Source organism: Anopheles coustani, chromosome 2 (assembly GCF_943734705.1).
Source record: "Anopheles coustani chromosome 2, idAnoCousDA_361_x.2, whole genome shotgun sequence".
NCBI lineage: Eukaryota > Metazoa > Arthropoda > Insecta > Diptera > Culicidae > Anopheles > Anopheles coustani.
The window spans coordinates 72,510,219-72,631,330 of NC_071289.1; the positions used below are offsets into that span (position 1 = coordinate 72,510,219).

The 121,112-nt window shown below is 44.3% G+C and overlaps 2 protein-coding genes across 2 annotated transcripts; one reads left to right on the plus strand and one right to left on the minus strand.

The window, feature by feature from the left end:
* Window positions 1–17,605: 17,605 nt before the first annotated feature.
* Window positions 17,606–116,842, plus strand: LOC131266959 (rap guanine nucleotide exchange factor 4). The gene is made up of 21 exons (XM_058269661.1): window positions 17,606–17,721; window positions 33,785–33,927; window positions 34,001–34,095; window positions 72,044–72,190; window positions 82,978–83,029; window positions 84,082–84,200; window positions 89,384–89,470; window positions 89,801–89,942; window positions 90,347–90,533; window positions 92,925–93,070; window positions 95,623–95,767; window positions 96,251–96,424; window positions 97,660–97,981; window positions 98,759–98,848; window positions 99,034–99,148; window positions 99,486–99,739; window positions 99,948–100,118; window positions 112,369–112,502; window positions 112,602–112,772; window positions 115,693–115,871; window positions 115,955–116,842. Exons 1-21 carry the CDS (start codon window positions 17,687–17,689, stop codon window positions 116,077–116,079), a joined length of 3,033 nt encoding a protein of 1,010 aa, XP_058125644.1. The 5' UTR covers window positions 17,606–17,686; the 3' UTR covers window positions 116,080–116,842.
* Window positions 101,704–106,176, minus strand: LOC131266960 (uncharacterized). The gene is made up of 3 exons (XM_058269662.1): window positions 105,466–106,176; window positions 104,292–104,371; window positions 101,704–104,213 (listed from the first exon to the last, which is right to left on the minus strand). The coding sequence occupies exons 1-3, from the start codon at window positions 106,139–106,141 to the stop codon at window positions 103,185–103,187; spliced, it is 1,785 nt and encodes a 594-aa protein (XP_058125645.1). The 5' UTR covers window positions 106,142–106,176; the 3' UTR covers window positions 101,704–103,184.
* Window positions 116,843–121,112: the final 4,270 nt, after the last annotated feature.

Genomic DNA, 121,112 nt, shown 5'->3' on the forward strand with positions numbered 1-121,112 from the left:
GTTAATGCATGACATATTTTCAAACATATTTTAGAAAAAAAAGAAAAGTATATCAAGTTTTTGCTTCAATTGGAATCATTGATATTACGACAATAACTGTAGTTATTATTACGCGAATAGGCTGAGATAATGAACATAAAACAAGGTAACCTGTTCAAGAAACTCTTTCAAGCCTTGTTGATTAGTTCATTACTTATCTTATGTTTTTTAAAACTTAAAATTGGTAACCAAATCTTATGTTTTGGATTTAAAGACTTCACCAACGTTTCCAATGTAATAATGTTGGCTATGTTTTATAAAAATGTAGTCGCTTTCCTTCGAACATTTTACCAAACATTCAAACAGTTTTCCAAAGCTCTTAGGTTTTTTGTGCTTATTAAAATTGTTGTAAATCTGATTAAACTGTTACTACTATTTATAGAAAACTATCTAGGAAACTATATCCATGATGAATATAATCCGGTACAGATACCTGGTCCAATGAATTTTAAAAAGAAAAATCTAAATTAATGATGACAAAATAATCTCGCAAAAACTCCGTCCTTCCGTGCAACAGGGGCATTACGAGCGATAGTATTTATCGCAAAAATAAAGATTATTTGTAACACCATTTGCATCGGATAGCATAGACCACCATTCGAGGTGCAAAAAGTGCACTGAAATGGATATAATGGTTGCCTGTGTGTGTGTGTGTGTTTTTCCACCATCATTTCCGTGGAATCAGTTTTCCACTGAGCAATTAGCACACTTCGAAGGATATGAAGTGCTGAGCGTTGAATGGGATAAATGGGGCTTCGGGTTTTTCCTGTTTTTCCTCCACACAACATCAAGTCACTGCAGGAACGCACGGTTGCTCTTACCCGGTAATGCACTAATGGCATTACACATCGTTGCACTTTTGAAGCTCCCGACGCATCGCTTGAACGGGATAAAGTGCCCGGTGAAGGTGTTCGGTGCTCTTTATATCCTCATTTATGTATGAAAAAAAGGAAACAGATTTAAAAACTGTCATTCGGCGTTTGATGTCGTTTCCCTGTGTGATGTTTTCGCACGCGAGCATCGAACGATCGACGAAAGTTACTGGACATTATGCTTAATGCAGATGAATTCGATCAATGAATCCGGTTTAATGAAACCTTTTGTAGGATATCGATGATTGCTCGACGATTGCTTACTAATGAGTTTGAAGTAATTCCGGTGTCTTTTGTTCTATTTTCTGGCAAAGAGAATTGAACATCCTGTGTTTATAATGTTGTTTATTTTGTACTGTCAAAGGTCCCGTGTTTATATGTTTTTAAAACCCCACAAGCATTCCTATAAAAGTTTTGGCTCAAACAGTTAACAGCCATTTTTTTCTCAATAAATTCAGTTGTCTTAGTTGAGTGATAGAGTAGTTGGGGTTTCCCAACTGTCCGGTGCTTTGAAGTGAAGTGAAGGGATAGGCTGGGCAGGGAAATTAAATTAAGGTTACCCAAGATCGTCCCGAACGTCGCCTTCGGTTCATCAGCACCATTTGATCGGAACGCAGACAGCTCGAGAGGAAAGAAGGGCTAAGGGTGGACCATTAAGGGAGAAATTCTTTTGGCCATCACTTTATGGTTCGTCCGAAAATAGACCTTCGCAGAACTCCAGCCGGATGTTTCCCGGCCACCTTTCGGGGTGCCACACGAGCGCGCGAGAGTTTGCAGGACGGAGAAATTCCATCCGCATCCGTCGAAGTGCCTTGGTAGTGGTGGTGCTCGGAAGGAATTCTGCCGCCATCATGCTGACATTCGGGGTGGATTCGTTTATTTTTTTCTTCCTCTGCTTTTCGCACCCAGGACGCCGCGCTCGTCACATGTTTTCGGCAAGCTTTTGCCCCTTTTTCTGTACAAATATGCCACCGGTTGGGCTGGTTATGGTGTCTTGGAAATGAACCGACGGAAACGGCGAGCGCTCCCTAAATCGCAAAATAAAGTTATCAACTTGTACATTCTTGACATTTTTCCGTGTAGGTGGCGATTATGCGGTCTGATGGGAGAAGTGAGCAAAGCACGTGTAAGGATTAGAAAAAGAGCAATGATCACATTAGGCTGGTAGTGAAAATTGCTAACGAAAATATCTTTCGATTTATGTTTTCTGTTTTTACCTCTCGATTCGAATGCTTTATCTTAATCTTTTGAAAATTAAACATGACACTGTGTTGATCCATAGTTTATGTTTCTTATAGGAAAACCATGTGTTTATAGCAAACGTCCCACAATATAAATATTGAACAAACACGAATGTCCTTTACTGCTCGTTTTCGAAAGAATAGGTTTCCATAATTCTTTCCAACAGTCTAGTCTTTTCAACGCAACCATAAATCGAACCTGGGCAGCTTTTTTGTTGCATGATTCTTGGACGAAAAAGTTATTTCATTGCTCCGCAACCCTTCATCAGCGAGCCGAGATTCGACCCCGATAGGTCCCAAGTGATTGTTACTACACCGAAGCCTTTGTTCATTTTTAATAAAAGGATAATGAGACCGAAAGAACGGCATTCTTCCGGGAAAGCTTTCTGGTATGGCGAGGAAAGCAACCGATAGGTAGAAAAAAAGGAAAAAGAAACCCAAAGTAAACAGTCCAAAAACTCAAACGATTGGAAACTGGGAAGCCCGTTCTCGGAATGGGAGAAACGAAAAGAGAATCACCCCGTTAAGGTTGACTATTTGCCTCCTCTATACCGATGCGCCCGACGCCCGTTGGTAGTAATCGAATCGTTTGGATTCGGTATGCCATTTTCTATCCTTTTTGGCTTTGGAGGAAAATCAAAGGAAGGAACGGGGAAAACCGAAATTCAACAAAAAAAAAAAGAACGTACCCAAATTTATTCAGGATTACGTTGAAATTGAAAATGAACAAATGTAAATGGCTTTCCTTCGGTGCTCTATTCATTCGAACGGCACAGGTCCGATTCCCTCGACGAACCGAAGGGCTTTTGGTGCGGTAGTGCCGGGCGTTGGGCACACTCGGTGGGATCGGTTTTCCGGAGAGGTTCATTAGAGAGCACACATCGAAGGGTCCGTTCAAAAGCGCACCGGCGGATAGAACGGACGGGGGTCTGAGTGTAAGGTCCGCGTTCCACGCGTGGTGTGTAACGCGTGTCGGGTCGGATAGTCAATTTTTATTTCACCCGAAAATGAGCATCGTAAGGACCATTTTCACCGTTCGGCCAACGGTGCGGTACGGGCTTGGTGTACAAAATACCGAAAATCCTTTCACCGGCCGAGGGGTCGTAAGGGTGCGAGCGAGAATAGCGGAATTAGGTTCCCCGGAAAAGGGTGAGCTTACGCTTAAGTTTTCCTTTTGCTCGTCGTTTTCTGTTCGTCTGGTGTCCATTTTGTCCGTGCCAGGTAATAGATAGGGAGCCCTTCGCTGATTGTCCGCTGGGATGGAGATTATAGGATGCTATCGGTGACAATTAGGATTTGGAAATTGAAACGGCTGCAATCCGTTGAGGGCATAAAAGGAACCATGTGTTTATTAGGTAAGGAAAATTTTATACAGTACTTTATTTTATTAAAATAAGCCTTTAGGAAGATTATAGATACGTGCCTTATGTTGATTTTAAATTAACAAACCGTCTTTTGAAATGTTTTTATTAACGAATGTTAGCTTACCGGAAGTTGTCCTGCTACCAAAGCAGGCGAATAAGGTTTGACGTAAAACATGTCAAAGATTAAATTCAATTTAACAACCACGCAAAACAGATTCTCAAAAGAACATCCATAATGCAGCTCTTCCGGCTGAATCGTCTTAAGTGGCGCGCAGAGGTTGTTTTTACCGCCGCTTTTTCAACCTTACCTTTCCACTCTGTCACCAACAGCGAGGAAGATGAAAAAAGTTGTACTTTATTTCGGTTCCGAATTCGTTTCGGGCCCCCGCACCCTTGGCTAGAGGTTCCCACCGCCTGCCTGGTGTGTGGCCTGCTTGCAAAAAGGGCTGATCCAGCGAGCGGAGCTATAAATTTTAAATTTTTACCCGCAACGCCTGCTCGTAAGCGTACCTGGACGTGGAAAGCGTCGTCGTCAACCCATTCCCAAGTTTTTTTTTTTGTTATCCCTGTTTTCCCCGACGGTTATAAATTGTGAACCGTCAGCCGATGGAGGCACCTGGTGTTTTGTAGAAATGGAACTAACCGCAGGAGGTTGATTGAAGATGGAGTCGTTGCGAGGCGAAAGTACCGTATGGTTGTCGGTATCTTTTTCGTTCATAGAAAAGGCATGAAACAGGAAGAGGACATCGAAATGGCCGAGTGATATTGAGGTGAAATAAAAACCATCATTGATGCAGAAAAAAACACGAAAACGGTTGATTCCGACGTAAACAGCACTCGCATGGTTTTGCAAGGAATCGTCCGCGAGTACTTTAACGAAGGAGGGCACAGCTTTATAAAAGTGAGGAAATGGATACCAAGAAGGGAAAAATAATAATTTCGTGATATTTGGAAAATGGCGATCCCAATAGGATTCCCAGGAACGTATGAAGTAAAATATCCTCAGGAATGGTTGCTTTTTCCTATTTTCACACCTCAATACGGCAGTAACAAACGGTGACCAATGTTTCGGCTCATTGCATTCACAAGGAGCATGCCATCAGCAGCACCAGTGTGGGAATAGTGATAGACGTTATTTATGGCCGTTAACCTAATTTCAACTTTCCGATCGAAGGAGAGAAAACACGGCTCAGCGCGCTTCCGAAAACTCGACTCCAAACTGTACCGAAACGTATGGGAATCGCGCGCAGAAATGGCTCGCGAGGGAAGAAACTAACAGAGCAGCAATATGTCCGGTATGTGGCAGCGTCCGAAAAGGAAAGTTGTCGCTGTCGCCAAAATGGAAGCTCGTACGCTGGGATGTCGATGGTGGCCATGGAACCCGAAAATAGCCATTCCCGTCCGACACCGGATAGTGGTTCCGGGAAGCGATTCGTTACGTTACGCCGCCGGCTCCGGTAGGACGCGTGTTGTGGACAGGAAGGATTTTGCTGGAGAAAAACAAGTTGTTCGGTGATATGGATGCAGGTTTAATGTGTGGTGTGAAGGAAGAATTTCACCTGGGTGAATTGTATAGTTACTGCTTCGAGCGGTGACAGTCTTTGTCGGTTTGGTTTCGATCAGAATGTGTTCACTACAATTTTATGCTTGTTATATTATATCATCTTCACAATTTATGTTAAGGTTTTTCAATGAACACTTTCAATGACCCTGTTTGTGGAAACCGTATTTACTGTATAACGTTTATTTTGTAAAAGCAACAAACAGCAACAAAGAATTTAATTATCATTTTCAAAATTGAGTTCTATTTAAGGAAAAATAGTCACTATAACACAACTCGAGCACCTGCAAATAAGAATTAACCATTGTTATACACGGAAGTGGTTGTTTCAATCGCAAAATCCCACAATTGATTTGTTTTGGATCGTCGAAATCTATCTATTATTGGATAGAACATTTTCTAGCGAAATGTTTCTAACATAAAAACACATTTCTATTATAGGACGTATCGCGAAGATTCCCTTGTAACAATGCATTTATTTGAAACATGGCGAACGTTACGATCCCACTATGCCGTTAAGTCGAGGTTTATTACGCTTGTTCGAATATTGCTTTAAACGTACTCCCCGGCTTTACAAATTGTAGCCTCTGCATCGTACCGGGCAGGGAACTTATGCCTCATAGGCTTCATTAGTTACGTTCTACGCGAACGGAAGAGGCCATGAGACTGTTCCATCGAACGGCATACCGTCGGTAACGGCTCGCCGGACCACTACTAACGGCAAGCGCCCTGTCCCAACGTTAGTTCCGCGAGCACGTGCACCGAACTATTCCAAGCGCGCTTGCATCTGAAGTGTGCCGTCCCATCCATGGCACGCGATGCACGATGGTACATATTCTGGACCGCGGGACACTCTTGCGGAAGAAAAGCGGCAGGTGACACTAACGACACGCCGTATCCTGGGAATGTGTCCCGACATTTACGGACGACAGGGTGTAACGTACGGTGCAGTAAGGATGTCATATTTTTCCACCGCAGGTCCGCATTTTTTGTTTGGTGCTATAGCTTCATCGATAGAAAATAAGGTTATTCTGCTCCACGAAGTTTTTGACCGAGTTGCCGCATAGTCGCTTTTTTCACGCATGCACCATTCTTCAAACGATTTGCAGCACGGTGCATTTGAATTATTAAGCATGTTTAGCATAAATTTGAATGATAAAAATCTCAATATACAATGTATGTTGCCGTCTTCAAAGGTAAACAAAAGAACGACAGTGTCGATGGAATATGTTTGAATGGGACGTGGTTGATGTAAACATGGGTCATTTCCATCAACCTAATTAAAATTGTTACAATGTTTCGTTTCGAATTTCCAAGAACTCATAAAGCACAACAGAAAATACCCTTAAGGTTTCTACTTATCGTAAAGCGAATTCCTTATCATGTAGGGTAGATAACGAGACGGCGTCGGCTTTTATCATGCCTGTGGATTTGGTCTTAATTGCCGTTGCGTTCTAATTTGTAAGCGTGTTTTGCGCACTGTCATCACGTGCGTATGTGCCCGCCGGGAATCTTAACTTTGCTAATTCTCGAACGGATGTTTGACTGAACAAGCTGGCAGCGGCTTGCAACTGGCCTTTATTGGACTATGAACCATAATCACAGCTTCATTAATTAATCGCTTCAAGCGGCGGAATGACATTCGGGATCCACTGGATGAAATTATCATCCCTCCGCCCGGGTGAAGGATCATTTACTTCGCCGACAGCGTCAACAATACCGCGGTGCAGGAGACGGTTGTGGCGAACGCGGGGGGCGTCAGGGATGCGCGTGTCGGATTTCGGAGCTGCCTCGTCGTGCCGAAGACTCGGGAGCTTCACCGCCGTTCAATTGTTCCCACGCGAATGACCAAGCGAATCTTACTGACCGTATCGTAACGGGTCGGTGAAATCCCAAAACAACCGATCTTGGAGAATTTGCCTTCCTTGCGCTGGTTTATGGCAGTCGTGGCGGTGGGTGGCGTCCTTTCCTTTCATCACGCTCGTGCTACACACGGGGCGGAACTCTCGTGGGATTGTAGCTGATGTGGCCGGAAAGCGGTCCGTTTTATGCTTGATGCCGTTCCTCGCCACGGGTTCCTGATTTGACGAACTTAATTAGGAACACGATCGATGTGATGAACCGATGGGAGAATGATGCTGGGCATGCCATCAATCCGTCAAATCACGAACTTTTGACGTGCTGTGAGACAAGCGAAAAATTAGTTCTATCAGTTTTGCTGATGAATTTCGCTTGTTCTTGTACTCATGCTGAATGGCAATCTAAAAAAAAGTTTATTAATTATTTATTTTAAAAATTTTAGTACTAAAAATATGACAATTGGTTCGAAGTGTACGGTTTAACAGCATAAATCAAAGCATAGATCTTGTTTCATTTTTGTCCAGCTTGATCGAGTCTAATCAACCGGGAAGCCATAAGAAAAACCCCAGCCAATATGCGTCTGGTAATAGTCCAGACGGGATGATTTTTGTCTGAAATCGATCAAGGCTGTTTATTTTCGTCCCCAAATCATTTATTTAATAGGTTCCATGGTCAACCCACAAATACAATTTCATCGAAATGAGTTGCCGTTCTTTGAAGAAAATAAATAACTTAAATCACCCACACTTTTGAACGAAGCTTTACTTCGTTACGTCTTTGAAGATCATTTGTTCCTCAAATTGCATAAACGGCATACAAATGTACAATATTCAAAATCAAATTGTCTTGCTATGCAAAATTTTTGTTTTGAAAAATGTTTATCTAAAGCTATGTCACATAATTTGAACAATAAAATGCGAGTCACTCTGCCTTATCCCATTTTGATTTATGTGTGAAAATAGTTCAACACACCTTGCTGAACTTTTTTCAATGTCAGAAAAAAACCATTTTCTTTTGCCATAAACAAATAAAACTTTGCCTTAATGCATTCCAACGGAACAATATTATACTGTTGCATAGCGATGGTTCGATGCAGATTCGTTGAAAGATTTATGGTCAACTTCCACGAGGAGGATTGCCTCCTCGCATCAGACGTCGTCCTGTGAGCAAGTGTTTCAAGTGGATTGGGTTCGCCATTTCGAAGCTTTACAAATAACATGGCCGTTTCGTGCTCGCACCGTTGTGAAGTTGTTTCGTGTGCTGAGTTGTTTGCATTAAACTGCACTCAACACAGCATTTGGCAGCAGCATAAATCAATCTGCACTGTCAGTTTAACGGAAATAGATTTTCAATCCTTTCCCCTGTGCTCTGATGGGTGAGCTTTTGTTCATTTGTTGATATGTTTCTGTTTTGTCGTTAAGGCTGTATTTTTTTTTTCACTATGTTCCGAACACTGTTATGAGGATTATTTTAAAGCAGGGATTGAAAACAATGCAAATGAATTTAAATTTTGTTAAAATTAAAACTATAACATGACTTTTGATTTGTTCAACAATCAACACCGCATTTCTTTTCCACAAATCTTACCTTAGCGATATTGATTTCACATTCACAAATGTAAATGGAATGAAATAAAAGGATAACTAAACGGCACATTCCTTCTCTCAGTGACTATCAGAACACTTCGTTAACCCTTTCGGTAGAGGTTAAGATATTCCTCTCTGATGGAATGAACTGATTTTATTGGATCGATCGTCGGTTAGTTTACCAAACTATCTCAATTATTCGACAGGCATGTGGTGCATTTTCTCGAGTGATTTGAAAGCACAATCGATGTTACGTGTTGAAAGGCGGCTATTGACTCCGTTTTTCTCATGTTTTTCGTGGATGGCCGAAACTTGCCCATTTGCGTGCACCGTTTTCGTTTTCACTTGACGGAAACCCAATTGGTTAGGGTTACCCTTTTGTGCCCCCCCCCTTTCCTTATCGGGTCGCCCCGGGAAACCCCGTCCTGTTGGGCGGAAAATAAGCAAAGGAAATCGTAGTAAAGTTACCGACGTTGGCCGCTTTGCTGTTTCTTCCCCGCCGGTCGTTCCGGGCGACTTCCTTACGACTCTTCCTGTTACATTTCCTGCTGGTGTTACTTTCATGCCCGAAGCAAGTAAGACAAAAACAAGGAAGCCTTCGTCGAAAAGGCAAACACAGTTGTTTCATGTTGCGAGCAATTTCAGTTTCGCTAACCTTGACAGCATAGGAGGGGGAGGAGGAAAAACAAACCCCCTTAAGGGCAGGAATATGCAACCGGGGAAGGCGGAGAGGAGAGCAGGGAGAGGATGAAACCGCCAATGTGGGATTGTTTTTCGCTGGATGTTTCCTTTTAATTTGGCCACCCTCGGGGGCAATGGTTGATTAATCAACGTCAGGAGCAATGCAGGGCGCGTATCGCGAAAATGGACGGTCGAAGAAGGAGGGAAACGTTTTGTGGACTAGATGGAAATGGAATTGCAGCCCGGTACTCCGTTTTGGGAAAACGAGCGTCGTTTCGGTCAATGTTTGTTGACGGGTGCTCTCGAGTCAAACACCCGAGCGCACATTGGGCTACCATTTTTGTTTGGTTTTATATATCTAGTGCGAAAAGCCAACACATTCTTTCCCTGTGGGACGTAAAATTTAGTTCACACATAAGTCGAAAAGTTTTCAGCAACTCGTTGAACATATGTAAGTGTAGTTGTCAACAATTTTGTAGATAAAAAATACGAAACTATTTCTCAGAGTAGTCCCCTCCTAAAGAACTTCACATCAAAAGTTGTATTCAGCCAATTTGTAATCCCGGATAAAGTGGATAACTGAGACAAACCTTAAATCAGAAAAACCAAATATAGTGAAACAAATTCAAATGACATTTTTGGTCGCAGTGGAATGCTAGACCAGGGGTCGGCAAAGTCCGGCCCGCCAACTGGTTTTGTCCGGCCCGTAAGAAAATTTTAGTGCTTCATAAAAAATACACATCTTCATTTTTATTGAATTTGTTCGTTGTTAAGATGTCAGTTTTTTTCCTCGAAAATGAAAATTTAAATTTAAAATAGTCTCACGAGTATCGTCCAAAATCTGGCGGCAAAAACAAGTTTACTTAGAATCCAATATAGCTACATTCAAGGAATACAAATTATATACCCGTTTCGATATAACACTCGCAAAATTGAAACCTTGTCGTCGCTAAGTTTTTTTTCACTACTGAGAGTAAACAAGTAAAACAAAGATATGTTAAAATAATTTGAGTTGAGAATTAATTTCTAGCACAATCAAAGAAATTAGTTGACAGTACAACTTATCAAAATTAATTAGTTAAAACATCAAATTCAACGAAAAAAGTATGAAAATGTTTAAGAAAGTTTAATGATTAAATTTCTTATATATTTCTTACAGCACTTTTTAATGTATCTTTAACTATTTAGAAAGTTGATACTCTATTCAAATCATCATTTAAGGTATCCGGGATGCGCTTTCGGTATCTTATTAATCATGTGGCCCTTTTTAGGAAATGTATGCCGACTCCTGTCCTAGACTCTGCTTTCTACTTTAACCATTCGAATATAAAAATTTGACCTCACCGACCGCCGGCCTAGTGAACCCGTCAACTCTCATGGCGCACAAATGACCTTGATAGTAGGCCGTCATAATGAATAAGTACGCACATCTGACACACCGTAAAAGCAGCTCATATGGCTTTCGGCTTGCGTTAAAAGCTTTCCCCCTTTCCTACCACCTAGGGAAGTTTTCTCCGGAGACACGTGGAGGGTCGCTTCCGGACAGTCCCACAAGTGGCGCATGGCTTCCATTAAATCCTATTTAAAGTGTGGCACTTTGGTGAAAGCCGCACTGGTCGTGCTCGAAACTGAAAAGCCTACACTCTACATCGTATTTGTTTCTTTTTTTCTGGTTTGAAGCTTTCCCTTCAGGTATGTTGGTATCGATCGCAAAGATTCGGTGTTTTCGTATTTGTTTCTGAGATGTAGTAGAGGGTGGTATCCTATTTCCACAGCTAAGGCGCACGCTTTCTTGATGAGGTAGGTTGTTGTCAGGCACAGGAAGTTGTGCAAATCTTACCTCCACAAAGGTGAAAAGTGCTGGAAAATCCCGAGTTCCTGTGTGCGCGGGAAGGACAGGAGTGAGTTTTGCCGGTAAACTTTTAGATAATCATCGTCATCGCAAATGCCAACACACGGGGAAGTGAGCTGGAGCTTGAGAGAATACCGAAAAGTAAGCTGGAAGCAAACCTCGAAGAGGTTCTTGCGACCAAGCTTTCGAGGGTTTCGAGGGCAACCACGGCGGGAAGTGGTGATCGGTGCATATTCACGTAGTTTATTAAATTTTCTTTATTATTTATGACTTTCCGGTTTTCTCTCCTGTGTGCTGGATGTGAGAGTGCTATCGAACCACGCAGCGGGACCCTCCGGTGTTCCCGTATTGGTTTCAACTTCAACAGACTAACTCCTACACGCTGCTGCATCCAGCGGCACCCGGTGTTCTTCGGATCGTTACAACGTTACCGCAAAACTCATTTTCCTTCGGGTTTATTATGGGCCCATGGCTGGCGGCATGAAGTAAGAAGTTTTTCCCGCCTAGCGCGTTACCTTGCACGGGAGTTCTACGAACATTGGAACACTAGAAGTTGAGTTGGCGGACACACGCCGTCGAATGCGAAGCTCCGTCTACAGGGCGCTTTTCACACTTCCGCTACGAAAACACATTCCGTGGCGTTCAGTCACCCCGATCGGTTTGTCATGCTCTCGCGACGGGGAGGAAAACTTCGTCTAACCGCAACTTGATCATCATCAATCGGGCCCCCTACACCGGTCTGCTATCCTTCTTGCATACGCCATTGTGGCCTGGAAGCATTCTCTTTAGCGGATATCCTCCGGATGTCGTTTAGAGAGCGTGCCAGGGAGGTGAAACGTCTAAGGAGGAACACCTTGGACGAACTTGGTAAGCTCCACGCACATCCTTCAGGGTGGTGGTGTGAAATGGAAATCAGAACCATTCGAAATGCTTTTCCATTTTCCGCGAACGCCTGGGAGCTCGCGCTACTCGCGGGTTGGAAGGTGCGGTTTAACTTTCCATTACTTATTCAATTTCAATTAGGCAATGGATCACCATGGGCTAATGCCCCACGCGCCCGGACGCCGAAGGCTTACGAAATTTCGGACCCCGGAGTTTGGCGCCCACTTCCTCCTCCACGCTGCTTGGCGTTTGCATTTTCCATTTCACAGTTTCGCACCCGACTGTCGATGAGGGCGAATTTATGGAGCGAGAAACGAGTCATCGTTCAGCGTTCAGCAAGCATCAGCTACGACAAAGTTTCGCGCCCGTTAGTGTTCCGCGGCCTCGGGCGGGACATTGGCGGATTGACATGGGAAATGGAAAACGGGCAGTTGACTTCGAAGGTCCCGGGTCCATTTGAACTGATGCACGGCGACTCGGGAATGATGATTGCAAATCTCACACCGCATTTCCACACGGCTGCCTCAGCTTCAAGACGACAAAAAAAAAGAAAATCAATGTCCATCCGTTTGGGAAAATGGACGGTCGACTGCGGGCGCTTTTATTTCTCCCCATGAGGAGGGTGCCGAGCGCAGCTTGAAATGGAATACTAATTTTCTGTTTGCATAAATTTTTCCTTCACTCAATTTCGGAACCCCCGAGCTGACTGCTGAGCCTTAAGCTTCGGTAGCGTTCGAGACACTTTTCCTGCCCAGGTAGGTCCCGAGTTCGAGTCACTGTTGCGTGAGGACGACGGTTCCATTCACGGGGATTCCGTTCGTCCGTTTTGGCTGAACTGTAAGAGCATTAAGTATTTTTCCTCCACAGGCGTTATGGAACTGCGGGTGGGGTTCCGCCTGGGGTAGGTCCCAGTTTTTTTCAACAACTTACAGCTCTATCTCAGCGACCGGGCAGGAAGTTATTTTTTTCACATTTCAAGGCCCCGACAGATCGTGATCCGGGCAAGGTTAAGGGACACGTTCTGTGCGATGAAGCAGCTCGTGAGGATTGGACAAAAATCGTTACGGTTGACCGTTCGGTGGAAAATAAACTTCTTCATGTATGCCCCAAGGGGTGGGTGTGTAGGTGTGTGTGTATGTGGAGTTTAATGCTGTCTGGTGTCTGTAGCCCGGACGTTCCTTTACGCGCCCCGGTTCTAACGTAATCTTGTCACGCGTTTCGTTAAAGCGAAGGAATTTATGCCATGCGAGGTGAGAGAGACCATCTCCGATAAAATATGCAGCATGAGTGAAGAATGGAAAACAAATATAATAAATATTTATTCCTTCACCAATGCTTTAAGAAGGGTGTCATGACCAGCAAATAATTAAGTATTGATCCCAATAAATTCGCTATCTTTGTGGAGTTACTTAGTAAAACTAGCTAGATAAGGTTTAATTCCAGGGACATAAATCTAATGTCGTTGTCTTTCGTGATGGATTAATCTGTATCAAGATTCATAAGAATCTAGAATTCACTCCGTCGACTCTCCTGAAGCTTCAAAACTTGCTAGTAATTCTGACGGTTTATGGCTCAATGTTCCAATCGAAACGAGAACTCACCCAAGTCGTTTACATTATTGCGTTGGCTCTATCAGGACGATGAATCAGCTTTTTCCCGACCGGCGCGTCCATTTTCATCCAACCCGTTAATGTCGACCCGGAGCTGGTCTGTGCTTTTCTTCCGCTTTTCCCACCTTCACCTCACCGCGACGGCGGCGGTAACTTATCTGGAAACCATAAATCATTAAGCGTCATCACGCGACGCACTAATGCATGTGGGCAGGACCAAAGGTGAGCAAGGAGGGGGTAAAACTTGCCGGCCCGAGGTCCCGGTGGTTCTAAAAATTACTTGCGGAAACAGCTTGACAGTTTCCCATCCGTCGCCGGCGGTGAGGTTAATTTTCCACCGAGCTCCTTGCGCCCGGTGTGTCAAGCGGAGGGATAATTAATATTTCAACCGGCGTATCTTCGTCGTCAGAAACTGTCCAAGCCCTAGACCCTTAGGTGATGTTGATGGCCGGTGCAAAACGTCAGCCGCGTGTTGGTTTTCGGTCTTCGGGCGGTGAGTTTTGGGTAGTTTTTGAAACTGACCCCTCGGGGGGGTTAAAGAGAGTGTCAATATCGTCTTCCCGCTCAATACTTAATCGGGGACGACACCTGTCAGGGTTTTTGAATGGCAGCTTTCCTACGGTGTCGAAGAATTGGCGTAGACCGAAGCACCTTCGTTCAAGCGCAACAGGTTCCAATTTAATTTGCGACAAATCAGGTCTTCTGTTATCCTATTTCGCATTCGGTTAGAACGTCCATGAGTGAAGATAATAAAAAAGGATTAGTATTGAAGGTATAAACGATGGGATTTTAATTGGTATTGTAGTGGATTTAGAAGGAAACGATCCGTCATCCGGTGACACGCAATTAATGGACGTTTTGATTAATGCGCTTACCGAATTCAAACAACGCAAATCGGTTCGATCGGGACTTTTTTGCCGCTTCGTTCACATGTGGTTTGGGCGATATGGTAGTATAGAGTGTCTGGAAGCAATTACTCTCCCGCCGGCCCCACCCCAGCAGAACCCGGTGGACCACAAAATGTGGCAAATAACCGCAAACATGTATTATGAGCAAACAACACTCATTCGATGTAAATATGGGATGTCTAACATTGGTTTTATGTTGCTTTCGATCCTTGCACTATCGATCACAGAGGTAGTGGGAACGAATCAATCATAAGTGCCGGATAACGTACACGCATGTGTGTGCGTGGGTCGCATGGACCAACGTGGGCCATTTGGAAAAAGGTCCAGTTTTTCTGTCTGGGTCAGTGGCGTGAGTGTTCGAAGAGGAGATGAATGAATAAATCAAACCACAACTAGATTGCCATTCCATTACCCTCACTCTCCTGAGCGGTAGGGTGTAGTTTTTCTCGTGTTAGGAGCATTGACGTCTGTAGGAGTGCTTCCGGAAAAAAAACACCAAAACAACATGAACGTTATGTGACGATTAACCTTTGCTGTTTGGAAATTGCTCTTCAATAACTGATATCGGGAGAATACAGTACTAATGTCGATGCAATGTATGTTTCCGCAGAAAAACAGAGCTTTTTATTTCAACTGATTAAAATGCAAAACCATCAGTAAGAATGACCGGGGGGATCAGGAAAATAAATGCCTCGGTCCAACGGATAATTAATAATTTGCCCCAAGAACATGAGCTATCATGTATGCGAAAATCGAACGATATTTATGTTATCGTATACCTTCGGGCATGCGAAATAATTAATCGATGATGGTAATTAATCATTTTAAATGCTGCCATAAAATGAAATTATTTCACCGCCCCTTCCCTCGGTTACCCGGGCTGGCAGTGACAACCGTTCGAGCGCATGTTGGCTTTTCCAAGCGGCGTTGGCAATTGATTTAATTTTCCTCCGAAGCAATATTTCCGCCCTGAAGCAGTAGCTTGTTAATGAATTAAATTGTTATTTCCTTCGGCAGCTCCCTGGGACATGGTGGGGCAGTTTTTGGTTGTTATCTTATCGTCAATGTTCCCTCTACATAAAGCCCTAAAGCCTGGTTTACGTATTGGCAGGGTTCTTGTATTTCGCGGCATGCGAACGCCTAGTAAAGAATATTAATTATTGATGTGCAAACAGAAACCGCAATTACAGTGGAAAAGATTTCATGAGGCGGAAGTGCAAAAGTTTAAAATTAAATTTAAACCATACATCCAGCGTAAACGTTGACTTTATGCGTTTATATTCGTTGTGATTGTTATTCCAAACGGTCGGATGCGGGACGCAAAAAGACGCTTGGAAAAGTTTTTAATGAATTCAGCAACTTTTTAGCAGGCAGCCCGAAATAATATTCGAATTCGTAATGCAAATCGTAACGCAAAACTGGTCGCTCAAAGGCCGGCGGAAAACATCGTGTTGAAAGCGTAATGAGAAGGTTCCGTTTACGGGGTGGGGAGGTCCGGAAGAACTCGAAAAGCTCGGGCGATCCTTTTTTCTGAACACGTACTCAAATGATGAGAAAACAAGGGCAGAGACATGGGTAGTGACTGTCGTTGCCTGATGCAAAGTCGTCCGAGAGCATTTCGTGAATATTTTCATCGTAATTTAGCATCGTTGGGTTGGCTCGGGGCGTCCTAGGATCTCCCGCTTCGATTATTCTCTCGTTCGTGTTTTTAGATGAGCACTTTTATCGTCAACGTGTCGGAAAGCTCCGGAACTTGATATTCATTCATTTAACAAATAACTGGCAACCGCACACGTGTAACTGGATCCGTTTTATTTTTTTTACTAATCAAACATTTCGTACATGCTGTTTTTAGGTGAAGCCCTACATACTCCGTCGATGGATGATGGGTACGAAGCAAAGCGACCAGGAGGTTGAATTCGAGTTGCTGTTTAATACCATCCACTCTGAAAGTGAAGAAAATCTCGCAATTATCTAACGATGCCCCTAGAAGACACCAGAAGAAATATTTTTGCTCAAAAAGATTCCACAAAAGATCTGGTGTAGCGTGAGATTTTTTTTAAGAAATTGGTTTAATAACATTTCCGAACGAACAAGCATCCAAACTTGGAGGGCAAGTAAACAAACCAAAACCAGAAAAGCAAAACAATCAGTGAGCAGGCGGCGTATCCTGTCCTTTAAAATGTGGGAAATTCAAGCCGAGCGAATGCTGAAACACGTTAGGCTGTTTTCCTGCCTTTGAATTTCCTTTCTGGTGTCGTTCGGTGCGCTCTTGAAGTGTCATGGCGTGCTGTGTCGTGCTGTTTCCAGTGTAAGCAGCAAACGTTTTATGGCGGCTTTCCCACTGTACGGTGGTGGCAGTACGGTGTGTTTAGTATTTTCCTTTCTGTTTATTCCAACGTTCATTCCGATCCCGTGGGAAGGTAGCTGTGCTGTTTTGTTTTCGCCTTACCAGAGTGCCGAGAAAGTTGTCTGGAAAAACTGTCGTGAAAAGGACAGCGTAAGGAGTAGGGTAATATGTTGATTCGCAAACATACAGAGTAGGTTTCTCGGAAGCGAATCCAAGTCACCCGTCACTCGGGAGACACTCTGCGGTGTAAACTGTAAACCACAATCCGATGCGAGAAGTCGAACGCTGTATCCTTTCCCGCGTGTAGTTGAAGCTGATTGCGGATTGGACTCGTTAGAAGTTTACTAAGTATGCTTGGCGAAGGTCAGTATTTAACTAGAGAATTCTTATTTATCTTCCCCACAGCGTGTCTCGTACGGGGGCTATCAGTGAGAAGTGAAGTGTCAGACAACAACGACAACCATTAACAGCAAACACATTCCGGCCACACGCAAGCCATCCAGGTGCGACATGCTGGGAGTTTGGTTTGAAATTACGGTGTTTATTGTTCTGCGCGCGAGAAGTGTAACATAATCGAACACGTGAAAAAGCCAATTCCAACCTACTCTGCGCTAGAAGTGTTGATACAAATCAAAAAGCAATGAGAATTAGTGAAGATACATCTCGCCTTCTCAACTTGAGCCCGACCTCGTTCGATCCTCTAGCGCTGGCAGTGTGAGGAAGAGGAGGATTCAGGCAGCCAGATCATTTGCAAGGTGAACGACGTTTGTGTTTGTGTGTGAAGGTTTGTGTATGTGCACGGAATCGTAGTGTATGAAGGTGAATTTGATGAAATAAAAGGCAACAGTGAACCAGCAACAGCAGCAGCAACATCAGCATCATGGCGATGGAATGGATAACGGCAATAGATAAACGGTAAGTGCAGTTTGATTGATTTGCTTTCGCCCACTGACAGATGCCTGATACGGCAGATGACGGTAGCAACACTCGAAGTGAAAAATGTCTCGCACGAGAAATGATAAAAAATTTGAAAAAAGATCAGCAAATGTGATTTTATCTTTGAATTTTTAAGTCATATGACATCTTGACTTAAATCAGTTGAAAACAATTATCATCCATTCTTTGAAAACAAAATGTATTTCTCATATTTGTTGTTTTCTTTTAGCTTAAGTGAAAAGTCTCCTTTGGTTATGGATCCTTTTTATTTTCGTTCAAGGAAAACACAAGCAGCTTTGAGATACGAACCTTTTTTTTACACTCTGTTTGATAAAGGATAATGATGAATCGCATTGGATATGCTAACGAGCAAGCAGAAGCGTTTCAGATTTTTTCTCAACACCTTCAATATTCTTCTCGCAAGCTCACAAAACAAAAAAAAAGCCGACTCAAACGGGATCACATTGCTTTTCTGTTTCACAGCAAATAATTGCTGAAGCATTCCGGTTGACGGGAAATTCAATTCTCTTGATTTTTTACCTACTGTAAATCGGTTTATTCTGCTATGACCTTTTTTATGCGTCCCAAAGCCAAGTGTATGTGAATTGAAGGTAAGCGATTGCGCAATGAATAAATTATACGCTGCAAACGTGAAAATAACTGTCGGTGCAAATTAAACGGTGCGGTCCGTGCAGGACGATTCGTTGTTCTTCTCTTCTGCTCCAATGCCAGGTGTCCTTTTGACTAGATTGAGGTGCGAATGATAATCACCATTGGCTTTTTTCATTCTCCCTTTCTCCTATTTTTATCCATTTTTCCATGACACTTTTTTGTATCGTCACCCGATGTCAAGTTTTAATCCGTCATTTCCATACTTGTCTTTTATTATGGTTGACAGAAAAAATATGAGTACAGAGCGTTATAGGGTAGTTCTTTTTGTACCTGAATCTGGTCATTTAATTAATCCATCAAAAGAACTTGATAAAATTCCTTTCAATCGAATAGTTTTATACTTTGCTGAGCAGATTCTGCATAATTCTGTATCAATTAAATTGTAAGTTTCTTAATCGCATACTTGTATTTTGTGTGTCAATCAGAATGAATGTTACTGATAGATTTATTTTCAATCAATACTAATCCTACCTCGTCCAGGGATGTTTCCTCTGAAATGTAAATCCTTGCTGTTCATATCACTGCGATGACGCTTTTCTTCATCAGCATTGTAATCCTGGCTTTCGTTACATCTTCTTCACCTGTTCCACAGGAGAGATTCCCGTTCGACTTAATTTTCGAATGTAAGTTACGAGATGGATTCAGGAAAAACGAAGCGCAGATAAAGCGATGTCTCACAGCTGAATCAATATTGACGGCACGGAAAGTTAATCGAAATTTGTGGTCGCCCCTTGATACCTTTGTTGATTTGGGAAAATTTAAGTCCGCAATGGGTGTCGCGTTTGACTGTGCAACCGACGCTACGTTACGCGGAAATTGGAACCGATTTCCCTCGGTACGGTACCACGTGAATACGTTTCTTCCGGTCGTCTGCAGATTTTTTTCAATTCCTCCGCCAAGTAACGTAAAAACGCGATGAGCGTGTGAATAAATACAAGTGAAAATCGATTGCAAATCCCAACCCATCTATTCATTGCCACGAAGGACTTCATCGCGTTCGCCCTGCGCCGTCGCTGAAGACAACCAAACACCATCATCTTTGTTCAGTGTCTTCGGTCGTAAAGTATTTGTCAGGCAGATTTGCGCGAGTTGTTTACCGTAGCGATTGGCGTGTCCGGGGAAAAAGTTTGCGGCAATATTCCTTCATTTGCCGGCAGAAGATAATATTGACTGTTTGCTAATTCCTTCTCGCTAATCCGCTTATTATTGCGTCGCTTGTAAGGGTGCCCGAAAGAGCTTTTCCGTGTCGTCCTGTCGTGTTGTTAGAAGTATTTGAATGTCGCTCAATGTAGGTATGGAAAAGTTTAGCACATCGCACGACAAGGCTTTGTTTCTAATAATTTCCAGATAATAATAAGAATTCTCCAATCTAGCCTGTTTTCGGTGTGGTAGTACTATGAGATTATGAAAAGTATAATATCAATCTTAGAGAAAAGCCGTACCACGTCATTGCCATCCAATCCAGGTTCTGACAGTTTTCCTACGAAACCAAATAAATTAAAATAGCTCAAAAGGCATGACATCCTTCCTGGTATTGGCCGACAGTGCCATCGAATGCGGCGAAGACGGTGTACAGGTGGCGAGAGAAAATGCCGTGAAAAGTAATAAGATCCGAAAGTCGGGCTGATTACTTATTCATCTTGTTGAAAAATTTAAATAAAATCTGAGTCCTTGAGATGCTCGGAACCGGTTGATTTGATGTTTGGACCGGCAGTTGGTTGTGACTAAGCATCCACTCTGGTGCGTTGCTTCAAACCCAAGCAGGACACAACTTTCGTGCTGGCTACGAACAATGTTGTTTGAAGAACAATTCAACATCGGTTCGCTTGGTGAGAACTAGTGAGGCAGCTATTTCAAAGCTGGAAGAAACTGTGGTGTACGTCGAGCGAGATGTCTTTCTGAAGAATATTTCAAAAACTTTCGAAGAATGGAATCTTTGATCGCTGTAAAACCTCTCCCCGTTGCTGTTCTGTAGAATATCCTTGGAAAGTCTTTTCGATAATTTAACAGTTAATTAGCTGTGATGTCTGCAAAAACAAGCCTACCGATGTTTTCACAAACGTACTACATCTTAAAGTCAATTTGAAAACGTTCAAACCATGCAGCAACAGCTGATACTTGCTGTGTTAATGCCAAATAGTCGTTTTTCGAATAATTTTGCGTTCGAAGTGCGTCACCTGGCAGCTTCGCCCATTTCACTTTCAGGTTCAATTTACCGCCGGATGCTGGCGCGCCTGGCAAGCCTTCGTTCCGAGTTCGTTCACACGCTCGCACCGAAGGGAATTCAACCGGAATTCACACAACATCGTTTTCCAATTTGCACCGTACTGTGACATTTCGACTGTTGGACAGATAGCAACAACGTGCCGTGCCTCCGAAAACGAAAAAAAGGCACCCCGACGTGGCAGGGATGCGCGCAGTTGATAATACGTGTTGTTTCCTGCAGAAAAAAAATCAGACACCGGCAAACGACATCGAAGTGCCATATGCCTACAGGCAATCCCCGTTTTTTAGTTCGGTTTCCATTTCGGTTCTTCCCGAGGGGCAGGAAAAGCTTTAAAACATTTGCTTTTCCTCTTCCGAATGGGTGGAATTTCGATTAGGTGAAGCGCTACCAGCTGGCGCGTACAAGGGCCTGAGGAGGTAAATGCCAATGGGGTTTCGCGGTCGTGCGAAGGATCGATACCAAAACGATTCTTTACTCAACCGAAGGTGGAATTTATATGTGGACGGACAGTTTTCATGCGAATTCATTTTTGATTTCCCACGACAGATTTCTTATCTTGTAAGCTTGCATAACTTATGATGTACGATACTCGGTGTCATCATCTATTATCAGTTTACTTGTATTTGCTGCACAATTACACCTTAGTTTTGTAATTGTGAATCTATATCTTTTTGTATGCGCTTTTTTTCAAATGTTATTTAAAATTGATAAAAAATAGATGAAAAGATATGTTCAACGTAAATATGTTCTTTTCATAATTGAATAAGTTCACATTTTTTTGTTTAATTTAAATCAAGATTAACCTAAAAGTTGGTTTCCGTTTTATCATTACTAAATTATTTTCAATGTTTAATGTTATTCTTGAGTTTTCATTGACATTGGATTAAAATGAGTGAACACAATTAAAAAAGGGATCTTTTTGTATGACAGCTATTTCATTCCCTTTTGACAGAGAATGTGAATTTGCGACCGGTGTGTTATATATTCTTCAATTTCCCTCTGTGGGAAAATTCGGCACTTTACTGTTTTTGGACTGAATTGTCCGTCCTCCGCTCGATTTGTCACCCCGAGATCATACTTGCTGCAGCCGCAGACAAAAACCCAAATACACAAAATCTAAACACGAAAAACAAAACAGACACATCATACGCAAAATTAAGAAAAAGCGTACCGCCGGAAAAGCGAAAGGGCAGCCAGACACCGAGAAAATGGTGCCCTTGACAGTGCTTGCTTCCCTTCGTAGATGTTGTTCCCCTCGGCACCCGGGGCTTGTGCAAATGTAAAAGCCAAAACATCAGCCAAATGGGGAAATATAAGGCAAAATAAAAAAGAAAGGAGAAGAGAGTTTGAGGAGAAAACCGAGAACGTCGCAAAATAGCGCAACAGGGTCGGCATCAGCGTTACACCCAGAGTCAGCATATTATCGTTGCCATCATCGTCGCCATTTATGATGCCCGGGTGCGGGACGCTTGGGGAAAAGGCATGGCTTGCGCGGGAATGTGCGGAAAATACGGCTGGGAAAAGCGCGGGAAACCAGCGGGCATACGACAGCACAGTCGGGCTTGCTGTGGAAAGCGTTGTCTCAGCCGGAGAATGGAAAAAATACGGTGCACGTCGCAGGGGGCGGTTTGGGCGGGTGCGAATTGTGTGGGTGAAAAAACAAATGACCCGAACGAGAGTGCCTAGTTTGTGAAGCAACATGTAGCTCGCAAATAACCTTCCCATCCAGGCGGGGGCGAGGTGGCGTATGTGTTGGTGTGTGTGTGTGTGTATTTTAGTAAGTCCGTATGAGAGGGAGCGAAAAAGAACACTGCGGCAGAAAAACTGGAGCAGGAAACGGCACGCCATTCGTCATGACTAAATGTCTGTGGCCGGTAACGGTGACGATGATGAGCCCGATGGCGCTGACGATGATAGAACGAAACATAGTGACCATAGGAGCGAGAGGAGGAAGTGTGTTTGGCAGCATTTCCCGATCGACCGATGTTTTATGCTTTCTCCTGGACCTTCTGCAGCTTGTAGGGATGACGGCAGGGACGGCAGGGCATGTTTTGGTATGATCGATGGAGTCACGAGTTCATAAATAGTTATATGTTGCTCGCTATTTATTTTACAGAAGCGGAAATCATCAAAGGGAACATAGATTTGCTTCACGAGCCAAACTTTTTTCTCTTCACTGCGACTTATATTCTTCAATATAAAAAGTAAACTATTTTTCAATGCAATGTAGAAAAATATGAACGAAATATGTAATACGACGTTAGTTCTAGTCTGTGGATCATAAAAATAAATTCAATATTAATGTTGCTAATTGGCAGTAACAAGAAAGAAAACTCCCCCGAACAGTATTTAATAATTTGTTTAGTTGATGGTCCGAAAATGTGTGGTACAACATGGATTAAACATGTGTGAAATGATCCTCGTTTTAACGGATTGTATTTATAGTTTAACTTATACAATGTTGTTGTAAAAATCATAAAGAAACTTGACGAAACGTCGTAGGAAAAACCATGAGTTTATTTCAATGCACACTTCCTTCTAGATCGGGGGTTCGTTGCGACCGGTGGGAAAACACTTTGGCAAATTGCGGCTCCGAGTGTTGTGGAAAGGATTAAAATGCTACCGAGATTTTTCATCTCACCCAGCGCAGTCGTGACCGTTTTACCGAATGGAAATGGAAGCTTACATCAAATGAATATCCTGTCTGAAAGGAAACTTCAACTTCAAAAACAAAGGACTCGCAGGACCTCCCAGGCCTGGGGTGCTCGCCCCAGCCGTCAGGATGGATCACTCCACCGTTTCCATTAAGATGCACCCCGGAAGAGCTCACATACACACACGCTCACTGGTAAGCAAGCCAACCGAAGATTACCTCACTGTTTTGATGGAATGGAGCTTGCGTAGGACCGAAGGTAGTCAACTGGCTACTTGGTCCTGTTGCTTTCAACTTCTGTGTTTGAGTTAGTGTATGTTTCAGGTTCGGACAAAACTCACACACACACGCACACACTTCACGTCACAAGATGTTCTCCTGGTGGTACGGCTTTGAAGACACCAAGGGATGAATTTTCTTCACCGCTGCGGTATACCCTTTTGGGGTGTGGTGAAACCGAGTGTATGCCACGGATTGGCGAACGACTCGTGCGATGCTTGGTATCCAATTTCTACCCCCCGGACCATCGGCTTAGCAGCCCCAACATGGCGGACCGCACCACCGATGCTCAATATTGGGTACGGGTTTGGGTTTATTCCTCTACGGTGCGCAAGGGATTGTGGTAGGTCGGTGACCGGAAGCTTACAAATTCGTACGTTCAGCGAGCTTAGTAAACCCCGAGCCCAGCACGGAACCATGGGGATTGAAACCTTCGGAGAACGTTTCCACGTCGCCCGTGTAGAGAAGGGAGGCTTTTCGTAGGGTTTGGAAGCAGTGCGGTGGTGGGATGGGATGTGCCATGTCCTCGTATGGGTTCCTAGTCGTCCCACGGCCAAGTCAACCCAACAAACATAACAGCTGGGGCCGTGTACCTTTGCGAAGTTTTAACATTGAAACCGAGCGGCACAATACACTCCGACTTTACGGCAGCCGCTCTCGCTTTATCCGTTCGATTATTAATTTTTCTACCATACCGTAATATCTTGTCCCACATTCTTGGGAGCTGGATGGTTGGGAGGATACATTGATATTGTTTGATCATTGCCGGGTGCCATCGTGCGCCATTTTGAGAGCGACTCCGGTGCCGGTACCGGAAGGAAAATGTTTAATTTTGTCGACGATAATGGTCAGCAGTTCTCTTTTTCTCTCTCTCTGGTAGCCTTGTTCTTCCCTTAATCGGTATGAGAATGACCGCATAGTTTGGAAAATATGTTCGGCACGGCTTGTCTCGAAAGAGGCTATGAAAGGTTGTTAGATAGAAATACTAGCAGTTTTTGCTCCGACATCGTTGCTAGAACATCGTTGTTGGAACATGTGGCAGATGATAGATCCTAAGTAGTTTTCCCTGGGAAGAATAAAACAATTTGCTTGTTTAAACAACGTCAAAGAGCAACAGATGATGCCTGGCAGTTGGGAATGACACTCGAGAGATTCAATTAAATTGAAAGGCATCAGTAATCGTTTATTATTTGGTACTATTTTCCAGCGAATGCATTTTCAAACGATCATTAATATGAAAACAATAACATCCTCCGGTCATTTTATTTTCTAGAAATCTAGCAAGAAAAACATTTGTTTTGGTGTAGTTTTTGGGGTCGTTGTTTAAAAGAAAATGTTTGATTTGCCCACGATCACATTTGACAATGTTCGTTTCTGGCAAGAGAAGCGCAACGGAGAGGAACATAACTTTTGCCGCAGCATTTTTTTTCTCCATTCTCAATTTTTTTAAAATGATAAAACAAATCCATACAATAAAATCACTTCGTAGAAAATATCTAAAGAACCGAGCCAGAGCAGCGGTATCACGAAAGCTAAGAAAATTCGAGAGTTCCACGGAAACATGGATTTTTTATGTTCAATTTGGATGAAAAAAAAAAACTGTTAGGGAGTGTAATTCAAACCCACCCATTTTTTCCACATTTTCAATATTCGAAACACAATTTGTCATTCATCCCGTCTTTCTGTTGTGGAAAAATGAGATTATTTACACCATGATGCAGCGGACAATGGTAAAAAATGGCTTTTCTCCGCGCCAAAGTCATAAATCGATGTCAGCTAATGAGCATAATTTATCGTTGATGTAAACGATCGAATACAAAACCATTTTCGGGAGCTGAAATAATTGCTGCACGATTCCATTCGGAAGAAGAGTGGGACATTTCTTTGTAATTTCCCAGAGACCATTATTTGCGCGATGAAAAGAAATCCTTTGTAAGTCCAACGAGTTAATGGTCCCGGCAGGTGAAAAGCTAGGCCCCGTCGATGTCAAATTCGACACCGGAAACGACCTAGCACGGTCGCCGGTGCCGGCTCTGGCACGGTCAAACTGGGGCTCATTATGTTCTGGGTTTTGTTCGGGTGTTCCGGTTCGATTAGTTCCTCTCACCGTGGACATTATCAATCCTGTGACCGGCACGAAATCGATAATTTGTTGCATGGTTCGACCAACCGTTCACGAGGGTCGCCGGATCACCGTTCGCGTTGACAAGGGCCTGTCCAGTGGTTTAGTGCGGTGGCCGTTTGACTGACGGATTGCTAGCATCCTTAGGAAGTAGCGCTCGGCCTTGAAAGTGAAACATAATATTTGTCAACCGTGTTGACGCCGCCCGGGGTGAGTTTCATGTTTTCTGGTTTACGGACAACAAAGCGGAAAGAGTGATGGACTCAATGGAGTCGTCGGATTGGGATATTTACCGATACTTGCCAGCAAAGGTTTTGTCCTTCGTGAACCTTATTTTCAGATGACAGAAAAACTGAACAGAAGACTTTAAAGAGAGGAAATTTAAAATTCCATTTCTTAGGTTTTAAGGTAGAATTAAGCGATAGCATCAACCTTTTCTATCAGTGAACCTTTTGAAGAAAAACCCACGCTGAAGCCTCCGGCTCTTGGTCCACAAAAACCTAGTCAAGATAACAGTCACTTTGCTTAACAACTTCCGATAAACTATATTACTTCCCACCCGTAAACGGAAAGGGTGCGCTGCCAATAGAACGTGGCGCAAAATCAGAATGACATACGCACCCGGTTTGTCTCTCCCTTTTTTGCAAGATTTGCTTGCAGCCTTCGGGAAATGGGCAATTTTCCGCACGATTCGCATCAAAAGCATAATCATCATTTTTATCTTCTTCCATCTTACCTTTGCCGTGTGAACGGGGAGGTGGAGGGGGGGGGGGGGTGGGGGTCGATGTTGCGAGTCGGATGACATTATTCTCAATCACGCTGATCATCGTCGGTTGTGATCCTCCCGATGATCACCATCATAAGGCTCCGGTCGTTAGGTCTCGTGAAGTGGAAAAAGTTCTCCACTTTCTTCTGGTCCCCTCGCCTAGCACTTCGCAAGTTACGCAAGGAGAGAAAAACCCCGAATGGGATGCCCATTTTTCCGGCTTTGGCTTGAAGTGACTTTTTTGCGTTTCGTCGAAGCGTTGAAGGTGGATGTCGACGGTTTTGATCGCATTGGAAAGACATCTAGGGAGCGGATTTCGGTTGGAGCAGGGATTCTGCAGGAGTTACAGCAATTCCCTCCCCTACCTCCCTCCTTCCCTTACTCTCTCTTTCCACACTCAATTGGAAATAAAACGTATCATCCTTTCTTATGGTCGCCAATAATTTCCAATGCGCTAGCCAATAATCCACCTGAAACAACCCTTCGTGAACCAATATAATCACCCACTTGCACAACTTTTCGGAATGCCTTTTCCCCAAGAAGAGCGAAGACACTCCGAGAACGGGAGGGGATGGGTCGTATGAAGCTTGAGCGGGTGGGATGGAAAATCTATTTCTTCGGATTGGGACAAAACTTTTTCCGGCATTCGGGGCGGCCGAAATACCGGCACGTTGTTTCGCTGTTTTATCAGCAGCAACAGCAGCCAACACTTGACGCCACCCACCATCCAGGCAGCCGGTGGAAAATTGAGATTTATTGTTATGTTCACCCCGAACCACCCCTTTTTCCGGATATCCTCCCCGGTCGCAATCCGTTCCGGTTGTCCCTTACATGAATAGATGTTTTCCCTACACGGTGTAGGGGGGTTGGAGAAAGCTCCTAAGGGAAATGCTGCTCCTACGGAACCGTTGCCGGGAAAATCTGCTCCTTTGAGGGGGTAATGGTGGAGGTACAAGTTTTCCTGCCTTATTTCGAGGGTATTCGAACGAAGGTTAAAAAAGAAAGGACTCCAATGTTTTGAGGTTTGCTGCCAACGGGCATTGATTTCTTTTCTGTTCTGTTTTCCTCGGAAAATGATTGGTGTAGAACTTTTCAATGCAGTATGTTTTTTGTCTTCTTGAGGACTAGCTTCGGTACTATTTGTTTGTCGTGCTCTTTAGAGGATTTTTCTATTAAACGGTTTATTTCATGACTAAAATTGAGTTCATGCGGAAATTTTCTTTCACCTAAACTAAATAAAATATTTCAATTTAGGTAAAGCTGTTTATCGAAATTTTTACAAGATCGACCCTATTTCAGCTTCACTAATTGCCACCTTTACGTCAGAGAAACTCCAAATTTTCCTTCACGCAACTAAATCCGTTACACGTCGGAGTTTAAAAGTTTTTTTTTTTTGAAAAGAAGCTTTACTTGCCGACCGGAATGATTTCACCCCCAAAAACACTGCGTCACAGAATCCGACGGGGAAGAAAAGAAAATGCGCACCATTTGGAAAGGATTTTCCGTAAGCTCGTTACTTGGGTGGCCCATTTTCTAGCACACCCTCCGAGTTCTTTTCCGCTTTCGGGAAAGTCGGGCTATTGCAAGGTGATTGTTTGCGTAAATGGTTTCCTATTTTTAGTATTGGCCCACCAAGACATCATCCGGAATGGCCACAGCCGAGCAGTAGGCACGAAACCAAGTTGCCATGGGGAGTCATTTGAAATAGATACTAAAAATAACCGAAAGTAACCGGCATCTTTGGTGTAGGAGGCTTTTCGCAGCAAATAGGAATGACCTTTTATGTCTGGGAGCCCGGGACTAGGAAGTTAAGCTGCAACCGATGGGCGGCTGTTGCTAACGGTTTACTCAGTCCCTTCAGATCATTCGATGTGTAGACTCGGGCCATTTGATACATTCCGACACTAAATCGGTACGTGTTTCTTCCAAGGTATGGTGTGTTTTTTTTCTTCTTTTTTACGCCCTTCAACAATTGAAAAAAGGCTTTAGTTATTTTCATTTTCACAAATTTCAACAGGTAATGTCCAAACTTATGGTCACTCCAAAGCATCTCCGAAGGCCTTATCATTACAAATCCTTTTTGTTCATTACTTTTATGAAATGTTTCGTCTCGTCAATTTAAAATATTTGAAAATCATTCCGTGAAGTTCTTTTGGGCTATGTACTCGCATCACGAAAAACCAAACGCCAAAAAAGATATGCTTTTCACGTGGTTTCAATAGGCCCTGTCAATTTTTTTCACACCGAATAAACTTTATTGGATTACACTCTCTGGCCGGGTTGCGAGTTTACATGTGGATCGTTTCTTTTCTCAACCTTCCTACCGCGGAGCATCCCAAATAAGCGCATCCCGTTTCGTGATCGCATAGGGGTTTCTTTCTCTCATTTTGCTCAAAATCGGCTTGGTTGAAATGTGCCAAATCAATCGACCGAAAACTGATTATCCTTTCGCATCATTGGCTTTCTGGGACGTGTATGTACTCGAAGTATTGGATACTATGAGATTTGGAATACTGGTGGAACAAAAATGGCAGTTAAATATGCCCAACAGTGGAGATAACAAGCAGTTTCATCACAATTCCTAAGTCTTATAACGCAATTCTCACTCCATCCCTCCCGATGGAGGTACCCACGATCAAATGTTGTGTAGCGGGTCGGGTTTAGGTTTAGGAGCTTAGTAACCAGCCACCAAACTTACAATGAACATTTAGAAAAGTATATATCAAATATTTATTTCAACTTTCCATTCATCGGGTTGCTCTGGCTTCTGAGCGGAGTTGGTTGGTTTTATCATTCTACAAAAGAAACAATTGCTTTTGGCAGCGAATGCGAGCGCAATTAACTCAATCAGTCGAACATTGGAGTGAAGGGACGGAAGATAACAACATCAAATATGCTGCCAACATATTTTTCCTACAATGCGCAAGCTACCATTGAGTTGAGTACCGGCCGAATGTTTTGACTTTGTACCTTCTGTCGTTTGAAGAGTCATTCAAAAGCTTCAGCAGAAACCTTTTTCTGGAGGTTTTTTTTTCGTACTTAAAATTTCTTTCTTCATCTGCTAAAGATAAACAAGATCTGCCCTGAAAGAGTGAAAGTGTGCGTTTGTGATATCATTCCAAGTGGCCTGAAAGCATAGAATACCGTCTTTATTCTTAATCGAGAGGTAAAGGAAATGTTTTGAAGACGAAGCTTATTGTAAGACATTTTTCAATAAGCAATCTCAAACAAACGTTTTCGTTAAGTGCATACCTCTTAAAGCTTTTGCCATACCATAGCCATTTTTCTCTTCTCTATTCTAATAGAAAAGTTATTTTATAAATTGGCTTTATAATATATTTCTCTTTAAATAGTCACATAACTGAAATTACATCAACAAACCTCATTACGTGCTAATAAGATGACATGCCTTAAACACAGTAATAACTCTACTCCCAGCCTCTTCGTCTTCGTGTTCAACCGATTAAGAATTTAATAATGTGGTTAAGCTCATAAAAAGTCAACCGTTTCTTCGGTTAGGAGCTGATCAAACCGTCCACCACCATCATCACCACGGTCATTATTATCGTCGTCGTTCGTCGCCGATGCCATCACGGAGTGTGGTTTTTCCCCTCTTTTTACTTTGGGACATTTAGGGCGATTTGGTTAAACATAACGCGGGAAGAAACACTTTGCCTCTCGCTGAAGTCGATGCAAAGGTCAACCGCAACCAAAACGAAGGCCTGAGGCTTCGGTTGGGTGGGACATACCATTTCCACTGCCGACCACATCATGATGGCGCGAATGGACGTCATTAAAAATCTTTCTCGCAGAAGTGACATAATTTTATCGCTTTTTAAGTGTGCCAACATCGACGCATCAGCTGGTGATTTTTCCTTCCTTCTCGCAAAATGGTTAAAAATATTACTCTCTCTTTACGTCTGAACTTTACGCCATTCGAGGAAAAATACATTGGAAGCATTTATACGGCTATTTAATTGTTTCCCTTATAATTATTATGTGCGTCTGTATTTGAGTCTATTGCAACTATGAATGTTGATCAGCAAAAGCTTATAATGTGATGATGCCGCATCGAAAAGGCACAATTGGGAAGCTAAGGAAAAAATTCGCTTTAACAAGGTAGTTGAAGAAAAATAAATCAGGAAAATAGCAACCTATTTGAAAGAGAAGATTTTTCTCCCCAAATCCGCCATTATTGCCGCTGGCGTCAACTGGTGGTTTTGTTAGTTTAGAGTTTGGTTTTGTTTTCTTTTCTTTTTGTTGCTTTCGCCATTTCCATCCTCGTTGATCTGCACGCCTCAGAACGGCAGCCTTCCCGAATGGACTCATTTCCGCTTCCGGTGGCATATAAAAATATCCTACACCACAATAGCCCGTCACGATGGGGCGGGGGGTGGTGCGGAAAAATGGAAAGTTCCTTGCCTGGCTTTCGCGTCCGATTCATTTCTCCCTGGAATCTATGGTGAGGGTTTTGGGTGCGGTTTTATTTATTCCAGCAACTGCAGCATTTTTGCGGTAGCTTTTCTGTCCGGTAGCTCAGGTCAAGCATAATTTCTATTCTTTCGCCTCGTTGCCAGAGGGAGTAGTGGCATCCTTCACTAGAAGCTAAGCCTGCACACAAAGGTGCTGTCGGAAAGTGGGAAAGTGAAGAGCGTGAATTGTTCAATCCTGAAGTTGAGTTTGAAATAAGGCTGCGAGATAGTGTTGGACGGTGGAAGGTGCTATTTTTATCCAACGCCATTAACATCAGATTCAGTTGCACGCCTTGATGATTTTTCCTCTCTCGTTTTGTTTATTCTTTGCAATTTTCCATTTAAAACAAGGTTTATCTTGAAATGGTCCAACAAGGTCTGTCTTCGTCCTTGCTCCATTGGTATATTTTGCATGCAAAAGAAATTACTGGTAAAACACAAGGCACCTGGATTCTGTGCTTCAACTCACATGTTCCAAGCGGATTTAAAAACATTAATCATTTAACAGCCGTTCGGTGCCGGCTGTGCTTCGAACACGGCGCGTTACAATCGGAATCAATATGATCGACATAAATAAAACTGATTTTTATCGTCGCGCCTGTCACCGAAATTTGTTTCGATTTCCCCCCCCGCAAGCAAGTTGGTTGGCGACACATTACTTGCCTTTTTGGCAATATTTTTTCAACCCCCAGCTGATCACGGTTGTTCGCTCGAGCATTGGCTTTCGCTATCGGGAATGTTAGAGGCCACCTGCAGAAAACGAACAAGAAAACTAAGGCTCGATTAAGTCGCGCGATTTTCCGTGTTTCCTGGCGGGCGCGTGCCGTGAAATATTCATTTATGATAATGTGGAGATATATTTCTTCCATAAAATCCGACTTTCTCCCTTTGCATGAATGTGGGTAGCGGTTTTTTTTATTTTCCATTTCACGTTTCCTAGAAGCTTTATATTCTATTCTTCTACCGGAAGCCCGGAGAACCGTTGTAGGTTTTTGTGGATCAGTTGTGTTTTTACCGTCGTTTCAATAAGGGCTTAGTATTTCAAGTAGAAGCTGAAACAACAAGGTAAACGAGATGTAGAATCGATGAATGTGGATGATACCAATCGTGCTTGCGTATGTTTGTGCGATTAGCATATAGAATGGTCCACTGGGAAACGGCTTTAGCAAGCGACCCGGGATTGAGAATGTCGTGGCCTAAGCTTCATACATGAATCTGTCAGTTTCCGGATGATTTGTAAAGAGATAAACTTTTGGAAATTATATTGAACATCCAGCTGACGATCAAAACAACCCGTTGCCAATTCAACAGCAATTAGTTTCCGACGCAAATATTTCCCAAATGTGCGCAAGAGGATGATAAATTTCCCTTGCTCTCTTCGGTACGAGGACTAGGCCATATTTCACCATTTACCTTTCAAACAATATATTTTGTTAGCGGCTCCCGGTGGAGTATTCGTTTTTTTTTGTATGTAAAGAGAGACGCCACGTTTCGCGCAAAACATGCGTGTGGAGGAAGGGCGCATTTAATCGGTGGTGGTTATGTTTGGAAAATTTATGTTTTTCGATCTTCTTCCACTTCCATGGCGCAAATGGCGTTTGATTGATTTCGCGCCGCAACCCACGCTGGCGGAAGGGGGAGCGGAAGTAAAATATCGTCCGATCGACCGGACCTGAACCGGGTGGAAACATGTGTGAACCAGTAAATCTGAGTTATGAGCTCCATAAATCATGGATGATCAGCGGGAGCTTGTCCTGAAAAAGAAAAACAGCCCCCTGTTTTGGTGGAAGGCTATAACTCTGCGCAGAATGGGTTCAATGTTGGCGTAGTTGAATTTTGTTTGCAAATTTGACACAAAATATAACTGAATCAGTAAATCTGCTACGCCGAAAATAACTACATTAAATCCCAAACCTCGTTGTGTATCGCCCCGCTTTATGCACTGCTGCAGCAGGATCCTGAACTCTTCTGCTCAATTTTACGCTTGAAGGTTGAGTCAACCCTAATTTAATTCGTTTCGGCTGTGGGCACGGTTAAAAATAAACCCCCGAAGGGTTTTCTTCGTTACGCGGCGAGCCGAGGGAGTCGCACACATAAACACCCTAGCTTTTGCTTTTGGAGCGAAAGCCACCTCCTAAGTAGAGTCAAGTCTTATATCGTCCTTTCACCCGGTGTCCACCGCTTCACCCTTTGCGGAGGGTTTCTTCACGTTTGCTTTCGCTGTTGATAAGATTTTGAAATTCTTAAGAAACGCTGGGGGGCGAACGTTGGCGGAGAGCTAAAGGCTCACAGAATGAAAATATTAGCTTGCCCTCGTGAGATATCCCGCCCGTCACTTAGGCTGTTGACGTGTCGTGAAGTTCGGTGCCTTTGGGGAGCTGCCGTCGGAAGGCGCCAGGACAAAATTACTTCCATTCACGGGCGAGATTTAGTTGCAGCTCCCGAGGGCACATAACAGCGTTCAAGCGCGCTCATACTGAGCAGCGTGAGACGATGCTTTTATGCACTGTTATTGTGAACTCCAACGCCCCTGTTGAGTCTGGAGCGGAATTTCCTTTTTTTCTGGTGATGGTAGCAGAAAGTGTTTATATGCCACAGGTGTGGATGTTGTGACATTTACTATGCATAATTTACGTTAATCCGACGTTAGCGTATCGAAATCATGCGAGAAGAACCATTCAAGACTACTTTGGGATCAATTCATGTGATTCAACGAAACTTATGAAGTATGTAAATAAATATTTGATGAAGAAAATGATAATGTTATTTAATACACATACTTTCAACACTTATCATTTTAAACTATTCATTAATAAAACTTATACGAAAATATGTTCATTACCATCCTCAGGCCTTGCGATCGGAACCTGCGTGACTGTGAGCTGATATCGTGCCGATTGCGTCGGGTAGAACCACTGTGTAGGTTGCCCGGATCTGCCCTGCAGCAGCTCGCCATGTGCGGATTCTACGAGGATCTGGAGAAAGGCGTGACGTGTAAGTATCTGCCGATACCCTAGTAGAGTGATATGTTGTTGTTTGATTCTTAAACCCTTGACGCTCTTTTTAGTATTTCGAGCTGGCGAACAGGGAAGATATTGGTACGCCGTGCTTGGAGGCCAGCTCGAGGTTCGGTACCACGCCGCAGACACCAAAGATGGAAAGGTAAGTGGCCTCCATGTGGATGGGGAAAAGTGTCGTGTTTAGCCACCGTAAAGTGTAACCTTAGTTTTTAATCCTCCTTCCATGGTGTGTGCCACACATTGGCATTACCGTGCCACATCACAGTTCAAACAACCTGGTTCCCTTAAATATTTGAACCATCCTTTCCTCTCGATGTGGTCGATGAATTTCTCGGATCTGGTCGAAAATAACTCCCCGGAAAAGGGATTGAATTTGATCTCAGTTTAGGAAGCAACAAGAAAGGAAATGAGCACATTAAAATTCAACACAGCACTCAAAACCAGCACAACAAATTCCTGTGGTATTGGTTTCGAATTTTTACAAGCGAAATCACAAATCATGTGCTGGTCAGCAGGATTTCTAAAAGCAACAATGCTAAAAATCCTTGAAAACTTTCCGATGAGTAAGGGTAAGGAAGTGCCCGAAAAAGGTCGAGGGTTTCATGAATAAGGCAGGGAATCAACCACAGAATTTCTATATTCCGGTTTATCAAACGAGTTTGCCCACAAATGTAACCTTTTTCGGGAAAGTCAGCTTCAGAGCAAAATGGTTATTTCTCTAGCTGAGGGGAAATCTGTATAATCTGTTAATCCAACCTACATAAAATAACTACTCATGAATGGCTAGAATACATCTGGAGCATGGACTTCAGTAAATGCTTCCCATATAGCATTAGTAAATGATGCATTATAACGTATTACTTTCGCACAATATCGTTAGTGAGGATTTGAATGATTCGCGAAACATTACCTCTTCGAACTGCCACGTTCCAAATCAGCCTACTCCTCTGGGATAGGATTATTGGAATAAAGAAAAACGGATCACATATTCACAAACGTCAGCAGGACGCAACTCGTCGGGGGTTGTTTTCTCCACTCCAGTTGCTGCTTCATGTGAAATTCATGAGCTACCAGATTGGTCCCGGTCTGTAAGTAATCCAAGTCCTTTTCATAGTGCCTTTCTGAGGCGCTCGGAGACTCTTCAATCTTATTGAGGATGGTTCAGATTAGGCGTCGATGTGATTTTATTCCATTCGAGGTAGGCCTACGGTGTATTAAGGGATAAGTGAATAAGAATATCGGGTTGGGTATTGGTAATGGATATCGCAAGAAGAAAGACGGTGGGTGTCAGCAGCATCGCGAAGTTGTTGTGCGAATGTTCCTGGAAAAAAACAAAACCTCTTAACAACGTGGGTGGAAATTAGTTCCATTGGTTAGATAATGTTCGTTTGCCGAACGCCGGTATCCATTGCACGATGGCTTTGTGCATCTTTTGTACGATAAAAACCAATCCAACGCTGCCTGTACACGTATGTTTGCCTATGACCCCCGCTAGGCCTTCGCCGAAGCACATGAAAAGAAGTGATTGTTTGTCTCCGCTTCTTCGAATGGAAAACATCACAACAAAGGTATCATTTTACCACGCGAACCGGGCGCAACCGGGCTTCCACGTGGTCGAAGGGGTAAACAAAGCGGCATCATCCATCCCATCCGATCCGATGGAGCTGTTGCGGTTACTTAGTTTTCGGCATCGAATATCATCGTAGCCGGCAGCCGGATGATGTCATACCAACGGGCAGAACCGTGTGGCCAGAGACCGATGAGACATATATATTTGCTTCTCGTCTGGTATGTGTACGTTAAGTAACATGACTTGAGAAATGTCCCCGATATCCTCCGGAGGAGTTACACGGTCTGGATCTGGAGAGACGATTTGCAGAACCGTCCATGCGTTGGAATTTAAATATTATACGGTCTTCGCGTCCGATTTCGCTAGAATGCGTTGAAGCCACAACCAGGCTTCGGTCAAATTACTTAAAGTCTACCCACTTTAGCGCGGGGTCATTTCAATTAGGATCTTAGGTATAACTGTAATATGCGATGATACGGTGCACGATCCGAACGAATATGTGTGGTTTGGGATGGTAGGGTGAAACGATATGCGAGACAAAAATCCTTTCGTAAACGCGCCCTAATCAAGCCCAATCAACGATTCTCGAAACCACAAAACAATACCGCTCACGGCCAATCAAGTAATTGTGAATGCTCCCGGTTGGACTAATTGTGCGGCGGAAATTATCGGAACCTTGAGCCGCTGACGCTGGGTACGCATACTGATGCCAGCAGGTTCGGGAGGTTTCCATACGCAACAAACCTACGGTCAGAATCCTATAACTTACTCTTTAGCATTCGATACTGTTCGTGACTATCAAGCCAACACCCCCGTTGGCTCTTTCAGACACATCAACATTGTTCACCGGAAAAGCATTACGATCTTTTCTCGCATCCAACACCGCTTAGCGAATGCTCCAACATTTCTTCTTCACCTTGGTGAACGCGAGTTCAGCTGGTTACACGATCTGCCCCGGACTACCGGAAAGAGATTACATTCGGGCGGACGTGACCTCACGTAACCGGACCACTTCCGAACCGGGAAGATGAAACCGTTGCGTTACGCTGGACGCAGCATTCCGACGCGTCGGCTGAAGAGTATCATAGTTTCACCCGAGGCCCCGGACAATGCGTGGCGGCTCCAGAGAATGCGTGAAAGTGTTGTGCCTCTATCTGTGTGGTTGATATATTGATGGCTGGAAGTTATGTTTGATAGACCACGTACGGTCAACCGAATACGGAGCGGTACAGTGATGGGCGAACGTTTTGCAAGTAGTATTCAATCGTTTTTTTTTTCCTGAGACCTGTTAAATTCACGAAGATGATGCACAATACACACAATACTTGTCGACTGGTATGCTTAGACAAATATATTTATTATTTTCTTATGAACTCCAACATATTTGCAACTTTAAACATGAAAACGATTCTCCACCCAATTATGAAGCCTTTACTGTAAGGAACTCTGATACTTGAAGGCGTGCTCAAGAAGACATTAAACAGATCTATTTTCCGAGACAGTGGATTACTTGCCTCCATATGGTCGCTCGAGTATCTAATGATGTTTCAAGTGTTGGAATTCTAGAACATTTGAATCTGGCCCAACTGCGTTACACTGACGATTGCTCTGCCAATTTACTTTGGGTCTCGCCGGTTTTAAATAGCAGTTGCATCAAAGAAGCGTCTTTGAATACACCGGATTAAGTTATTTTACATGTTTAACTCGGGCGATCTTAACAATATCCCAAATACCAAAGATTCTCTAAATCTTCTTCCAACCGCGCCCGCAATCCCTCCCTGTGCAAACACACCACGAAAACTGTTTACGGAAGTTCATCAGCCGTTACGAGACGTCGTGAAAACCCCGTCGTGATTCCCTTGGTGCCCTCATCAAGCAACAATCTTCGTCATGGCTTACTCACCAACCCCGAGAATGCTTTGACTTGCTGGCGGACCTGGCCGTGCGGTTCTGGACCGGCCGTGTTCGGGCTGCTGCCGTTGTTTATTTATTTGTCAAACACCAGTTTTCCACCGGCCTGCTGGCTTTCCAGGCACGGCGTTGTTACGGCCCGGCGCCCATCTCCTATTTCACGAGGTGCAATTTCCTCGTTCACTTCCGCAATTTCCTGTCGTCCACCGTCCGTGCGCTCGGGACGGATACTTTGTGTTTTTCGTCGGTGTTTCCTTTGGTCGTTCGTTTCCTTTTCTGTGGCGTTTTCTGTACTCCGCGCTTGGAAAGCGCACGGAGGATTTAGGGAATTCGCGCCACGGAGGCTGTGCCGGGATTTAACCGTTTAATATTTTGTTGTTTACGCAAATGTATCACTTTAGCTCCCCGAACCAAACCACGGTGCAAGCAAAGCGATCGTCGGTGTACGAAACGGTTGCCATTGCCTTAGGTTGCGTAGTGGAGACGGTTGAAGAAACGAAGTTATTTGAGCCCTTCATTTTTATTTACCCAAATGCAAATGAATGAAATGCTACGGAAAAAGTCAACATTTGAAATGAATGTTAAATACTGAATGAATCGTTTATAGTTTAAATTGAAAGATTGTTGAACTGCGAAACTTGAAACATGGACTTTTTTTTATCAATTCTAGTTTTATACACACATTGTTCGCTTGGCACACTTTTGTTTCAGTCTCCCACAGCTCGTTTGAATCTGAAAAATCTATGTCCGGTCATAACTTCTCCGACCAGAGAACGGGGTGGCGCATAAATGTCTTACTTTGCTCAGGCACTTTACGACTGCCGGTTGTTTGCCCTGCCTTAGGTTTACACAACATCTACATCGAGTGCAACTGCGGCTTGATGCCAATTTAATGTAAACTTTCATGGAACAACATTGATCGCGGCCTACGCAGCCAAAGCAAAGTTCCATACGGACGATGAACAGTCCGCTGGCCATGCGGTCGGGATGATTTAGATTATGTTTAATATTGCACCAGCAAGGAACAATGCGTGTCCAGCCTAGTTCGACAAGTGGAACAAGCGGAAATTCTCCGTCCGGTCAGTTTGTTCCTGTCCGGCTGTGAAGCTCGTACCTTGACGAAGCAGAGAGTGGAAATTGCAACGAGCGCAACATCGATGTTGTGGTCAAGTTTTCAAACACCTTTCCACACCATCGTGCAGCGCAATATTACGGGAGCTATCGTGCAATTTCTTTCACTCCACCGGGTAAGCCAATAATCGACATGATGAAATTGCTGTACGTCTGGAGGCGACCTCTTTCCGACAAACACACTCGGTGCAAACTGAGCTGAAGCAACCTGTAGACTGACCTGTGCTGTGCTCGAAAGAGTCCATTGCCACCTCGGTGGTAATATCCTTGCACCGAGCATTAAGGCTCCCGGCTCCCGGCTACTACCAGCCCTCTCCATACCGAGCCTGTACAATACCCTGAGGAAATGGACACGAACTCCGTACAGCGAAGGCCTTCGTTGGGCAAACGGTGCGCGCGTTGATGTTTGTGCTGATATAAATTCAATTACGGAATTAATTCGTTCCTATTAAGTAATCAACTGTACATTATTTTCCCTGCCGCACGCAAACACACCTACTCCCCCACACAGACACGCGAGCTCTCACCGGATAGGCCACTAGCTCCATGACTTCTTGGGACTGCCTCACATTATCAGACAGTAGTGTGGAAAGCGTCGGCAAACGATTCGGTGGGTTGTTTGGTCAATTGTCTCTGAATTATGCTGATTTGATGCCGTTATGCTTTCGGTATTCGGGCAAACAGTGGGCGCTTCGACTGCCTGGAGCTTGTGCGCTTTAGGCTCTGCGGCCTTGCTCTATCCGACGTGGTTCGCTGACAGCATCTTCGACGGGGCTGGGAAATGAGAAATGGCCGGCTGCATGCATACCATCAACGCGAAACCAACCCCCTAGTCATCCTCTTCGCCAGTAGTGTGTGATGATTTTGACTTGCACGCGGTGGTGTTCCCCAACGAAAGCCCTAGGCACGTGCAATATGAATAATGGAAGGTTGCCTCGAACCCCACCCGACAAGCCGCCTATTTCTGGCAATTTCTCATCCATCGTCGTCGTTTTAAACAAATGAAACCGTTTCAGCGAGAGCGCATTATCATCATCATGAATAACTTACGCACGCGACCGAGCGCGTTTGTTTGTCTTTTGGCGGTGGCATAAAAGCGTATCTAATACAATTATGCTGCGTCTGACGGTGGTGGTGGCTGCCGATCCGATGGCACGATGTTGACTTTGAATAGAATGGTGTACATATTAATTTATTCGATTAGCGTTACGATTCGGGCCGCCGGACGCTGGGAGGATGGGGGATCTTTAGCGGATCAACGGTATGTTAATGAGCATGTGTGAATTTTATGCGGGCGTTCGGAAAGTAAGCTTTCGATCGCACTGTGTCACCAAGCCAATCCTTCAGGGGATAAAGGTGTGCCATATTTTACGTGTTACGGTGGGCAGGTCGAATTAAGTTGGTTGATTGTGGAACAATCCGTTTTAAATTGGAAATCAATTAAAGGGTTGGGCGTGTGCGTTTTATTATTAGGCATACTGCAAAAGTTGACGAGCGAATAATTCCAAGAATGTGTAATCAATTAGATGGTTAAGAGTTCACAAGTTAAGATAAACCCGCTCTTGGGACATTTTTTTCAATTTAACGTTATTCTAAATATTAGAAAACCTGAAAAGAAACGTTAATAAAATAACAAACTAGACTTTAAATTTCATAATTTCATTGTTTAATGTGCAATAGTTTCCTCCCTTTTTATGTTCGTGGTGCCAAACTATTAATAAATCGTTACTTACTTGGATTTATCTACCATTTCCTGGGTCTTGCTAGCCGATCGTTTCAATTTATGCAACCATTTCCTCGCTAAACACAGTGCCACATCGACTTTAAAAGGTCTTGCACGTGTTCCTGTCTCACACTACGGTACGGTGCAACATTTCTGCACCCCAAAGTTGGTCCGGTCCGGTGTCGTTGTATCGATTCGCACCCGTCCCTTACGGCACGGCCCATCGGATGGAATGTGAATGTCCCTACATTAGGTAAAAGGTACACATCGGTTTCCATTCGAGAGCGAGCGATCTGCGAGCGCTGTAGTTAAGCAGCAACAACTTTAGCCCTTTATGCATAAGGCGACACCTATGGTGGAATTAAGCCGTTCGGTAACCACATCGCAGCTGCGCTACGGTCGCGTCCATGCACATCGGTTTGTTTGCACTTGTTTGCTTGCAGGTGCATTTGTTTACTGTGTTTCCTTAATGGTGATTCAACACTAACTGTTTGCATATGTCAAGTGTAAGGTATTTTTATTTTTTAAGAAGGCTCGTAACGCCCGGAAAATGCAGATTTAACAAAATAGGGAATAAGCTGCTGTAGAAAGACAAGCAAATCAGTCTTGAAAGTTGTTACAGTCGATTTCACATCACATTAAATTTTTGATATATTTAACTTCTCATTATGCCTTAATAGTTATATTCAAGTTTTCCTAAAGTTATGATAAACAAACAGAAGAAACATACAAAAACTCTGATAGTTAATATGAAAGTATTAACTCCAATATCCTTGAATGCAATAATTGCACTGTTCGATTGACAAACTGCGGAAGAACTGCTAACCGAATACATATAACGTGCTGTTTGATATTGAACTGCTTGAATAAGGTTAGGGGTTGAGACATTCAGTAGCAGGCGATTCTCTGTTCCGGAACGATTTTTGCAATTCATTTGCTACCTTGGTTTCGTACTTAAGAACACCTAATCGGGAATGAAATAAAGAAGGGTTCATGAAATAATAAACTAACAAATAAATCAACAAATGACATGCATTTTGGGAAACGACAAGACAAGCTTTGTGGCTATTGATAAACAGAACAGTATTAAAAATTTGTGTCAAAATACTCACCCAGCACGAAAAGCGTTGCTAGCAGTCCTACTTGATTCGCATTTACGAACATTGAATATGTAGAAAATGCATGATATATAATTCGCACTAGTAAATATATTAAAAAAATCGTTAAGCAGAAGCGGAACTCCTGTTTTGTTGAAGATAAAATGAGTAAAAAGTATTCGTTAAATGTAAATATAACATAGTACCTTGATGGATATAATGTACAATACATACCCCAAAGAAACCAATCCAATAAAATGTTGAAAATACCAATCCCGCGATACCGATATATAGAAGAGCTGGTTGCGTAGAAATGAAGAATTTAGCTGAGGAAAGATTGCGACCGTGAGAAAGTAAGAATAACCAGTACACTTTATGTTCAGTTTGCGCCAATCAAGTCAATTGTTCTGTCGACACATTTAACGTTACACTTCTTGATTTAGATATGATCGACTTATGATCGAAGTACTTTGTAATTTCTATTAAAGGATTCTTCAAACATGAAAATATTTCACGTTTGGCACATATGTGTAAAAACAATGTTTTCTCAAACTATTTTCACATTTACAATAAGTTTAGCTAAAAAAAAAACAAAACGTTATGGCACATGATAATGATTAGAAATAACAAATTTTGACTCCATACAACTCTACACGATCACGAATTGCACGAAAAAACGGTTACGAAACACTTAAAACAAATCTGTACAAACAAACGTAAAGTTTCCTTTTATCGTCGTGTATAACGACAATCAACTTAACACATGCATTTCAACAGTCAAGAGTTTCTCCCTAATCGATAAGAACTTACTATTCTCATTTTCTGTAACCGAAAGGTTGCCTAGTACCACGGATGCAATGCTAAACAATATTTCATATACTCCAACAACGACAGCGTGAACTTTAAGATGCGTGGAAATATCCAATTCCCCATTTGTAGAAGCCATGGCGTAAGTGTTTTTAATCGATCACAACAACTTCCTTAGGTCTGGACACTGACTGACTGATCATCAACCGATCTGGAGTTTAAATAGGCTCGCTTTTACTGATTTCGGATGCGATGCTCATGAGAAAAGCAGATAAAATAACATGTCAAACCTGGTCTGTGCTTGTGCTACGTATTGTTCTGTGTGCCTAACTTTGATGATTGTTAAACAAATTTTCTATTGACAATCGAGAAACACGGGTCCTACTATTATCAGTTGAGCTTCAACTCAAGTCAATCTAGAAGACTCTTCATTCCCGAATCCACATAAGTAAAATAAATTAATAATGAAGAACCAATGATGCATCATGGACGTTTTGAGATAATCTAATCTTATCTTAACCCTACGTTGCGTGGCAAGTATGACAAAAGACGCCGAAGAATATAATAAATCTGGTTTTCATCAAATTAAGTAAATTTAAATAGTTTACAAATAGTTATTGCAAAAGAATATTCAACTTTTTATTTTACAAAGAGTAAAAAAACCTAATATTTGTAGAGCATTTGCTGAACAGAATGTCTATTCTGATAATTGATAGAAACAACATTACAACTCTTTGCTTATGTTGAATCTTAGTTAATCTTAAATTTATATTTCTAACATACTTGAAACTAATTCTGTCGGAACTACTTTGTTTCAAAAGTGTTGACTTCATGTCGGGATTTTCCAGTGCAAGATGCATTTCATTGATTACTCTGTTTAGCTCTTCATGCATCGGCTAAGTAGCACTGTTCATCGTTTTAGCACACATATATCAAATCTTACTTATTACACTCACGGCGAAGGCTTTAGTTTTGTTTGTTTTCACTGCAACCGCCGCCCTCTCTTGTCTGTCCACCCATTTTGACCCTCCGGCGTCATCAGCATACAATGCATCCGTCCGATGACAGCAGTACCGCGTCCTATCGTAGGTCGAATTTGTTTTCGTCTTTCGCTTTCTTCTCAAACGATTGCGAGAAATGCCGAACCGCTTGAACATTGCTGGACAGGGAATGATTCGAATTTAAGTGGCTCGAAACGGCGTTCCACTTGTGCAGCAATTTCATCATGATGGGCTTCTGTAATCGATTACGATCATCTTTCCTGTTGCGCTTTCCATCGCTCGCGTTGTTTACGGCTTCTTTCTACGGACGCCCAATCGGCTGCCCATTAATTTCATCTCCACCGATCGCGTCGCTGTGTTGCGTCTGTTGCGACTGCGATGTCGCTCATATTTAACGCTTCGTCGCGACCGTGGTCTCGCGAGCTTACGAGATTTTAATTTGACGAACGCGCGCGCGATTTCATCTCACGATCGCCGTCACATTCCCAACCGTGGAAGTGCATCATCTGCGCGCGTCGTCCGAACGGGCGCACGATAGGCCGCGGGTAGCGCCATCTTGCTTGCTCGGGTGGATCTGTTTATTCGTGCTTCCCACCCGAGGCACTTTCCCCACCCCATTTCGCTCGGTTTCCCCCCCAACGACCGATCGTTCCGTGGACGGCGTGCGCTTTTCGGGGGCTGCTCGCTCAGTTCCACCGTGGATGCTTGACGACGCGTACCGTCACAAACGAACTGCGGTCTCCACAGTGTAACATCGACGACGACGACGACGAAGTGGATTTCACAGCTGTTTGCTAGCGCGTTGTGATTGTTTTTGGTTGTGATTGTCGTGTGCCGGAATTGGCCTCTTCGCAAGCAGCATCGGTGTGCATTGTGCTTGCTAGCGACTACTTTTGGTCTTATGCATCATCATCACTGTAATCTGGTGCATTCCGTTCACGTGCGCTCCTGCTGCGACACTGTGCCGTTTTTGTGTACCGCGAAGTTTTGTGAAGCGTAATTTGAGTCAAATTGTTTGTGGTGCCGGCTCGATCAGCACGCTGTATCGATCACTTGCAAGTGCATAACGCGAAACCGATGCTACAGTTGTGGATGAAATAGTACGCGGAGGGAGGATCAAAGTCTGGGTTTTTGAGTCCGTTAGCTACAGTTGACAGTGAGTAGCAAATAAATTCCGTGTAGATAATCCTGCAGTGTTAGTACTTCCAACGAAGAGAGAGAAAAACCTAATGTGTTTTCCAGCTTTTGGCAACTGGCTTCGTTACGTGACGACATACCACATCGCCTTGCAGTGTCCCACATCGGTTCGCGCTTCTGTTTGCGCCATTTTGTCCGTGTAAATAGCATCTGCAGACCAAACCGAGTGTTGGCCATTGCGTTCGCGTTGTGCGTATGTTTGCTTAGACCTCCTCAGCACCATCGGCAGACCGGATTGTGGCAATAACCAACAGCCCACGCGCGATACGATAACGCCGTAGGTCGAGCGGCAACGTGCTTGTTTATGTGGCTGTTCCACCGGTACTTCTAATACCCGAGCGCGCAGATAAGATAAGCGGCTGGAGAGCATTTTCAGGGTCCAATAAAACTAAACATACGGTCGGTGACATCTGCCCGTGTGGATCTGGAATTTGCGTAAATAGTGCCGCGTGAAAGAACGAGGTGAATTGGCTGCTGTACTAGGAGCATTTTACCAAGTCCTAAATCTGGCGCATCGAAAGGTAAAACGAGGCCAACTTTTGCAATATATTTTACTTACATTTAGTTGTAAGTTAACGCTAGTGCATTGATTAGAAATTCATGTAACATCAATAAATTTTTCATTTTTGGGCAAAGTTCATTCGAACACTACCATGGGGCTGACTTTGATCACATTACTTTCACTCTCTGTTATTCATTTTTATTGCATGCATGCTTACTAAAATATTTCGAAAAATAAAAAGTTGCCACATCATGGACAAATATGTTTTCTAACATTTTTGAATGAAACACGCTGTTTCAGACAAACAAACCACACAAAAGCAAGAAGCCAATATGTTGGTTTTTTTTTCAATTTCACTTTAAACAATCATCTAATTGTTTACGATTTTCAACCGTCGTACCCTTGAATCGTGATCGATTCGTCTCACTCGTCTGGTCGATCACCGCAAATGGAACAGGGTTGTGGATTGGGCGGAGGTATCGAAATGAAGCTGTTGGAAGTTAAACCCACTCCCGGCCCAACCACATCCAATCGATCGGCCATCGATTCGGGGCGGAAAATGAATACTGAAGCAATCCAACCAACCCGACAACGCGCAACCATTTTATAGTCCTCCCCGTTCAATGCAATCGGTTTCATGATGACGGAAACGGTTGAATCGTGCATCGGTACGCAAAACCACGGGCTCGGACGCCGGATACGTTGAAGGTTTGCGCAAAAATGGAAAAAAGAAAAAGAAATAACAACACACATTCGCCACCGCCCCGAAAAGGGCAAGCGTCATTGTGACAGGGAGAGGGTGTCAAGCGGGGGAGGTGGGTGTTATGAAAAGTTAAACAGACCTTAGTGTGTAAATTAGTCGCAGACAAAGTGAGTGCGGATAGACAAGACGGCCTTTTGGCGATGGCAAAAAGTTAAAAGTACTTGAGAACACAGTAATTGCGGCAAGCGTTAAGCAAATGTGACATTCGATTAAAACGGGTCAAGATTCACTACTTTCCCCCCGCGGATGGCGGTCCAAAACGGTGTTCGCACGGGGAAACAATCAATCGATCGTCACCGCGAAGGTTTGGCGGTTCCATAGATTCGCGAGGTACTTGGTCCAACGTTTTCAAGTGGGTCCACCGTTTCGTTTGAGGTCAAAAATATAAACATTTGTTTGGGCAAGTGTCTACGGCGAGTGGAGGATTGATTTTTTACAAACCAAAAAGAAGAGACAATCAAAACGAAGCGAGAATCAAACACGTCCAACCCGTGTATGGAAACACATTATTGATTGTTTGCGAATGATTGAGGAGTTTTCGAGCGAGATGCTGGATGAACAAAGTGGACGGGTCCGATTGCCGCTACGCCTACGTCTGGATCTAGCTTAAGGTTAAGATCACATGGTCCTTTGTAAGATGCGTTGGCACGTTCCCATTATCCGCCTCGTGTTATAATTCCTTGAATGTTGTATTAATTGGCATATTTCTGTAAATTTATATACAGTCTTTGATTTGCTATGATCTATATCCGTTCCATGTTGCTGCTTGGGGCTTAAATGAGGTCCACACTTCTTTGCCACGCCATCATTCAAGATCAGCCCAAAAGCAAGAGACATGCGATATCTGCATTAGCGACACATAACACTTGCCCCATTCGGTGGGTGTTGAAAACAAATCTTCCCTCAATCCCTTGTAACCCGCTCTTACGGTGTGGGCAGTGTGTGTCTCCGTGCCTTTTGGATACATTGTTCCAGTCAAGTCGATCGAGACACTCGGCAAGTGGTACGGCGGTTTCGTTTTCTTCGCCAAAAAACTGCGGAATACTAAACGGCCGCCATCGCGAGGCGAAATCCACCGAAGTCCTACGCACCAGGGCAATGATGAAACCAGTGACCAGCAGCACCCAATTTGGCAGGAACGGGGTAGCAACCACCCACGGCAGATACCACACCGTTCAACACCCACACACGCGTCGGCGTCTGTTTTGGATAATCCCACTCCACTCCACTCCACGCCGGCCACTTTTAATCGCGCGCGCGCACGTCCGACAGACCTCTAAGCTACAAACAAACGGTGACATTTATCGGGCAAGTGCCGGACTTCAAGGTGCTGTGGAGGGCTGCGGTGTGGGCCTATCCGGTGGGCGCGTTGAAAACGAAAATATTGTTGTTTTTCGGAACCACCGGTAAACTTTGGCAATCGACGAGAGTGGCATGGCGCCTAGCTAATGCCGCCAGCCAAATGACCTTGTTGTGAAATCGGTGAGAGTTTACAAGCGGAAACCCTGATATAACCTCGGAGGTCGTAAGCCAAATGTTCCTTATGTTTCTGACACGATAAAGCAAGGCTCCGGACACCTCCTTCGGTGAAGTGAAAGCGATCATGAAAGGATTAAATTAAGTTATGTGATAACACCCCATGTTATCAGACACGGGGTTTGTGTCATTGTGCTGTGTTTGGAGTTTAATGGCGGCATGGCCTTAATACCTTTCCGCCGCTCGTAATGATCCACTGCATAAATTAAATCTCCTTCAATGGGTTGCATTGCCGTACCGGCAAGGTTAAGTTGCACTAAAGTCAACACATTTATCCGACGGAATTACGTTACCGCGTGACTTCGAAAACAGCTCCAAGCGCGGGACCTCGGTTCGTGCAATGGCGAGTCATGATCGAACCTTTTGTCGAAATCCTGATCGAAGTGTACAAGTAAATGAAATGATTACGGGCTGCGACGCCAACCGTCGGAGTGTTGATGGCGTCTGTTCAAGAAAATTTGAGACTCATGATTCGCATTATTGGCGTTCATGACCGTGATCTGCAAACAGCTGCTATTTATCACAATTTTCAACAGGATAAATAGACTTTTAATAATGCTGTAATGAGCTATTGTGTGCGATCCAAACAAAGTATTTTTGTTGAAAACCCTTATGCAAATCGGCTTTGATCAGATAAACTTTATTCCAACTGTCAGAAAGATCCTCTTACAAGTCGGAACTTCAGGTTCTTTAAACAAAGCAAGATATCTAAAAGAAGGTATACAGCACAAAGGTTCTAAAATTAGAAACATTATGAATAATATTATACTCTGAATGAAGCTATGCACGCATAAAAAAGTGGTAATTTTTCCTTTCACCAATCCATTAACTTGTTCAATTGGGAAGAAATTGATCATTGCAGATGAGAATATTTCGAGATTACTTTATCAATCGTTTATTTTTATTGCATGTTTTCAAATTTTTAATATTTTTAATTTTAGCTTCTGTGTCTTTAACTTTTCTTTTATATCCAATCTATTTTAAGTGTCTTCAAATATAGAAGAAAAACGGCTTCCTTGGGCCTTTTGCCTCGATAAGATCAAACCAGTTGAGTTGACGATGTTTACGAGAACCCCTCTCTTAAAATAAAATGTAGTTTTAATGTCAACAAACGCTTTTGGTTGTTCATAAATCATTGCTTAAAGTAACGTGCGTTTGATGGCTAGTAATAAAAAGGAAATAGAAAAAAAAAGTATACGCTCGCAACCTGTTGAGCGGTGGAAAGTTTATGACAGATTGCCTGTCCATCGGGTCGCACGGCGCACGTCCATCCGGTTCTATCAATCTACTGCCCCGGATGTTGGAGCATGTTCTCCAGATGAGTATCTTAATCGCCTCAGAACGGAACCGTCTGCGCCAGTCGGTGTACTTTACATTTCACACACACACACGCACGCACCAGTAGTTCCGGAAGCTTGCCGTTGTGTTTGCCTTTTGCATATCTGGGTCGCATATCTAAATGAGGGCTGTCGCTGAGTGTTAAAGTCTCATAAATCAAGATGCGCCACCTTTTTCCCGGGGTAAACCGGACAGCTTTTGTGTGTGTGTGTTTGTGTGTTTTGTCTGCAATCGCGCGTTAGGAACCGCTAGATGGATGAGGTTGATGTCGAAGATGATGGTGATGATGATGATGATGCTGCGGCTGCTGCATGAAGATGATGAGGATGCCGGTGTTTAACCGAGCCGCGTGCGGTGAAAGATGTTTTGGGTAAAAGGCAGGTAGCTTTTAAAGTGTACAGCATAAATACATTAGCTGAAACGGTCCTCCACGGTCCCATCCCACAGCGTCGAGGGAAAACGGTGGAAACCTAATTAATCGTGTCGTCGGGCCTCTTTAAGAAGTGTACACACAGCACCACTTGCTTGCTTACTTGTTCCCCTCGGTATACCTTCCGGTTCGGGTCTGGCCGCGTCCTTGGCTTCCGCGCAATCTCCGCGCTTTCCGGTGCCGTGAAAAGAGTGTTTGCAATCGATTATTATAGGTTGTCCCTTGGGTGAGAACAACAAAGTGGATAGAACTTGGCGTGGTGTATGTCGTGTGCTGCGGGAAAGTTGTCCACTACCGTGTACCGTCGTACCATCGTACCATTCCCGTCGTTTGGTCACGCAAGGCGATAAAATACCTGTAGCTCGGCTCGGTATCAGAACCGGGGGGGAAAGAACTTGCCGGTGGCGTGCCGCGCACCGTGCCTTCATTCACCGATCGCTCTGATGTACGTGCGAAAAGTGGCCGGTTTTCCGGCAGCCGTTCATAAACATAGCGGTACCTGCTGGGCCAATGCCACCCGTGCCACACGCCAAAGCTTCCGTGTGGATTTCCGCACACAATGTTGAAGATGTGCTGGGGTTCTTGTAGCTATCTTTTTTATGTCATTCTATTGAGCTGGATTTTTTCCCGTCCCTTGCGCTTTCCGTAGCCTATCGAGGTAAACATTCTTCGCAGGGTGAGAAGGCCGGTCAAGAAGGTCAAGCAGCGCCGTACCACGGTCCACCTGGTGGGTGGAGAGAAGTTCTTTTGCAGCCATGGGTCCACCGACGGTCTGCTTCGGCTGGCTTGACGTTGAATAATTTAATGGCATCGCTAATTTTGAACCATCTTTCTTCGACGCCGGTCTGCCGTTTCTTTGGCCGGTAATCTTTTGAGTGCCCGTGCCTCAACGCACAAAATAAAATGGGAGCAGAAGTAAACTCGGCAAACGAACAGTCCATTCAAACAGTAAAAATAATTCATATTTTCCTCCCCTCCCCCTTCGAGCGGCTCGCGATTAGAAGACACGCAAGTCCCATTTGCGAATGGTCTAATTTTTTCACCCAAGCCTACCGCAAGATGGCCCTAGATGTATCAACCTCCTTCCATTGGAATTGCTTCTTTATTTTAATGTTTTCTTCTGGCTTTTTGTTCCCCCAGTGACATGAGAGAACGATAAAACCACACACAAAAAAACATGATTTTCAAACAAACCGCACACATTAGAAGCCGCACGGCAGAGAAGAAATTATTCTCACATTCATTAGATACAGCGCAGCAAGTGTGTAACAAATTGGCTTCCGGGAGCGGGAAAAAGTGTGGCAACTTTTCATTTGGGGTAATTTTTATTCAATTTAAAATTAAAACATTCATGCTCGCATTTCCCGGCTTTTGAAGTATTCGATTTGCGCGACTCGTTGTGTTGTTTGGGTTGGATGTTTCTCCCTTTTTTATGACAATCTCTGTTTCGTGTCAAAATGGCCATCTGAAAACAATTGGGTTAATATATTCAGTTTCGTGATTGTTTATACATAATTAACGGAAGATGGTTACATCATTTTCTGTTGTATTTAAAACATACAAATATGCCAATATGAAGCTATTTGCATACCTTGTTGATCCACCCGAGTGCTTTTTTCTGCCGTACTGGGGCTAAAGGTTGACTTAAAATTAATTGTGCATCGCGTAAACCCGTCCGGCACTGGCCGTGAGTATATTTTTTGCTGTCGTATTTGTGTGTGTCATGTTCATCAAATAATCACTATCTTTACCGACCATTCCCGGCTCGTACGGCACAGATGTCGAACGAATTTACCTTAAATCTGCGCCCAGCGCACACAACGCACTCGGGAGGGTTTTGTACGGTTTTCGAGTTTATTTACCGTTTAAATTACGACTGCGGTTCATCGTGGCGCGTCGTGTTTGCGTTCGAATCCTTTAATCACCTTGCGCTCCTGGTCACGACGGGATCCGGTCCGAAGCTCCGTGTGGAGGTGTAAATTTATATGCATCCATGTGCATCGTTGCATCGATGCTCGATGGTTACCGTCCCGTACCGTGACGGACACGTTAGAGCCACACTGGCACACTGGACCGGGCTCGGTTCTCCGGTGCGTGACGTTCCCACGGGTCTAGGGTGATGGGATGGATTTGAATTTTGTGTATTTTTTCCCAGCTCCCGGTAGCTGAAAGGAAAACATACACCTTTGAATGAATCAATGTTTTGGTGCGTTGATAGATTTCTGGAATGAAGAGAAGATAAACTTTTGATTTAAAATAATAATACATGCGTTTGCATGTTTTAGTACAATACAAAAAAAAGAATCTCAATTTTTTTATGCATATCAACGTGCAGTTTTGAAGCAGGTTTAGGAAAGGATTACAGATACGTGTGCGGCATTTTTGCAACGTGAATAATATATCAAAAGCTTTCGGTATCGGCAGTTTTTACCCCGCAACTTGTTTAGTTTCGCTCAGTTCGACACCAACTTCAGAGCATTTTTTGTTTCTAAAAACGAAATCCAGTCGGGCATGTTTTGTGAAAAATCTTTGTGTTTTCTCTTTCATACCGGGGTTTCTATTGTTTTGAACATGTGAGGTTATTTTATGATCACAAAAATGCTTACATTAGTAATAAACAATATTTCAATCGTTCGCTCGCTGGTTTTCAGCACTTTTTAGCTTCATTTCTCAATCCTTTTGGTAACGGTGGTGTTCGTCATGGCACGAAGGCTTTCGTTCATTGACTTTCCACCAACCTTTTGCGGCGTAAGCTTTTCATTCTACATGAGCTCCCAAACAGTGGTCGTTAGTTTAATAGATATAGAGTAGAAATAGCCGGAGCAAAACCGAGCTGGTGAAAGCTTGCCATTAAATATACTTACTATTGCTTGTTAAAATATGTGCTATGTGTGTTTGTTGAAAACTGACCTGTGATTAGGATTTGGGAAGCCAACGTTATGTCAATCAGTACATTTTCCACCACTTTCAACCGCCGTGTCCTGCACAGTGGGTTATCACACATTCCCTTCCTTTCGGGCGTTGGTGCCTCTCTCTTTTTGTTTTCAAAGGCACAAAGGACCGATTGGATGGAATTGCACTGCCATTTGCATGCACCGACGGGGCCTGCCAACCAAGCCACTAACGTCACCCCACGGCAAAGGGAACGTCACGCCAACAGGGTGTTTATTATTCTGCCCGCTTCGCCTCCCCGACAAGGTGGGATTTTCCCCTTCGGCCGGACGGGTCGATTTATCCTTTTAGCTAAACAACCGCAAGCTCGTCGATATTCCTGGACCGACCGGCTGGAAAGCGGAGTTCGACCGCCTGCCTGGTTTGGTGGATGCGGTGGCAGCTCTGGTAATTTGTTGTTATCCTGTAGGCTGACGCTCGACATTGTTATTAGACGGCGAGGACAATTTAAAGGATCGCCCCGGACCGTTCCTGTAAAGACAAAGGGCTTGCATGTGCCCCGTTTATTAAACCAACGAGTAATGAAAGGTTTCCACGTTGATGAAATATAACGTAAGGGTAGAAAGAGAAGAAGGAAGGTCGGAGTGCATGGAATTACAAAGTGAAGTAAATTGTCCTTGCCATGGATATTGCATTTCGAATGAATGTACCTACAAACGGGAGGGAAAATATAAAGGCGGAAAACACTTTCATAGCACGCAACTGGGAAAAAGTTAAATGCAGTTTCGTTTAAACGTTTGTATTTCATTAGTACATTAGTACACACTAGCTTCATCGTAAATCTAATTAATTTGTGTAACATTTTATTGTCGATATTTTATTTTTGATATATTGATTGTTTGTATATCTTACCCAAATATTATCACTTACAATATTTAGTTTTAGTAAACAAAATCGCTTAAGAAATCGCTCAAACGAAATAAGTATCTCCATAATCCATTGCCTTGACAAACTAAATTTACATTAGCAAATTAGAGTTTTCACAACAATTGAAAGCAAGGATCCATGGTATGGTTGGTAATCTTGGTTCATTTTCCCGTTTCAATGCACCGGCACTAAAGCTTAATCTCGTCCCTCAACTACGTACCCAGAAGAAACAACATCTCGCTGGTTCATTTTCCTGTTCTTTCAATTGTTCTTCGACTACCGTTGTTAGTTAATGCTCGAGTAAGCGGCAATGCTTGCAGGCCGCCCAACGATTGTCAGCAGTTTACTCGGCTCGTTTGGCCATGAGATAAATGGTCTCCGCGAGCAGACGATCGGTTGTGCAAGCCGACGAAACAAACTGTCTTTCAAGTTGCTAAAAGTACAGCTTTACAATTAATAGGCATTGTTTGTCACTGCGCAATTCACCCGCCGCACTATGCGTCACTTTTGCTTAATGTACTTTAAAGGTCAAAGTTAAAATCAGCTGAATTTATTAATTTTTTTATACAAAACATTTGAACTCGACGAGGAAAAAGTGTTACAGGTGTTTGTTTAAAGATTTTGATTTATTTTGAAAAATCTTTCCTCCGCGAAACTTATCTTTTGTATTTTATATTGAGAAAAGTTGACCACATTTCGTATCTACCTCGCTTGCATAATCGACTGTGGCGCTTGTTATCGTACTTTCTTTCTCCCAGGTAGCAAAAAGCAACGGTTTGGTAAATTATCTGCAAGTGAGCACAATACGGCGTGTCTAAAAATAGTCGTTTAAGAGAGAAAAAGGCTTCTATAGGATAGAAAATCTCCACGCTTTCCGAGCCCGAGCGAAAAAAAACCGTTTGTAATGACTAGCATTATCGTGAAAAAATGGCACAATTCTTCCAGCCGCGTTTTGCAACTGTGTTCCGCAGCCGTATTATTTTGTGCACTTAGTCCGTCCCATCCGCCCATTGCATCCATTCATTCGGTTGCACCACCCATCCCGGGTTTCGGTGGGAGGGAGGGGTGGCCTCGGGAAAATTGCAACAAATTTTCCACCGACTGCACACCGACCGAAACCAAAGGGTGGCAGAAAAAATGGCAGCTTTCAGATACCGTGTTTCTCCTTGCGCTTCGGTCGGCGTACAGGCTCGGCCTCGCAAAGTACCAGGTGATTACCACCAACACTGCCACTGACAGTGGCGATGCTGGAGGCTGCATTTTTCCACCATCTTCATTTGTTTCGTTTAGGTGCGAGATTGCTGTCTGCTTGCGACAGCCGAACGGGGCGGAAGATGGGCCTGTTTGTTTTTCATCCCGGTGCTGCTTCACTCCGGCCGATCCGGTTTCTCTTCCGGGCGAGTACTCAACCCACACACCTACACACATTTCCCCCTCGCCATCGGTGTGGCCGTCTGTGGGAGGCTGTGATTGTTTTATGATAGTTGCCCGTTTTTCCCACGCCGCAGCGCACCTTCGCGTGATTCACGGAGCACGGAGTGTCATCGATGCGATAATTCTTGACTTTTGGGGAAGTTGAGGGGGCGAGGCAGAAGAAGAGAAGCGGGTCGGTTTCATGCTGCGCGTCAATGTTGCGCCGTCGAAAGCAATTAGACATCGCATTGCGCGTGGGTGGATGACGCGCCGCCGCTCGTTCGGGCCCATCTCGTGGCAATGACCTCACCGTGCGGCGTCTTGGAAGCATTGCCGACAATGTTAATGTGTGTCGTTTAGCTCTGGCGGTTTTTATGAGTGTGTATTTTTCCTTCTACCCTTCTACCCAATCGCTTTTGGTGTATACGCTGGAATCGGTTCCTAATAAACACACACGTCCCCCACGCACGAAGTGAGTCTCGAAGAAAAGACGAATAATTTGCCAAACTTATGGAAAAAAGCACTTTGACGCTTTTTTTATGATTGGCGCACCGTCTTTGGCGTTTGAAAACCGTTTGGCTGCTTTTGTTTTATTTTTTTTTATGGAACCAACGCTTACCCCCAGCTGTTTGATGGCGCCAATCTTTCCTATTGGCCATCGCACCGAGAGCTCATCGGTGGGGCCCGATCCGAAGATGGGGGGAAGCTGCAAACGCAGACAGCAATAATTAACGGGAAGCGACCGGTTGGAAAATGCTGTACTATGGGCGTTAATGCGATTTTGCTTTTTTGTTTTTTTGTTCAAATGCATTCGCTCGTACGGAAATTGTTCGATTATTCGCGGCTGCCGGAAGTGTTTACCGAGCACGCAATGTACCGTGAGATTTGAAAGTGACTTGAATGATATTGAGCATGGTTGCAAAATGGTAAAAAAAATTAAAACAATATCTTTGCTAACAACAATGCTGGACAAGTTTGTTGAACTGCAGTATGAAATTTTTTTTTCCACCGGAACACAAGAAATGCTTTGAGGTTGTAGTTTCCGGATGCAAGCGCTTTCATCAATAATCAATGTCTTTATTGTTATGATTTAACATAATAATAAAACGACGTTCTCTATAAATGTAATTTTTCAATCTACAAAACTTTTTAATCTATTTTTTGGTATAATGAAATGCTTTTTTTCATTTTTTTTTGTTTTCAATTACATTTTCCATTCTACAAAACTTTTTAATCTACTTTGTGGCAAAATGATTTGCTTGTTTTCATTTTTCGATTTTTTTCAAGATTTGATTATTTTAATGATTTTTTGTTTTCGTTACAGGTATAATAATAAATAATGAATCTAAAAAATCTGTAAGTAGAAAGCATGTTTGTGCAATTTGCTTCGGTTCTCTAAAGATAGGTTAATTTTTATCCACTGAAAGCAGGATTTGTGTTCTGAAAATCTTAACCTCATAGCAAAACCTCGATACAAGTTAAAAGTAGTTCACGTCGATCTACGATCGAAATGAGTGTAATTTACTTGCTACGAAACTGCGTGATGCCGAAGCATAACACTGGCTGAGGCTGAGCGAAGCGAAAGTCTTGCGTCACACGCAATATTTCATTGGAAGCTTCATTTGGCATTGAATTAGAAATCCTATCTCGCGATCTAATCCAAAATCTAATCTCGACTAAAATCATAAAATTAAACCAGGAGACAGTTTCATACCAAAAAGCTCATCAAGATCTCTGAAACTTTGATTGCCTTGGATGTCAGATGCGCCTGGGTTTGTTTATTGGTTCTTTTTTTGCGACACTGACCATCTGAGGTAAAAGACTCCTTTCACCGGGAATCACATTTTCGACGTAATACGTTGTCCACAGGTCAATCAGACGACGGTGGAGCTTTCGACCGGCTGTGAAACGGAATTCGGTAGGCCTTCACTTTCTCGACAAATCTTTGGCTAATTAGTGAACGCGAACGAGGTCCGTCCAGCTTTCGTGCGTCCATCGGTTGCGATGATTATGGCAGCCTGATGGCAGTGTGATTTCGTTCGTTGTCGTTTCATTTCGCCAAAAAGAAATGCGAACCCTCTTCCGGAGGCTCGCAGTGGCTAAACATAACAACATAGCCATCCCGAGGCTGTGGAAGCCAGAGGCTAAGCCCAACGGCATCGACCTTTCCGGAGCTTCGTTAATTATTTATTAACGGTCTAGGAGACGATTTGGAGTGTCGGTCATCGTGTCCCATTTCGTTCGTTACCCAACTACTTCCGGTACTTGGCACTGTCTCCGATGCTACCTTAGGCTTTCCCCTTATCAACGTCGGATTGTCGACGCAGTCCGGAAGATTAGCCTTATCGCCATCGACATCTTCTCCGGGAGAAGGAAGTCTACGTCTCGAGAACGAACTGGAGTTTGATTGGCGTGGTACCGTTGACAGCTGCCAATTACTTCCACCGTAAACAGGTTCACCTACGTACGTTGATTGGACGGTTCCGATCGTGAAGTGTGGTGGCGGAAAAGAACTCCCAAACATCCGGACGCTTCGAGAATGTTGCGTGAAACGAGTTCTTTTATGTTGAATTTATCGCAGTACCGGCTGAGTAGAGGCAATCCCTTCCGGACGTAACTGTCTTATCAGTATCCCGTGGTGAAGCATCCCACTCTTCACCAGACGGTGTATCATTTCTCGAGCCACGGTAGCAACGCATCGGCACGTTTCTCCGGTTATGCTTTCTTTGCCGATAGAAGCATCCGAGACCGAGAACGGTTGGTCAGCAAAACGCCCCGTGGTGTTATGATTATTACCACGGTTTCCTGCCACCGCCGAGATTGGTGCGTTCGATCTATAATTCAGCGCGCCCAGGGAACGGCGCGTTACGCCCTAGAACGGGGCGAGACTCCCGGTGGAAGAAGCCTTTCGGCTATGGCTCATCATTCGCTCGCCGGTTCCTGCATCGCTGCGAATGTAATTTATTGCTTCCGATTGCCTGCATTGATGGTTGCCCCTTCGATATCGGACGATCCGATCTGGACCGGTATTGGAAGAGTATGGTTGGGATGTTTTCCTTCACACCGTGTGTATATATCTCCAGGGGAATGTTGATAGATGCGTGAATTCGTTGTATCAATCAAATCTCGGAAGTGATAAAATTACTCAAATTGTCCCAACAGGCTATGAAAGTAGAGTCACTTTGCATAATTTATTTCGTTTTTCGTTCCCTCGGTTTGAGGCTATATTTTTCATAACCTACATGGGAACAAAACATTAAATATGTTGTTCCCAAAAATATTATGCTACGAATTCAATGTAACATTACAGATTCTCCAATTATAGCATTTACCATCTAAAATTAATGACAAGTTTTAAGAAGTTCCACTCAATCATATCCCAGGAAATGATCTTCCGGATGCGCCAGAAAAGGAACATTAACATTTCATCCCTTCGCATAAATGAAAATTCAAAACGTAAATCCGCTTTCAAAATGGTTTACTGAAAGATTCCTTATTTATGCATGACGAGATGGCGTTTTCTCGTCAACTTTAAAGATGAAGTAGAATCAATGAAAGCACTTGTTTCCTTTGCATCAGCGAAATATTTTGTAAAATCAGAACTAAAGAATATGTTCAAATGGACTTTCAATAGATAAATTTCTCTCATCACATTCAATTAATACCATATTACGGTAGTTGTTACAAATATCTATGTTGTGTAAAACATTCGTACGTTCGTATTACTTTTTAAACTAACTTATCTTTAGTTTCAATGTGGCCTATGCTAGAATGTGACACAAGGAATGCCATAACAATATCAATATTACATATTTGAATGAAACCAGGTATGGCAGGTTTTTTTTTTTTTTTTATATATATTTGGACGGGTATGGCAGGTACTGCTAATGGATATCATGTTGGGTATCTACCACGCTGTTGGAAGGTCACCCGTGCTGCTTAGGTACAAAGGACTCGTTTAGTATACTGCAGAGGTTTCATTTCCATACTACGAACTATTGTTCCTGGGAAATGAAGGTTAGCTTCAGCTAGGAATCGTTTCCTGGTTCACAAATCGTTCGTTTCCCGTAGCACAGGGTATCCGCATGTATTTGCTAGCATTCGAGGGCTCTCAACAGTGCCGAGACGTTTTGGCCGTTGTCGGGCTCCCGGTTTACTTAACTTTTGCATAAAGGAAGTGCATTGGTAATAGCTCGGATACAGGAAATAGGGGTGTGCGGTATAACTGAACAGGATGGGACTCTTGCATTATCAAGTCAACAACCGTTGAGCTCCCGTTCTCATAGCAGCCGGTAAACTAGCTGACCTCCTCAAGCATCGACGCAATGGAAAATCGTTCATCTCGATACTCGGTTCTGTGTATGTCGGTATTTATGAGCACATCGGCGTACGTTTGGTGCTCTGTCTATCTTCCCTTTGTACCGTTGGTCCATTGTTGAGCGTATTTGCTTAGGAAATACGTGTGTAACAACGGCCAGATAGCCCGTGCCTCATTCGCAAGGATCAAACTCGACACAAGCCCGAGCTCGGTGAACTTCGTCGACCAACCATGGTTGGAAAGCAAACGGAAAGCAATCGCATCGCGTAGTCGCACCAAAAGGCCGGCTCGTCATGTTTGAGGGCAGTCTGCCATAAAAAGGCTCATCGGCAACACCTCATTATGCAGAGTTATCGTCCTGTTTGCTACCTTTTGCGACGAGTAACGACACACGGCCACACAAGGTAAACCGAACGGACTGGGAATGGAATTTTAGATTTGTTCAGCTTTGTCTTCCGAGCGGACCGAGACAGCCAGACAAATGAAACTAATCTACCAGCCTGGCAGCGGCACATCAGTTTCGTTTTGCACCGACGTTTCGCAATGGAGTAATCAACTCGAACGGAAGAGCAGTGTTGATTCTACGGAAACTAGACCAGGACGGCAGGAATCGGAATGGTTATAGCCACTGTTTGACCAGAAGTCAAGTTCGTCAAGAGCAACGCAAACTCATAATGAATGCGTTTGGTCGCAGTAATGATGCTTCAAGGAGTCTCTAAATCATTCCCGCAGTCCTGCACAGGTGCCAGAGAACCAGGAGCTGCATCGACGGACTTTGGGCACAGCGTGCATTTCTAGATGAGTTTCTGGAACCTACAGAATGTGCCAAATTCATTTCCATGGAGTTGATGAATTGGTCCTCAGAGACAGTAGTTTTCGAAGAGGACATCATTTCTATTGAATTTCCATACAGGAAAATTATCAACGCTGATGATGATGGGAACTACAATCTACAAGTCATTTTTGTCAGTGTTCTCTGATATAGCAAAGTTTGCTTTAAAATGGTTCACCTTGTTCAACTTGTTATACAAAAATACAGTGTTTTGATACTCACTTTAAAACATTAAGTCTTCTTGTTTTTTATTAATTTGTTTTTTTTTTTATCTTGCTAATTCTTACACTCTTGTAAACTGCTGTTCTTTTGGTATTTTACGACATTTCATATGCTTAATCTGTTGACATGCGTGCCAAAACCAACAGACATGCATCTCGCCTCTCGTTGAAATGGTTGTAACGTCACCACGGTCGTAGGGTCTGGTCTTTTGCGTCAGTTTTTCTGACAAAAAAAACACACACACACATTCATCCGAATGGGGATGTTTCTTTTCAATCCCAAAAGAGACGAGCGTGTGTTCGGTGGAAAACGATGCAGAAACAACATACAAACGCCCTTTGTTTACTTCGTCCATCATAATACAGGTATTATGTTCGAATAAATGGCTCCGTTTGCTTTGATAGGATCACACCGATCGGTTACCATTTTTTTCCAGTATTTTAAACGCACGCATGGCTAACAAAATGATGTCACATGCTTTAGCCATGCCTCTTGTTTTGTACGAAGCAGCTATGAGTCACCATCGTTCAGATTGAAAAATTGAGCGATGCTTTAAACCCTTTTCTTGCGTCGTCAAATTTCAACTGTTTGCTTTTTAGGAGGAAAAATATCCGATTTCTGCTTGCCCCATTTTGTGTTAAATCTTTCGGTGCCTCGTTCAAAATCACACTCCCATAACAAGTCTCAACGGTGTACATATACGTGTTGGGGTTTGAAAAAGTAATGAATAATTTATAATTAGTGACTCCATCCCCTTTGCAAGTGTCGCTAAACGAGGTGAGCAACGGCCTCCGCAATGTGTATTTGCGTGTTTATTTGCATAACAATCGATTGCGTTCGTCCGTTGGTCGTCACTCCAGCGTTTCAGTGCTGTACGTTGCCGCAAATAATGCCAACATGGAATGCAAGCGCGCAAAAATGGTTTGCGCGGGAGTTCGAGTTCCGAGTTGCGCAGACGACGGCAACCGTTGCATTATTTAATTTCGCTCGAGTTGTTTGCTGTTTTCTTCCGACGATCTTGCTGGCTCGTTGTCGGAATTTTTGGTTTGAACATCCGGTTGCAATGCAACGAAGGTGTTACTGATTATTTACAAAGGCTAGAAGTTGGCAAACCTTTTCGGTGAGCCAAGGATTGTCGCATACGAGAGATAGATTGACATGCAATGACATTGCACTTACGGACTCAATGAACTCACTTGATGCTGTATTTTGTTTTGAGACTTAAATTAGTTAATTTATTTTACATTGCTATAATCAAGTCTGCGTATTGCAAACAACTGGAACTGTCGTGCTGGAAAGTGTAGCTTACAATTATTTTTGTAATCAAAAACCTTTACGACCAATTTGCTCTTCACTGCAGCTTGGGAGATGCTTCGATGATCTGATGGATAGCAGTATGCCATTACAGTTTGCAGTCAGAGCAAGTCAGAGAGATTAGTCATCGTTGCCGCAATGCAAGCAACATTCTTCACCCCTTGGCACATGGAAAGTAAGATGTGAATGGCTTCCCTAAGTGAAAGGAAACTCGACACTGCATCCGCAACCGATGCCTTTGCATGTAGTGTAAATAAAGAGTGCGTCGAGAGCTGGCAGTTGGAGTATCACAGAGAGGGCTAATAAGAAAAGCAAAGGGAAAGATAATACTCCATCTGGAAATGGTCACTTGGAAGTAGGCAGAGGCATGTGGGAACAAACACTTGCTGTCGCTGTCTCCTATTCCTCCGGATGTTGTCACGCTTCCGTGTCTTATCTCTTTGTGAAGGGTTGGTAGAGGGTTTGATAGGGGGTGATAGACCTTGGGATAGGTTAGAATGTGGAGATCAATGCCACTTATCAAGTGTGCCAATAGAAATGACCAAGTGATTGGTAATGTGATAAAGTAAAATAAAGTTGATGAGATGACAGATGTGAGTTGAACTTTTAAGTTGAAATTTGCGTTCTCTTAAACAAAATGAACTCATCATCCGCCATAGAGTCCGAGACTACAGATATGTGGCGCCTAACAAACAAACCTTTGCATAATACAGTGCGTATCCGTATCCATCAAAACGAGTTGACGCGAGACGCCACTAACAAACGCCACGTCGCATGCGTTATGACATCCAAACGCATCTGGCGGAACGAATCCGAACCGCTCCGTCGTGTTGGCCTTCTCGTGGCGAGATAGTGATAACCATCCCGACACGCGGATGCAAAGGCTCCACGGGAACGGTGTTGGTGTACGGCGTGCTGCGAAAGCATATGCTTTCGAACGAGAACGATCCGCTTGTGATAACAGTCCCCACGTTACGCTGGAGCAGAGGCACCCGAGCGGCGTCACGTCATGGCGTTAGTCAGTGTCACATGGAGCTCCGTTCGATGCAACAGTGCGCGTTCGGCTTGGCAGGTTTAATCGAGTTTGTTTTTTTTTGTTTTGTGGTGTGCGCCTTATTTAACAACGGAAAAAGGTGTTAGCAGCTGCACAATTTGAAAGGTTCACGATGTGCACGTTCGTGGACGGAAAATTGAAGCGAAAAAATAGATAGCTCCCTTCCGTGGATACTGAAACAAAACTAAAAAGGATGAAGGATTTTTTTTTGTTATTTCACTCAACAATCAACGCAACGCCTGAGATTGCAAGAACACCGGTGTCGGGAAAAGGCAATAACTCTCTCGCTGCTTCGTAGTTTGTATGAAACAAAACAACTTCATCAACATCATGCAAACAGTGAGATGAAGAACGAAAGTGTTCGAAAAGCGCAGGCTCCACAAGGAGGGGGAAAAATGTTTCCCACCGCAGCACCAACGATACCGTTGGGAAAGTGAAAAAATCGGCTTAAAGTGCCAGTGATTGGAGTGCAAACCCGTAGCCACGGTGAAGGTGAAGGCCAATTGTCCAGCACCCAGGGCACATCAACAACCCGTTCACATTGCAGTCGTTGCTGTCAAGTGGCACAACACCCTCGTGTCTGTCACCCTGTGTTGACCGTCGAGTGGTCCGGGGTGCTTTTGGGGTAGTAATTTCCACCGATTCGCTGTCGCTGTGTGTGTGCGTGTTTTTTTTCCTCTATGTTTATTTTGGCTTTATATTTTTATGATACGGATCTCTTCGACAATCTTCCCCACTTCACCTCGCGATGGGTTGTTATGAGTAAAAACGAAAAAAAAAATGGCAAACAAATAAATAAATCATTCGCGATTGGTGGCACACGTGTGCGTACAGGTGGATAGCGTTTGATCGTGCGCGAGTGTGCGGGACCGGAACGTGCGCGCGACACAACAAAACGTGCTAATTACTCGCGGCCTCGATGTCGTTGGGTTGGCTTGTTGTTTAGGAGCGCTTTTTTTTAACGCTTGGCGTGTCGGTGTTGCGGCCCTTATCGGCCCTAATGTGATTCGGAGCTAGGTGATGCTGATGTTTGCAACTGTGCCACGCATGTGTAGTGCAAGTGTGTACATACATATGTGATGCTGAAGATAGCAACTCCGTGTGATATGGTTTTTATTTATTTTGCGTGGCGACCTACGGGTAGAGATATTTTGTTAGGAAATTTTAATGGTTCTGTGGTAAATAGACCTTCGAAATAATTTTTATGTGAATCTCATATGAAACGATGGTTTAATTGAAATGAAATTAAGTGAAATTTGATTTTTCCTGCGTTACCCTCTTTCTACAAAATTTATTCTTAATGGAAAAGCAATAACATTGTTGAAAAAATCTTAAGTTTTAGTTTAACAATCCCAGTTTACAGCCTCTGTTGTTTTGGAATCTATGATTAGGAGCAACTCTACTAGGATTTTACGAATAAATTTCCAAGCCACCGATAACTTTCAAACCCTAACAAATGGTGAAAAACTTTCCTTCCCACCGCATGGTGTTTTTGTGAACCAATTTAAATCATCCCGCTTCCGGTGTGGTTCTTTTCACCATCGGCTCTCCTGGCGGCAGGTGAGAAGAGGCTCACCGGAAGTCTTTCCCTTTCCAGTACGGCGGGAGTGAACTTTTCATTATCATTTCCACCTCAGCAAAGGCCAAACCTCTGGGGCTTGAGCACACCTATGAGAGTTTTATCAATGTCATGAAGCGGCACAGAAGCATCGACCGGTTCATTTCCGGTACAGCTAACCACGAAGGCGACAACTTATTCCACCCGGGAGCCTTTAAACCGAAGGGTCAGGGTCGGTAAACTTTGTCCTTAAAAATGGCTCCATCGAGTGGTGTCCCACCAGTGGGTTCAGTAGTACTTTTGGAGTTTTCTTGCCGCCCCGGAGAAGCTGTTGTAACGATCACCGCAGGTAAAGGGAAATTTAAAAAAAAAAAAAAAAGATATCTACCTTCCCATAAAAGTAATGAATGGTTGAACATTATAGTGGCTATCAATTTTTCGTTCCACCCCCAGAAATGATGGGCATGTGGTTTTTGAAGGCGAGCGTGTACGAAACGAGATGAATTCTCTTGGGTTCTAAATGGGGGGGGAAGTACCAAATTGGTGCAGTACATTTCACTCTAAAGCAAAGTTGAATTCTGAAAAGGGGAAAAGTTCAACAAAAGAAGATTCACCGCCGCGCTGAGCCACCTTCCGGTTGGGAGGATTTAAAACTGGGACGAGGGTTGACGGTTGACTTTAAACATAAAGTACACGGTTGAAGCGCACTTGTTGCAGGAACTGCTGCCACCTGTTACCTGATACTGCAAGGAAATGAAAATGCCATTGAACCGTTACAGTTCACCTGAGTTGAAATGGATGTGCGTATATGTGTGTTTGTGCGAAAAGTTTCTGTCTCTTCCGGAAAGGATAGCCATGCTGCCATTCAACAAGTTTACTCAAGCGTACCGGAGCGCGCATCATCTTCCCTTACATTGCATCATTTGATTGATTCTCTACTCCATCCTTAATGTTACCCGAGCTCCGTCGAGTTTAGCTCCCCCGTTTGGCAGCATCCAGAGAATACTCGACCTTCCATCTTTCATCGCTCGTCTGCGTTACGCTTTTCCTCGAAACGGAAAGAAAAGCGTAACCTTGTACCTTCTCGCAATGATGTTGAAGATTGATATTCAGTGGAAACTTTCTATTTCCGCTATCTTTGCACATGGGATTCATGGATTAATTTAAAGTATCCGTTGTGACATTGCAATCAATTTTGTGTTGAGCAATTGACAGACATAAACAAAAACCCTAACCTACCTTTCACTTTCGCTGAGAAAATTGATCCTACCAAAACAATCTTGGTTCAGATGCATAGCAATTTTCCAAATCCGTCATAACATGGCTCGTTAGGGCGCATCCATCCTGACCATCTGCCACAAATTACGCCAAAGTGCCCAAACTCTCCTGTCTGGACGGGTGCCACGAGTCACCAAGCCGACACCGGTGGAGTTGGTTTTCCATTTTCGTGTCAACCAGGGACAGTCCGACCGAGAGTCGCCACATCAATATGCCAGCCCACCTTGTGACGACCGACGCGCTGTCCTCGGTGACATAATTCCATTTTATGTAGATCTCCACGTTTTATGGTTCCATTTGGAGCTAAGTGACTGCCTCCCCCTCCCCCCCCCCCTCCCGCCATTTGGGCGATTTCCCCAACCTTTCATTAAATCGCACCTCGAACGCTCGCATCCCTACCGACGAATGGATGGATAGTATTTTGAGATAAAATGTGGGTGTCCCTTGGTGCTGCGGTGCTACGATTCGGGCTCTGACACTTCAGGTCCCCGAGTGTCACTGGAAGCGAGGCGGGAAATCCCAACCGGCTAGGCAACGCTTTCCCGGGTGCTTGAAAATGTTGGAAGACGGATGAGAATTAATCAGAAGTTTCTGACGTACTTTCACTGGGATTTTCCCGGGAAATCTCTCTCCTTTCGATCTCCTTCTTTGACGCAAGGCGGGCAGGGATTAATACATTTCATCTACGTTGCCTTAGATTTGTATTAGAAATGTACCAATTCTGTCACACCGACCGCTTTCAGTTTCTCCGACCTTCTTTTCAACTTGATCAATGGGAGGAAATTGAAATTGGCAAAAATATTCAGCGTAGACAAAATCCATAATTTATCGTTACTGAAGGTAATGTTTTTGCCTTCCCGATGGACCATGTTATTTTTGAAAGCAAATTATTCAGTCTAACGAATAGTAACATCTTCTTTTCCACGTACAAACTTTTTACATCACTCAGGGAAATTTGCTGATTCAAATACTTTTTGCTTGGTAAAGAATCCAATCCAGTTTGCTTCCTTGCAACATACCAGTTGCATCCGCTGGTCTATTTCAAACATGAAAACGTAAATCGCTTGGTATAGGCTGACATAAAAAAAAGGATGCGATTAATGTTGAAAACGGGGGCCAATTTACTACACTCCAGCACCGCGGTTTGTGGCGAGATTTCTTTGCCTTTCATTTCGGACAGCAATGCAAAGGAACGGTACCATCAGTCTCGGTGGGTACAAATACTAGCACGAGTAACTCCAATGGCTTCACTTTTACATTGTTCCTGTTCATTTTGAGCGTTCTTTAGCGCGAGCGCGTTGAAAGTTGAAGTTGAAGCTGTCTACAGCGCAAAGTATGGACGAATGCAAAAAGAAAAAACAAATAAATCTCCCTCCTAACTCTCGGTAAAAACAGCGAAGTGAAGCAAGTGGTACATCTACCACTAGCAGAACAAGGAATGCAGAGGAAGCTTGAGCAAAGAACGAAAAAAAAAATTCAAGCGGCTCCTACAAAGTTGTGAACCCTGCGGCCCTTCAGTTAACCTTCATTAACTTGCAGGAACTGTGCAGAAACGTCTTTTGTGTTTGAAACTCAAGCGGAAGTGGCTACCGACGGAGGTTTTTTTTTTCACCCACTTCCTTTACTTCGCTAAAGGGTAGAAATTGTTCCTCCTCCCGTGTCCGTTGCTTTTGGTGGAAGGATGTTGACATTCTATTAAGATGCTAGGCCAAAAAGTTCATAGCGTTGGAAGTAACTTTGCAAGGAATATTTTGCTTCATGAAATTGTAAATAAAACACCCGAGAGTTCTACAAAAATGGGTTAATTCTAGCCTGTTCGAGTTTGAGCATCCTGTATACACAACCAACAAATATAGTTCACAAATAAAACTGGTTTTCCATGCCCATGTGTTAAATCGTATATGTTGTGATGTATTGCTAGATATAAACATCACTGAGTTCTATAATAATTTTTATTTTTATTTTAATACTTTTAAGACTCTAATCTTTGTACAAAATATAAATTTTCCGTGCAAATAAATTCGTTTGGTTTACGTTTTGCTCGCGAAACACCTGCATTATTTCAACACCGTCAAGTTCAGCCATAGTCGTTAAAGAAAAACATTAGTTAGAAAGTGCGACAGGCGCGTTGCGAGTGCAGAATAAACCATTTCCCAATTTCGTCTTATCGGTTTGACAGCGAACGACGCGACTTTACGCGTAGCCCATCGGCGGAGGAAAATAGCATCACTGGAAAAAAAAAAACAAATATTTAAACTTTTCACAACTTTCCCTACCCTGGCAGGTTCCCTGCCCTGCGGTAGGTGAGTCAAAATGGTGCTTCCTTTGGCTTTCAACAAGATTAACGACCCAACACCGGTCGGTTTGAATGCAAAGAAGCGTTAGGCGTTGGCTGGGTAAGAGGGACTAGAGAAAAAAAAAGAACCCATGAGGGTGGAAAACTTGAACCATTCCGCTTTTTTTTGTCCTCTTGCTGTGAGCCACCAGTTGCGGGCGAGAAGATGCCGGAAACGATCGAGTGGAAAATTATCCCAGCGGGACATTTTGTCTCGCTTTTAGAGCAACCGTAAATGAATGTTCCATTTTTTTTCTCTTCCCTCCCTCCCGGCGGAAAAACTGGCACGGACATATTGAGAGGAAAGGCCCGTACCGTTATTGACGAACCGGTCGGTGTCGGGATAGAGTTTTCTGTTTTGCAACTGATCGACGGCGGGATCAGACAATTTATTTTTACTTTCCTTTCCGAGGGTACGCAAAACTTTAGCATTAACGATAATTTCGCTTTTCATGATAACTACCCCGCGTGGAACAGGTTGATGGACAGGTTCGAGTTTTGCTGCAGGGTGTTCTGCTTTTGGGGTTTGAGATTCGCAAAAATGAAATCCTCGAAGGTAGAGGATAAAACCACAAGCAAACCGTAAAGCGGGTGGCTTAGGAAAACTTTCCTGCTGTGCACGCTTGCTTGTCAGCAACTTCTTTGAAGAAAACTGCAGTTTTCAACTTCTTTGAATAAAGGACAGGCGCAGGCAAAGACTTGTTGAATCTGGTCGGTTTGCATGCTACTCGGGTTTTATAAGGTCCCCTGACACTTAATCTCCTTTTGCTGCGTATCTATGATGTTTTAAGGTTAGTTTTAGGTCATTACAATTGTTTAATTGTAATTGCTTTTGTGTCTTTAAGCTGTGTCACACTATATTTTTGAAAAGATTAAAAGTGAAAACAAATGACCAATTTTCATTTCACTTAAAAAGGTTTTATGTGGTCCCCTGACACTTAAACTCTTTTTGTTGCGTATGTATGATGTTTTAAGGTTAGTTTTAGGTCATTAAAATTGTTTAATTTTATTTGTTTTTGTGTTTTTAAGCTGTGTCACACAATCTTTTTGAAAAGATTAGTCAAGTTGGAATATAGCAAATGACCTATTTTTATTTCACCTAAAATATCTAATCACGTTTAGCTTTCTCTGAAAGTGACAAATTAAAAATTTAGGTAATTTCAATTGTTTCCTAATGAAATTTTTGAGATTTTTTGTTAAGCTATTGCGTGTTTGCCGTTGATTCTAATAACAATTCTAATGTAAAGCTACTCATATAGTAAGTTTAAATTTTAACAAACTTATTAAAATATTCTGAGTTTTATTTATCAAATGCGTAATATACTGACAGAAAACCGTGTCAACTTTGTACGAAAATTCTTTTGAAAAACTCCTATCATCCTTAAGGATACATTTCAACATACACAACAATCATGTGCCATGAAAGATGCAAACGGAAACGGAAGCGAGAGCAGTCATACTCATATACACATAAAAATACCACAACAATATCAACCGCTCCCGAGCTACTCACCGTTTCAACCGGCTCGTTTGTGCTTGATCTAGAGGAAAAAAAGGAAATAATCACAAGGAATGTCCTTATTGTCGACATTCCGGCGCGAGCTTTCCAATGTGTACGGTTCGCCGGATATGATGATATTTTTGATCGCATCTACCATATCGCTTCCTTCCGCCCAGCAAGTTTCCTCTCTTAGTTTAGCGTCAGCACGCGAGTCTTACGTACGCTTCCGTTGGCTCTTTTTTTTTTGTTCGCGCGTGTGAGAAAATATTCTTGGCGCAAAAGAAAGCTGACAAGATACGAAAGTACGTGACAATGGAGCGTTATTTTTACGAGTGTTCGCATGTGTTGCGCCCACCCGAACGACTCCTCGCGAGGCCGGTTGAAGTTCATTCTCGTGGTATCGATTTTCTGTCCCGGCCCCCGGGAGAAGAGGGTTTTTTGTGCTGCTCAGTGATCCATCAGCGGACGACAGCTAGGACGAAACGACGCTGGAGTTCTTTAGCATTGCAAACAAACAATGATAAGAAACGAAGGCGCACCCTACGAGGAAAGGGTGCCGTAAACGGTAAATACCGTCGCGTGAAGGTCCTTTCGGAAGCGCGATTGATGGTGGAAGTTTTTGCCGAAGTTGACACAATTTTGAGCCCAAGAGTTATTGCGTCTTTTGATTAGTGTAATAATGTGGTTTGAAGATGCTCCAGGAATGCTTCGGGTGACCATCAGAGGACGATGTTTGTCAGTACGAAGCATGCTAGGTATTTCTTTGATGTGGGCCCCTTCTGTTCGTCTCCCATGGACGGAAAGATGTATTTCTTGCTTGTCTTAGGTATTAGGGGAAAATTAATTGAATGAAAAATACCATCAAATCTATCCAACCTGTTCGCAGCCTCAATCAATTTGGTCCCTTCGTTAGTTTCGCAACTGTCACCAGTTTTATCGTGGACGCTGAAAAGACTTACCTCCAAAACGTTTGTGCGTGTGCGAAGCCGAGTGTCACTTGATGGAAATATATTGGACGTTCGGTAGTGCGTGCCGACCAACAGAGACGGAAATTTCGCCGACGCTAAAGGACAACCAAATAATCCCTCAAAAGTGTCGCTTGTTGAAGCAAAGTGAAAGGAAATCTCGACGAACTGGGGGTGGAGTGCCTCAGAAAAGCGCCCCGCTACGGAATTGCCGCTTTTCTCGGAAAGCGAGACAAAACCAATTCCACAGACCCCTGCCCGAAGCGTGCTGAAGGATGTGGCTTAAGCGACACCGTCGCTACAGTGTTACCTCGAACCGACGTCGACGAAATAAGGTAAATTCCAGCATCGAGAGTACGGGTTAGCGCACGGCGAAGCCGTCGTGAATGGACGAAATATGGTCACGCACCCCACATTGTCTCATCCTTCCCCACAATCGTGGCGTTGTGTTGTGTCGCTTGGCCAACCATTTTAAAGGTACACTTCGAGGGAAAAAGGTGATTGATTTTCCTCCTCACGCGGGGGAGGCTTTCCGGAGCGGGTGAGTTGAATGTCTTCCGAATGCCTTACGGGGGGAAAATGGAAATTGTTTTACAGATGAATGAAACAAATTGTGCCGGAAAACCGCACTAACGGGTGCAGGAAGCCGAACGGAAGGGGAAGATTACTTCCACCAAGCGTCCCACGCCCGGGTGGAGGAAGCCGAGCAGGACAGCGCGGGTAGGGGTTCGAGTTCGGTTCGATTTTATCCGAGGATTTCCCGGGGAACCGTAGAACCGAAATACGAAATCCCCGTAGCGGTAGATTTGCCCAAGTTCCAAGTCGAATTGATTTGTTGAAGTTTTCTCCAACCTCGCCCACCCCCCATTTCCTCCCCCTCCGTGCCAGTGGACGGGGAGTGAAAAAGTTTTCCGTTGCGGGCGAAAAATGCATTCCATTTCGAGTTTTTCAATTCGCTTCAGCCAACCGAAAAGCCACCGTCAGCCGGGTAGGAAAAGGGGGGCTCTCGTTGCAAATTTTCTTCATTTTTCCCTCATACATTTACCTCCCTTCTACCTCTCCAAATCAAACAGACATACGTTTACATTGACTGGGGGAAATTGTAGCATCAAGAACGAACGACTCGCCACATTCTATCGTTCGATCGAATCGATTCCTCAGCGCTGTGCTGCACAATTACTTTGTCAATTTACCTCCTTTCGTGTACGATCCACTTGTGATGCCGACGCGATTTGTTGGTTCGTTTGCGATTGTTTTTATTATGTGTAGGTTTTGGCATGGTTGAAATATTCGTATTGGTTCGGAGTGGAAAACCACAGTACATCAAAAGGGAGACAGGAGAGCTTTGAAATATTCCGGCACACTAGATTGTTCTGAATTGCAAAATCCCTCATAGTAATCTTTTTCATTGTACTTCTCGCCAAGCGATTCAATGGTATAAATGAATATGTATGCATAGAATAAATTGAAGTTAACTTGTTTCTTCTAAAACAATCAATAAAATAAATATAATCTTGACTTTCAATGGGTTTTGAAATTCGTGAATTCACATTCAAGAGACAATTTTTATGCTTTGTAAAATCATATTCATTTTATTAATAAAACTGCATTTTCTTTTCATTTAATGATTAACCATCCAAGCTCGTATAAGATCTAATATACACAAAGTGCTACTTTGCTGCACTTCGAACAACAAAACAATGTCGGTTCGTTAAAGGTTTCTTCTCTATTACGGGGCAGGGCCTAACCTTCTTATGCATAGTAACATCCATCCGTCTTGGTACATCACCCCCGGCTAGCAGTGCGGTGTCTATTCTAGCCACAACCGAAGCTTCTGAAGTGTGCGGTGCAACAAAGCCCGTCCCTTAATAGGACTTCCGCTCAAGGGTCGCACCCGGCAACGGTACGGCACTACGCTCCATGCCGCCATTAAATAGGAAGCCAATATTACCATGAAACGAATGGGAAGTGGTAGCATTAACTGCTGCCATATGACGCTGCCGCTCATATCTCTGCGTGAAAAAGAGCACACGCTAAGTTGAGGGTTGGGAAAAGCGTCGCGAAACTCAGCAGCACATCAGTAGGGTATTTTTCCGAGCGAACGAAGCGGTAAACTTTGCTCACAGCTGCAACAGAGCGCGGGTGCGACATAATTTTACCCTCCTTCGGTGACAATGCAACGGTGCATGGTTTGGAAGCTTAATTTTCTCCCAGGCACAAGAAATTTGTTCTGCGGGACCTCAAGAACACTGCGAAAAACGTCACATGCACCCCTGTTTATAATCCTTCGCTTGACAGGGTTGTTCAGCATTTCCTTTTCGGAATGCTTTTGTTAACAAGAGTTTGTTACGGAGGCTTCTAGTCTAGTGCGATAATCAAAGTGAAGTTTTATTATATTTAATTAGTCTGAAAGTGCAAATTAAAATCATTGTTTCAATAACTTTATAATATTTTTCTTGTTCCTTCTTTCTACAGCTGTCAGTAACACTATGTAATTTGGGCGTCGGGGCCACCTTCGGCGAGTCCATCCTGCACGATCTGCCCCGGGACAGCACGGTGGTAACCAAAACCACCTGCGAGCTGCTGCGAGTGGAGCAGCAAGATTTCAGACTGATTTTTGAGGTACGTATCACTTTCCCGAAATATCTCAAGAGACGTTCACATCATTCATATTACGATTGAACAGCTAGGTTTAAACCAAATTTTGCTGCTTTTTATAGGATAGATACGATAGATCGAGTGCTGAGAGTCATAAAAATACTTTCCGCTGATTTGTTGGAAAAACTCGTCGGTATTTTGAACCAACCCACCCAAGGGGACCAATATATTTATTAATAAATACCGCGATAGTAACTATGACTTTTACCATCGATCTCAAAGCCTTCCCACTCGCACTCGAATGTCAAGAGATCGTTAAAAATAAATGAAAGTTTAAGGGAACACTCTGGGAAAACTCCAAAATAAATCTCTGGAGTCTCGATTAACTAGAGCAGAACAAGGACGTCATCACAACTCGGTAACCATCGTCACCAAGTAAAAGCAGACGAAAACAAATATAAAAATAAATGCCACTTAATTGTGAATGTGTGGAAGTAATCACTGATTGGTTGGCTGTGTCGTCACCGGGAGTTATTCCAGGCGTAATAAACATGGCTTTTTCCATTAATAAGATATTATAGGATACGCCCTCACGGTTTGAAGTATCAATACGGCTTACGGATGTTGGCGCAAGTTGATATTTATATAGCAACACCCCTTGTTATTATAAAGCTTCTCATTAAATAGGATTAAATTAGATTCCCTCATATTCTCAACCTTTTCGATATGTCCTCCTACACTGTAGGTTCTAAATAGCGATAAATTGAAGGAGGAAAATTATGTCTTTTTTCATGAAAACATTGTTATCATTGGTATTAGGTTGAAATTAGGGCTTTATTAAATTTCATTGGAAAGCATTTTTTGAAATCAATTTATTTTGCCTTTTAATTGCTTCACAAAGAGAAGAAAGCTAGTAACCAATGGAAAAATGTTCGCTCTAGTCAGTTCCATTATCTTTATCACTCCAAATATTCACCAGTGCTTGAACACCATGTTAAAGAATAATTATTCCGCATGATGGAGGCGCCCGGTACTTGACGGTAGAATTTCACATTCCCGGGTCCAACGTTAACTGGGTGCCGTTTCCCCCCCCACCCGACCGGACGGACCCGGCCTGCCAGCGGGCAACAATAGAAAGACAAATTGTTTGTGGTTACTTCTGTGGATGAGCTTTTCGGCTGAAATGCGCAAATTGACGTCACCAGCACACGCAACCCCCGTCCGGCGGCTTTGGTGGTGATGGTGGTGGTGGTGTAGCATGGCTTGACCGGTCGGCTGCCGTCTACCGCCGGTTTGTGGTTTTGTCTGGCAATCTGCGGTTCCCATCCAAGCCCCTCGCTCCGTTCCATCCACAACACCCCTGCTGCGATGGGAAACGATGGTCAGAGCGACCTTCGTCATCTATCGGTGGAAGGATTCGATCGCATGCAGAGAACGCGGTCCATCCGAGGAAAAAGGATGCTTTTCCTGGTTGCTGGGCCTGAACAGCCTATTTATAGCCAGCTACTAATGATTGGAAGGTAGCGTGGTGACGTTCGGCAGATTAGCAGTGGCACAGCAGGACACGATTGTTCGGCGGGTGGGCGATTGGTTTTGCCTCTGATTTGCCGAACACCAGGGTTTGGCTCATTATGGGCTCACTGATTTGCAAATATTGAAAATTACTGAATACTTTTTCTTTTTGTCTGGTGTTTTCGAGTTTTATTAAAATATTTCGTTAGTTTGTTTTCTTTTTTGTTTGGCAAGAAAATGGTTGTTCGATTTTATCGTTCAGTTTTTACGTTTGTTGGTGGTATTTTATTTCTAATTGAAAGACACTGCTTTGCGTTTATTTTGTTATTGTAGGGTACGGCCTACTCCGGAACTTGTTACTCAACAGGTGGATAGAGAAAGAAGAAAATGGTTTCAAAAATCTGGGTTTGTCCAACGGTGCCAGAGAACGCAATATAGTGTCCACAGATCGCTACCCGCCAGGGACTTTCTGTGGATTATAATGCTAAGTATGTTGGGGACAGAGCCTAACAAACACCAGTGGTTTTTTCTCAAGTTGGGTTTATTTGATTTCCTGAACGCCTTTACTTACGTCACAAATGTTGTGCTAGCGATGTCTAAGACCGGTGACACTGTTATCAATTAACCGTTATTTTTGAACAGCAGGTTATCATAAACTGGTACTTGTAGGGTTTCGTTAAATTCAAAATTCCTAACTGCTCAGAACCTTGTAGAGTTCTGTGGCCTACCTTTAGGCGTCGCAATATCGTACATTCTGCCACCTTAAAATTGAATAATTTTAACTGTTTGCTTTTGGTAATACACACAGCTTTACCAATGGCCTAGTCACTGTACTTCCCTTACTTGTACGTAATGTAAAGACACGCGCTTTGCCATCCTTTCCAGGATGCTCCTCGGTTACGCGTGCTAATGGCCAACACGCCGAAGGCACATTATCTTCCTTAATTATAACTAACGTTCCTGGCGTTACTGTGGTTGTACCTTCCTTTGTCCATTTAGAACGCGCCTGCAGTTGTTGTAAATACTCCTTCTGCCAACGGTTCCAAAAGTGCTGGCGAAGTTGTTGAACATGACGCCAGTGGTTCAACCGGTTTTCGGCTTCGTACAGCAAGCAGTGGTCCGGAACAAGCTGTAGGTTCGTTCCAACCAGGAAATGTCCAGGAGTGAGGGCTGTCATATCGTGTGGGTCATCTGACATCGATGTTATAGGTCGGGAGTTGACACAGCATTCTATCTCGTCCAGCAGCGTAGACATGTCCTCATACGAAAGTGATGTCGTTCCTAAAACGCGCACTAGGTGGTACTTCATGGTTTTGACGGCGGCTTCCCACAGTCCACCGAAGTGAGGAGCTCTTGGTGGGATGAACTTCCATGAAATTTTCCGTTCTAGTGTCCAAGCTTGAACGCTCTGCTCGTGTTCAGTTGTACGCAACAGCTTGTACAACTCGTTCAGCTTATTTGCTGCTCCCTTGAAGTTCGTCGCGTTGTCCGAGTGTAACTCCAATGGCAAACCACGACGAGACACAAACCGTCGTAATGCTGCTATAAATGCTTCCGTTGTCAGGTTTGACACCAGCTCGATGTGTACGGCACGGGTGGTGAAGCATACAAATATGGCGACGTATGCCTTCACGGGCGCCGCCCGTCGGTGGCCACCTTTCAGGAACACTGGACCACAGTAGTCAACACCGGTGATCGAAAAAGGAGGGGCCGGTGTTACTCGGACAGCCGGGAGGTCAGCCATTATAGTTGCTGACGACGATGGTCGGGCGCGGAAGCAGGTGTGGCACTGGTGAAATACCTTCCGGGCGAGATTTCGGCCACTTGTAATCCAGAAGCGTTGTCTGCACGTGTTTAGCATCAGAGTCGGTCCCGCGTGAAGTAACTGCTTATGGAAATGTTCCATCAGCAGTCGAGCAAATGGATGACTGGCAGGAACAACTAGTGGATGCTTCACATCCTCCGCTAGCGATGAGTTGGATAAACGTCCTCCAACTCGGATGATTCCGTCAGCTCCCAGTTGCGGATGTAACCATTTGAGCGGGGACGACGCAGGAACGGGTTTGTTTTGCTGCAAGGCCTTGACCTCTTGCTGTAGGTGGTCTCGTTGAGCCAAGCGGCACAGTACTTCTTCCGCATCCGTCAAATCCTTAGTCGTCAGGCCAGGGTTCTCGTACGACCGGCGTTTGGTGCATCGGTTCCAATACTGAACCCAGTACGCTGTCATCCGTCTCAGCTTAGAATACGATGAAAAGAGCGTAAATATGCGGTGAGCTGGCAGCTCAATGGCAGCGCATGCCACAACTGCTACTCGCTGCTCTGCTTGCACTGAAGGATCTGGTGTCGCAAGCAGTGGTGGAGGCCATTGATCTTCTGGCAGGCTCATCCAGGAAGGACCCTGCCACCATAGGGTACTGGAGAGGAGATCTTTGCCCAAACATCCTCGGGAAGCAAGGTCAGCAGGGTTGTCGACTCCTGCGATGTGACGCCACGTGCAACCCTCCGTTAGTTGTTGCACCTGCGATACCCGGTTGGCAACATATGGCTTCCAGGAGTTCGGTGATGCTCGCAGCCAATGTACCACAGTCATGGAGTCTGTCCAGAAGACTGCCAGAGAGCCTGGGTTTACCGCAGTTCTTACTCGGTCGAATAGCAAGCTGGCCAACTGAGCTGCGCACAGTTCAAGCCGAGCGATAGAGTGCTTGCTATTGAGGGGTGTCACCTTGGTTTTTGAGGCGAAGAGCTCCATTGTGCCATGTCCCTGGGCATCGCAACTACGGATGTAGCAGCATGCTCCATATCCTTTCTCCGAAGCATCGCAGAAGACGTGGTATTGGATGGTGGTCACTGAAGATCTAATGGCGACTCGCGGAATGCTGATGTTGTGAAGGTAATGCATTTGCTCAAGAAAGTTGAGCCATTCCGTTCGTAGCTGCAGCGGAAGTTCAGCATCCCATCCCCAGGGTTGTTGGTTGACGTGTTTCAGAGTCCATACACGTTGAAGAAGTTGTTTGGCAACCGCCTTCACTGGGTCAACAAACCCTACCGGATCGTAGATCTTCCCAATGGTGGACAATACCTTGCGTTTGGTTGCATCTTCGTTGACATCCGGGGCTTGGACTTTGAAGCGCAGAGTGTCCGCTGACGTATCCCATATGATTCCAAGTGTTGCCAACGATCCGTCGTCATCGTCGTTGGGATATGGGCTGGATGCTCGGCTTTGTTGGTCCACATGATGCAACACCGCTTCCTCGTTTGATGCCCATTTCCGCAGCTCAAATCCACCTTTGGCAAACAGTTGTTCGGTTTGCTGTTGCAAGGTTTGAGCAGCCTCGGGTGAATCAGCTCCAGACACAAAGTCATCCACGTAGAAGTCAGAGAACCGAGCTGCTGCTATTGGAAACTCACTCCCATGATCCAATACTGTTTGTTGCAGAGATCTCACCGCAAGGAATGGTGCAGATGCGGTTCCATAAGTTACAGTATTCAGCTCATATTCTTCGATGGGATCATGGGGTGAAGCTCGCCACAGAATGCGCTGTAGGGCGCGATCGCTGGGATGTACCCATACTTGGCGGTACATTTTTGCCACATCTCCTGTCAGTGCAATTTGATGAGTTCTGAATCGCATCAGGATCGATGTAGCATCTTGTTGAATTGTTGGTCCGATCATCAGCGTATCATTCAAAGACACTCCTGTCGATGACTTGCTGGATGCGTCGAACACAACCCGACACTTCGTGGTGGTGCTGTCGGCCTTAAACACAGGATGGTGTGGGAGGTAGAATGTTTCCCGACTATCACCTGTTGCTGCCACCTTTGTCATGTGGCCTAAGCGGAGGTATTCGGCCATGAACTCCACGTATGCCTTTTTTGTTTCGGGTTCTCGCTGCATACGTCTCTCGATAGCCAGAAACCGATGGAGGGCGATCGTCCGCGAGTCACCTAGTTTCCCGATCATGTCAGACTTTCTCGGAAGTCGGACGACATATCGGCCGGCTTCGTCTCTGCTTGTAGTGGCCGCGTAGTGGTCCTCACAGGCTCTCTCCTCGATACTCCAACTAGGGAGACTGCCTACGTCTTCTATTGCGAAGAATTTCCGCATCATCGTAGTCAGCTCGTTGGTGTGTACGGCGACTGAACACACCACTGGCAGCGACTGCTCTGCTATCTGGGCTGTGCCACTTACAACCCATCCAAATGCTGTTTCTTGGAGTGACGGCATACCTTCTCCAAGTGAGATGCGTCCGGTTTTTAAAAGCTCGTAGAAGCACGCCGCACCCAGGATGATATCGATTCCACCAGGCTTGTGGAATGTTGGGTCAGCCAAGACGCAGGTTGCTGGAATCGTCCACTGGCTGTGGTGTATACGATGGGCAGGCACATCTGCTGACAGCTTGGGCAGTACCAGCATCTCCAGCGACGTCGAAAATGATGAACAGCGCGATTGGATGGTGGCTCGTACTGATGACTTTACGTTCGTCGCTTGGCTGCCACCAATCCCCGACAGCGGAATGCTCACCGACTTCCGAGGTAGGTTTAAGAATTGCGCCAACCTTCCCGTAATGAAGTTGGACTGTGCTCCACTGTCCAAGAGAGCCCTTGCAGCATGGTTCTTCCCTGCGCTGTCAGTGATGTACAACATGACGGTTGACAGCAACACTGTCGATGGTATCGCCGTGTGAAGCGATATTGTAGCTGTACGGTGTTCTGCTGCAGATGTTGGCTGTTCGTGACGGATCTCGCTGGCGGCACTAGTCCCTTCGTCGTGGAGCAAGGTGTGATGTTTCTGCTGGCACCGACGACACGTCCACTTCGAGGGGCACCTTTTGTTGAGATGACCAGCTCCGAAACAGTTGAAACAACGTTTCCAACTTCGGAGCTTGTCCCGTTTGTCTGGTAGCGATAGTGCTATGAAATCCGCGCACTTGCTGAGCATATGGTTGTCCTGGCACATGACACACGTTGCGGTCGGTGACGGCGTAACGGTCGACGTGAACGCTTTAGTAGGAGCCGGCTTTGGACGAGATGGTTTGTCCATATTGCCTGCTGCGCAGCTCTCCAACACTTCGCATTGCCGCGTGATGTAATCGAACGTCCGGAACAAATCCGGAAACTCGCCGTGCTGCAATGTGAGCTCCCATGCCTTACGAGTGCTAGGGTCCATGCACGACGCGAGGATGTGGGTGATGATGAGGTTGCTGGTTTCATCAATGTTCTTCTCTAAGAACTGCAACCCATCAACGTGACCCTTACACGTTTCTACTAGTGATCGAAGTTCGTTGGCTGATTCGCGTTGCACGGGTTTTAGTTGGAGCAACCCAGCAATGTGTTTGTCGACGATTGCTCGTGGGTTCGCAAACCGCCTTTCGAGTACCTCCCAGGCACTCTTGTAGTTGTTGCTGCTCACCATTGCCGCATTGATGATTCCTGCTGCCTTTCCGGTGAGTGCCTTGTTCAGGTGGTGTAATTTTGCTGCATCCGAAACAGGTGTCCTTCCCATGATGTCGAGGAACATGGCCTTGAATTTGGGCCACTCTTCGTAGCGTCCGTCAAAGGTTGGCATCGGGACACTGAGGTGATGCGCTGCCGCAGTTGCCGGAGCTGCTGACGTTGTTGGCGTTTCGTCCAGCTGTGCCTCCAGAATGGCTGTGCAGGTGGTGTGGATCTTCCGGAAGGCATCGTCGGCGTCCATGTCGACTTCGAGGTCATCTGGCAGGAGATCTATGATGTGCTGCATAATCCTGCCGTGGGTGCCTTGAAGTTCCCGTAATGTGCGTAAGTGCACCCGCGCAGTGGCCGGAGGGAGTTTGTTGTTGGTGATGTCCGGCTGAAGCTGCATAAGTTGACGATATGCCAGCTTCATTTTTGCCCGCAACACGGCCAACTCACGATTACCTGGCGATGACGTCGACGGTTTTGGTGACACGTGCTGTGGGGTTGTTTTCGTCACGTGGTCACTCGCGCACTGTTCCACCGTGGCTTCCGTAGCCGCTTCGTCTGAATTGTCACTCCCTGGTGGCGGGGTATGCATCACTTTACTGCGAGTGTTCATTGTGACTATTAGTTAGTCTGTTGCACTTTTCACTTTTTCACTTCACTGTTTTGTCAGCGTCGACTGCTACGACACTCTGGACTGGTACTCACAATCACGCTGAATAAACTTCTCGTGGCGATGAGACGCTGGACGGTACCACCGAAGGAAACTCACACCTTGAGTTATCTTCCCGTGAGGCCCCGATGCGCACTGGATCGGCCTCGTGTGGTGTCCGTGGTCTGCCACCGATGGACAATCAACCCGTCCGGTTGATACACGATTCCTGTAGACGCTGGGTTGAACAAACGCTGGGCACGAAGCGCTGGACTGATCCACTGAAGAGAACTCCCGACTTGGGTTCTCTCCCCTTGAGGCACCGATGCGCACTGGATCGGCCTCGTGTGGTGTCCGTGGTCTGCCACCGATGTTCAATCAACCCGTCCGGTAGACGAAAGTTCCTCTTCCGACGACGAATGTATGAAATAATCTGCGCACGATAGGTTCGTTGCGCCAATCCGGTTCGAAGGACCAAAATGTAGGGTACGGCCTACTCCGGAACTTGTTACTCAACAGGTGGATAGAGAAAGAAGAAAATGGTTTCAAAAATCTGGGTTTGTCCAACGGTACCAGAGAACGCAATATAGTGTCCACAGATCGCTACCCGCCAGGGACTTTCTGTGGATTATAATGCTAAGTATGTTGGGGACAGAGCCTAACAAACACCAGTGGTTTTTTCTCAAGTTGGGTTTATTTGATTTCCTGAACGCCTTTACTTACGTCACAAATGTTGTGCTAGCGATGTCTAAGACCGGTGACACTGTTATCAATTAACCGTTATTTTTGAACAGCAGGTTATCATAAACTGGTACTTGTAGGGTTTCGTTAAATTCAAAATTCCTAACTGCTCAGAACCTTGTAGAGTTCTGTGGCCTACCTTTAGGCGTCGCAATATCGTACAGTTATGTTTACTGCTACGTTATAAAAGTTATTTTATCTAAATTGTTCGAAAGTAATTCAACCGTGTAGATAGAATTGCTATTGCTTAGCTTCATCCATACATCCTTCTTTTACGACTCCACTACCCGACGCCTACGTGTGCGTCTTGCGTTTGTTTCCATTACGTTTTCCAAACAATCCCCGAAGCAGAAAGCCGTAAAGAAGCTGTCCCATCCAATCGTCAATTGTTTTCTGAGTAACCTCCTCGAGTCATGCTCGGGCATCCGGGGCAAATTTTGATTTCATGTTTACCACACTCAAACACACACCAAGGAATCGTTACTTTGTGTGCTCGGTGGTTTTCTCCCGCCCGCCCAATCCATCGGAAGGAATCTACCCAAGCACGCTGCAAGGATCGTCTCTTATCTGTCTTCCTTACGCGCTCGCACTATTTGATGATGGATCATTTTTCCCGCCGGCACCTTACCGCAGTGTTCCCCCCCCCCCCCCCCCCCCCCCCACGGTGTGGCATCATTTACCGTCGGAGCGAAACTCTCTATTATGCCAGGCGATAGCGCCCGGGTTGCTCGCACCGGCGTGCATAAAACGGTGGGAGTACATTTCTTCCGTCATCAGCTGCGTGAATATAATCCGGCGGGCATTGTAGCATTTGCTCGTACCGCGGTGTCTGTAGAAAGAGGAGTGGTGGACGGGGATTTGTTTTCCGCTCAAGAATGGGATGTGAAGGATTTTCTTTTCATTTGTTTGCGATGAGTGAATTCTGACTGCACATATCGGGGGAGAAAAGAAGTAGAATGTATAGTCTTTTGCCTCGTTCAGTAAAATCGCGTACCTGTGGATAGAAACAGTCAATGGATTTGAAATTTAAAAAACATACATTGCTTTGGTCATCTTTTAGAAGTTTTATTCTAATAATCACCTCATTAAACTATTTAAACCTCATTTAAACCGTTTCAACTGAACTATATGAAGGATCATCGAATCTAACAGCCAAGCGAGATTATTAAAAACGTTTTCTTATGCATGACTTTTTCTAAATTTAGCGTACGATGGTAAGCCCCTTCCCACTGGAAACCCTTCTTCTAACGAATGTGTCAAAAAGTGGCATATCCTACCGAACGCTTTCCGACACTGTCCAATCCTCGAAAAATGTGACAGCCTTATAACGTTGCTGGGGAGTCATGTCCTGCCCCGTTTGCCAACCCTAAACCCGTTCTCTACACAGGCTTTATTTTTAGCGAATATTTGCAGAACGATTGAATGGCACTTTTACTGATTTATTCATGAGCATGTACGACCCCGGCGGCCAATGTTGCTGATGTTGATGATGATGATGCTGCAGGATGACGAAGACGGTCGTTTCCACTCCGCATTTAACCCACACGCTTTACCACATTGCACCTTCGGGCGCTTGTCTTCCGCAGGGCATGCAACTGACATCGTTGTTCGAATTATAGAAGTAGATTTATGGACGTACAAGACGGGCTCGGTTCTCGAATGTGTAATTGCAATGTTATACGTTTTCCCTCCATTCCAATCCCGCATTCCCGCAGTTGCGTGCTTCCTTGGTTTCGTCCGGACGAGAACTTATCGTTTCCCAATAGGGAGCCTCTTCATTTTCTGCACTTGTTTACACGTGTAATTCAGTGTTCGTGTTCTTGTAGTTCCTCTCCGAAGGTCCTCCAGCAATGCCCTTGTTTGGCTTTTTTCCATGTCCAACCGAAGATGCATTGAGATATTTATGGGATGGAGGCACGTGGCACATGGGGAAGGGATCAATTTTTCACAATTCTTCCCAATCAGACCCTATCCATTGCGGATCAGGATGATTGAATTACGAGACATATCCTCTCATGCCAATCGGGAGGTCTATTCGTGTAGTAATTTGTCCGTATGGCTATCTCAGCTCAGTCATTTGAATTAACGAAAGCCAGATTGCTTTTCCACTGTTATCTTTGCAAGCTCGTTTATCATTTTATTTATTCAACGCTGAAAGAAGATCATCGCTTACGTGTGGATTAAATTGATTTCTGTTTAACGACAAACTGCTCGCAATTTTGATTTACACGGATTATGAATACGAATCTTATACAGTGCATGAGTGGGGTTTTTAAAGGCTTATCTTGAAACTACTGCATCTTTTGAGTTTTAATAATCACACACTCTTACGTGACATAGGACATGTGAGCGTACCATTTTAAAATTGATTTAAAGAAAAATGTGGACTTAAAATCTATGTGTTATTATTATTATAGAAGAATCGATTGTTATTTTAATAATACTGTTTCCAATTGTTTCTTTCCAGAAAAATAAAGAATTAATGAACGACATAATTACGAACTGTAGGCTAAAAAATGGTAAGTACTGACGTGGTGCGTTGATATCAAAAGGCATTAGTTATTTACCATACGATTTTTGGTCATTTATATACATTTTACATTTCTTATTATCATATACTATCACTGGTTTTCAAATTTAATTTAGATTGAAAATAAACGTTAACATTTTCTGTATTATTTAAATGCTGGTAATGGCAATCCTACCATCAACCATTTAAATTCACGATACAAAACTTGTCCTACCGCACCGTAATGCAATTGCACCCGCCACCGATCGATCCATCTTGTTCGATATTTGCGTAATTTCCTGCTCCAAACCATCCATTTCCCAATCGGTATGACGTTCGGCCTCGCATATGTTTCGATGATGCCGATTTTGACGGCAAGTGTCAACATTTTAAACATCCAAATGCGCCAACCACACATGTTGCGTACGGTAATGAAGCGAACACTAATTTCCGAAACTACAGCGACCGAAACGTGGTGTAGGGGAAAATCTGCGCTTCCGGTAATGGGAGGGAGTTATGCATTGCTGGAATGTCATTACCGTTTGGCATGCGGCTATGATGGACGAGCGGACTTGGCTAGATATTCTGTTATAGTTTTTGGTTTGGTAGTAATTCGGTTTGCTACGGTGGTCATAGAAGGTATTTCGTTAATTTATGTGTTATCGTTAATCTTAACAATGTTTAATTTTTAAATTAAACAAATAAATGCTGTTTCATGATTGCAACAATTTTTTTTTGAAAAATAAACCGTTATGTTAAGCTTCCTATTTTTTAGCACATTATTTTTACAACATTTTATTATTTGATATTTTGATGATTCTTGCACAGTAAAAGGGTACTAGATTTATTTTATATTACAAATGTTTTTATTATGTTATATGATTTCATTCAAACTATTTGTGAGTCTTAAAAAAACAGCGTTACATGATATTTAATTAAAAGATCCGTTCTTTCACCGGTTTCAATCAAGCAGTTCTCCCACAGGTTTACCACTTTCTAGTTGCTTCGATACATTTCTAATAATCCTTTTCCCTCTTTCTGTCCGTTCGTTCCGTGGAACAGGATTTGGCCAGAGCATGCAGACGACCAGCACGGTGCAGACGAACGTGCAGCAGCAGCCGTCGCCAACGAAAAAGCAGCTCAGTCCGGATCATCCAAATCCTGCCGCACCAATCACGGAGGTGAGCTTACACTTTACCCTCGTTATAGTGCACCCCTCCCCTTGGGCCCAGCGACGGTCTGTCCACTCTCCTGGTCGAAGTGAACTGAACTACTCGCAGCCACAAATGTGTGCGAGATTTTCTTTCCCCGCGAAAACGTTAAACGAAGAAAAACTAGACCCCGAAAGTGCACCGTCCAAAAGGTGGTCAGCTCTAATGGTCCCTTAATGGTGGTTGGCACATAAAAACGCATCGGAAACGTGGGCTGGCGGAAACGCACGTATAATCGTTTACCCCCCGGTGGATGCCGGTCACGTGCGCGGTCTTTTGCACTTCGTTAGTGGCCGCGTCGGGTGCCGGATTGCGCTCCGGTCGCATGGTGGATTTATTGTTTCCGGTCTTTCAGGATTAAATTGCACACCTGAAGTTGAGCGATCAGCTAGAAAAACTCGCCAGGAAATTGAGCGCTCACTAAGCTTGTGGTGTCCCTTATGGCATTCCATCGTGTGTATGCTTTGTGGCAAAATCGATCTTTGTGATTAAATTGAACCGAGATTTGATAATTGTTCTACATTCCTATAGAAAAAGATTGATCAAATCAAAATATAAACCCCTCTACAACGGCAAAGATAAGCTTCAAATTGCACGATTGTTAATTCCTAAAGATAGCAGCGATTATACAAATGTTTCCAATGCCATCAAACCCTCCTTATACTGCTTTCCCATTTCGAGCAGAAAATGGCGAAAAACAAGCAAAACCTTTCCCTTAACCATCTCGCACCTGGTCGATGTATTCGCCTCTTCGTGCCCACAGCAGTACCGGCCTTATCTCGCACACCGGCTCATAAATGTCACCATAAATTTCGGTTTCATGGATTATCGTCAAAAAGTGGTCAGAAAAGTACGCCAAGTGCGGTGCTCCCGCTTCGCTATCACACGATAAAATAAATTACTGGGAAGGCGTACACGTTCGTGAGCTACTTACGGTGCTTGATGGCGTTCAGAAATCCTAGCGGGCGAGCCTAAGTAGTTTCCGTTTGCTTTTGATCGTCAGCGAGGCTGAAAATCAAATCACCCACGCCGTCCGGATCAAACACCATCGTCGGAAGATCCCGGGACTCGAATTCGCAATCATTGTCCGTTGTAAAACACCACGCCATCGGGGTTTGGCCATGTCCACCCACGTCGCCTGAAGCAAATTCGCTATTCAAACGACATCTTTTCAGACGACATCCGAACGTCCTCGTCGTTCATTATTGCTGCTTGTTTCTGTCTGCTGGGTGGGCCGCCCGTTTCGGTAAATCTCTTGCGGTTCTTGGCAAGACTAGGAAGATGGAGAGGACATTCTGAGGAACTTAGAGGAGCGTGGATCTTCAGCCAGCGAGCTCCTTTCTTCGTCCCTACACCCGTGTAGTCAAGCGTTCGTTTGACCGTTTATTCTCATTTCCTCACGTTGATGTCTTCCGGACGCTCATAAAAAAGGCCGCGGCCCCTTCGACGTGCTTCCTCCCCCTACCCCCAAGACATCACACTGTCCAACCAAGCCATCGCCTCACGCGGCCGGAGGACGTCAGTAACGGCCCTTAACGCAATAAAAGTGGATCCAAGCGAGGATAATACGAATGCTAATTATTGCTCCGTTCGGCCGTTATCGCACGATTGTTTTATTGGGTCTCTTGCCTCAGGGTTGTAGTTGGCCCGTCGTACCATGTCGTTTGGGGGGCGTTCGAGATGGGCTCCACCTACCCGCTTAACCAGCGCGGATGTTTTGGGCCAGACAGTTGGCCACAACGACCACGAACGCGGGTGGCACGTTGCAATCTTTTCCACTTTTTTCATCCCGACATTAAATTCACCACCTTTTTGGTGGTTTCGGGTTTTCGCTTCGTCGCCATCTAGGATCTTTGTACGATAATAATTTAACGGTAGATTACTCCAGCACACCCACTCATCGGCAAGGGATGGCTTTAAAGTTAAATGAAATGAATGAAGGAAACAAAATAAACAAAATACCAAGGAGTATATAAATTAGATGGCACGTGTCGAGAAAGACATTCGAAATGGATTCACGTGCAGTGAGTCTACGAATTAAGTTCACGTTTGGGTCATTGAGGTTTCTGAGGTGTGTCACGTAATAACCACGCTATCGTGTTTAATTGTGCGTCTTAATTTGTTTATCTTTTATCACTTTTTTCAAACGCTTCCTCTCGCGAATTAGATCAAAAGTAATAAACCAAGGAGTACAAACATAAGCAACGAAAAACAAAATAACACCTCATTATCTTAATGAGTGCAACTGTAACTGACCCATTTTTCGTAATATGGCTCATTAAAAAACGCTTGCAAGCTGCATATTTGGACTTGACCCGTTCATCATAGTACGTTCGAGCCAACATAAAAATGCTCTTAGCATAAAAAAAGCTCCAATTAAATTTGAAACCAATATCATACCACCTTTCGTCGCGTAGATGTAGAAATCCTGCCGAGTTATCAATCGGGTGCAATCGAAAACCAATTAAAATGATAAAATCTAAACCTCACCACCAGCGGGAGGATTCCTTCGAGGGAAAATGGAAATGGGCGGGGATGTTTTTCTACTCCCGACGCGAGCGTAACTAGTGGAATCGACAAAGTTTCGAATATCTTGCGGTCATATTAAGCATTCTCTCGGCCTTCGGTCCGCACCGACGTCCTCGTTCTATGCTCGGTGGAAATGGAGTCTCGTTGCAGAGAAGAATCTGTCCACCGCAAATACCATTGCTGAGGAGAGTTTTTCCAATCGGAAGGGGGCGGTAAAAAGGAATGATTCAATCGATTTGATTACATCCGCCCTTTCGGGCTGCCTGCGCTTGGATGTGGTGCTTAGCTCACGTCTCTTGGTTGAAGAATTCTTCTCCTTGTCCTCAAAAAAAAAGAGGGAAATTCCTCTTTCAGACCCGGATGATAACCGATTTCCATGCCGTCTGTAGACAAACGGAAGCTTCCGAAGGGTTAGACCTAACTGACCACCGATGGATGACGATCAATATTTAATCGTTTAGATTTCCATTCCCGGAATGAGATATGGATAGGGATATTACTTTCTTCTGCCACACGCCCTCCCCGTTTGCGGCTCCATCTCGAAGCTATAAGAACGGATAGGACCGGGCTACCTACGCACGGAACATTGTCATTCAATTCACTCACCCTCGAGGGCGCAGGGCGAAGAAAATTGATAATGTATAGCTTCCACCGGCGCAAAACGTGCACCACAAACTTTTCCCTGCGTTCGTCTAAATCTTCGTGATTGAAATTTCAATTAATCTACTTGTATGTTACATTAATCTACTTACTCAAGACCGCATCGACGGCGAGACCCTGGGCAGGGAAAGCCACGAATCGTCCGTAACGCGCTTTCCCGAAAATCCACCCCGTGAAGAACTTATCGACGGCAAACTTTTCCCCCGTTATCATCGCCCCGCGTCGGCCCTTTCCCCCTCCCGACGGTCGAACGTCGTTCATTTAGACTCCGATCGTCAAGAACCGATCCCTTTCCGGCGACCGGCTTCCGGGGCACGCGGTACAAAGTTTTACCACGGCTGAGCCGCGGACCGAGCAAGAAACGTGCCTCGACGTGGCACACTGGGCCGGTCTGCAGTGGGAGTTGATTTCCCGCTGAGGTTTTCCTCCCGCAAGGAGAGGACGAAAAGTTTAAAACCAACGCGTCAGCTTCAAGCGTCAATCTTGATGCTCTCATCTCGTTCGCGATATTATAATTTAATTCCGATCACATTGACAAGCACAGTTGAATCCATCCAAAAGATTGAAGGATAAGATTTCCAATGAAATTGTTCGTAATGTTGTGATTGTGTTCAAGTACATTACTCATCCTTCTTTTGTTGATCAATTTTAAACCTTCAAAATGGCAAATAAAATGTCCCAAGAAAAAATAAAACCCCTCTTACTGGACAACAGCGATCAAAGCAGCAAACCACATGCACCTGGAAAGCCTATCCTGCCCCGGCCTCTCCGGGCACACGCCGTAGAAGTGCCATAAAACAAAACCTTGGTGGTAAAACTTTTGCACACCACATTAAACACAATTATCGTTCATTTCGGTACTTTTATGCTTTCGTTCCCTCGTAAAAGGCGAAATGGTCCCTGCAAAAGTGAACCCTTTTCCCCATGAACCTAGAGTGAGAAAGGGAAAACGAACGGGGAAGGAAGATAGTGTGTGCTTGTGTGTTTGTTAGTGAGGTTTTCAAAGATTGCAATCCGTTCCCTGAATCACTTCATTGCTCGTTCGATTGTTCACTCACTCGCCCTGGGAAAATCGCACTTTGATCCTGTTTCATTTTTATACACTCACACATGGTCATGTCTCTATCGTTTAACCCTTAAAATATGCAAATACGGTTTCAACCACCCCCTGCTTCCCTCCCTAACGGTGAAAAACAAGGCCGATAGACGGACGACCAACCGGCAAAGCAGCGGGGAATATGTAAACGATATTGTTTTAGTCATTGTTGCGGTTGTTTTGCCCTCACTCGACTTTCCTGCTACGGCCGTAACACGACGATGGTCCGCTCTGATGTAGATCACAAGCATTTTTAAGCCTTCCTGTATTCACCGTGATTGTCCCGGGGAGACCTTTTGAGGGCTGATCGATTTGCTGATAATAGCCACAGACTCGTCTTTTGGTTTTTGAATCACTACTCCACCGTTGTCGGAAACTCATCGTTTCGGAAATGGTTTTTCATGAATAAATTTTATGAACAGGAAAGGAAATAAAATGGCTGCAGATGGATTTCATTGACGCAAACCCTTGTGGGAAATAACCGACCGCCGGGTTGGTTGTATACTTTTTTAGATGGAAAACTTTCGATGTGCTCCTATTAAGCCTAGGTAAAGATTGATTGTTGTTAAACAATTTCCATCATGTTTTGTTACACATTGTCCCAAATTTTATAGTTGTAGTAAATAATATTAGCTTTAAAAGGTAGGAAGAATCAAAAACCCAATCGAGTAGTCACTGAAGAAGTCACTGCTTCATTCAGATTTTGATATAAAGCACAACTTAATCTTGTTGGAATTAAAGCCATTAGTAATCGCATTTTGTTAAAAAAAAAGCTAATCGACGATCTTACACCGGTTAAACAAGTAATCTGTTTACAAAACAATTACCTCGAAAACTAATCTTAAATATTGTTTCCCTTTTCCTCCAGATACCAAGTCCTGCAATGTCCCGCATGGGTTGGGCACTCCGTGTTCTCCTAGTGTCAGACAATACCAGCTGTTTAAAGGACCGAAAGGTGAGTATAGCACACGGACACACACACACATACATCCAAACATTAGAGAAGTACTCTTCCCCGAGGGACCGATTCATAACAGCGCCTCTTCGTGTGATATGATCTAACCATGCGAGTTAACCACATTACGTTGTAACGGCCTGACACCTCACCAAAAAGAAAAAGAGGTTGTCTGTGTCTGCTGGGAGAGGCAGGAAAAGGACACTTGCACACGCACACCGTACACTACATGGCCAAAGTACACAAATTAAATTCTTATCTTTACTTATCGCCTCCCGTTGTCCTTTGTTCTTTTTGCCGTTTCGTGTTTCCCCCCAAAAAAACAACCAGGTGGGCGGAAAATTCATCCGGAAATGTGCCCCCGGCACGGAGCTGGTCGAGTGGTTGCTGAATCTTTCGCCGATCGTGCACACGCGAACGCAGGCGGCCGGCATGTGGCAGGCGCTGCTCGAGGAAGGGGTCCTGTGTCACGGTAAGTTCGCCGTCCAAGGGAAGGGTAGTTTTTTTCTGTTAAACGCTTCGAATGTCCGAAACAAGTGAAACGATCGTTGATGGCATTTTGTTGAACAATTTCACAACGTTCACTGCAACGATTTCACGATGTTGCATTATGACATGTTTATTTCTTCTTTTACCTTTTTTAATAAACACGTTCGGTAGTTTTTCTATTGTATATCTACACTGTACAGCACGATAAATGTTTCCCTGCTTTATATTACTTCAACATTTTCACGATGTGTTACTACGTCTAGGTTGTGTTCATTTTTCAACTCGATTTTCCTCGTGCTTAAAGGTTTTTCCTCTATACCCCTTTACTACACTACACATGGTTATTTTCTCATCCGTTCTTGTTTTTTCTTATCTCGCTTTCCACAGTGGCAAAAGAGCAGCCGTTCAAAGACAAGTGCTTTCTGTATCGCTTCAAGTCGGATGAGGACGGTACGGCGGGCGGTGCACCGACGTCCGACGATGTGAACCACGCGAACGAACACATCCGAGAGGCACTTCCGGCGCTGTTACACCGCGGCCCGGATGCAACGCTCCGCATGATCCTGAGGAAGCCGTAAGTGCCGCATCATACATCCTCCGGTCCTTTTGCCGCCACTTTCCCAAAGCTGCTGCTGTTTCTTTATTTCCATATTTATAAATACATTTTCCTTGTCCATCGTACTCTTGTCCACTTTTGCACTCGTTTCAATTTACGTTTTTCCACCCGCGCACAATATTGTTAGCCGTCTCCATGCGAGCGTTGTAATGCTCTTTTCACCCGACGCGTACATGAATAAAAACAGAACCATGCAAAGCAACGCCAACGCCAACGGTCATGTTGGATATTTATTATTGAATTTTAAATTATAATTCCACATCGCTCCGCTTGTTGGTGCAACTTATCGGTACGACGCGGCACTACTTCCAATCCTGCCATTTTAAGCATTCTAAAGCGAATGCAACTTGGTTGCCTGGTTTTACTTATTCAGATATTTATTTCATTCCTCTCGTCGAGACTGGTGCACTTATTGCATTTTTTTTTTTAAAGTTTCTTACTTTAACTGATTTTAAATGGTTGCTAAACGAACCCCCGATCGTGTTTTTCCCAACTGGAGAGCCTTTTTATTACACCAATAATAGCGACTTTATTAGCGGTGGGTATGCTTTTTTTTTCTTCTCCATCTTCGTCGGAAAACTTCACCCGAGGAGCTGTGTATTTGTAATTTTATGATTCAATTTTGAACCACCATAGTTTCGACTACGGTAAGCTCTTTCCCAGGAAGCGTTTCCCCACCCCGGGGTTGGGAAACGCGTAAAATGGATCGTTCGGAAAAATTATAGACACCACTTTCCGACAGCTACGAGTTGCGGCTTGGAAGAATAGTGTTCTCCTCGCAGCATCTCTCTCCTCCCTTCGGTGAAAAGCTGTTCGAAATATTTATTACTCAACTCAACCGACCGTTCTCGACGACTCGCACTTTGCGGAGTAGATGGGGGAGTTTGTGCAATGATGGGCGGAGCAAGAAATTGAGCTGCAGTATCATTTTATGCACCATTGAAAATATGTTGATCGTGTCCGGGCGTAAGTTTCGACGCCGGCAGACGGAATGGGTGAATTTTATGCTGACTATAAATTTCGATAGTGAGCCAAGTTTCCGCCTTCCGGGTCTCGGCTTCTAAATTATGCCATCGGAAAGACATTATGTCGTCCGAGTAGTTGGTGATTACGAGTGCATTCCGTGTAGAGTGGCTTCTCGTTGGTATGCGTCCCGTTCGTGCTCTTATTTTACAGTCAATTTATGATAAGGTTCAGGGAAATTGTAAGCTTTACTTATTTAAAAGTTCTTTCTCTTTTCGCCATTAAAGGAAACCATTATGCGTACCAATGTTATCATTCTTTTACCAAATGGTTAATAAAAATGTAATAGCATAGAATTTGAACATTAATTGCCTTAAACGCGGGCACAAGGAAATAATAGCATGCATAATAAATATTAAGAGTCTAAGTTAATAACGACTAATTGAATTCAATTTCAACCCAACTGTGCTTTTCTCGTCGTTGCACGTTAATAATGATAATAATCAAAATTTTGCTTTTCCCGAATTTTTAAACCGGAAGATTTTGCTGGCGGCTGGACTCAAATAACGCAATTACGACATACCAGCCCGTTCGACCCGATCAATCACTGCGGCACGTTTTTCGCGAATAGAAAAATCAATTCAAGCATTGAACAGCCCTCCCTCCAGTTGATTTGGGCAAAACTTTCCACCAAACCACTAATTGGACCATTGGTAGTAGGCGTTTCCTTGTAGCTTCTCCACCATCGACATGATGTGCGAGAGGGACGGAGAAACGGGGGGAGAGAGTGAAATTAAATATTTCAATGGAGTCTTTGATCCTGCTGGGCTTGCTCGGGCCAAACTTGAGCCAGTTCGAGCGCACTTGCGGGAAAATCGGTCGGCCCACGCCCAAGCCCAAGTAGTGCAAATATTGTCCAGCAAATTAAGTCTCTCCAGGCTTTGCTAAGAAATGCGGGACGAAGAAGTTTTGATTTGCAAATGAAAGCCCGGCCTCAGCGTTGGTGCTAATTGAGATCAAACTGTTGTTATTGTTGTTGTTGATGTTGTTCACCGGAAAGTTGCCTTTTGATGGAATGCTACTTTACATGCAGGTATCTCTTCCGTTCGACGAACTAGAGGAATCTTTCAGGCAGCCTGTTGAATTGTTAATTTAGTTGCTCTTAATTAGTGAATTACACGCGTTCTATCGAGGCTCGGTGCTATCCTTCCAGCGAGTGTACAAGCACACACACACACACACATAAGCTCGTAATGTGTGTATATTATACTTTCAAATGAACTGACATTTGCACATTCCGGTGACGAGGTAATAATCAACCAGACTCGGCTGGAATGCGCACTACAAGTAAGACGCTTGCCTAATTGTACCTTCCCCTTTCAACAGGTCGCATGAGCGGACGCAGGAGGAGCTGGAGCTGGTGTACGAGGAACTGCTGCACATCGCCGCCCTGTCGCATCTGTCAACCTCCATCAAGCGCGAGCTGGCCTCCATAATCGTCTTCGAGGCGCACGCACATGCCGGCACCGTGTGTAAGTATGCCAAGCGTCGCGGAAGGTCCTTGCGGTTTACCCCCCCCCCCCCCCCCCCTCCTTCCTGGACCGCAAAACCCACAGATACCCTATGTCGTACGATCCACCGAAATCCATTCCCTTTTTTGAGGATCCCTAATGAGATTGCTCCGCACCGACAAAGCATCGAATTTTCGCTCCGTTTCCACCGAATGTGTCCCTTGTAAGACGAATTGATATTTTAATTTTCCGCCCCATTAGGTGGAAAATTTCTTTTGTGTGTCCCCCGGGACGGGCATGTTTCCATGTGCGTCGTTTCATGCGGGAACCGATACCATACCGATGATCTACTTGGATAAATATCTCCGTCTTCTCCGCCAAATCCGATAGGCACTCAACAACCTAGGAAGTGTTTCTTCAACTCATCCACAGGTTTAATGGATAAATTTTCCGAGCTAATCAGATTGATTTGCATAGCATAGGATACAGTTATCCTTGATAATTGGAAAATCGTTTGTAGGTGTTGATGGGAAGCAGTTTGACGCATGTAGAAGGAGAAGACCAACGAATTTGGAACAGGTTAAGTTTGACGATCTTTATCACCCCACTTGTGAGTTTCTGGAAAACCAAAGTAAAAAAGGATATCAACATGTTTCCTGCTGCTTGGCCGAGGCACCTTGTTGTGACTTGTACCAACCTAAAACATCCATCAATCATTACGCCGACAGACGGATCCGATCTAGCACATCGGTTTTCCTAAAGGGACTGTTTGACATTTCCTCTCGTTCGACCCCGACAGACCCGTGATCTATTACAGTTACAAGAAGAATTTTGCCGTCGAGTTGGGGCTCCTTTTTTCCTCACCCGTTTACCGCTGGGAGTGGAACCAGCCCGATGAGGATGGGTTTTGCGAGAGAAAAACTCATCATTATTCATTGCCTGTTTTTCTAAGGTTCGACCTTGTTAAAACTTTCAACCCTAGCCGTGCTACATTTTGATACGCTACGAACGATCCGATGGAAAACTCAAACGGACTCAAACCCCCGTGGAAAGCTACGTGCAAAAAGTGACTCTAAAATTAGTGTTTTGTTGAAGTTTTGCCACGGTTTTTGGAGCGTTTACTCGACATTCATATCCAACAACCCGTTTTTATTACCTGTTACAAAATTGTGGAGCACTTCAGGAAAGTCTGTACATTCATGAAAATTTATTTCGTTACCAAACATTTGTTTTCTCTGTTTATTTCTTCGGACGTTGTAGGTATTAATTGCAGAACGTCCACATCTTTTAGTGAAAACGTATTTGCTTGCATTTTCTGTATGCACTTATGTGTACAAAAGATGACTTAGATTTGAGTTTCTGAATTTTTACATCAACATGGAAAATAAAATATTATAAAGGTTGTCCATATGTATTTCGAAACCGGATTGCATGATTGGATAAGGTCGATGATGAGTAAAAATGGAGTTTGAACTAATGAATAAAAAGTTTGAAGCAAAAACTTGCTATGAAACTAATCTACTGCATGTATATGCCTCCGTTCGTTCTTGTTTTCAACCTCCATGATTCTGGAAAATGAAATACATTAGCAAGAAATCGTCCCAACGAAAGCATCTCTTTTGAACTACCTCATTTCCGGCACTAGCAAGTAAATTTATTAGTTTACATAGAAAACATTCTCACATTAATTAAAACCATTCCTCACTAAAGGAATCTTCCCTCTTCAGTCCGCCGGTTGCCTCCTCCCCAAAAAAGGAATCCGTTTGTGATGAACCACAGGTCGGCGAAGGATAGTGCCATTATTACATACCTCATGTCCTTACATACTCCTCGAATTTCTTAACGTACCATTACTACAGAACACTATCGTGGGTTGCAATTGATTCAAACCAACCGTCGAGCGGTAGAACCGGTCCGAGTGCGGCTTTCGAAACTATAAATTATTTCAACCCCTCCCGCCCGGAATGTCATAAATTTTGTTTACCCACCGTGCGCAAAATTTCAACCAACGCTCGTCAATCACCAGGGTCGGAAAATGGGAGGATGTTGAAGGTGCACGGTTGTTGGATATCTTCCCCGGCGAGTGCATGCTTACTGACCCGGGAAAAATCCGCCAGTGTCCTTCGAGTCTCTCCCGGCAACCTCACACCCCCTTTCGAGGAGCAAGTTCATCAGTGAACCATTTCGTCGAACAAGTTTTCACCTTGTTTTATCGAGATGTAAATGTGAGAAATTGCGTAACGGAATGAAATTAGGTCCTCATAATGTATCGCCCGGCTCATCGCCGGCGCAAGACATTAAGCTTTACTCACGCATAACATTAACTGGCTGGATGTCATTAGCAAGAACAAAAGTCGATGACGGTCGTCTATCGTCGCGTTTTTTTTCTCTCCCTACCGGTACCATTTCGGCAGGAGTAACCAAAGAAGAAAAACGTTAAAAGACATACCATTAGCTTCCATAATGGATGCCAATTTTCGCAGTCCTTCAACCAGAATCCTGTGATTAATTTGATGCCGCTTCGCATGACTTGCAGATCCGTCGTAATCTTCTTGTTCTGTGCCCTTTTGCAGTGTTCAACCAAGGTGACGAAGGACGGTCCTGGTACATCCTGCTGAAGGGTTCGGTTGACGTCGTCATCCACGGCAAGGGTACGGTCGCGACGCTCAAGGAAGGTGACGATTTCGGCAAGCTGGCACTAATCAACGATGCCCCTAGGTGAGTTGCCGTGGAATGGATATGGCTCCTTGGGTTTTTTTATTTTCTTTTTCTAATGTCTTTGGTGACGAACATTAATTTGCCCAAATCTACAAATATTGAAAACGAAAGCTTATCTAACAATTGGTGGAAGTAATACAAACGCATTAATTGTCGTCGTAGTATAAATGTAGTTAGTATGAATCATACAAATAATTATTCAAAAGTCTATAATCTCTTCTAGGATAATCTTTTTGCTTCATTAACAAAAAAATACGAAAAATTCTCTTCATTACACTAAACATAGTACCGGTCACATAGTCCAAGCGTTTAAGTGCTTGCTAATAATCCTTTTGTGTTATTTATTTTGTATTTCTATTGCTTTCACAACCCAACGGTTCTAACACATTTCGGCACGCGTTTGTCGGGGGACGCATTTAAACAATTCCAATAAACGCAACGATGGAAACCGCACACAACAAAACAAACTAAACAATCGTACAGGGCGGCCACGATCGTGCTGAAGGAGAACAACTGCCACCTGCTGCGGGTGGACAAGGAGCACTTCAACCGCATCCTGCGCGATGTCGAAGCGAACACGCTGCGGCTGCAAGAGCACGGCAAAGACGTACTAATCCTGGAGCGGGTCGCCAAGCAGCGCGGCTACTCGGCATTCAAGTATGGCTTTTCGTATAGTGGTTTGATGTTAACAGTTGCATTTGTTTTATTTTAATTCGACCGGTACACTAGCTGTTGGTGGCAACCCAGGGCTTTAAATGGCGATGGTTTAGTACCATAGTAATAGAATCGGACATTTTAAATTTAACTGTATTATACACAAGATCGGTCTAGGTTAAACGCTTTTTTTTGTTGCCTCCCAAAATGAATTGACTTCAAGATGAAAAGTCAAATACCGTTGCTTTCAGTGTGTCTGATCTGATTTGAAGAGACATCCGCTGTTCGCTTGGACAAACCAATAATGGAAGCAATCCTAACGTTCTTACAAATATTTGCAAAACTCGCCGTACAGCTAAACCCGTGATCTTTGGCATTTGCTTAGGACAAGTAGAGTTTTGGGGAAAAAACAGCAGACCCTTTTCACAAGCCATCCGATTGAAAAAGTCTCACAAGAAGTACGCTTTCCCTTTTCGCCCGTTCACGCTTGTTCGTCCTTTCTGGAGAAACTAATATTTAAAAACAAAACCTAAAAAAGGCTGGATCGTAACAAAACAGACACACAAAAGTGAAAAACCCCCTCCCGCTTTCAGGGGACGACGATCCCTTGGAGAACTAATTATCCTTTTACCGGTGGTCTTTCATCTTGCCAGCGATGGAGATATTTTTTGTCCTGTGGTGGATCGTTGGGGGAGAGAGGGGCGTGGGGCGACGGCAAACATTTAGCTAATTAAGCCAGACCGGATGCTTACATTTGGCTTGTGATGCAGCGTACGGCAGAAGGCCGCCGGTGCACTTGGGTACACCGTTGTTTTTTCAAGCAATCTGGGTTTCTTTTTCTGCCGAACCGAAGAAGTGTAGTCGAAAGTGGAGAATGTCGACGAGTGTCCGGTGTCGAGTATCGCTTGTCGAAAGCTGGAACCACATTTTGGTGGCCTTGTCGACAGGACGCAAAAAATCACTCGAATAATCTAATCCTCCTAGCTTCATTCTGGGGTTTTGTATACCTTTTTTTTATATTTTTATGATGTTAAGGCGAGGCCATTTTAATTAAGCAAATCTGTTTACTGGTCCTTTGCTGGTAGCCCCCTCATCTTGGAAACGATCTCGACACTAGAGTTTAATGGTTTGAGAATATTCACCCGAATTTAGAGCTCATCCTACTTTCCGGGTTTTTTTTTTTTCATCACTGCATTTTCAATTCCGTTCTTCAAACTTTACCCCTCGACACAAACCAGATACACGGTTATGTCCGGTACGCCACAGAAGATGCTGGAGCACCTGCTGGAGACGCGGCTCGGTGGACAGGCGGGACCGAACGATCCGTTCCTGGACGATTTCCTGCTCACGCACATCGTCTTCATGCCGACCCCGCTGCTGATCGACGAGCTAGCCGCCAACTATCACGCCGACGCCGACATCGACCTGCGGCAGGCGAGCGAAGAGGACCAGGAGTACTTTCTCACCAGCAAGCGGCGGGTGGTGCAGTTCATCCAGCGGTGGGTGCTGGCGGTGCGGCACGCCGTTTTCGACGATCCACTGGCGGTTGAGTTTATCGAGGTGAAGTGCAAAAAAAATTTAAACATTTACATGTTAGCAGAATTTACCACAACATATTTGATGTTGTTGTCTATGGATATAAAATGTCAGTGCTTTTGAAATGACGAAAGCATTACTAAATTTTGTGCTGAGCTCATACGAATGGTTTCGCACGTTCCTCCTTTGTGGTGTTAAAAAAAATCATTCGGACGAACAATATTATAATATGAGGTTTTGATTGACCTGATAGAATGTACTCAAACGGTGTACTAAAGTCAATTATTCATGATGTATCCATGTAATCTTATTCCCTTATCCCCTGTCGTCTCAATGATGGCAACGCAATCTACACGATTGGTACTTTATTCTTTACAAAAATGAGCGATTTTGATGGGCACGTAAATAGCTCCGGGTGAAGAATTACGCATTCTATTGCAGGCGTACCGAAGACAAGAAAAGAAAAATCTCAAAAAGCATCAACACACTCGTTCCGAATAATCTACAAGACATTTCGCAACCTCGCGTTGATGGATTATGCCGGAAGGGCTGTCACTTTCCGCCGGGAGATCATGTACATCCCGCGATTCCATGTTTAATGCCATTTTGTTCGGTGCGGGATCCTAAAGGAAAGCGATTTTTTCTTCCAATTTCCGACCCACTTGGTGCAACATTTCCTCCCAGCATCTCCTCTCGAGTGGGACACGCACGAACGTCAAGTTGACGGTGGAATTGCATTATTTTTCCATCATTACGCTGTCACTGATTTGACCTTCTTTTTCGACACTTTGCCCCGCGCAGGAACTGGCAACGGACGTCGAGGCGGAACCGGCACTCCAGGAGGAAGCGAGCATCATACATCACGTGCTAACGCAATTATCCCGATATCAGGTGAGTGAGTCGCTGCAAGTGGAGCCAACGTCGCCAACGAGGCCGGTGTCTGGATTGTGCCGGCGGGTGGATTGGCCCGGACCCGGGCACCGCTCCGCGGGTGTGGGAGGACGCTTTTAAATAAATCTTCGTCTCTGCCGCTTTTTTCATGCTCGCCCCGACCTGGAAAACCTTGGAACCCGTAGGAGGACCGGCAGATGAACGCTACCCAGAAGTGGAAACTCCCACCCAACGGACAGCCGATCTGCCTGTTTAGTGGAAACACACACTCAAAGACTGTTATACGCCCGGATGACGATAGTAATTAATTTTCTTTCACCTACCACCTACCTCGGTGTGCACAGCTTCACAATTACTCCCCCTCGATTATCCATTTCCTGCAAATCGGGTGACTACCTTGTGCTGGCCTTGGGCAGCATATAGGAACTCCGATCCCCACCCTTCCGTCACTGATCGATTATCAGGTTGCCTGCTCAGCCGCATGGGAAAGTAACCTTCACAAACTTTTAACACACATTCACACGCACATTTCATCCATCCGAAACCATCCCGCTTGATGAAAAATGATGCTCTGCTTGTCGAGTCTAACGTGACCAGCTTCACTCACACCACACCTGATCTGCCTGTGTTCTTGTAGTAATTTTCCGCGTGTACTGCGCCGACCATACGTACTGCACCCTGCGCTTCCCGATGGCCACCACGGCGGAGGTAATTAAGGCCTGTGCTGCCGACAAGCTGCAGATCGCCCGGCTACCGGAGGACCTGCTGCTGGTGGAGGTGAAATCGAGCGGCGAGCGAGTCGTGTTTAAGGACAACGACGTCAGCTTACCGACGGCGCTCAGCTTGAACGGACGCATCTTCGTTTCACCCAAGGACCACCTGGACGCGTTGGTGAGTACCAAAAATTACTTCGATGGTATAATGAACACTGGGACAGATATCATCATCAACAATCACTAGTATCATGTAATTGCTGCTCAACAAATAGGCAAGCCAGATTAAGGCAGGGCGCATTAATTTCAGTTTTTTAATGAAAACTATTGAAAGGCAATATAACTATGTCAAGGACCTTACACATTTTTTTTTAATTCAATTTAAGACACCCCTGCCCGAGCAGGAAGTACCGACGGAGGCTCCGGATGTGGACTTCGAAGCTCTATCAACCAAGGACGTGGCCTACCATATAACGCTGTTCGACTGGGATCTATTCTGGGCTGTGCACGAGTACGAACTGCTGTATCATACCTTCGGTCGACATCATTTCAACAAGGTAAGTACACAAAGAGAATCCAAGAAAAAACTATAGCACATTCCATTCGTGGAAGAAATTTATTGTTAGAAGAATAGAAAGAAATAGAATTCGTGGAAGAAATTTATTGTCCCGGCAATCCCAACCAGAGAGCATGCTGCCGTTTAACCCATTTCCACGCTGGCATCTGAAAAATGGTGCCTCGACAGAAAAACATTTCGTATCGCTCTCGTTTCGGAGAACAGATCTTCTGATCCATTCATCTAACGTCAAGCAGATAACGGTTTCGCTTGGAGCCGACGTCTGGATGGATACGAGCACTTTCGTAACGTTGCATTTGTCAGTTGTACTGCCGATAAGCGGTACCACCATCGTTGCAGCATGCACTTGCATAAATCGTTCGTGAATTATTGCGGCGCTTCTGGGAAGTTTGCTGTGGCGTCGTCAGTTTTCAAGAAGTCTCGTGTTTGTGTTGGGAATAGTTTCAATGTTGCGGCGGAAAGATGGTTTTGTAGCTTGGTTTTGTTTGCTCGATTTCAAAGCGCTACGCCCGATACAGCACGCTTATGTAAATAGTTCTAGTGAAACCAAGAAACATAAATGTTGACATTCAACTTGCTCAATGGGGAAATGAAATTTGTATAGCTAATTTTAAAAATCAAAACATTGCTCAGCCACCAAAAGACGGTCAGCTCTAATTGGAGAGTGCAGATTGTAACAATAGAACTGAAAATCCGCTTGAAGCCATTTTCTAAGTATGAAAACTTTCCCACCCGCTCTTTAGCTCTGTCTGTACTACTGAGAGAATGAAGTCATAGTGCACCCGGTTGCGAGCGGTGCAATCACTGTTTCCGGTTAAGAAAGATGGTACGAACGGATGCACGAAAATCTATTAAACTAATGAAAGAGACCGTACAAAAGCGAAAGATGTGTGGGCCACGGAGAGCAAAAGCTGAATCACTAATTATATCCTTCCGAGATAGTTTCGTGGAACTACATAGAGGTAGTTCCATGTGCTGCGATAACATCAAAGCCAAAAGTCGAAAGGTGCTGATCTTTGCATTTTCCATTCAGCAAACTCTGAATGAGGTTCAATTCCATTAATTTTGTTATTCGCGAAATGAATTGCGTTTAGTTATGTTTTTTTGGGTTTACACTTCATTAGTGTCACAAACATTCAGCTTAAATGTAACAAACGCTCTAACTTTCTCGTTTTGTAAATTGATACAAAATGAGGTTGATTTCAATTGATTTCAAACTTTCTATCCAAAATTACTAGCACAAAAATTGAATTCAATAGTCAATTTTAAACAATACTAAATAAAGATTGCCTTTAAAATTGGATTGTTTACCAACTTGGCTCAACTCGTTGCCAAACAGCGGCATTCATTATCCCAAACAATATTTTGTAAATTAAAACAAAATATGCAATTTATTTGAACAAAATTCAACATAACATGTTTTTCCCTTGTCAAAGAAGTAGATAGTTCTCTTTCTTTGTTGCATTTTGATTATTTTTAGTTTTTAGTTTTTTTTTAATTATTTGTAACAATTTCTTTCCATTCTCTATGCTCATTACTTCGATACGATTTGTGGTGTGTTGTTTAGAACAAAAGTTTATTTTTAAGTATTTTACCCAAAGTGTGTTACATAAAAATGGTTAAGTTTTTACATCAAAAGTATGTGTGGTATAAGTTAAGATAGAGATTCCTCCCAGAAGTCCTATATATCAATTAAAAAACAAATCTACTATCCTATGCTTGTTATTGGTCCTGCTACAATACCCACGTCTGGTACGGTTGCAGTCACAACAGTTAAGGAATGCCAAATGTTGGTGCCGTAAGTGACCGTGCGCGGCGTTTTCTAATGCCTAAATACCATATGCCCTTGCGCTGACGACAGCGTAATAAGAAATAATGTAACTCTAATAAAGCGGCGCAACTGCTTACGATCCGTTCCCACTTTGCGTCTCTATAAATCTATCGCTCCATCACTGACTTAACTGTCGACTTCACTCGGATGCTGCAGGTTTGGTTAATGTTGGTTGCGAGAAGCTGTTGTGCTACCTTTTCTTTCCCAACGTTCACAACCATTGTCTGTTGTGGAATATTTTAAACGCCAAAGTGCAAAAGGGGATGTGGAAACAGAGCAAAGCAAGTCTCCTGGACCGGGAATCTGCGGAGTTGGTCGCTGGTGGTAGCGGAATCGGACGGAATAATCGGTGGGTTGGACGTAGAGAGAAACAGAAAGCGAGGCAGAGGTTAGGGGGGCAAGGAAGGATCCGTATACGAAAAGAATCAACAGAGTAGTTGGGCAGTTCGTTTCGAAAGTATATAAATTCCGATGCGAAGAAAACATTAAAAAAAAAACTGCTGGAAACAAATCAAGTGTTCAACAGCAACAAGTAAAAAGAAAATTCCTCAAACGGTAAGAAACTTCACGTCAAGTCAAGCGGAATGGGCGATTCCATAAAATTTATTCTCGCTTCTTCCTATCTCCTCTAAAAGCGATCCTATAGAAGTTTCGCGGGATGTGAACTTAACGTTCCTCTCAAGAAGCATAGCGTTGCCCGAGTCACCGAAGGCGGCGATCGATACTTGAACTCGATACTAGCGCGTAGTAATATTCCTTTACCATTTACTCCCAACCCAAACGCAAAACCCCCACAAGGTTCAAAGTCGCTATCCGGCATATTGAATACTCCTCCCGGCATTTTGAAAAAGGGTGGTGGCTTCGGGGAAAACAATCCAATTTGATGGCCATCGCTCGCTCCTTGTGGTGATGTTAATATGCTTTGAAGATCCACCCTGGACTTAATCTGGTTATGGCTTTGACATTCTACTACTAGACTGTTTGCAATTCTTCAAGAAGTAGGACACTAGTCTTCCTCCTGTGTCTTTGGCGTTGGTGGAAAATGACACCGATAGAAGATAAAACGATTACACAAGAACCACTCAATGCTGTTGGATGTCAAATGTCCTATGTATTACAATCATTGATCTTGTTCAACAGTGAAGCGGACTCTCCGTTTTGCTTGCTGCTAGTTGACATTCGCTACGCCTCCCCCGTCAATTCCTTTGCCAGCCCCTACTTGTCGGTAATCTGCATCAATGCGACGTATTTATTGTACTTGGTGTAGTTCCGCCGGCCCGTTTCGTCGTTCATCAGGACGCACGCATTCTTGTGGCTCGGATCGCGGATCGTCTTCAGGCGGATGTGCTTGGTAATGTCCCAGCGCCAGTTGGATCGGTACGCGCACAGCGAGCACTCGAACGGTTTCTTGTTCAGATGGCCGACGATGTGCACGTGAAACCGGGAAGCCGTCGAGGCCCAGAACGAGCAGTGCGGACACTTGAACACCTTCTTCATCAGTGCCGTCCCGCCGGCCGTCGGGTCCACGCACGGGATCCGGTTCGTAACCTCGCCGTACCCGGGCGCCGTCTCCACACCGCAGAACGTTTGAGCCTGATGTGGATGACCATCCCCCTCCCGGCTGTCGTCGTCCGTATCGTCATTCGTCGTCGGTTGAACCTGCGTCACCAGGTTTCTAGCCTCTGTAGTGTCCTCTTCACGCCGAACCGCCGCATCCACGACGGAACCACCCTCAACCAATCGCCTCCACGTTTCGTTCGCCTGGCCGACCTCGGCCTGCCGCATCGCGCGTCCCTTCGCTTCCGCCTCTTCGAACGAATGCGCCAACAGGTACGCAATCAGGTCCTCCTTGTGCGCCAGCTTGATGTGGTTCGCCAGCGCCTCGACCGTTTTGAACGCAAGATCGCAGTAAATACACTTCGTCCCGGGGTTGTGCGTTTCCTCGGGCACATCTGTCATGGCCGGTTCGTGCTTGGTAAGGCTGATCGGGAACTCCTGAGCCGGGCTGTGGTCTTCTCGTTTGCTTTCAGGCTGCGCCGTCAATGCCGATAGTGGCAGTGGCTTCACGAACCGCTGGCCAGACCCGGCCGAGGTCGACGGTACCGGTGACACACTAAGCGGTATCAGATTCGGGATGGGTCGCGATCGTTTTTTGGTCTTTGCGTCATCTTCCGTTTCACTCGTCGTGGGGGGATTCTCGCCTCGTTCCCTCCGGTCTCCTTCACTAGCCTCTAGAACGGTCTTCTAAAAATGGACGGATAGCAAACACAGCAAAATTTCAGTACAGAAATCATCCAGCATGGCAGACGGGTTCCTGCTTACCTTCTCCGGGGAATATGGCAAAGATTTGTTCAGCTGCTCCAGGTCCAGGTGGATCGTGTTGTTTCGCGTAAAGCTGTTGGCTGGAGTAAGGAAGTATGAACGAGGAAAACGATTAAAAGTGGTGCTATAAATCCTAAGCTCAACAATAGAAACTCTTATCTTAGGTCAAAGGTTAACACGAGTACACTTCCATTGTCTGCAAGTTTATAGATTTACAGACCTTAAGTCTTAAGATAGATATTTAATCTAAGTTCTAAGACATATAATTTAGTCAAGGAGTAGTCAATTCATACAAAGGAGATCCTTTTGAAGAGTATGTTTATATCCAAGAGCTTACAAAAACAAAAAGTTTTCCATGAGTCAATCTTGTCAGTAGAATATACAAAGACAAAAATATTCAAACTTAATTTAGGCATAATACAGTTATAAAAGAGTACCTTCGACTCTTTGTTTGGTATTCTAATCAGATATTAGTTTTGATTAACGAGTTCATGTTGATTGCGCCTTTTTGGTATACCAATTCCGGTAGAAAGCATAAATGAAAAGAGTTCCGGTTCATCTGCCATTAACACTAGAACTACCGGACCAGTTATTTTGACTGGTCAGGTACTTTTTCATTCACATTTATTTCTTAAGGCGGAACAATTCTACCAAATGTTAATTTGCCAAATGTTAATGTTCAAAATTAAAATTTTCTTTTTAATATTGAAAATAATTTGCGCTAAAGTTTCAAGCGTAAAAGTTGTAGTATTAAGATCCGGTAGTTGGCTGGGCAATGTGGAATTCTTGTCATAGCACATTTTTTAACTAATATGATAATGATCAGCTATCTAACTAGCTGATGACGAGTGTAAGTAAATAATTGTTAGTCAATTGAAACACATTCATGGCTTTTGTGTTTACAAAGAAAATTTTCCGTCCCGTTTAGACGTCTTTCTTTACGCAGATGTTCCGCGAATGAAGAACTTCTTGATGAATGAAACTTGAAACTTCCCCTATAACAATCAGATCTCTGAGTTCTAAAGTGATTCATGAGTCCCCATGAGCTACTGATGAAGTGCGTAAGGTATTGACATTCATATTGACTTCTTCTGGTACTAGGACAGATAGTCTTCAATTGAGAATTAGGTTCTGGACTATTCTGATGACCGATGGTATGACCAATAAGACTTACTTCCAAGCGATGTGCTTGCGCCAGCCTTCTCGATCTCCTCCAGTAGCTTCGGCAGCCCGGACGCCACTAGCTGCTGCACGTAAGCCGATGTCAGCCGCTCGGCCTCGCTCGATCGCAGCAGCTTTCCAGGCACTCCGCCACCCAGGTAGCCTCTCTGCACCCGTCGACGACTACCGAAGGCCGACTTTCGAATCCCGTCGACCGACCCGTGCACCATCTTCATGTGCCGGACCAGCTTCTGGTAGTGGCGCGACGCGTACAGACACCGTTTGCACTCGTTGATCACGATCTTCTCGCCGTGGGTATCGCGCAGGTGCGTTAGGTACTCGCGCGGGTTCTGCGTGAAGTACGCACACCGGCCGCACGAGTAGTTGCGCTTGATCTTGCACTGGGGCAGCTGACGTTCGTTTTCGGTGTCCTGCGGCGTTCCCGGTGTACTGTCGCCTTCCGACTCGTCCACCGGTGACCGGAGGGTAATGGAGCCTAGGCTACGGTCGGCAAACTCCTGCCGCCAACCTTCCATGAGCTGCTGCTGGTGCTGCGGGGTATCCTCGTCATCTAGCGTGGGACTTCCACCCACGGGCGATTCGCTCAGGTGCACCCGCTCGCCACTGACCACCCGCCGCACTATCAGCTTGTCGCCGGATCGTTGCACCATCGACGGGGCAAGATCCATCTCGTCTCGGGGGCCGCCTCTAGGCCGCGTACACTAACAACACTCACACACTTTAATATTCCTTCTTTCTCGGTCACTGGTGGAATGTCGATAGCACAGGTAGAATGTTTGTCCTCTGGGTCACGTGACTGGTAGGAAGTTTGGATAGAGAAAGCAGAACTTTATCCTGAAATTTAAACTTATCCTATTCACTTCAGCCCTAATCGGAAGCGCCGCGCTCTAAACGTCCAACGCCTTTGCGACGAGCCGTACGCGCGAAAATTAGTATTCCTCCCGACGTCGACGATGATCGCACGGGCCCAACATTATCTCCCCTAATGATCGAGACCGAGGAGCCGCGATCGGGTGAGACCAACTACGCGTACCCGCCCGTTTGGCGCACCAAGCAGAGTACCATTTGCGGCAAAAGAATGCCTTGACATAGTTCTTGCGCGCGCGCGCACACACACAGCGAGTGCGAGACGGAGAGGAGCGAAGCGAAGACAAATCTAACAAAAAAAAAAAGCTGGAAAGAAAAACTTGGCTCCGCGACTCGTCGCCGTCTTTCGTCGTCCGCCGGGCGCCAATAATCGACGCGCGCTAAACTATAGATCGGTGCGAGCCTGCTGGAGGCTGGCGAAGGGGATGGGGGGTAGGGTAGCATCAGAACAGAATCCGATCTCGCCGTCGAGAACGAGAACTTAATCTCTTGTGCTCGCCGCTCCCATACCCCCCACTCGCCCCCTCCGTAGAGCGCCGCGTCTTGACCATGAGTAGGTAGCGTCGCACTCTTGTTGTTTCATTATGTAATCTGCACGTTCTCGGGCACGTAAGTCTCCGCTCCGGTGTAACGTGAGGCGCGCGCACACCGCCACCGGTGGTGAGGGGATTCCAGTTTGCTGCCGACACGTTAGAGTTTTCCTTGCCTTTTTTCACCCCCCCTTTTCTCACCACGCTCGCACCAGAACACACGACCTTATCTGATAGCATCTCAAGAAGCTACAGCACACTACATTCGCGAGAAGGCGCCTCGCAGTGTGCACGCAGATATGTTGTTCCAGGGTGAGTTCGTGTGTCTGTGTTTGTGTGTGTGTTTGTGTTTCTGGTACTCAGTCCAATGAATTCTGGGTTGTGTATTTCACATTTCTTTGAAAGCTTTTGTTTCGCGGAGTACACAGAGTTCGAAACCCGGAGGCTATCGATAGCTAAAACGGCTGGGAAAGTCACATGGTTCCGGACCGCGGAAAATGGCGCCGCCGATGTTCGCACACACACGCACACGAAAACAACCAACACATGTTTCGATAAACAAACGATCGCTATCGAACAAGGATGGAAGAAAACTGATGATGATGGGCGGAATGTGGGGATGCCCACAACAACAGCGGCAAAGTTTACGGCGAGGGCGAACTAGGGACACGTGCCATTTTTACCTTCGCATGCCTGTTTTTTTTCTCCTTCTTCTTGTTGTTTTTCTTCGTCTTCTAGTAGCTCCGGCTACTAAACGTAATTATTATACGAGCCTACTGCTCCTCCCTCTCCCTAGAGGAGGAGGTGGCCACCGCGTCGGAACGGAGTGTAGAAAGAATTGAATTTCAACGAGATGAGCTACCTCTCCTCCCTCTCCCCAAGAAACAAATGGGAAAGAGGCCCCCCTTCTGGGGAAGATGTTTGAATAAATGAGCTGCCGCACGGGGGGAGCACGGGGGATCGTTTGCTTGGGTGGGAAGTACAGAAGTGGACCGACTCCGCGCGTCCGACCACGGACGACCATATGTCGTGCAACCTTGTCGTTCCAACCCCTTGGCCGCTCCGGGCGTGCCTCAACGAAGAGACAGGAAGATTGATTTCAATGGAATAGTTTGTTTCTGCAAAACTTGTCATCGCGTTTCCTCTTCACTGATAACGCGATCGCGAATGGCGTCTTTGGGACGCACTCGCCAGCCGCAAACCTATACATGGTCGTGGCCTTACGGACTGGGGTGGCCTTTCCGTTTCTGTGCCACTCGGTCACGCTATCGACGCGTTTCGCGTTCCGTTCTGATCGTGGATAAATCACACACTCTTTCTTATGCGTCACCGGTGCAATTTCGAGAAGTGTGGTAATTTTCAAAAAAAAAAATCGGTGAATGAAACTCTTTGACTCTCGCGAGCCTTTTGTAGTCGACACATCGGCACCACCCGAATAATTAAAAACCAAAACCCTTTTTCGTGGTTCTAATTGCGCGCGGCCACCTAGTCACACTCACACTCATTGCGTTTCGCTCACCACCCTGCCTGTCCCGCCCTGGGGGGCCGTCGGGGACATCATGCGAACCACAAGCCGTCGCTTCTTCTTCGCTTCTCGCGATCGGAACAAAACGCACCGAAACGGACGGACTTTGGCGCAACGCGAGCGTCCCGCGGCAACGCTAAACACTAACTCCGGCCGCGCCAGCCAATCTCATCTCAGCCGAGCGTTTTCTTCTCGCGAGCGCAACGTTCTAAGCCGCCTGCACCGTCGTACCCCTTTTGGTGCGGTGCAGTGGACGTGTAGCTTCTCCAAAAGCGGCCGACCCGGCCCCAGATGCATGCAGACTACTACCAAAACGGGGGGAAGGGGCGAGCGAGAAGGGTCGTGTGTACTACCATCATCCGCGCACACCACCCAAGGAGATGGCGGCACAGAAAACGTTGCACTAAAAAAGAACACTCGACGGCGACGCATTAGAAACGGCCGTACATTCACACAACGACGCGTGTGGAGCTGCGGGGAGGGAGGATTGGTACTAGTGTGCTCCAGGCAACCTTCCACCCCCTGAGTGCAACCCTTTCCTTTATCGATTGCTGCACGACACACATTGACGTGACACACTGCAACACGAGCGCTGACCTTGACAAAGTGCATCCACTAGCATCACTAGGCCCCCGAGTTCGTGTGTGTGTGTGTGTGTGCGCTGTGTGTTTAGATGCTGTGATGCACGGGAGGGCCTGGGGAGGGTGATAGAACGAACTGGGCACGACCGAACGTGTTCTGTGTGCATCGTGCATCACCAACTGCACACACCACCACCATCACCACCAACTGCACACCAGTGCAATCGCGTTGTGCGCGTTCCCTTTTCGGCGTGACAGATCGCAACCGTCGGGTGGGATGCTTCGGATGCCGGTGCTGCTGGCCCTGGGGGGGGGGGGGGGGGGGGGTGGGTTGGGAGAGCCTCTGTGGGGTCGGTTTGGGGGGTTTGGAGCTGAGTCACTGCTGGATGACGGAGCATTAGAAGCTGCGTCGTAGCTTGACGGTGAGTGATGCGCGTGAAACTGCGCGCCGCAATCAAAGCTTTGTCCACACGATGCAACGGAAGCGTAACGGGAAGCTTTAAAGCTCAGGAAATGACGTTGTTAATGCAAATCTATGAACCAAGTTTTTGATGCACTAAATTAGGAAAAGTTTTTATGAAAAATCTTTATTTTTTTTTTTAATAGTTTGTACAGTCGATCCTGGCGAACTCAGATAACTGAGAACATTTGCTGTCATAGAACCTCGATAAAGCTGAACGTTCTTTTGTTGCTTCTGACCCTCTTTCAATTGTAAGTTTGTCAAGGAAAATTTAATTATTTAATATTCTGCTCACGGCTTTAATAAAGTATTCAATCATCCATATACGTTTCAAACGTTTTGACGTTTGGTGAAAATGAAAAGTGGACCAAATCCTTCTGGAGTCATCATAATAAAGCTACGGTCTGGGAACCTTACAAAAATAAAAGGAACCTTCTTCTCCTACTTTGTTGGCGGAAAGACTTCGGTCATGCCTACCCGTAATAGTTATAGCAAATTTTCTAATAAAAAACCTAACAAAACTCGTGTTTTAATGTAAATTCTGTGATGAAGAAAAGCACTGAAAGGTATGGTTATAAAAAAATTCAAATAAGCTTATGTCGGGTATCGTTTCTAATGATTTGATCAAAGCTTTGCTTTGCTGAAGTTGTGTTGTTGAAGGACCCACCTTCCCAGAAGAGCGCTTCTTTCCGGTTCATAAACAATGTTTTTCGATCGAAAACGACTTCCCCGAACCTGAAGCTCATAAAAATCAGTTTGGATTAAAAGCAAAATACAGAGAAAAAAACAATCTTGTTAAAACCGTCGAACAACTGTGATTTCGAATACGTTCGTACTTCCGTCATTGAAATTGTGCCTTGTCGCCCCTCGATCTTCGATTGCAAATCCGGACTTGAGGGAAGAGGGGGAGGCATTGTTTTCGTCGGAACAAATGAAAATTCCTCACCCAACCGGCTGGATGTACGGTGGAGGGGAGGGGAATGAGTTTTCCGAAACGTTGAAGTGAGACATCTGCGCTCCCTGGCTCACCGAAACCGCAAACGTTCACTTCCGTACCGGTGGAGGCGCCGGGTGGTGCGGAAAAAAGTTCACCATGAAAAACCTCCCACCGTACCCTACCGTCGCCATTTGACGCCATGCGCCTCCAAACGACGCCTCCCTCCTGTTCCGCCAGCATGACGTTTCTGCTTGCGGTGTGACAAAAGTGATTTTCCCGGTTCCCACTTGGTGGGCTTTTGTGTGTGAATTTATTTTTCTTTGCAAATGTGACGAACGTGAAGAGGAGAAATCCATTGTGTGAAACCCCTTTTCCTGCTTGCGAAAGGCGCTGGAAAGGATCTCCGCCGAAGGCGTCAAAATAAGCGGCTTTCTTGAAAAACTTTACCATCAATATTAACTCCCGAGCATTCTGTTCCGCTTCGCTGCATAACGTTGGGCGGAAAAATCCTCCCACCCAAGCGGTGGGCCTCTCTTCGCTCGTTGGCGCACGGGCCGGGATTTAGCTCGTTGGAACGTTGAAACCAACCAACGAAGTGCTTTCGTCTGAGCTATTTCGACGAATCTAATAAACTTCTTGCAAATGTTTTGAATAGAGCTGAAGTTGCTGACGTTTTTATGTGTTTCTGTTGCCATTTTCTTCGTGTTTTTGTGTGTGTGTGTTTTTTTTACGTTTGCGCCTCCCCCCCCGCTCCCGGCGTACTTCTGGGGCATCAAATCTTTGTTGGTTTGTTTGCGGTTAAGCATCCGCGAAATGCCACGATTTAGCTTACGGTTTTGCACCACGAAAATACCCGAAGCAATAAAATTAATCTTGGAATAATTTCCTCTCGCCCTGGAAAATGTGGGTAGAGAAGCTTCTTGTTAATTACATTTCATAATTTCAAGTTGGAATGCTTGCGCGTTCCTTTATATGTGAGTAGGAGAAATGCGCTTTTGGTTAAATATTAAAAACAGTTGTGATAAATAAAGTGTCTACTGTTGTTTATTTATTTATCTCGATGTCTAGAAAAAAAAATTTGATCAGAAAAAAAATGATAAAATGATTGGAAAATTTAAACCACTAGGAAATTTGCCATTTCTTCTACAAATCTAAAATACATGAAGCAGAAGGTCAGCATTTTCAGCAAGACCTGATTCCTGCTGGGTGTTTTCGTTGGAAACGATACTACTGCCAAACGTGACACGTGCAGATGTTTTTTATTGTATTTTCCGCTGCCACAACGAAGCCGATCATGGCTGACTTTTTCTAGAAAGCTTTCTATCCAATGTTCCTTAATTTCGCGGAAAGCGTACTAACGAAGGCAATTGAACCGAAATTACACTCAGCATCGACAATCGAGCGAAGTATTAACAAAGTTTTCTTTCTTGCGAACTCCAGCTGGGTACGAACGGTTCATTTCGCGTTTGGTCGAATTAAAATTTGTGATTCGGTATCGAAAACCAATTGGAGGAGCTTGAAGGAAAATCAAAATGTCACCCTTATTTCCGCCATGCTTTGCAGATGCAAGGTTTCCAATCAAATTGTACCTCGAAGGTTGGTTCCGTTTAACCGCCCGAACCGCACCATAGGTGGAGATTGTGGTTGCCGCTTTTCCTTCCGCCAAAACTGGTGGATTCCGTAGCAAAGTGGAAAGTAATATAATACTGGCCTCCCGCTGGTAGTCCTTCGGCGAAGGGCGAACAACAGCTTTGTTCGTAGACTTGACCACGAGGCTGTAATAATAATAATGTTGGAAAATTCGGAACACACTCACTTACCTTTCGGGGTGGAAAACGGTCATCTGGCGTTCGTTAATTGGGTGGGAAAATGATTGAAATATAGGTTTACTTGCACGATGAAAAAAGTAACATTCAATTGTGCGTTAAGAGATGATATTTTAAAAAACTTGATTTTTCTCACGTGTTTTCTTGCGCTTTCTCCTCCTAATTACAGATCACATCGAATCTGGACGTTTTCATCCGACGGTTCAACGAGATCCAGTACTGGGTCGTCACGGAGATCGTCTCGACGACCAACATGACCAAACGGATGTCTCTGGTGAAGAAGTTCATCAAACTGGCCGCATTGTAAGTGGTGCAGGAGTCAGCAACACCCACCAAATAACAATTTGCTCCTACTTTTCACCAACGTTTTTCATCGATTTGTTTTTATTTTCCTCCCACCAGCTGCAAAGAATACCAGAACCTGAACGCGTTCTTTGCCATCGTGATGGGCCTCTCGAACACGGCCGTCTCGAGGCTGTCGGGCACGTGGGACAAGCTGCCGTCCAAGTTCCGGAAGCTCTTCACCGAGTACGAGGCGCTCATCGATCCGAGCCGGAACCATCGCGCTTATCGGTAAGACTTTTGGGGGCGCTTCCCATTTTGTACAAACGACGACCGTACGCGTGACATGCATTCCATTAGAAGATTTATTTCCGTCCGTGTTTTGCAAGGCACACGGCAAATGTCCTACGCACCGGTCCATAAAAAAACTTCCAACTCAACTCCGCCACTCGCCCACAATCGATTGAGTTCCGTCCAAGTACGGATGGCGATTGATTCCATGGGGTGATGAAACCAAAAATAGTCTTTTAAAGAAACTTAAACGGGAAGGTTTTTTTGCTTGCGAGAATGGTTTTAAACTACCTGCTGATGGTAGTTGATTTTGTCGAAAACTTCGTCCTTTTTAGAGAGAGACAGTTTTTTTCAAATAAAGTAATATAACACTGCATAAGCCAGCTTAATAAAGAAAATACTTTCAAATGAACCCCTATGCTTCGATACTTTGAAGATTTGCTTTAACAATAGCCAACAAAACAAACATGGAGAATTCATAAGAAGTTGCAACGCATTAGCGCCAAGTAGGAATAAACGAGTCGCATTCTTCTAAATGAATTAACAGGAGTAGAAACTAATTGATATGACCCACTGTAATGTTCTCCAAATTATTTTTGATGAGAGGGTGGTTTATAAACTTTTGCTTGTCAGCTGGCGTTATTTTGTGTTAAATGTCTGGCGTTATTTAAATGTGTTTTATAGCTGGCGAGGCCACATTTTTAGACAAGAAATCACGCTGAAACTGTCCCCTTTGTCGGTGACAAACCAATCCGAGGTTGAATTGGCATCTCAGTTTACAAAACTTGACGATACATCAAATACCCAAACTGTTTGGCATACTGAATTCCAGTTTGTTTGCTCGTGCTCCGCAAAATAGATGTCCACAAACACATGCAAGTTACTTCGGCTTCGCCTCCATTCGCGACATCAATCGCGTAGAGTGTTGTTCGATCGAAGGATAACCGAGGCGAATCCTTCCGACGGTGGCATTTCGGTGTCAGTTTGATGAATTGAACCGGCAACCACAGCATCCAACGCGTGTACACGCCGGACCCCTACCCAAACCCGGCGCGGTTGTGGGAGGTTTAATATTTGTCGCACAAGCGGATCAAGGGATGAGAGAGCCCCGATTCGACGTCGCAAGTCGGTGGACTTGTTGCGCATCGGACGACCCCACAAGCCTTTTCCGACACGACAGCAATCCTCAAAAGCGCCCCGGATATTGGGGTTGGATTAGTTCTGAATGAGCCTGCGATAAGGTTGTCGCCGAAGCCAAGGCGAAGCCGTAGACATATTGGATGCTCCATTTCGATAGGGATCACTGGCGCAGGCAAAGGAGCGGGGATGGAAAGGAATCACATGTCAAGTGGATACTGCCACAGCGAATCCTTAGTGCTTCAGTTTTACAAAAATAATAAAAAAACGTTTCTGGGTCGGATGAAAGGGAAAACTCGAGTGGGAGTGGGTAAAAAAGTTGAGCGGCTCCGAAGAATTCACAATCAGTTTGTCCGATCGTGTCCTTCGCCTTCCGCCACGCTCGCGTTTGCGACGACCTCCAAAGGACGCACGAGTATGGTAGATTGAAAATCAAATTAAATCCCCTCGAAGCCGACCTCCTCCACGTTCCTTTGGCCGCACGTGGAAACGTTCCGTTACGAGCGGAGAGTATTTTGCCTATCTTTTTGCCTTTTTTTTTCAAACCACCTGCCAGAAGACTGATGAGGGATTTGAAAGCCATGCGAGTCCGTACCCACGTCCTTGTTGTACGAGATCGTGTGATAATAGCTTAATCTTTCCGACCGAAAATCTCGTAAAAGGTGTCTCATCAGAAGTTTAAATAACACTTCCGCCGATGGGATTGGCGCCACCGTGTTGTTGCCGTGACGGAGTGATAATCGAAATCGTTCGGGTGAAAATTGTTTGTGGAAGTGGCGGACGCGTTTCGCGCGCGAGTTCGTACGAGCAACTTTCAAATTACATCAAACCTTCGCCATCGGATCCTTTCGTTCGTTGCCTTCCGCGAAGCACAATCGTCGTGTGGGAACGCCACACGCACCCACTTGGGAAATTGATCATAGCCATCATCATGCCGCGTGTCTAACCGTCGCACCAGGCTCGGCCACTTTCTTTCACCTTCCCCTTTCCTTTGGGGCCCGTTTCGTCCGGCTGGAAATAAACCATTAGCGTGGAAAAACATTCCAAAGGACCTTTCAAGGCATGGGCGTGTGAAACTGCCTTTTCCAACCCCAGACGACGGGCTATCGATAGGAGTGAAGTAATGATAACGATACCGGACCGAATGGGGGGAAAAAAAACATTGCAACTCACTCCCACCTTCCTACCCTCGTGTTCGTTCATTTTCACTCGCCTCTCAATCAACTCAACCGAAGGTGTATTGATGTTGAAAATTGGAAAAAGTTCGAGCGGCAAAGTTCAGCAAATAAGCCAGACGGCGGCGGGGGCGTTCCCGATACGATCCGATTGAAAAATCACGAGTCATTCCTTCTGGCTGCTTTCTCATTTTTGCCACACTACTGGTCCGGGTCCGGGACATTAGCTGGATGGAATAAGAAATTTCTAGGGGAGGTTTAATTCGCCATCATGATCATCTCCTTTCAGTGGCATGGGAAAGGTTGTTGAGGGATCATATTTTGCCAAACATTGTTCCGGTCGGGAAAACCATTTCTTCCTTTATATTTTTCTATACAAAACTATTCTCGTTTGTAAAACTCAGTTGATAGGGAGTTTTTTACTTTATTTTTTGAGGCTGGAATTACGTAATTATTTATCCAATGCATGAAATAAACAAATATTGGTTTTGCGAGGAAACATCAGACGGCTTGGGGTCCCGTCATGACGTTGTCTGCCTGAGCCTTTTTGTCCTGTTGCTTATCATTCAGTGCAATCTCTGACATCCATTTTCACCCCCCAATTACAGTATGTCGGTCGGAAAACTGCAACCACCGGTCATCCCGTTCATGCCACTGCTGCTCAAGGACATGACGTTCGCTCACGAGGGCAACAAGACCAGCCTGGACGGGTTGGTGAACTTCGAGAAGATGCACATGATGGCGCAAACGATGCGCGCGGTGCGGTTTTGTCGGTCCCGTCACTTGGGTAAGTTACCAACACCAACAACCCCTCCACCACCGCCGCGGTCTGCTAACATATACACCCCGGGGAGGGTTTCTTTCCACCAGTGCTGGATCCACCGTCGCCGAAAAACGAGAACGAAATACGCAACTACATCCGCTGCTTCCGGACGATCGATAACCAAAGAGTGCTGAACTCGATGTCGCAGAAGGTGGAACCGCGTCGATCTTAAGACACCGCCAAGGGATATACCTACATGCACGGCAGCACCGGACAGCAGCCCCAAAGGGACCGGCGTCCGTTTGTGAGGCGTGAAGGATGCGATAAATGGATCACCGGAGCGCCCACTGGGGAGATTAATTTAAAACTTCACACCCACCAACCCCGTTTCCCAGCACACTTCGTCCGTATCCTCCGGAGGCCCCACCAATCAACTAACCGACTGGACCAAACGCCTGGGGGGCGTATCCTAGCCGAGCTGGTACCATGAGACCAATCCTGATTGCATGATGAGATACAGAAATAAAAACACACTCCATAGGCGATACGTTTTTCAGGCGACGCAACGTGGAGTTTCTCCTGCAGATAATACATCGTTGAGTTGATATGCACATGTTCTCAGCACATAGCGACCTAAATGACAAAATATTAAATGTGCTAACATTTTCAAGAAGAGCAAAAGTCTCATCCAAATCTCCCCAGCAAGTATATGGTTCAACTTTGACGCGCAATGAGCGCCAACGTGAAGTATTAAATACTTCTGTTAACAACTCTGAAAAACAATTACGAAAAAGGATGCTTTCTCGTTCCCAACACCAATATTTTTCGTTGAGATTCTCTTTTTGCACAACGCTAATTGATCATTGATTTAAACTCGTTGACACGCTCATTGACCCGTACCGACCTAGAAGGTGGTAGGTAAAGTATTGTTTTAAGTATTTTCAGTTGTATATTCGTAATTATTTTGGTCAAATAAACCTGACGCTAAGCGACTACATAGATTACTTTTCCTTTTTCATCGCATTTGAGTTTTATATAATATATATATACTAACGATTGACATGCTCCCGAATGCACTGATTAAAACCGATGCACAATCATTCAGCAAAACCAATTGCTGCTCATCCGCGTTCGTGAAGTCTGGTACTCTTCACCGGAAGCAACAGGCTAACTTACCTAACTCTACGAATCGTATTCTAACATGACTGGTTTCCTTGTAGCAGAAGTAGTTTATGTCCGCGTGTGGTTTTACACTTACCCCTCCGATCCTGCAGTGGAATGCGTTTTGTTTAGAATAGAAGAAGGCGAAAATGCCAAACCAGACGTCTACGTGTCCCACAAAAGGGATAACCTACTGCAGTAAGGCTCAGAAGAAACCACCGTATTTTCAAATGAATGTTAGATATTTTATAAAATAGAAATGAGGTACCCCTCCCATAGCGGCAATTTGTACTTGTTATACACACCATACATGATCGTGGCATTAGTAGCTTTCGTTTAAGGTTTCATTTATCTATTTTGACTTTGTTTTGGTAAGAGTCACGAAGAAAATGGTTCCAATCCAAACGTTCTGTTACGGCCTTCCCCGGATATTTTTTTATGACACTTCCTAAAATTTAGGATTGAAGCCTTTTTCCTCTCCATTACCGTATCCATCGCACAATCTCCTTGACGAGCGATTATTTAACCTTTTCCACCGCTGCTCCAGTGGTAAGAAAACGAAACGGATACTTTTCGCAGTGAAAACCCACGGCACATAAGTTCTTTGTTCATTGGTAAATCTAAATTGAAGGCATGGCCGAGTTCGTTACCTTCTTTCCAGGAAACGAGGAACGAATTCGGCTCCAACGGTCTACTATGGTTGACATTATGTAAAGTAATACTACGAGCACAATTCGATTTCTCAGAATATCGGATCGAGAAACTTAAATTTTCATTCTATCTTCTCCCATTGCATTACGATGGTTTAATTCATATGTTTGAAATCATGCTCCGTTCAAAGAGGAAGCGCCATTTTTCTTGAGGTGAAATAGGTTTTGTTTCATTAATTTGTTTCATTCGATGTCATGACAAACTTGAAGAAGCCATCTCCTGGGACAGTTTTATGCCGATATTCTTAGTCTTGTATGCATGTACTTTACACAATAATATTCTCATGACCTTTTCTATATCAGAAAAAGTTTAAGGTGTAATCTATTTGATACACACCTAAAAATATCCAATCAAACTTATCCACAAACGATCACAAACAACCTTCCCTATTACAATATGCTGTTTGCATTGCGTCGTCAATATCAGTGAAATCCTGTTCTTTAATTCAAAGCAGCAAAATAAGCAAAAAAAATAATGGGAGATGAAACTATTTACTATAGAATCAGATGTGTAGGAAGTATATTTACAACAACATTGCATCTGTACAAAAAAAAAACCGGAGTGCGACCCTTCTCAAAGATATAATTTTTCTATTTCAAACTGCTCATCGGTTGCTAACCTGCAACAAATGGAATTCTTTGGCTGGACCAAAGCTGGTAATCCATTTGTACGTGTTTTCTTAAATGGTTCTTTTTCGATTAGAAATAGAGCATTTCTCAGCGACCGATTAAAATCCCAATAGCTATTGGTTGTAGGCCTTCCTCTCGTGCGGGGGATGTTACGCCAATAAGTTGATGTGATTGTATCGTTAGTACTAAGGCTACCCCAAGGAACGGAAACGTCCATCCATACTCAAAATGCAGCTGATAAACTAAACACACGTATGTCAATGTGATTAGCCGACAATCTCTCCACGGAAGCATGTAATGAAAATAAGAATTATCCATTTATTCCATCGATGTGTACAAGTAATCCCAACATATGTATAACGAACAGCGATGGAACGAAAACTTGTTTTCACCATCCTTCAAAAACGTGTACGGATGGCATCAAACACTCAAACTGAAAACAGAACAGAACATTCAGTCATTGTCCGCTTCTATAATGCAAAAGAAAATCAAAACGAATCTCAAAGTTTTGCTACACTCGGACCGGTTTTATTCCTTTCAAAATGAAATGGTTACTTTTACACCCCCTTGCTTCAACATCTAAAGAACAGCTCAACCAAACTTTCCCCAGTAAGACAATCATTTTCTGAACAGAATACTGCTAGACTTTGGGTGTCGCAAGAACAAATTTTCTTACTCAGCTAGCTTCCGATTTGTCTAAATAATCATTTAAATCCAGTTTCTCCAAGTTGAACAATTCGAAGAATGTTTGTTGAGTACTGGGAACTTTTGTCTAAAGATTTACTGTACACCCGGGCTAGCAAATGGGAAAGTTGGACGATAAAACATATTAAGCCGTGATGTACAAGTACGAAAATACAATACTCAATGTCAACAATAGGAAACCGTGTGAGTAACCGTTTATATCAGTGTTCCAACCCTTTATCATCACCGACACACTCAATTAGTACATACGGCCACGAGGGAAAATCTTACCATTGACTCCGAGTAGGAACTTAAAAGAGAAGAAAAACATAGGAAAGATTATCGGACGAAAAACATGTATGTCCAGTAGCAAGCACTATCAGCGCGAATGTTTCTTCAGTCAACTTGATGCTAGAGTATATAGGCATTCTAATGATAGATGAACATTTCACACTTGTACCTTTTGAGACTAAAATACAATTCGATTGATAGATAAATGGAGATAGGGATAGTGGTAACAGGAAATGAAAAGGATCAGATAGATCAGAAGGATAGATCAGAGTGAGTGAGATCTTCATAGCGTGGAAGCAAGCACTTTGGACAAAAGGATGATTGCGATTAGTGATCTCTAAAGCTCTAGATGAAACGCGATCACACGCAAGATCAATATTTTCCCAATGTGTAACGGTTCAGCCATAGCTAGTGATCGTGATGAATGTAGTGACAGCATGTAACAAATGTTAGCGTCTTTCTTGACAATCATTCTGATGCATAAGTAGAACTAGGTACAAACTCTTTTAGGTACCAACAATGACCTCCTCTCACTGAAAATGCACTGTATAGTGTCCGTGAATTCGTTACTCAAATGGTATGGGCAAAATCGGGGTCCTGAAAGAATGGAAAGTGGAAATTGTTCGAAAAACGATTGGATACCCCAGAAAAGATATAAACTTAGAAAACTATACTAAAATGTAAGACAACTGGCTCTATTTTTTGTGTTTTCCACTCCTTTGGCTTTCATATGTAGTCTGGATGATAAAATAGTAGAGACAAACATTTTCGTACTAAAAATAACGGTTTAATAAAATTCCAACAGATCGTAACATTTTACGAAAGTCACCAGAGTCAGAAGTTTAAAACGAAACCGAACACAAAAAGTAAATGTACCTATATTAAAACCGAAAAAATACTAACGAAAGGCACAAAACTGTAAGGTTAACTCCAATTTAAAAGCAGAACGAAGAAGAAAAGTGAATAGAGACCGCACACTGAATGGCGGGTGGGGTCGTAGTTTGTGCATGAATTTATATTTTGCAATTTTGTGTTTAATTTACAACACATATAAAGTCGAATGCAACTAAACGATTACTCACAAACAACATGGTCCACGGCATAAACTAGACCAGATTTTTTCTTTGAGAGACGAATGCGGCTCCTAACGCTCCTGCGGTCCTATTCCTCGCTGTACTGTTGTTATATTTTCTTCTCGGATGTTCAAATTCCAACGAGTTTGATGAGCGTATTGCTAGAAACGCTCGTTAACGAACCATAGTGTTTGCGTAAATAGGCAGTAGGAGAAAACATAAAAAAATAATAAATGTAATTAATGTGTATGTGTTATAGCTGTACATTTCGAATCACATGATTGATAAAAATGAAGACATATTCTAAAGTCTCCCTAAAACGAACGAAAACAAATTCAAAATGTAAGAAAAAGAAGTAAACGTAGAGAGGTTATCTGCACACCAACTGTACTAAACACATCTGGTCTTATCAACCTCCACTATCAGCATCGATGTGAAAGAGGCGTAAACACTGTACACTTTTAGCAATTGGTGGAATCATTTCAACGCTCAGTCCGTAGCCGACACGAGACGTAATTGTGCGAAATCTTTCAAGAAATCACTGAATTCCTTTTCTACACAGCTCGTAGATCTGTTGTTGGAATCGTTTATTAGTCAGTGACCCATCGTAGAACCAAAGGCAAACGTATATCAAAATAATCAAATATTTAGTAGGGATGATGTTTCCATCGAAACGGCATGTCAGGGCAGTGACTTTACACACGAGTTTTGAATAA

Excerpts from the sequence above, each read along its gene's own strand:
- LOC131266960 (XM_058269662.1), bottom strand. The coding sequence starts at position 106,141 with ATGGATCTTGCCCCGTCGATGGTGCAACGATCCGGCGACAAGCTGATA. Across the intron at positions 104,372-105,465 it reads CGCAAGCACATCGCTTGGAA|CCAACAGCTTTACGCGAAAC; the intron begins GTAAGTCTTATT and ends TCCTTACTCCAG. Across the intron at positions 104,214-104,291 it reads TGCCATATTCCCCGGAGAAG|AAGACCGTTCTAGAGGCTAG; the intron begins GTAAGCAGGAAC and ends GTCCATTTTTAG.
- LOC131266959 (XM_058269661.1), top strand. The coding sequence starts at position 17,687 with ATGGCGATGGAATGGATAACGGCAATAGATAAACG. Across the intron at positions 89,943-90,346 it reads GGAAGGGGTCCTGTGTCACG|TGGCAAAAGAGCAGCCGTTC; the intron begins GTAAGTTCGCCG and ends CGCTTTCCACAG. Across the intron at positions 98,849-99,033 it reads CGCAATTATCCCGATATCAG|GAGGACCGGCAGATGAACGC; the intron begins GTGAGTGAGTCG and ends TGGAACCCGTAG.